Raw genomic sequence first — 142646 nt, 5'->3', positions numbered from 1 at the left:
CTGTTATTTCAAAGTAAAAAATGAAGTTAATCTGTTTATGCCCACAAACTAGCCAACATTTTCTTGATCATATAACTTTCCTCTTAACAATTTTTCATCGGAAAAATATATGTGTAATTCATTAATAAATAAATATCAGCGAAGTTCTGCAATACCATATTGTACTTTTTCCAATAGGATACTTGGTTTTTATCAATTTTCAAGTTGTATTGAACCTAATTTCGTATTGTCAAAGTTTGAAATTATAATTGTATTTTAATCTTTTTCATTTTTATATGGAGTGTCACAGTGCTCTTCCTAAGGTAGTTTTATTTACGCTACTAAAATTATTAGGCATATACTATTATTTTACACACCCATATTAAATTTTATTTTGGCTTTTTATGCTAACAAAATATGTCAATAGGATACTTGCTTTTTGTAAATTTCAAGTCCTATTGAACCTAATTTCGTATTTTCAAAGTATAAAATTATATTCTAAGTGTATTTTAGTCTTTTCCATTTTTATATGGAGTGTCACAATGTTTTACTAAGATAGTTTTGTTTAAGCTACAAAAATTAATAGGCATATACTATTATTTTACACACCCATGTTAAATTTTATTTTGATTTCTTATACTAACAAAATATGTCAATTTTACTTTTAATAGCACGTAACTCTTAAATTGGAAGATATATGTTCATTCATCATATGTATGTCGAAGTGCCTATTGCTAATAACGCAACATTACTTTAATGGGACAATATTGGTTAGTTTGGTATATTTATTTACCGGATTCCTTTGATTTATATTTTCATTAGTTGTTAAAAATGTGATATATATAACTTAGACAATATTGGTCTGTCCGATATATATAATATATAAGGGTATAAATGAGTAGAGCGGAGCCGAGTATTACTATTCTCAAACTTAGTTGGCATAGCTTTTGAAGTGATCAAACTTGGTTCAAACTTGTTGAATTTTGAAATTCGTTGCTCAAGATTGGTCCTGCTTGTTTACGAAAAACTCAGATTTGGTTCGACTCGAATTGCTCTAAAATAAAAGTCTTAGCATTTAATTTATTAATTTTTTTTCATTAGATTACTAATACATTCCATTTGTTTTATTAAATTTATTTTATAAACTGAAATATTTATTATATTATTTATATATTATAGGCATTTTACATTATTAAATTAATAATATAAGTATTCTACATAATTGAATTAATAATATAATTTATGTATAAATATAAATTCAAAATACTCATGAGCTACTCAAAATTAGCGTGCATATTATTTGAGTTTCATTTTTCGTTCAGGATTAGCTCATATCTTTTATGAACCAATTTGAGGGAGCTAAATCGGAGTTGATTATGAGCCTATTTACAACCCTAATTGTAGATAAAATGACATTAGTTTTTCAATGGTGGTTATGGTGGTCTTATTTACTATAAATTTTATATCTGTCAGCCTTCTATCCTTTGGTAGTAATATAATTACTCTTTAAGCTAGATCATTAATAAGGTTCCACAGCAATATAATTACTGTTCCAGTTATTAACCATTGAGATCCAAGATCAATAGCAAGGTACTACTTTAATCACTATAAATCTAAATTGGTGATTATTGCTAGGCTGCTTAGGATGACGGGCTTGCTAGACGTTGGTAAAAAGAATGAATACATAGGTTAACCCAGTTAGAAGCCAAATCTTTCTCTTTTGACTGTTGTTTTCTTCCTTCTTAAAATCTACAGAAAGATTTGGTAATCTTCTTGATTAAAAATAAGGTTTCAGATTTTTTTTTTTTTTTTCTTTCTCTGATTTCCTTTGTCAGTGTTAATTTTGTATTTTCCTTTGGCTGCTTTATTTTGGGAGCCTAAACACATTATAATTGAAGATAAAATGAGATTAGATAGACTTCTTAACCAATTGGAAACCGTAGCCGGAACCTCTTCTGACAAGATCCTTGGACATCTGTAGAAATTTAGAGGTAATAACGTTTTACACTTCTATTTTGGTTCCTAAATTATACTGTGTAGTGGGATTTTTGGTTTTTGTTCACTCCCTCCATCATTAGCTTTTGGATAAATTTTCAAATTCTGTTGCTATGCTTATAATTGATAAACCATGTGATATCTACATGGACTACATTCACATACAATATAAAACTTGTTAGAGAATTCAAGACAGCATCTTGAGTTGTTGAAATTGCCAAAAACGTTTCTTTGAAAGCAAATGTATAAGACGTCCAAGATATGTTTGTAGATTATAACTTGCTATGCATCATTTACAATTCAATCCAGTAAATATACTTTTATTCATGAAAGAGACCAAATAACTCACAATAAGGAGTCAAAACTGACTGAACCATTCCACCATAAAGTTTGGGAGAACTGTTGGAAGCCAGTTCAAAAACAAGACAATTTTACCATTAATAAAGCCGTATACTTAAACAGGACAGTATAGTTTTGCTTGACACATGTATACAAGCGTGCCTATCATTAAGAACATGGTATATATAACCTGGACAATATTTGTATGTCTAAAGAGTATATATATATTTTTTCCAGTTTATATAACCTGAGCTTATGTTTTCATATGTTGTTAAAAGCATGATATACATCATCACCTAGATGATGGTAGTTCATCCTGTATATGCAGTCTAGACAATATTTTTTTAAGTACTTAAAGATATCTCTAACCTTTTATTGATAAGCATTTTTGAAACATGAAAAAAATTATTAAAAAATATAGTGTACTTAGCAAGTTTTGTAATGTGAATATTATTGCATTTTTAACTATTTAAGAAATAGAGTTAATTGCATTTTAGTATCTTAACTTTTAGATTTTTGCAATTTAAATCCTCAACCTTTTCAGCTTAGCTATTTAGATCCTTGATTTTTTTAGTTTATTGCAATTTGGACCTTATTTAACTTTGACTATTAGTTTACCAACCCTCTTATATGATTGATGTCAAAATTTCAAAATAATAGATATTAAAAAGCAGAATATTAGGATTATTTTTAAAATTTTGTACTTTAATACCCTTTATTATTATTATTATTATTTTGAAAAGTTGGTGTAAGTCACTTAAATAATATTGAATTATATCAAATTTTAAATTAGAAGTTTTTTAAAATGCAAATTTTTAAAATTTTGAACATAATATAGTTTAATTCGAAATTTGATATAATTTTATATTAATTACATGAGATGACAATTATGCCCCATTAGTCAAAATTAAAAAGAGCCAAATTGTAACCAGTGATGAAATATCGGTATCAATAGAAATGTCAAGGGTATGATTTTATAGAAATATCAATATTGATGGAAATATCAATATAATTATGGAAATTATAAATATTTGATTAAAAATACAGATTTTTACATATGAGATAATTAATATAGTAAAATAATGTAAAAAATACTATAATTAGAATACAATAATAATAAAATAATCCATAAATATTAAAAATTATTGTAAGTGAATAAAATATAATATTTGTTAGCACCAAAATATAGAAAATTTAACCGATAATATCAAGATACATGAAAATGTCAAATATAATTTATAATAGATGATTAATACCAAAAAGAACTTCTTGGTGCTTAAAATTGATGATCATATCCAAATATTTCGCGAGTATAACAATACGCATTCCAACTTATCATATTAGAGAAATTTTCCATGTAATTGTAGATATGCCAAGTATATCTCTCTCTATTAATTCTAACCAACTATTCAAGTTAAGAGTAATGTGAATTTACGCAAAAAGTATAGCATTCATTTTAAGACATGGAATGACTAAAGATACTAAAACGTAATCATTATGAGGATTATATGATTTCATTTGACTTACTGGATACACAAATGGAATCTCAGAATTTTCATATTGAGAACTAACTTGTGTACTTAAACTCATTGCATCTAAAGAGTTAGAAAGATAATCTTCATCAACTTGATTTATCATGTAAATTCCATAATGCCTTCTTGAACCAGTGCCTACTGTTCGAGTCCCATGATCAAAATACTATATGGCATGTGTGTATTGATCTTCGCCAGTAAATGGGCTTAATGGTTGTTAGCTTGGTTTTCAATAATATGTTCTACCCCTACCTCCACCTATATTATATTTTCTTCCTCCATCACCACCATAACCATTACCTCTATCATTATCATCATCATCAAGATCAACAACATCATCATCATCATTTTCATCCTCATACTTATTTAGTTGAGTATAACCGCTATTAAATATTTCTAAATCAGGACTAAATCACTTAGTTGAAGATTTTGTCACTACTTTAAATGAATTATTACCTCTACTATTACTGCTCATAACTTCTTCAGCAATAACATTGTCAACATTTATCTTTAATTGTGAAGTATGCATTGCAATTCCATGATCTGGATTGCCTTCATCATCATCATCTAAGTGTAAATTCTTAACCCATTGAATAATAGGATTATCTTCATTTTCACCAGATCAACTCTACTTTCAAGAAGATCCAAATAATCTAAATCTAATTGCGGTTGATTTGTTAATTCCATGTCACAAATCCGCAATTTCATATAATAGTAGCAAAAATCAGTTTTTGAAGTTTTTCATATGTGAGCTTGTTTCGTTGTTTTGTGTGTATCAAAGCAAATGTGCTCCAATTATGCTTGTATGCAAATGATGATACAGTTTGTGACAAAATATGCATTGTCAGTTTTCTGAGTGTTGGAGTGCTATTCTCATACATTGTCCACCATTCAACTGTATATTTCAACATTATAATCAAAATATATTAAATTTTAATAAAATTTTAAACATTTCACACATGATTTTTCTATAACAATTAATAAATGTACTCAAATGCACATATTAGGTATCATTTTTGCTCGAACCACAACTGCTGCACGATCATTAAACCCTTTTTGTGCATCTCTAAAGCATATTATCTATATGTAATTACAAAAAAATTATAAAAAATTTTATTAATATGTTAGTTTGATTACAAAAAAAAAAAAATCTTACTTTATTTCCAAATTGAGATATACGATTTGACCAGGAGAGAAGCTATGCCATTATCCATTGGGAACTGAATGGACTTCCACGACCGAGCGAGGAACTAATCGGATTTCCACCGAAAGAAGTGAGAAAGAGAGGGCCCAGATTTCCATTGGAGATTTCCACTGATAACAGACATCTCTATTGTGTTTCCACATCTATCCACCGAAAACCCTAGAATTCCACCAATTTCTGATTATACTGTTTGCGGCAATGACGACATTTCCTTGGCACCTCTTACAGAAATTTCTTACCTTTTTTTTTTTTCTGAAACAAAAAAGATGCCTTCTGATAGAATCATAGGCATAAGACCATAGTTCTATGTCATGCGGCATTGCGGTATGGGACTATCCGAGATAAAGATAAAGTTTACCAAAACTCAAACATCAACTCCTGACCTCGCAAATGTGAAGTTATTACCTTCGGTGGTTTTTTTTACTTTATTTTTATTATTGTCATAATTAAGGATTTAAATTCAAATTCCAACGCCAACCTCAATTTTGTAACTTTTAATCTTCGAAGCAGTAAATTTATAACCCAACGCAATTTTGTTACCTCAAAATTGTACTTTCCTATTTTTGAAAAAGGACAGCGTAACTGGTTGTAGATAGATCATTGACTTTGGTGACAATTGAGAGAATCAAATCATGAGTTAGTGTAAAAACCTGAAAGATATGATTTCCAAATCAATAATAATAAATAAAGAAAATATCGAATTTGAAGATATAAAGCAAAGCTAGAGAAGAGGACAGCAAGCGACATAAAAAGCAAGTTGGAGATGCAGACAGTGTACACATGATGATTCAGTGTCATTATTCAAAGAGGGACAGAAACAGCCAATTGTTCAGAAAAAGGACCCCCTCTACTGCCAACTGGTTTACCTCATTCATATCCTTTCCTTTTAGTAGGTTTTATGAACTTTCTTAGCCAAGCACTTTGTGGGTAGTCTGTCCAAATCCAAGACAATGAATTTTGACCTTCCTGTAAGTCGATAAACTCAGATGGGAAAGTGACAAAAATATCTACTTTATGATCCCTTTTCGTGTACCAAAAAAAAAAAAGAGTGAGAATCTGAAAATCTGAGATAGTTTTTTTGTCCATGGTGTTCTGAAATTTTGGGTGAAACTCATGTTCCATCACACTAAATGTGACTATTCTGTAAGTTTTTTAATGAATTTACACGCACAAAGTCTTGCCTCAAGATATATAATGAGAAAAAAAGTTATTTTAATAATTGTCTTATTAGGTAGGATCTTATGGTATATATTGAATTCAAGTCCTTGGACATATATCAAAAAATAAAAAAATAATAAATAAAATAAATATAGGGGACATTATAAAAAAATAAATAAAAAAATAAAAAAAGAAAAAGAAAAAAGGGAACATTGGAAACCCAGCCCACCTGAAGATGGTTGCTCCACCATTGAAAAGACCCAAATAATATCAGTGTTTTCTCATGACCGAAATTAGGAAAATGTAGGAAAATAATTGCAGTTTCGTAACATAGAAGAAAGTAATTAAGCAAATGAGGTGTTGAGATTTGATCCTAAATCCCCAATTACCAGAGCAATTAAAATAAAGCAGAAAAACAAGAATGCACATAATTTATAGTGGTTCACCTTCAGTATGACAACTAAAGAAGAGAATAAAGTAATCTCACACATTTAGACACTTTTCTTTCTACCTCAAAAATGATGCCTAATAAGCACAATGCAACACTAGTTGAGGGGATTATAAAACAGTAGGAAATTAGACTCTACACAATTTTTTTTGTTTTTGTTATTTTTGGTGAATCAATTCAACATAGGGTTGTTCTAGCTGAAGTATTAACTTTAATCCTAAACTCTGACATGGGTGTTTAATGTGCTGCTGACAAACTGGTTGCAGAAAAGAAAAAATGAGTAGATGGAATATATATATATATATATATATGTATGTATATATATATTATATATATATATATATTATAATATAAAAAAGAAAAGGAATGCTATAAATTTTTAGCAGAAATGATTCCTAAAGACCACTTTCAGGAATTACTACCTAGAGACAACTGAAGCACTATCAGAATGTTGTCCAAATGATATCTGTCCATGCGCCATATCTTTATGCAAAACTCAATCTCTAATGGATCAGGATTGAATAACTTTATCTGGGTAGGAAATTTCCTGATTAAGCTTAACCAGTTAAATCCCTCTATATGATCAGGACCAAAAAAAGAGAAGAAAAAAATGAATATTAATTCTAATCAAGAATATACAAAAACCAATTAATCAAGCCCAAAATGTTTCAACTGTGGCTTTTGGTCAGTGGAAACATGCTTTTGAACAGAAAGAAAAGGTGGGAATAGTGAAGAGAGTACCAAAAAGTTAATTGAGTTTTTTGTCGGATTATTGAAATCGAGCTTTCATAGGAAATATTTTACATAGAGCCCAGAAACCAGAGCCACAAAAGATGGATATCTAAAGGACGGTCAACCACAAAAAGCAAAAATAATGCATGAGAGGCCTCATTCGGCTAGCAGGGTAGCCTAAAACAGAGAAAAAGCCAGGAAATTAATTGGAAGTTGGAACAACTAGAATGCTTCCTTTATGATAAACAAGGTTTGCTCATCAGCACTTTAGCTTAGGATTTAACTAATCCTTACATCAACATGAATATATATAATATAAAAAGTATGTAAAAAGGCCAAAAAACTATACATTGAGTCAAGGTTTACTGTATTAACCCAAAAAAAAAAAGAGTCAAGGTTTACTGTATCTAGTACTGCCACTACTAAATGCTTGTGTTAATATAATAAATTTGCACCTTGTATCAACTGCTCAGAAAAGACAAAAAAAAATAAAAAAAAAAAAATGTAAAAACCTGCTGTTTTGAATGGAAAGCAGTAATTAGAAGAACCGAACAGAAGAAAGATAATCCCTTTTTTTTTTTGGGCTATACATCATCCAGTCTAACCTGAAGCAAAATGCCAAAACCCCAATTGGATACTCTGCATTCTTCACAGAGGAGAAAAAAAGGCTGCTCTTTTTTTGATGACAAAACAGAAAATTAAAGATGTGTAACAGATAATTAAAGAAGGCACTGGTTTTGAAACCCATTCAAAAGAATTTCAGTCTCATAATATTCTTTTTTATTATTCCTAATTCTTCCCTTTTTTTTATTTTTCCCTCCCATACTTAACAAAGCTGATCTTTATTTATGAAATAGGCAGAGAAATAAAGTTTATCTTTTTTAATTTTTGACCAAGTTAAGCTGTTTCAGTTATTATTCATGTTTATGAGGCTTGAATATAGTTATCCTGTTTTCTCTCATATTCTTGTCTTGTAGTGATTGAAGCAGTGGAAAACAATGGTGATAGGATTGCCAGGTGGTGGCATGCATTCTGGCAAAAATAAATAATGCGGGGTTAAATGTGTACTGTTTTATCAGATTTTCTTTTGTCCTGTTGTGTAGAAAACTGCTTTTAGTTTGAAAGGGTCATAGCCAAAATATTCATAAATTCAATCCCAGGAGGTTTGTTAGCATATTTGGCTCATTGTATACAGATTGCTTATAAGCATCTTTCAAAGTTCCCAACTTGAAAGACTTTGTTCGCTTTGTTTTATTGTACGCTGAAGCTACAGTAATGGAGTCTTCCCAAGTTCTTGGAGACCCAGAGAAATGGAGCACCAGCAGTGAATCTGGTTGGACTATGTATATTGGTTCCCAAATTAGTTATGATGGGGAAGGTGACGATGACAACAACGATGGTGGTGGTGATGATGATGATGATGTTTGTTTCATTACTGATAAAGAAAAACATGACAAAAGAAACGACAACAATAACGATGATGATGATGACAACAACAACAGCGATAACGACAACAACAATGACGAAGACCATGAGAGTGATGACTCCATGGCTTCAGATGCCTCTTCTGGTCCAACTCTTCAAGAATTTCCATGTGGAAACAAAGAGGATCTTCTCAGGAGCCATGCATTTATAGTGGATCGAAAAAAGTATTCCTCAGGGAAGAAAGCTTGCAAACAGCTGCAGAAGAATAAAAGAGATGAAAGAAAGAATACCAAAGCACAGAAACAACACTCGGTTCGCAAGGCAGATAGTGCTGCTAGTCAAGTTTAAAAGTTGATTGGAATGGAAAAAAAAAAAAAAAAATTGAAGTGTTCAAGTTTTCTTTTCAGATAGATCTTGATCTTCTTCATCAATGGTTGCAGAGTATGTTTTTTGAAGTTTGTCAAAGTCTCTGTCATGCCTGCAGTTCCAGGTTTTCCAAACAGCATGAATGTTGAATCTTAACATCTCCAATCTCATATGGTTTTTTTATTTTTTATTTTTGGTCTTCCTGTTTATTGCACATGTTTATGTGTTACGTGAAACATATATGGATCGATCTTTTTTTTTTTTTAAGTGCTATCTATCAATACTGTTAAAATTTAATCATATTGTGATTAAAAATTTAATCAATGGGTCCTATTACTGCATCAAATGTAAATAAAGTATATGTTATAATTTATCCCAAAAAAAAAAAAAAAGGAAAAAGACCCGTTTCTTACATAAAAAAGCTTCAACACTTTTCGGTTTTTATGTTTTAAAAAGGCAAGACATAGTATTCATTATGAAAGTGAAAGTCTACAAGACTTCCTTCTACAACTGAGTTCTTACCGTATCTTAAATGTATGCCTGTGTTTTTTATGGCTAAAAACATGAAGCTTAAGTGTCTAATCTTCTGCACAATTGAGGTCAAATGTAAATTGTTAAGATTTTTCAGCAGAGAAATAGGGGATGCCTGGGGGCATAGCAAAAAAAAAAAAAGAAAAAAAGAAAAAGGGAGTCAAATTGACAAAAGGGACAAGTACAAAGTTTATGTTTTGGATAGACTTCATCATCATATTCTATGAAGTCAAATAAGGAGGACGACTACAACTTGAACATTGTGACCATTTTGATGACTTTGACAGCGTAGACCAAAATAGAAAGTAAAGACTTTGGTAGCTCAGAAGCTCACAGTTGAGAATAAATATTAAGAAAAAAGCATTTTTCTCATCTGTTTATCGAACTCAAAAAGTTTTGAAAGTTATTAGGCAGCATACCTAATTATAATGTTAAAAATCATATACCATGTTAAGTTTGAATTGTTAGGAAGTTCCTAACTATATGCATATATCAAGCCAGGCAGAAAACACTTCAAAATACTGTAATGGAGTCTGTACCATTGGAAACAGGTCAGAGTTCCTGCAGAACAGCTGCATGATCTGTGACCAGTAACCACTTTCAGTGTGGTCCATTTTTTTATTTTGGAAAATCTGAAATCAGGGAAAATATCCAAACACACAATCCTAGAAGGGGCAAAATTAGATGCTATCTTGAAATTCACCTATTAATATCTTTACCTTCTGCAGTTCAACAAGAAGAAAGTTGCAGAAGATTTTCATTTGCTGAGATCCACCACAAGCATATTATTCGAAGATCAGTTTATTGAGTCATTCTCTGAACCTTGTTGTCATAGCTCTCATGGAGTTGACAAATTATTATTGATCTATTCATGTCAGGTAGTTGGCTTTGCAACTTTAGACAGAGTCCATATTGTCAAGCAGTTAAGATATTAAAAAACCAAATCTGGAGAAAAGAAATAAATAAAAAAAATGACGTAAGAATGTTATGTGAAGCATTATTATTATTATTATTTTTAATAATACAAAAGAGAATTTAATCATAATAAAAAATGAAGTATATGAACTTCTCAGTGAGTCCAATAGAAAGGCTTTTTAACTGGTTTAGGAAGAAAGAGAAACAAAGAATTACCACAAATAAAGAAAATGAAACCAAATAAGAAGTCAAAATAACCAAACATGAAAATACAAATATTAAGTAATCATTCTTCAACTACAACACGGAATGTTGTTTAGCTCCCTTGAATCAAAAGGGAAATAGTACATGCTTTTATTCTTAAATGAAAGGGCATATAGTAAAAGGATTTGAAATTTGAAATTAGAATCCAGAGCATGCTGGATCGGGAAAATAAAACCAACATAATTAGAATGTCAATTAAACACCATAAACTTTTTTGATATCTTATGAGCAAACCGGTGTCTAGGTGGCAACAATGGAAGCTTCACATCAGATCTTTGATTGCTTAGCAATCTTGAACCATTCGGTATGGAAGGATCCAGGCACATCAGTCCTCTCATATGTATGAGCTCCAAAGTAATCTCTTTGAGCTTGGACCAAATTAGCAGGAAGCCTGCCCCTCCTGTATGTGTCAAAGTAAGCAAGACTAGAAGACATGCCCGGAGTACTAATGCCTGCATTGATGGCTAGGCAAACTACTCTTCTCCAAGCATTCTGTCGCTCAATAATCTCCTTTGCGAATTCTGGATCCACAAGAAGGTTGGCAAGATCAGGGTTTCTGTCATAGGCTTTCTTGATGCGATCCAAAAATATAGCACGGATAATGCAACCTCCCTTCCAGATCCTAGCCAACTCCCCAAGTTTCAAATTCCAACCTTTTTCAGTGCTCTTTGCACGTATCAAGTTCATTCCCTGGGCATAACTACATATTTTGGATGCATAAAGTGCTTGCCTCACATCGTCGACTAACTTCTTCTTGTCCACTGCTTGATCAGTGAGAATGTCACCAACACCACTGGATTTAAAAACTTTAGCAGCTTCAACCCTTTCCTCCTTCAACCCACTGAGGAACCTCGAGTCCAAGGAGGATGCAATAGTGGGAGCTGCAACTGACAGTTCAGCAGCTTGTTGAACCGTCCATTTTCCAGTTCCTTTCATGCCAGTTTTATCAAGGACCTTGTCCACCAGATAGCCTTCTCCCTTGTCATCCTTAATCCCAAATATGTCTGCAGTGATTTCAATCAAGAAGCTCAAAAGCTCCCCTTTATTCCATTCTGAGAAAACATGGTGTAGTTCCTCATTAGAGAGCTTCCCAACTGATTTAAGCACATCATAGGCCTCAGCAATAAGCTGCATATCACCATATTCAATCCCGTTATGAATCATCTTCACGAAGTTCCCGGATCCTCCTTTTCCAACATAAGTAACACATGGGCCACTGTCAGGAACCTGAGCAGCCACCTTAAGAAGGATATCTTCAATGTACTTGTAGGCCTGAAAGGATCCTCCAGGCATCAGTGAAGGTCCATGTCTAGCGCCTTCTTCACCACCTGACACTCCCATTCCAAGATAAAGCAGGCCCAGATCAGCCATGGCTTTTTCCCGTCTCTCTGTGTTTTCATACCACTCATTACCACCATCAATGATACAGTCTCCTTTCTCCAAGTATACTGATAATGTTTTGATGGTTTGATCAACAGGAGGTCCAGCTTTTACGAGCATGATTATGACACGAGGTTTTTGGATTGATTGAACAAAGGATTCAGGATCATGGAATCCATACACGGGGAGGTTTCCTTCTGTTTTGGCTCTTTCTACTGTTTCATCAACTTTTGATGTGGTCCGATTGTAGACAGAAATTGGAAAGCCCTTCTCAGCGATGTTGAGGGCAAGATTTTGGCCCATGACAGCAAGGCCGGCAAGGCCAATTCTTGTTGGTGCTACCATTCCTAATATCCAGTGCAACATATCGACATCAAAGAAAAGAAAAGAACAAAATGAAAGAACCACAAAAAGGCTTAAATAACCAGCTATCAATCATAGACAAACAATTATAGCAACAACAACAGAAAATATTTCAACACCATGACCCGTTAAAGGCAGAAAAATATCTTAAAGGCCACAACAAATTTCTTGCATAAGTAATTTCTCAGAGCATACAACGACATTATGGAATATCTCTTAGATGCAACTACAAAATGTATGTCACTGTTATCTTCTTTCTAAACCATTCTACCTTGTCAAAGTTAAAACTTATCTAAACCTCCCAATTCCTTTACTGCATTATACCATTATACTTATAAAATTTAAGACTTTTACACAAAGATCCACCAGAAGCATCATAATCAATGATAATCAAATTCCTAACAGATATTTTTTTTTTTTGGGGGGGGGGGGTGGTGTGCTGGGAAGATAAGCAAGATCAGACATATTATACCATTATAAATAAATTGTAAAACACAAAAACTGAAAACTACTACTCCAAATGCCAACAAGCATGACCTTGGGTATCAACTTCCCAGAGAATAAGTTCCTTTTAATCCAATGCAATACAAATCCTAAAGGGAAAACCTGTATATGACGATAAATGAGACAGCTGTTGATACCACATGAAGTTTTTTTGCCCCGTAATACTTGAACGAAGTGCATAACGTCAACAAATCGTTGTCATAATTAAAGAAAATTTCCAAGCAAAAAAGACCAACTTCATCGCTTATGAAGGAAATGTGACCCTAACAGGATAATCCCCATAAGCAAACAGCACCAAAATATCATCCAATACCAATCTAGTCATACAATTAAATCACACAGGACTGTAAACATTAAGTAAAAAACAAAAAGAGGAACACGTATATTTTAGATTAATGTAGATTAACATATATCTAATACCAAAAAAAAAAAAAAAAAGGGGGGGGACAGATGATGCCGTAATATCAAGACATGAATTCAGCATTCAAATAAAATTAAATTGAAACAAAATAAAAAAAGAGTACAGTGCATGTATCCAAGATTTAGTTAAAAGGGTATACCTCTAAACAGTGAAGAAAATGAGAATCAGCTTAATAAAGCTCAAAATCTGAGAAAATATAGGATCTGGGTGTTGCAGAAAACGAAAAGTTGGAACAAAACAACATATAAGAAAAGAAAATTAAGAAGAGAGGTTTTTGGGTTGGTGGAGCTGACTCAAGTTGAGACTATCTAACTGTATATGCGTCTTCGAGGTTTACTTTTGATTACTAGTTTTATTAGGCAGTGGGTGGTTGATTTACCAACCGTGACCAATAAGACAATACAACTTCACCAACCCTTCTGCTGCCTCTGCTCAACTTTTGCCCCTCTTTCTTCCATTATTTAATGTTGCTTCTACACGCTGGTCGCGACATAGAATTTTTAAATTAGAATTTATTTATTTATTTATTTATTTTTTACACTTTGGTATATATTATTTATTGCATACTTTTTATTTGTTTTTTTTTTTTTTAATGCTACCATTTTAATTTATGCTTATTTTGGCAGACATGAATGTCCAATAATTATAAATCGTTTTGAATTAAAACTTTTTAGTATTTATTGCAATAACATCATAATAATTAGAAATCCCTATCTGTTTTCAAAGTTGAAGTTTTATTTTATTTTATTCAGGGAATTTCTATTTCCTAAAGAAAAAAAAATAATACCTAATAATTTTGCCTAAAAAATAATGAAAGAAAAATGATTTCTTAAAAGAAAAGTGAAAAAAGAAAAAAACAAAAAGAAAGAGCAAACAGTAGATAAAAATGCAAATTTTTTTTAACAAAATACTATCAGCTAATAGAATTTTGAACGGTTATAAAATTGACAATTCTTTAATCGATTCATTTATTATATTCAGAGAATTAAATAATTCATATTAAAAATACACCCCAAAAAAAAAAATTTTGATGAAATATCAATTTTCAAAATTAATAATCAAGTGGGTTTTTTTTTTTTTTTTTTAAATAAAAAATATTTTTCTGTGCGTTATAGATAATAGAGTCCGACGGTCCATCACAGCCACAAAACAAAACCTATATAAATCTTTCTCACCTCTCCGACCAGCCCTCTCCGACTATCATTTCCTCAAATTCAAATACCAAAAAATAAAATAAATTAAAAAAAAATCTCAAAAAACACAATGCTATTACGTGGCGCAATCTCCTCTCATCTTCTATCATCCTCCACACTCCGATTCAAAACAACCACCTCTTCCTACCCACAAAACGTCGTCGTCTCAGCCCAATCCCCACAGCAATCCTCCACCACCACCACCAAGTTTTCCATCTCCGACCAAGACCTGGACTCACGAGGCTTCTCCCTCCGCAGCACGGTGAACGACCTCAACCTGGACCATCTCAACTCGGTCTTCATGGCGGTCGGGTTCCCGAAGCGGGACCCGGCGAAGATCAGGGTGGCGCTGGAGAACACGGACGCGCTGCTGTGGGTGGAGTACAGGAAGACGCAGAGGCCGGTGGCGTTCGCTAGGGCTACGGGGGACGGTGTGTTCAACGCGATCATCTGGGACGTGGTGGTGGACCCGTCTTTCCAGGGGATCGGATTGGGGAAGGCGGTGATGGAGAGGTTGGTGGAGGAGCTTTTGGGTAAAGGCATCTGTAACATCGCTTTGTATTCGGAGCCCCGGGTTTTGGGTTTCTATAGGCCTTTGGGTTTTGTTTCGGATCCTGATGGGATCCGAGGAATGGTGTATTCTAGAAAACAGAAAAAGAAAAAATAATAATAATAATAATAATAATAAAACATTTATAAAAAAAAAAAAAATTCTTTCATTTTGGCCTAAACTTAGTTATTGACTTTTCCAAGATAGTGGTGGTTGGATGTTATTAAGGATTTGGGTAATTATTTGTATTTTATTATTTTCCAAAATAATAATTTGCTTAAATTTATTATTTTTTAGTTATTAAAATGATAATTTATAAACATTAATCATCTCACTAATGGACTTTCCACACCCAATTTATGAATATTATTCTTAGGGTAAGTTAATATGAGAGGCAAGATATTGCAACAAAGACAAACTTTGTACATCTCATGACTTTTAAATAAGCAATTCCAAGTTACATATTTCCCACTTTCACCAACAATATTGTCAAACTTTAGATTCGTTACACAATCTGTCAAAAACCCAACAATTTTCCCTTTTTTTTTTTTTTTTTTTTTGGGGGGGAGCATAAATTATCTTTGGAAAGTGTAAAGAAGTTAATCCCATTAAATACCTGCTTATGGATTCGTTTACTTGCTTTGATCTGATAAGTTCAATTTTTTTAGATCCTCAAAATTAAAGGTATGAGCTAATGCCCATTAGCATAAACAGAATGCAAAATGGTTTGTAAATATCCAAATAATAATAAAAGACATAAATAATAGTTAAGGGGATGAGATTTGTTGCCCTTAACTATTAACAAATGAAACTGAACCATTTGTTAATTATTTTTGAGTTTAGGGTTAAGTTTTTATGTTTTTATGATTGAAATTCAGCTCTTTTTCTGTTTCCTTTGTTAATTATTTTTATTTCTACATTCACTTGTTTCTTTACATTTTTAGTTTCGTTGCTCTTCTGGAAATTCTAAACTTTTATTGAAAGGAAAAAAAAAAAATGTGAAGAAAGATGTGATATATTGTATGGAACGGTATATAATTATATGCAGATGCTTTAAGATTGCTCTTAATGGGGTTGACTTTTTGTAGATCCGATGGGAGGGAGGTGATGGTGTATAACAAGTTTCTCAAGGCTAACAATCCACTTCTGGTAATAAAATAATTATTTAATAGTTTTGTGAATATTGTGCAGCTATTCATGTCATTCTTATTTTGTTATTTTGTTCCAGTTGATCAACTTTTACGATCAACATCTTCGATACAGTCCTACATTGTGATGGGACGAAGGTACAAATCGAGGATAAGCTAGCTGGATGTGCATCTTCTATGGTGTTAGCTGTATACAGTGTATTATTCTTGTAGTTGCAGGAGATAGTGCAGGTTAACAAACGAAATTTAGTGTAAAACTAAGTTATATACCATCAAACTAGTTCATATACCGGTAGCCAATCTGCCTATTCTCTTTTTTGTTTCTCATCTGTATGACTATGTCATCTGCGCATTTAACATGGAGATTGGAGATAACTAGAGGGCATCTCCTCGTTTTGGCAAGTGAATTTATCATGTCATCTCTGGATATTAACATGGAAGTGATTTGAAAGTCATGTTTCTCCCTCTCTGTCTCTCTCTCTCTCTCTCTCCATTTATTATTTCTTAAATTAGTTTCCATTTATTAAACTGAATTTGATGTAATGGATTTGTTTATTGATCTAGTGCCTGTCGTCTAACGAGATGAATAGATTTTTTGTTTTTTGGTCATTTCCATTACAAAGCACGGCATCTGGAAAACGAGTTGGACATTGTTAAATCTCGTCAGTTGCTTTTAAGCTGATGATGAAGTCGCTCTTCATGAAATTCTAAAATGCTTTTTTCCATCGCTTATTTTTGGAGCAATTCTTTTTGTTGTTTGTTGGATAGTAGGCACAGTGATGCTGTAATTTATATGTTTTGTAGTCATTATCAGTGTTACACAACCAACGTTTCTCGATGGCATCAAAAAAGAAAAAGAAAAAGATGCTAACCGGCAGCTGAGATGTTGGCACAGCTGCTCAGCTAACTATAACGATAAGACCGAGATGGAATATTATCTGTTTAAAGTAATCTCTTATCTTGTACAAGCAAAGATATTTGCATAGAGCAGCAGGCAGCAGCAATGGGAGAAAGAGGACCTTCGCCTTTGGTACCGTCTCTAATTGTTGGTGCCTTGGGATTGGTCATCTATGGGCCTGCCTTGCTATCCCTTTTCGAGATTTTAGTACCTTTATTTCCAGCAGGGGAGGACGTAGAAGGCAGGGCAACTGTGGTATTTGTGATGGTGGTGCTGGTTTTGGTGTTACTGGCTTTGCATTTGTTCTCTGCTTTCTTTTCCATACCTGGCACTGACATCTCATCATACGCTCATATTACATACGATGGTGATGGTGATGGTGATGGCTTTGGATTCGGGTTGGGAACGTTTCTCCTACTTGTGCTTTTCTTTCTTCTCTATAACCTGGTGTGACTTTCTCATCATCATCGATGTAGTATAGAAGTTTCATGTATATATAAGCTTTTTAATTTTGAACTTCAAAATGGATCTTATATTTGAATTTATGCGCTATAGCCAAATTGGTTTGTTTTCATTGCATGGCTAAACTAGTGCCAAATGAGCCAGAAGGAAACCAATCGTCAAACCAGCAAAGAATAAGATTAAAGCTCTTGAATTCATAAAATAAATAAAATAATAACGATAATAATAATAATAATAATAAAATTAGGCAGGTGCATATATAATCTCTCTCTTATAGAATTCTAGACGACTTCTCTACGCTGATCAGATGGACAATTTTTCATGTGTGTATATATTCGAAGGTAAGATATTTTGGTTTGATATAAAATAGAGTCTTTCCCCACAGGCATATGGGAGTTCTTATGCGTCAGGTGGTGGTGGTTTAAAATGAACGCTTTTATCTGGTTTTTTGACATCCATGAACCCTGTAATTTAGCTGGAATCTATCAGCTTGTATTCCAGTTCTGTTTGTGACGCACAGAAACAGAATAAATTGAAAGGATTTAATAATGTTTTATGTGCATGGATATGCATGGTATGCAGAAAATACCATTTGGGGCTGCGCAGATCAATTTCACTCCAATAAAATAGGGTTGGTTTAGCCTACATCACATCTGGATATCCCAATATGAAGACTAAAATATACATATGCTTCTGATAAATATGAATTTCATTAATTACAAAATTATAAAGAAAACACTCCTTTCAAAACAAATAGTTTTACTTAGAAGGCAGATCAAAGACAAGAAATAGAGCCTTTACTAAAATTATCCTTCACACCCCATTTATATGGCAGTTGAGCAATAAGATTTAGAAATCCAAGAGAATTTACAGGTAAGAGCAATATTTCTTATAATGCCATCCATAAAAAGGGTTTTCCAATTTCACTTCTGGTAACAATCCACTTCTGGTAAAAAGTAAATAAATAAATAAATAAAGGAACAAGAAAGAGTGCTTTATCTTTGATAGTTAGTGATGCATCATTGGGATAAAGTCAATTAATATGAAGGATTTAGATATGAATGGTAAAAGTCAAATCCTACATATATTAGCTAAATGAGAAATTGACAAAATTGGTTAAAATTGAACTTACTATGCCATTTCTACAGTTCCACACAGCACTAGAAAATGGTGGGTTTTAGCTGATAAAAGCATAAATTAGGTGACAAGCAATGGCATTACAATCCCATAAAAAAAAATAAATAAATAAATAAAAGAAATATCAAGTAGTATCAGAGTCAATGATTATTGAATGAATTCATTATTACAGGAACGAAGAAATTACAAGTCGCTGACAGGAATGTAAAAGAACTGGAAATTAAAGGCAAAACCCATAACAAATCTGATGTTGAAGCTAAATCTCATATGGAAAATTTTACCTTTCTTTGTTTTTCTTTTTTCTTTTTTCTTATTTTTTGGCGGTCAAGACGCGTCCTTGGCATTATACAAGAAAGCCGCAGAGCAAAGAATTGAAGCAATAAAAGCAAAAACTCCCAAACCAATCATCAGAGAAAACCCTGCTACCACAAAATCCATTATGCACTGCACACTCAACCCCATCACCAACACCATTTTCCTCTCTCTCTTTTTCTTTTTCCTATTTTCCCGATTTGAAGGAAAAGCACAGAAAAATTGGAAGTGGGTTTTGTAATTCGAACGATTCTGATGAAGAAATCAATAGGGTAGATACTAGCTATATATACATACAGAGCCACAAGGAGGCAGGCAGGGCAGAGTGACAGATATTCGGGAAAACTGAGAACATGGTAGAAAAAGGAAAACCGAAGAGGCACAAAGCCAGCAAAATTACGAAACAGATTTTGAAATTTGGGATTTTTTTATTTATTTATTTTTTGACGTTGGGTTGTGTGCAAATATGATGTTGCACGTGTCATGAATCCATGAGGTATGAACCTTTTTACTGTTCTGCTTTCTGGGCCTTAGTTGGCTTTTATATGTTTCACATGCATGCCATCCAATGATCTGCTTACCAAACTTTCATTTTTGGTCCATTGTTTTGGGAATCCTAAGCCCAAACTTCCATTTCAAACCCACTTTTAATTAGTTACCTTCTTTATAAACTTGTATTGGATTATTTTCTTTGTAAAGTTGTAACTAAAATTATTTATAGTAAAAGATTTTTGTTAAAAAAAAAATTATAAAACATTGAAATACGTGGAGAAATTTGATTTCATGGAGTTGATCAGCCCAATAAAATCTGCAAAAATTTTATCAAAAGCAGGTGTCAGTCCCACTTGATGGCGGTGCATTGCTGAGAAGTAACACAACTTTGTTTTATCGGTTCAAAGCAGGGAGTAATTTTGCATCTATATTTTCAATGGTGTTGCAATTTGGCATTGCATTGCCAACATACGGCAATAAAAGCACATTTTAACTTTTCCAATGGTAAATTGGTATTTTTTACTAGTCACATTTTTTATGTCAAATTTGACACCAAATTTGCAATTGATAAATTAGTGAATTCCATTGTAATAAAATTTGTGGAACCCACACATTTATTAATATGATTTTTAACTTTTAACTATTTTTTTAATTGATAAAAATAAAAATGAATTGAATCTGTCAACATTTTAAACTTAAATTATTAGAATTTTGTTTTTATATTGATAAAAGTGGATGTCATAGCCATTTAATTATATTATAAGTTAACAATGCTATATTTTAGGATGTACCATTAGAAAGCTTCTTCTAAAATTTGACAATGATATTTACACTTATTATTGAAAAATTCATACCAATGCTAAATTTTATAATTACTAATAACAAAATGACATGTATTATGCTCTTATGGTGCTTTAGGCCTTATCTAGCATTCCTTTTCTTGGCAAAATTATCAAGGATGCAAGTAGACTCTCTCTTACTCTGTCAAGTGCTAATGCTACCGTTACTATCAAAAAAATAAAGTGTTAATGCTACTACTCACCAAATATATATACATAAGTGCTAATGCTACTAATTCACCCAAAAAAAAAAAAAAAAAAAAGATGCTACGATATTCACCAAAAAAAAAAACAAGTGCTAATGCTATTATTTACCCCAAAAAAATGAATAAATTGATAATGCTACTAATTCACCCAAAAAAAAAAAAAGTGCTAATGCTACTATATTCTCAAAAATAAAAATAAAAATGCTAATACTATTATTTAAGTCAATGCAGATGCATTTACTTGTTCTATAGTGAAGACGTAAGACCATTTTTATGAATTTTGATTTACTTTCTTTCTCAGCTTGAGACACTTTAATTGAAGTCATCAAACTGTTGAAGTGTGTTTTACCATGTATAATTTTTTCTTTTGTTGTTTTTTCACACTCTAATTTTGTTTTTAATACTTAGCTTGTTATTTATAAGCCATATCAAATAGGTGTGTGTGTGTGTGTGTGTTTTTTTTTTTTTTTTTTTTTTTTTTATATCTTCAATTTTTGGTTTCAATTTTAAAATTTTTACACTTTTTCATCTCTCTATATTTTTTTTGCAATGCAAAAAGAACTCTATACAGTTTCATAAACATTTAAATGATTAAAATATCCATAAGTAATATCAAATCTAAATATTCATAGAAAAAACCCCAAGACCGATTGACATCGCTTGTGGGATTGAAAGTAGGTCTTGCGCTCGAGGGAAGTATAAATGATGGTGAAGGAGACAAGGTGCTGGCTGATCAACCACTTGGTGTTCTCGGATTAAGGAAGGGCCGATAGGCGACACTGTGAGAGGACGAAGTAGAGGAACTGATGGGTGAGTTGTAGGTTTGGCTAAGAAGGTCCACCATGGCTTGCCAGTGGTACCTTTTGTTGAAATCCTGGCAATGAGGCAAAGAAGAAGAAATATAAGTAGACAGGAGAACTTTCTTGTTTTTAGAATTAAAGAAAAGAGTTTATTGAGGTTGATCACCCACATCGGATCACTGTGGTGATTGTTTTGTCATTGTGTGTGTGTGTGTGTTTTTTTTTTCTTCGGCATGAAAGAAAAAAAAGTTGTCCTACTTTATATTTCTCTACCCATCATGCTCTCAAGCGCATTTGTTATAACCTAGCTGGTGGTTTTTGTCCCCTTTTTTTTTGTTTTTTTTTTTTTTGGCCTATGATGCACTAATACCAAGGATAAAGAAATTCATCCCAAAAAAATACATATAAATGAAAAACTTATAATAAGGGCATCATTGGAACAGAAGACAAGACAATCTTATATCCCTCTAATCCCTCATCAAAATTACATTCTTTCCCCAATTAAAGAGAAGACAAGACATATATTTATACATATTTTTAATAAATTCTTGCATATTTTCCTTGCATAAAAACTTGGCTATTGGTTTTCCATTGTCCTCTATATCATAATTCTAAATTTTCCTTTCAAAAGTACTAAGTAATTACTAATCTCTATTTAATACTCTTCTCTTCTAGCATAGCTTTAGCTGTTAATGTTGAAACATGTGAATCATGCAGGCATGTGCTGTTATGATTCTCTCATAATTTTCTTAAATTATTTATTTATTTTAAATTTTTATTAGTTTGCAATAAATTATTCTACTCTAAAGGAGTGGGAGCTTCTCTCAAACTTACAGCCTCATAATTTGGGTATATAAAGGGCATATACTACATGTTACTTTGATTTCTTAAATCAAATTTAAATTAGTCTTCAAATTTTCTGCGCAGATATGACCCAGATCTTTGATTGTTGAGGTTTCCTCATAATTACAGTGTGAACTATCAAACAAAAAGTTAATGAATTTCCACACAATATAATAAGCTTTTTCAACACGCCTGTCCATGTCAAAGGTTAATTTTTCCCCTTTTTTTTTTTTTTCTTTCGTAATGCTCAAGTCATCAGGTCCTCTCAAAGATTCAAGCAAAAATTAATGTACCTAACTGGAAAAACCATTTTAGTCATAAGTCATGGGTCAACATATGACATATCTTAACAATTTTCCCACCTATTGTACTGTAATTGGTCTCAGTCTGACACCTAGTTTTTATTTCAAAGTCGTCAATAAAATTGACATATTGACATTAATTTTGACATATACATATTTTACAATCGGAATATTCTAATGGAATTATCATACATTCATGCATATTCTTTCCATAATATATGTGTATTTTAATTAATCATCTATTTTATTAAAATTGTATGATAATTTTATACAGATGTTTGATGATAGAATCATTGTATACATATATAATCCAGAACATATTAAAATATCTTAACTTTATAAAATAAAAATATTCTGATTATATATATATATATATATATATATATATGGATGGAAATGGATGATCCATATATATATCTCACTTACAAATATCTTGGCAATTAAAAGTTTGAGCTGAGTACCATATGTGAGTCTTATGTGGGATTAAATTATTGGATGAGCAAGCTTTAGTTGTTGCTGACTGTTGTGGCTGATGTGAACCTGTTTTTGTACCACTTGCACATGTTTTGCAAGTGAAGCATGCGAGAGTTTGCAATGCTTAAAGATATAAACCAGCACCCAGTATGAACGTGAGAGGGAGAGGTTGTCTTCTGGTTTTTGAGTGTGAAGAAAAGAGGTTGTGTGTAAAGCTTGTAATCTTCTCTTGATCAATGAGATCTAAACTCTTCTTTGCTGACACTGAATGTAGGTGGTCATTTTTGATGACTGAACCACATTAAAATCCTTGGTATTCGTGGTCTGTTTTCCTGCTTCTTTGCTTGCATTTATTTTTTGGTTTGTATCTGATATTTTTATTATCCTTGCTGGTTTTAATGATCCTTAATTCATATCTGATATATATATACATACATATATCTATATATATATATAAGCACGTTGTTATGTGATAGGTGAGATTACCTCATCGAGTTTTTCATTTGAGTGCATATTTATATATATATCGCTTGTGTGTAGCAGGTTTAAGTGATTTAAAAGGCAAGAAAATCAGACCTGGCGTCATCAGATAGCTACTATAGAATTTCTACAATTTTATGCTATTAATTAATACGAATGGAGCTCCAAGTTTGGTGGGTTTCGATGCACAAAATTATAATTCTTTTGGCTTTGACAACAACGGTAGTAGTAGCAGCAACAGGTGTAGGTGTAGGTGGAGGTGGAGGAGGAAATAATAATAATATTGATGATACAGACAGGCTTTCTTTGCTTGGTTTTAAGTCCCAAATAATAAAAGATCCACATGGAATTCTGAATTCTTGGAATGAATCTCTACACTTGTGCGAGTGGACAGGCATCACATGTGGCCGACGGCATAAGAGGGTGACCAAGTTGGAGCTCAATTCATACGACCTCAAGGGTATCATATCTTCCCACGTTGGAAACTTGAGTTTTCTTAGGATATTAGACCTCCAAAACAACACCTTTACCCACCAAATTCCCGCACACATCGGCCGTTTGTTTCGGTTGACAGAATTACTCCTTTCCAACAACTCCTTGATTGGCCCAATTCCACACAATATATCTCGTTGCTCTGCCCTTCAATATCTAGATCTAGCTCTCAACAATCTTACTGGAAAAGTTGTTATTCCCTCAGAGTTTGGATTGCTATCTAAGCTTAAGGTAATTGATTTGGGTGACAACCATTTCGATGGAGAAATACCCGAATCTATTGGAAATCTTTCTTTGCTTGAGTGGCTCCGTTTGTCAGAAAACAACCTGCATGGGCACATCCCAACCAGCTTTGGGCTGTTGAAAAGTTTGAAAGCTTTTTAGCTTGCTGAGAATGATCTGTCTGGTGCAATTCCTCACTCCATGTTCATTAATCTTTCTTCTATTAGAGTGTTCGCTGTAACAAGCAATCGACTTCAAGGAAGCCTACCTCCTGACTTGGCCCACAATCTTCCAAACCTCCAAAAGTTTCTATTCTCAGATAATCAGTTTGGTGGTGTCAGGACCCGTCCAGAATTCCTCCCCGGAACCCTAGACAAGCCTTGATCCCAGGGAAATACCACCGAACCTTCCAACGGAAAATCCGGCAGCACCTACCCTAAGGGTAGGACTAACCAAAAATTACCTGCACTGAAAACACACTTCTATAATTCATCCCCTTATTCCTCCCACAATACTACAGATTGGTTCCACAAATTTCAGCACTTCAAATAACAACAGCAGTAACTCAGTGCATAATGAACAACTACACGTCCAATACAGTATACAGAGCATTATACAGATAAATGTGGAATTTATAAAATGACAGATAAAGAAGCAATACAAGGTCGAGAGGAAAAAGGGAAGAAAAACTTCTTGAACCTTCGGCAACGAACTGAGACGTTGGGCTCGCCCCGGACAATCAACGTCTCCAACCTGGACCTAGGGGAACGGAATTTAAGAGTGTGAGATGCTAATCATCTCAATGAGTGACCCTAACTACTGAACACTTTTAATAATAATAAAATAATAATAATAACAATTAAGGGAATTGAATAAATACCAATAATTAATAAATAAATAATAATAAACATTTGAAGGTAATACTTTCTCTCAAAACCCTCGCTATTCGCTCCGTTGGAAATGTTCCCCTTTTAAAACATTTTCACAAAACCCGATGTACGTACTCCCCGAAAACCAAGGGACCAAATAATTTAATAAACAACAAATAAATAAATAAATAAATAAATAAATAAATACCCCAAATATAAATAAACTGCAATAAATTATAATAAATAATTTTGTACTCTTTGGGGTTTGAAATTTTATCTGAAAATTACAATAGACAATTACACCTGACGCACCACACCATATACCGGTGATGCCCTCCGATACCCAGTGTCCCGAGCACCGACTGGCGGGGGGGTTAAAGAGAGAAACCTGCAAACGGCACTTCGGCGTCCCGACAGTACCGCTGCTGAAACCATCTCCCGGCCAAGGAGGGGGGCGGCTGTGCGCAATAACAAACTTGCCTGCCCATGGTCCACTGGCAACAACGGGAGAAATAATAACCGCGCGTTAAACCACATAATACCTGCGCGCTACCACGTGTCCATACACCAGAACACCAATACTGTATGAGTGCGTCTAAAAATAAACATTATTAACCAACCGTACCGTTTTCCAAATTACCGTGGGAAATACATTAAATTCTCACACTTACCATCCCACGTATTTTTTTATTTAATAAATCGGTACGAAACATTGATAACCAACAAACCACAATTTTCTTTAAGTACGAGATGCAACCATAAAAATACCGCGGGCACAATTTATAAAATTTAAACAAATATTTTTGTAAAATATTTAACCCAATTATGCCCGAAAAATTAATACTGAAAACCACGTACAATTAATACCGAAACATACTTTGCTCATGCATAATAAATAAATTAAACCATAATAAAATTCATAAATTAATCGCACCACATGAGCATAATTTAAATATCAATTTAAATACCAATTAAACATAACTAATTGTCCAAAATAATTTTTGAAGGTGGGTCACTCACCTGGAGCACGCAATTAAACTATGATCCACCATGGGATCAATTTCACGACTCACCGGTGCTCCTAGAACAAAATTCACAGACAGTCAAATAAATTAATATTTTATTCGGGCAAATAATACCCGGTACCGGGGGGTCAAACACAAACTTTAACCAAAATGGTCGAATAATATACCGAATCGAAGCTTGAGCAACGAGGATTACAAATCCGGTCTCCATCGACCCCAATTCCGCCGGAGGTGGCCGGAATTTGGCCGGAAAGCTTCGGCCGGTTTTCAATTCCTCGTATCTCGCAAACCGCTTCAAATTTTTGAGATTGGAGGCCATATTTGGACTCAGAGGACCCGAAATAGGGGGAGAGGATGCTTAATTCGGACTGGGCTGGCCGGAAAACACAAGAAAAGAGGAGAGATAAAATTTTCCGGCCGGCGGCTTCTCCGGCCCGATCGGCGCGCGTCCGGCGGCCGGTGACCGTGAAAATTGGCGGCTGAGCTCGCCTCCTCCCTCCGCTTGTCACTGGCCGGCGCGTGAGTGGTTTCGGTGGCCAGAAAAAGAAAACACGGTGAGAGAGAGGGACGGTCGGGAGAGAAAGAAAGAAAGAAAGAAAGAAAGAAAGAAGAAGAAGAAGAAGAAGGAGAGGAACAGGAATCGGGCCCCCTGGCCTTTTTTCCCATGTGGGGAAAAGAAAAGAAAAAGAAAAAGAAAAAGAAAAGAAAAAGGAAAATAAAAAGAAATAAATTCAAATTAATTAAATAATATTAATAATAATATCATTATTTAAAATAATAATTAAAATAATTTGATATTACACATGGTTGACATGTGGCACCTCATTATGGTGACACATGGTCACACTTATTTAGTCATATGTGGCACATCGTTATGCGTTTTAAAAATAATATTAAAATAATACAGTATTTGAAAAACTCTACAGGTCCATAACTTTCAAACCACATGTCCAAATCGGACGTGCCGCTAGTCTATGGACTCGTATTGATGAACACTTTACAACCATGCATGAGTCAAAGATCAACCTTACATGAATAAAAAGTCAACTCCGGCACCTCTTGGACAGTTTGGACCTCAACTTGTTTTGCTCATAACTTTCAAACCGTAGCTTCGTTTTTAACGTGCTACCAGTCTACGAACTCGTGCCAACATGTAATTCGTAACGGTACCTCAGTCAACCTAGAATTCCAACCGGATCAAAAAGTCAACTTTTGACCCCTTTGGTCAACGGTCAACAGTCACCCTCGGTCAACGTGCAAAAATTCCGATATGGTTCGGGACGGGGTGTTACAGGTGGACCAATTCCTAATTCTTTTTCTAATGCCTCAAACCTTGTATATTTTCAAGTTGCCCTAAATAAATTCACAGGGAAAGTGCCAATTTTTTCAAGGTCTTCCAATTTGCAGCGTCTGAATCTTCAAGTTAACAATCTTGGATCTCTTGAGGAGGATGAGGATGAGGATTTGAATTTCCTTTCTTCTCTTACAAACTGCACATACTTGCGAGTTTTATTAATGTCTTTCAACAATTTTCAACTGACCTTGCACAAATCTATCGGCAACTTGTCAACTGAGCTTCAACAATTTGTCATGGGAGAGAATTGGATACATGGAAGTATTCCCAATGAGATTGGAAATCTCATAAACTTGGAGATATTAGGTATTGAACAAAATCAGCTTACAGGTTCTATACCCAACTCAATAGGTAAATTAGAAAAGCTGAATCTAATATACCTCAACAACAACAAACTCTCAAGGATTGTCCCTTCATCTTTAGGCAATTTGACACGATTAAGTAGACTCTATCTAGGGTCAAACGCTTTGCAAGGAAGCATACCATCAAGTCTTGGAGAATGCAAGAGTTTGACATTAATGGATCTTTCTAAAAACAATCTCAGTGGTCCTATACCAAAACAACTTATTGACCTATCATCGTTGTCCATTACATTAGATTTATCCAGCAACAGCTTGACTGGCCCTATTCCTACAGAAGTAGGTAAGTTAGTAAATCTTCAATATCTGAATCTTGATGATAATGAGTTAACTGGTGAAATTCCTACCACTCTTGGTGGCCGCACAAACTTGTTGTATTTGTATTTGTATGGAAACTCATTGCAAGGGAATATTCCCTTGTCTTTGGCATCTTTGAGAGGAATAGAAGAAATTGACTTTTCTAGCAACAACTTATCTGGAACAATCCCAGCTTATTTGCAGACTTTTCCCTTCTTGAACATTTTGAATTTATCGTTTAATGATTTTGAAGGTGAGGTTCCGATTCAAGGAGTGTTTAGTAATGTAACTGCACTTTCCATAGTGGGGAATACAAGGCTATGTGGAGGCATACCCCAATTGAACCTGTCTAAGTGCTTCTCCATTCCTTACATGAAGCATAAACTATCTCGAAAAGCAAAGATCACTATTGTTTCTGTTGCTTGCGGACTTGTCGCATTGATTCTAACAATGTGTTTGCTCCTATTTTGTGTGTGGAGGAAAAGAAGAAAGGCATCAAATTTGGGATTCACATGTACATTTGGAATTCCTCAATTGAAAGTATCATATGGAGATCTTTTTAAGGCTAATGATGGCTTTTCTGAATCGAATTTGATTGGTGTCAAAAGTTTTGGTTCTGTATACAGAGGAATCTTAAATCAGCCAGACGCACAAGTTGTTGCTGTGAAAGTACTAAAACTTGAAACTTCAAGAGCATCAAAAAGTTTCGTAGCTGAGTGTAAAGCCTTGAAAAGGATCAAGCATCGAAATCTTGTCGGAATAATAACTGCATGTTCAAGTATTGATTTTCAGGGGAATGATTTCAAGGCTCTTGTCTATGAGTTTATGGTTAATAGGAGCCTAGAAGAGTGGCTACATCCAACTCATAGTGCGAATTTGGAAGAACACAAGCATTTGACTCTTACAGACAGGGTAAACATTTCTCTTGGTGTGGCAAATGCTTTGGATTATTTGCACAATCAATGCCATGTGCCAATAGTTCACTGTGATTTGAAGCCAAGTAATGTTCTCTTGGATAGTGACATGAATGCTCATCTTGGAGATTTTGGATTGGTGAGGTTCCTCCCAAATGCTTCCCATCCATTTTCCTCAGAACAAACTAGTTCTCTTGGAATACCAGGCTCCATTGGATATATTGCCCCAGGTACGATGTTTACAAATCTTACTATATTGGTATTTATTATATCATTAAGTTTTTTAAAATATAACGATATGAATTCATTTGAGAATTTATTTGTGCTTATTACTAAAAATACATCTGGCTAAATTTTGTGTCACTAAACTAGTCTTTGTTATGTTGCTATATAAAAAACCTATGTGGTTTATAAGGATTATGAATTTTCAACATTTGGCCACACATGCAAGAAGCAAGGTTTTGATTTCTACATTGGTTTTGCTTTGCTTTGCTTTGTCTTGTATTTTCTAAATTACTTTTTCAATGATTACTTTATTCATGTAATATAGAGTATGGCATGGGAAGCGAGGTGTCAAAGTCAGGCGATGTCTACAGTTATGGAATCCTACTGTTGGAGATGTTTACAGGGAAGAGGCCTACTGATATTATGTTTAGAGATGGCTTGAATCTGCATAACTTTGCTCTGACAGGTCTTTCTAATAGTGTGGAAGAAATTGTAGATGCCAGACTTCTTCAAACAGAAGATGAAAGTAGCAGCAACACCACTCGCAGCAGGAATAATAGGGCTCAAAATCAATGTCGTATTCATGATTGCTTGATTTCTGTTATTAAAATTGGAGTTGCTTGTTCTGCTAGACTGCAAAGTGAGAGAATGGATATTGCTAAAGTTGTTTCTGAACTTTGCCATATAAAGGAGAGGCTAGTTGGGACATAGATTCACATATATAAGAACTGTCCAAGCAGTAAGCATTCTCACATTATAATCCTCACATTATATATACATTAGCTTTTGTTACAAATGGGAATTTGTATGTAGTGTTCTGTGTGTGAAAATCATATCTTAATAGTTTAGGTGTCATTTGGTAACAAGTTTACCATTTGGTTTTTTCCATCCGATTGTGTATAGTTTGTTTGCTTGAAATGTTAGAAATTGTCAGAGTCTATTAGGCTTCTAAAGCAAACACCAAATTAAAAATAATATGAAATTATCAATTTAGATTTGGCGTTTATGTATTTTTTTTTTTTTTTAATCCCTTAAGTTTCTTGTTAATGTAGTTGCCTAGCAAACCATTACTACCATTAATTAACACTTACAAGGATTTGTAAGTAAGCAAATTATGCATAGGTAGAAAAACCAAAAACAAAAAGAATATATATATATATACATATATATGTATATGTATATATTTATGTGCTGAAATAGTCTTAAATGGTTATAAGTTTGGTCTACATGCTGTAAGACTTTTTTAACTTTTCAGTATTTGGTTAAAACACAACACTCTGGTTTGCAGGAAAGCCCAATTCTTCTCTTAAAGGAGGTCTTGAAGTTGAATGGTACGTCCGGCAATTTAACGAAAGTGATGTCTATCTTGTACCTTATGCAAGTCACAAATAATCTTAGCAGATAAGATGACAAAGTATTTGTATTTGGTGTTTTTGAAATCTACTTTCCAGCTATAGTCCACTAATCAAGTGAACTACACATTTTGTCCTCTTCTTCTTTATTTTGAATTGTTTTAGAATTTTATTGTCAAAGGACATAATTAATTCAATCTCTCAAATATATCATAAATTTTAAAAAAAAATCAAGTTATCAAAAGAGCCTTGAATCCCTTGTATAAGTATACATAAATCGATTAGGAAGGAAATAGAGATGGCTCAAATGAGGAATATTGCCATGGGAAAAATGAAAAATAAAAAATAAAAAGAGTTTTGATTGGTTGAAGAAATTGAACTGGAGATGCCAATATATGTATATATAGGATTTTTTTTTTTTTGATAAAATATATGCATATATACTAGTTAGTCAAGAATAGACAGACTCAAATAAAGTCTATAATATTAGGAATGACTTTTTTTTAGCTCAATAAGGAATTTTTTTTAGCCCTTTGATTGATCAATGGTTGAAATTTAAATTATATTTATTAATTACTGTTTTTTTCAACATAGTTCATTTTTTTTTTTAAAATAAAGTTTTAGTTTGTTACTAAATTGATATTTGATCATTTTTTAAATATTAATTCTAACCCCTTTTTATGTGATATTTAAATTATAAAATTATCCTGATATGAGTCTAGGTGTAACAAATAAAATAATAACAAAAAAACAGTATACAATAAAATATATATATATATATATTTTTTTTTTTCTTCTTCAAAATATATGTGTTCAAAAAAGTGTATATATAATGTCATGACCCCCGTCGTCCACTTTGATATGAGACTTATGATCCTTGTAGGTTAATCTTCATCTAATTAATGTGTTAAAATGATATTCAGTACCATACAATATTAATAAAAACTGAGTTCTGTCTCTTACGTCAATTAAAATTATTGTTTGCCTTAAGATAGAATTAATTGAGAATTTTGCATACTTTCTCTGTCAAATTACAATGTTCAAGTAACTCCTCCACCACGCACTAAACAGAATGCGGTATGGAATTGATTTTGTAATGCCCCACTCACCACTCGAAGCTGAACAAGGCTGCTTAGGACTTTGAATCAAATAAAGTTTTATAAAATCAGACATGCATGCATGTTGCAAAGCCTATATGTAATATAGTTCATGATCATCATCTTCATATCTGGCTTTGAGCTAGTCCACCATCACGGTCCAAATGGATCAGCTCTCAGCAGTCGGTTTTATGCAAGTCTTTCTTCTCACTTGTTTAGCCATAATATATAACCAATTATATGTGCAAAGAGAGCCAATGGATATCGCTGAGGTCGTCGCTGAAACTTGTCATATAAAGGACAGACTTGGAGGAGCATAGATTCAGAAAGCTTTTGATTTAGCTTCTGCTTTACTGTTAGTGTTTGGAAATCCAATGAGATGATTATGGCATTTATTGTTGTTTTTCAGTAATAAAGGTGATACATGGTATATATACATACATATATTTTTGTTTCTCTGAAAGAAAATATTTCTTTTAATAATCCCCAAAATTGGAGGTAATATTGGTCTGTCTATCTTATGAAAGGCTCTCTATATAATTCTTAACTTACAGTGTTTGATTAAAGAGCAACTCTGTTCATTTATTTTCTTGGTATTTGACAAAAGTGATGTCTATCTTGTACCTTATGCAAGTTACGATAGCATAAAAAATTTGTACAAAATAGTAAAATAGAGTTTTGACTCGTCTTAACGATTGTATATGTATTCACACTTTTAAATCTTCTTTTTTTCATATTAATAAATATTTGTGTTCATAAATTTTAGTTTTCAATCTAGGTAATAATCAAGTGGTCATTAAGAGTTTGAGACTATACGAAAATGCAGTGAATTTGATAATAAAAAATTATGTATGACCATTTACATTAAGACTTCAATGGTAAGCACATTTGCTCCTGTGCAGGCAGAATTATTGATTGCAATGCAATATGAAGTTTGTGTATACGCTGTTATTTGTTTTACTTGGACATAGGAGGCAACAGAAAGAAAACCATTAGATATGTAATGTAATAAGTAGATGATATTGAAATCTATTTACCAGCCAAAGTGATAGCCTATAATTTAATAATAAAAAATAGTTTAGTAACTTTAGCAAATCACATGTACGATTTAAATGTAGAAATTTGGGTCAATACTTTTTCCTCCCATCCTTGTCCCCGAAATGGGAATGGAGACACTGGAGTGTAAAACAAAGCCTTGAAAACTTGTGCCGTGTCTTCGAGTGTATGACTGAGACGGTACTAGTGTACTATTTTGGTCACGCATGCTTCATCTCTTCTTTTTTTGTAAGTACTTATGAGATTCTCAACTCGAATTTAATTGAAATGTCAGCCAAATTTTGATCAATCAAATTTGTTTTTTTTTTTTTTTTTTTTTTTTTTTTTTTTATAAATCTAATTTGATCCTTGACACAACCTATCATAGATTCAGAAATTAAGGCTGTTTTAGCTCGAGGATCAACTTTTTCTTTTTCCCAGCGTAATTGGTGGATCAAACACTACGTTTTGGGTACATTAATAAGAGATTGAAGCACCTGTGTGATCATAGCCTTAAAAAAAGATGTCCTTATAGTCTAAACAACCAGACAAACTAAAAGTTTAAAGCTTCACGCATTTTTCAAAACGATGGAAGATTCCAAGTCCAAGTCAAAGAAGAAAATGGACTTATTTGATTAAGCCCCTTCAAGACGTCAATACTACACATGACTTGCACGGGATTGAAGCACACGTATGAACATAGCCTAGAAAAAAGATGTCTTTATAGTCTACACAACCAAACAAATTAAAAGTTTTCTAAAGTTCCACACATTTTGAAAGCGGTGAAGGATTCCAAATCCAAGTTAAGGAAGAAAATGGACTTAATCTAAGCCCCATCAAGGCGTCAATACTATACATGACTTGACTCCCTTGGACACACGCACGCATGCAAATATGTAATGTGTATGTGATACATGTACCAATGCGTTTTATCAAGGTTTTTTACCAACCATCCTAGCTAGTTAATTTTTTCAATCTGATTAGATCTTCATCCATAATGAAGCAATTAGTAAAATTAATCAGTTAAATAAAACTATATTTCATTCAAACTAAATTTGTTATTTACCATTAGATTAGACTATCTAACGGTTAAAATAATTTGTTAAAAACCTTGACTAACCTTAGAACAAGGAACGAGCTCATAAATATATATAAATGATATTCTATAGTGCAGATGTTTGCACGTTAAAAAAATGTGAACATGTGCACCATAAAACGATTCTATATATATATACTCATACTTCTATTAGGACAAACGAAGCCAGAAAAATAGTTTACAGGGCCATATATATATAAAGGCGCTAAGGGTTCAAACTTTTGTATAATTATCTAAAAACATCATGTAGATAGGATCGTTTTTATTTTTATTTTTTTAGGAAATTGTTCAGTCCATTTATTTGATAAATTATTCAATTATAACTTAGAGAATGTGGCCACTGCCTATTAGGTCAACTTGTTGGTTTTAGCAACAAGTCTTCTTTTACTATTTCTTAGACCTTTTCAATATTGGAATTTTAAAATAAGTATAGGTTTAGTATGGATTTAGTGATATACCAAAATCCTACTGTATTTTTGTGAGTTGAGGAAAAGAAGCAAGTTAGCAAATTTGAGATTTTCATTTGGAATTCCTTTATTGAAAGTATCATATGGAGATCTTTTCAAAGGCAAGCTCTGTTGGAAAAGTTTGTTTTTAAAGCCAAATTTAATATTTGCAACAACCATAATAAATGGCTTGTTAATTATATGAGAAAAACAAATTGTGTAACAGCCATGTTAAAAGACTTGTTTAATAGGTTTTAAATTCCGGATTTTGAATGAATTTGATTTTGTAACTGCCATTTTAGTTGTCCAATCTAATAGCAGTCTTAAATTCCCTATTGGAAGAAGCCTATATCTATAGCCTAACTTTCCTTCAGTTTTGAAAGAAAAAGTGGAATGAGATAAAACTAAAGGAGATCAAGAAAAGTTTTGTAACTTTCTTCTCATATTCTTCTGAAATTGTTTTTAGAATTGTCTAGTATCCTTCAGTGTGGTAGAGGGAAGACAGTTTCTAGTTAGCTAAAAGAAGCTCAAAGAACTTTTGTAATCCGTTGTATCTTACGAGATAAACGTATTTGGATTCATTAGCACCGGTAAGGAGCGAATCTATCTTAAGGAACTGTGCACAACACAGACCTCAAACCCAAACTTTAATCCTACATCAAATTCAATCCAACAGTTTTTTTATATTAATATATTTTATTTATATTTTGATTATTTTTATTTTGTACAAAAGATATGTAATTTAGATTTATGTATGTTATTTATAAGCTTATTGTAAATTAAGCTTAATATTATTAATTTTATTTGAACTTCGTTCCAAGCTATCTTTGATTATTATATTTTTGTATAAAATTTTCTAACAACTTAACATAGATCACCGTAAGCAAGTGTAAGAATACACTTTGTGGTGTATTGTTGTTTTATGTATTTGTTATAGAGAGCTAACTTGAGGTAATGGAAATTTATATTTTTTGGGTTTTATATTTTCCTGACTTTCAGTTTCTGTTCAATAGTATCAGTGATTGCAAGAATGTTCATACTTTGTTGAGCTGTTCTTACATGTTTTGTAAGAGATTTGAACTTGGAGAACATCTTTGACCTGAAGGGTTTTCTTGGCATTACTTGGTTAAATTTTTAGAATTAATTGTTTAAATATTTGGCTCGAATTTGACAGTACTAAGTTGAATTGTGCTTGTGAAATATTTGAAAACTTTCTATGTGATACTAATTATGTTTTTCTGAAATATGAAACCTCGATTTTGTTGTGTTTTGATCATCTTTTGGTATGGAGATGGTTTTGGGTTTACTAAAATTATTTTCTATTTGATTTGTTGATATTGGTATGCTATTTTCTATTTCTTAACACTTTTAATAGAATTTTACGAAGAGCCCGCGTAAAAGAAAGCAGGAAGGAATTTTATGTATGTTGTTTTTTGTTTTGAAACTAGAATTAGTATCTTTTCCTAAACAAAACCACTCACAAGATATTAAACCCAATAGGTTCTAGATAGAGTTTGCAACTATGATGCCATTTGTGTTTCATAATTGGTTGTTAATTTTCAATTGAAATTGGACTAAATTGGTGAGTGAGTTTTGTTACTCAAACATAGACAAAAAGACCGTCGAAAATAGAGGCCCAAATGACTAGGAAATTTGGTAAGTTGGCACACTCATGGCTATTTATATTTGAATCTAAATGTTGTATTTTTTTTTATCTTTTTTTTTTATTTTTTTTTTTTTGACAAATTGAACCCATATTCAGGTTACCAATGTTAAGAGAACAAGACTAACCTCGTCAAAAACGATGGTCAGAGTTGAAATAATCAGCTGGGTTGGAGAGCCAGGATCATGATCCGTTTGCAAGAAACCAAGTCGACTCGCAACCCAGTTGAAGGTTGAAGAAGGTCCAAAGCAACGTCATTTTGGTGTTTCGCAAGTTGAGGTTTTTGGGCTGAACATGGGTTAAACCGGCAAGAGAGAATGCTAATGTCAACAAGCTAGTCAAAGTCGATTGCTAACATCAACACATGATAACGTCATCAACAATTTTTTTATTATTATTTTAATTTTTTTTAATGAAAAGAGAATTGGTTGTTTTTTGTATATTTTATTTTTGGCTTTTTAATTTTGGTTGCAATTTTTGGTTTATTTAGCAACAATTATTAAATTTTGATTATGTGTATTCTAGACACACTGAAAGAGATAAGCAGGCCACCCATGTTTCCTAAACCGTCAACTCATGATTATTATACAATATGAAAACTCATGTTGAAATTTTATCAGAGATGTATTTTTATCTTTTGAGATATGATCCTTTGATATTGTGGCAAGGAGTTCAAGGTTTTGTTGATTCTTTACCAGACCGTGATTATCTTTTAGATGATGTTATTGAGTGTCAACATCGATAAGTGGATAGCTTTGGTAGCTTCTTATGTGAGATCATGCTGTTGGAAGAATGACGCATACTTAAACGAATGTGACAATCCATAGCATTGTCGATTCATCCTAATTTGAGAAGCGTAGGACAAATGGGCTCAAAGTGCTTCAAAGGTCCTTGGTTACGAAGGCAAGAACTTGCAATAAAGTGGGATTGGATTCTAATATTAGAACCGTAAAACAAACTATGTCATATTTTAAAAATTGTGATAGTCCATTTTGGGAGGCAAATGAGGTAAATAAATTTTGTTTTACGTATTTGCCTTTTAAGTTCATGTTATTTATTATTTTGCAGTGCTTGTAATTTGTTCTAGAGTTGTTGAAAATTGAATGTTTCATTTCTCAATTGTTTAATGATTACTGTTATGTATATTTGCTAAAGTAAATATGAAATGTGAAAAGAAATGATAAATATAAAGGTGATGTGGGGATGAAGCCATTTGATTGGCAATTACCTTTTTAGGGGCCCTAATGTAAAGGGAAAGAATCTCATGAAAAGGAAGATAACCTTCCTAAAATTTTTGTGAATGTAAGAGTTCCTTGCTTAGGTGGTTGTAACTATATCACAAAAATAAAAATAGGTCCAAAAATCGTTAATTGCATCATTATTGGATATACATATAATGTGTTTAAAATTTCAAATATACATAGAAATGCAATTCGGATGAGAGAATATCTTAAACAGAATAACCCAGGTGATTGATGTGCTTATTGTACAAGACTAAATATAGCCCATGCAGTTAGCACACTGAGTAGAAACACAATAATAATCACTAGAAAGGAAATGTAAGCTCAATCAACAATCAGGTCATTGTTTTAGGTAAATGTGTGGTAAGTCTAGACATCTATGTGGTGATCAATGTGGACGGGTGCGAGGTATTGGCAAGCTATTTGTTGTCTAATCCCACATTGTCGAAGTGTAAATCAGAGAATGATTCAAATGTAAAAATAGTCACTCTTATAACGCCGAGAATTTTTCAGAACGACTGGCTTCATGGTTCAAAAAAACTTTGAAACTAGCATGCTCAAGCGAGAATAATCCTAGGATGAGTGATCTCCTAGGAAGCTTTAAATAAAAAAAACCTCATACCAAGTACAGTGGCTAAAGTAGAGATAATATCGATAGAAAGTGATAGGGTCACCAATGGAGATAGGGTGTTACATATGATATCAGAGCTCGTACCTGACCGGAAGTGTGCCAGTGAGGGGGGTGGATTGTGGTGACCAATGTGGTCGAATGTAGGGCATTGGTAGGCTACTTAGTAATTAAAATGTAATAATAGTCACTCTCATAATGCCAAAGGCTTTTCAGAGTAATTGGCTTCAGGGTTTGAAAAATGCTGAAATAAAGTATACTTAAGTGAGAGCAATCCTAAAATGGGTGACCTTTTAAAAAGTTTTGAATAAAAAATCTCATACCGAGTACAGTGGTTAAATTGGGGATAATATCGATAGAGAGTGACAAATCCACCATTAGAGGTGGGGTGTTACATCTACGTCCTAGATATGAATACCATGAGACAACTAATTTCAAATAGAGTTATCTTTGTTGACTGTGTAAAGTTAGAGGATAACATGCAGACTCAATTGCTTAAAGGTTGTATAGAGATTAATTGAGTTATCATAAAGGGGATTGGACTTAAGCCCATGAAATTGATAATTTGTACAATGAATACCCAATCTAGTTGATTGGAAATCCCAAAATTTAGGTTTAATGGGATAATTAAATTGGAAAAATTGAGTTAGATCACTGTGAGGGTTATCCTCTTGTCTATTTCTATGATAAAACAGTGATGCATATTGTGAAAGGTTATGTTATAAGCTTTTAATGAGTCTTATACGTTGGGGGAAATTCAAGTGAAGTATTGTGGGTTACTCTTAGATAAAAAATCACCTATAAGAGAGTAAAGTGCGGTCACTTCAAAAGAGAATTATGGGGGCTCAATTCTTTAGAAATTCTTACAGAATCAAGGAGATGTTTATGGCTAAAACGAACACGACAGTGATAATTAATATGTGTCAGGAAGGATCCTTTACAGGGTATATCATCGTTTACACAAACAACAAAAAAAGTTATAAGCATCGTGTCTATATTTAGTTAGTAAAGTAAATATATTCTCACAAAGAAAGGTTTAAAGGGTGACACCTACCTATTCTATGCAGATTCTGACTGTATAACTCTACCACCAAAGTTCTTTTGTTCTAATTTTTGGATCTTAAGTTTCTTTCTAAGTCATTTTGTCAAAATTCATGTGGGAGAATGTTAAAAAAATTTGGTTTTAAAACCAAATTTAATATTTGTAGAAGCCATATTAAATGGCTTGTTAATTATATTAAAAACCTAAATTGTGTAAAAACCATGTTAAAAAGGCTTGTTTAATAAGTTTTTTATCCATGAGTTAAAAAATTTGAATGAATTTGATTTTGTGTGGGCCATTTTAATTGCATGATTTAATGGCAGTTTTAAATTTTCTATTGGTTGAGGCCTATATATATAGCCTAACCTCTTTCATTTTTGAAGGAAAAAGTGGAATGAGACAGAATAGAGGTAGAGTAAGAGAATAAGTTATGTTAACTTTCTTCTCATATCATACTGAAAATCGTTTTTAGAATTGTCAAGAGTCCATCAGTGTAATAGAGGGAAGACAATTTCAAGTTCGTCGAGAGAAGCTCAAAGTTGCAACATTTGAAACTTCCATAGTATATTGTAATATTTTAGAAGACAAATGCATCCGAATTCACTAATACCAGTGAAGAGTGAATCTATCTTAAGAAACTGTGTGGACACAAGCCTCGAACCCAAAGTTTAATTCTATGTCAAATTCAATCCAACTGGTTTTTTTTTATTAATATATTTTATAAATTTTTTGGTTATTTTTATTTTGTAGAGAATATGTGTAATTTAGCTTTCTTTATGTAATTTATAAGCTTATTGTAAATTAAGCTTCATATTAGTAATCCTTTCCTCGCTATCTTCAATTATTATATTTTTATATAAAATTTTCTAACATGCTTTTATGAAGAAAATTTGATTGGTGCTGGGGCTCTATATACAAGGGAATCTTAAATCAACCAGAAACACAAGTTGTTGCTATGAAAGTACTAAAACTTGAAACTTCAAGAGCATCAAAACATTTCATATTTTAATTTAAAGCCTTGAAAATAATCAAGCACCAAAATCTTGTCGGAATAATAACTGCATGTTCAAGTATTGATTTTCAAGGGAATGATTTCAAAGCTCTTGTCTATGAGTTTATTGTTAATGGGAGTCTGGAAGAGTGGTCATAATCCTCACATTATATATACATTAGTTTTTGTTACAAATATATGTAGTCTTCTCTGTTCATATTATATATATATATATATATATATTACTTTTTGTTACAAATATATGTAGTTTTCTTTGTGTTGAAATCATGTCCAAGTAATTAAGGTGTCGATGTCAGACCAAATTGTATCTATTTGGCTTACATCGAATGTTAAAAAATATTAGTTATAATCTATTAGTCTTCTCAAACAAATACAAAGGAAGAAAAATAAAAAATAAAAAGAGCAAAAAATAAAAAACAATTTGTAATCATTTTCAATTTGGTGTTTGTATATATTTTTTTCTCTCTTAAATTCGTAGTTATTTGAGATGCATATCAAACATTAACTACTACTAGTTAACACTTATAAAGATTTGGAGTAAGCAAATTATACATAATTATATAGAAAAACCAAAAACCAAAAAGGAAAATATATGTATATGCTGTAATAATGTCAAATGGTTATCAATCTATATAATATATAAAAGAAGAAGAATATGTGTCATGTGCTAGCATACCATTCTTCCAAATTCCCTCCAAAAGCACATTTTTTTATTTTTATTTTATTTATTATTTATTATTCATTATATTACCTTTTATGGATATAACCAAATATATATAAAATTAATTTTTGATATAACTATCCATAACTATCAAACAATTAATAAAATTACATATGATAATCATTTTGAAATAAATTTAAAATAAATAAAATATTTGGTTTTATTTACCAAATATATATTTTTACCCTTTTTAAATTATATATATTATTGTTATTATTAGTATTATTATAATATTACATAATATAATATAATATAATATTATTTAAAAAGAGGTTATTATTATAATAGTAATTTTTGAATTTAAATCTTTAGGTCATTATATAGATTGATTAATTATGGTTATATGAAAAATTAAAGTTATTGTATTATATATTAACCGTTCAATAAAATTTAATTGTCTCAAAGTCAGCTATAATTTATAATAATAATAATAATAAATAAATAAATTATACTATGACTATTTAGTATATGGAAATTAATTCTTTATAAGGAACCAAAAATAAATTTGAATTCTATAAATGGAAAACATTTGAATTTAAATTAAATTTTACAGATGGAAAAAATTAGATAGAAAAATTTCATAAATGGAAAAAAAAAATAGGTAGTTAAACATTTTTGAATTTGAATTCTGTAATTGAATAGTATTATATATAAAGACCAAATTTATAGTTTGTTAAAGGCTAACCATGGAGTATTATATAAGGTACATGCAAACCTGCTTTATCTTAAAATCATTGCCATATATTTCCTTATATTTATTTTATTTCCTTCTAAAAATATTATAAATAATTAAAATCCAAAAATAAAATTGTCATATGTTATTACAAAGATTTATAGTCAAATCATGATAATGTCCATATATTATGGAAATTTAAAAAAAAAATCAATATTAAATTATTTCTTTCAAGTTTTATTAAGATTGTGAAAATTTTTAAACAATTTTATTTTTGAATTTTAGATGTTTATAATGTTTTTGGAAGGAAATAAAATGGATATAAGGAAATATATGGGAATGATTTTAAGATTGTAGAATTTTTAATGTAATTTTATTTTTTAATTTAATTTTTTTAATGGTTTTGGATGGACAAAATGAACATAAGGATGATATATGGCAAAAAGTTTTGCTGACTCTCTCACTTTTATATATTTATATTTTTTCACAAATAATTTATATAAATAATATTTTCAAAAATAAAAATTATACAATCTTTGTAAAATTTGAAATAAAAAATTTGATCTTAATTTTTGAAAATTTCCATAATATGTGGGAATGAAGATTTTATTTTTGGTGATGGAATAAAACTTGGCAAGATAAATTTTTTTCTCTCCTTATTTGGTTACTTTTTGAATTTTTTAAAGATTAGGTAAAAAAATATATATAATAAAAGACATTTTTATTATTAAAGATATTTCATACAAAAACTCTATACACTAATACATATTTATATATGGATATATAATAAATGAAATTTTATTATAAAATAATAATATTAACATATGATATTACTAATGAAATTGATTTCTTTATCATAAATTTAAAATAGATAATGCATCTTTTTCAATATTTTCCAAAAAGTACTCAAAATGTACTTACACACACACACACACACACATATGACAAGACTTAATTAATATGGAGCAATATAAAAACAATTTTATGTAAAAAGTGGATATTTAAAAATATAACTAAATACTTATAATGTAATGAAAGCTGTACATGATTAACGATCATTAGTTAGATTTATGACTATGACTGAGTTGATTTTTGTGATCATATTCAATCTCGAAGTTTAATTGCTATCCCAAGCTGATTTTGTTTTATCAACGAGAATGACAATATTACTAAATAATTACTCTACTATTTAATTATTTTTCATAATTATATTATTATATTTTTAAATATAAAAATGGATAAACTCAATCTGGAATACTATTTAATTATTTTTCATAATTATTATTATATTTTTAAATATAAAAAATAGATAAATTCAATCTGGAATGATAACTATTAAATTTAAATTAAAAAATAAATAATTATCTACAATGATATAAATAATTGTAAATAGAAACAATGAATTATAAAATTTAATGAAAATAATTATTTTATCAAAAAATTTTAAAATCTATATAAAAGGAAAGATCCTTAATATTAAGATATATATATATATATATTAGATAATGAAAAAGATATAAAGATACTATTATTTTATTTAAATTGAATTCTTTATCTAATCAAATTAAATATAAGGATTTAACATGGGAAAATTAATTATTTACAAAGAATCAAAAAATATATTTGAATTTGAATTTTAATTCCATATATGAAAAATATTATATAAATACATTTGAATTTAAATTAAATCATATAAATACATTTCGATTTGAATTTGAATTTTATAGATGAAAAAAAATGAATAGATAAACATTTTTTAATTAAATTTCATAAATAATTTACCTTATAAGATAAAAATATATTTATAGGATAAATAATAATAATAAATAATTAAATAATTAAATAATTAAATTACATTATGAGTATTTAATATAGAGAAATTAATTATTTTCAAAGAATCAAAAAATACATTTGAATTGGAATTTGAATTCTATAGATGGAAAATATTATTTAAATACATTTGAATTTAAATTAAATTATATAAATATATTTAAATTTGAATTTAAATTCCATAGATGGAAAAATTAAATAGAAAAATTTCATATATGGAAAAAACTATATAGAAAATTTTTAAATTTGAATTTCATAATAGAATAGTATTATATATAGAAATTAAATTTATAGTTTTTAATAAATTTTTATAGTATAGATTTTTAAAAAAATCCAAATATACTTATTAGCAAAAAAAACTTTTAAATAAATTTTTAAATATAATTAATTATTATAAATTATATTTAACATGATATATTATGATTATATCATCTATTATAGTTATACGTGCTGTACATCGCACGAGAATAAATGATAATATTTGGTTAAAACAAAGCACTCTCGTTTGCCGGAAAGCCCAATGCTTCTTTAAAAGGTCTTGACGTTGGAGGGTATGTCCATCAATTTAAGGAAAGTGATGTCTATCTTGTACCTTATGCAATTCTAAATAATCTAGTAGATGACAAAGTATTTGTATTTGGTGTTGTTGAAATCTAATTTCCGGCTAAAGTGATAGCCCATATAAAGTAGTGATCTACTAATTAGGTCCACAACGCATTTTGTCTCTCTTCTTTCTAATTTAAGAATTGTTTCAGAATTTTAGTGGAAAAGGGCATAATTAATTCAATCTCATCAATATATCAAAAAAAAAAAAAAAAAAAGAATCAATTCATCAAAAACTTGAACCTTGAATCCCCTGTATAAGTAATGGGATTAGGAAGGAAATCGAGCTGACTCAAATGAGTTGACATGGGAAAATGAAAAAAGAAAAAAAAAAAAAACAGTATACATACATATACTTAAAGTTTTGATTGCTTGAAGAAAATGAACAATCAAAACTTTAAGTATATGTATGTATACTTTTTTTTTTTTTTTTTTTTTTGGACCGATGAAATATATGCATGTATAGTAGTTAGCAAATAAAATAATAACAAAAAAAGTGTATAATATAATGTGTTAATTTTTTTTTCCCTTATTCCAAATGTATAAGGAAATTATGCAATGGGGCTATTACTGCGAACAACGAATTTGGAAACTCACGTGGTGCAAGTTGGCTAGTGTTTTATGATTCCTATGTTGTCCATTTTGATTCTGACTCAAGGATTTGGGTCATCTTCATCTAATTATTGTGTTGGAGGATGATGCTTTAAGTAAATAATTAAATAATTGTGTTGTTGATGTAGTGCATCAACATATAATAAATAATTAACATTAATTTCCGTACTATATAGAATCTTGTATAACTATAATAGATACTTTTAAAAATATTTTATAATTATTAAATTATATTTAAATTTAATGGTGACATATGAAAAAATTTTATACTAATTATTTTATTTTTATATATAGTATAAGTAATATATATAATAGCATATATAATAATTGAATAATAATATTTAACTTTTGATGTTATTATATATTACATATATGATTACATACAAAACATTAAATTATATTATATGTATTATTTGTTATACAAAAATTTAAAATAGTAAAGTAAAAATAAATAGAAATTAGATATACTGAAATAAATAATAATAATAATAATAATATGTAACTAAGTTTTTTAAAAAAAAAAATTGTTATTTATTAAAATCATTTCAACACTATTAATTTTTTATTTATCATCAAAGTTTGAGACCTTCTAAAATCGTGAAATTCGAAACTTATTTAAAAATTTTATTGTTACTAAGTACATTTGGATTTTTTTCTTTCAATCTATATTATAAAAGTTTGTCAAAACTAAAAGTTTGACATTTATATATAATACTATTTAATTATGAAATTTAAATTTAAAAATATTTACCTATCTAATTTTTCCCATACACATACTATTTTCATACCTATTTAATTTTTTTTCATCGATATAATTTATATTCAAATTCAAATATATTTATTTAATTTAATTAAAATTCAAATATATTTATATAATATTTTTCATCTATGGAATTTAAATTCAAATATATTATTTGATTCCTTGCAAATAATTAATTTTTTGTATTAAATATTTATAATATAATAATAATTATTATTATTGTTATTATTTATCCAATAGACAGTCTAAAACATTGAAATAATTGTGGAAATTTGATCCTATGGAGTGCAGTTGATGAACCAAATAAAATCTGGAAAATATTATCAGAAGCAGAAGTCAGTCCCACTTGGTGTTGGTGGATTGATGTGAAGTAGCACAATTTTGTTTTATTGGTTCAAAGTAGGGAGTAAAATTTGCATCTGTCATGCCTATGTTAGTGTTGTGGTGCTTTAGGCTTTATCTAGCATTCCTTTTCTTGGGAAAAGTATCAAAGATGCAAGTGCATTTTCTCTTACTCTGTCAACTCACAAGTGCCAATGCTACTAATTCACCCAAAAAAATAAAATAAAAATAAATAAAAATAAAAGAGTGCTAATACTATTATTTAACTCAATGGAAAAATGCATTTACATGTTCTATAGCCCAGGCGTAAGACCATTTTTATAAATTTTGATTCACTTTCTTTTTCATCTTGAGACAGTTTAATTGAAGTCACCAAGCTGTTGAAGCATGTTTTGCCATATGTGTTTTTTTTTTTTTTTTTTTTAAATTTTTATTTTTAACAGGCTCCTTTTGTCTATACTTAAATATGCTGCTAGCAGGAAAAAGGTAGATGGTCTTATTTTTATATCTCATAAATTTTTACTATACGGTAAAAATTGATTATTATAATTTTAAAATGGTTGATGTAATTTAATGTTTTGATTTTTTTTTATTTATTTTTGTCACATGTTAAAAATTTTTTGATATCGAAAATAGATAGTTTAGGGGGAGTTTGGTATGCTGGATAAGTTTGGATTGGACAGGATCGGACAGGGTAATTAGTGCAGTACTATATTTGATATAGTTTCGGACTGAATAATGAATTAATTGTACCATATTATGTGCCAAATCGGACTGGATAGGACTATTTTATAATTATATTTTGAATTTAAAAAGAATAAAAATTTTAAAAGTTAAATTTATATGAAAAAAAATGATTACATCTAATTAAGGTTGTACATTTATATAGTTATATATACATGCAAAATATGCAAAATTTGTTATATACACCCATAAATTATATTAATATATAACTTTAGAAATAGTTTAAAATTAACTTAAAACATAGTATGCCATAAATAACAATTAATTAAAAATAAATATATTTTAATGGTACGGGTCAGCTTAATCCTTTTTTAAGAGGATTATTCACTGTAGTGATTAAATTATCCACTTCTTCATTTGCTTCTACCAAACACCGCCGAATTGGGATACAATTTTTTCCAATCCAGTAAAACAAATACGCCCTTCGAGACCTTTTGATTTTATCTCGCTGCTAGAAAATGAAGGCGTGAACCATCGTAGAGAGCACTTCCACACTAATCGATGTAATGTCAATCTTGTTTAGTGATAAAGAATAGATAATAAAAGAACTATGTAAATTCATAATATCTGATTTGAGTACAAAGTAGTCTTCTTTACATTATTATACATTATTATGATAAAACTAAAGCTAAAAAGATAGGGACTAAAACATCCTTGGATTAGAATATCAAACAAACAGTTTAAATTCATAAACTTAAGCAAATTCAAAGCAATACAGAATACCATTGCTTTTTAGTTTATCAGTTGAAACTAAGCTCCAAAGTATATAGGAGGCAGCAAAGTAATCTCTACGTATAAGCTCCAAAGTAATTTGTTTGAGCTTGGACCCAAATTCCTTTTCTTGGGAAAAGTATCAAACGATGCAAGTGGACTCTCTCTTAAATTGTTAGAGATGCATATCGAAGACGTCTAAGACCATTTTTACAAATTTATATTCACTTTTCTTTTTCAAGCATGAGGTTGAGGCAGTTTAATTGAGGTCTGCAAGCTGTTCAAGTATGTTTAACCATGTGTGACTCTTTTTTTTTTTTTTTTCCAATTTTACTTTTCTTATTGAAAATGAATTTTTTTAATATCTTAATTCTATATGGGTTATTTCATATGTTAATTAAACCTATATTATTAGCTTTTGGCCATTACCACATTTCAAATTTATGATTCAAACTTAAAAAACTTCCTAAAACTTCTCTTAACTTCTCTTCCTATTGATATTTTTATAAAACCACAGTTTATCGTATAAAGATTATGAGTTGGAATTTTCACAATGTCATATAAGAAAAATAACTTCTTCTTTTTTTTTTTTTTTTTTTTCCTTATGATTATTGTTGGGTTAATTATGAAGACCCCCATCAAAGTGGTAGAGGGTGAGTTTGAAGTAGAGTGAGCCACTTGTCGGAGGAAGAAGAAGTAGCATCTGGATACAAAGAAATGCGATCAATGCCTTCCTTATTAAAGAAAATTTTCCTTAAGAATGAGGTCCACGTGTCATTGTGTTGACGTTGATGGAAAGTAATAATCTGACATTGCTAAGTATTGTCTATTGTGGGGTCCACCTCATTTAACTCTAGCCGTTGGATTTTCATCTAGAGGCTGTGAAATGTATGAAACACTTAAAAAACTGAAGTTACATTACATGTGTCGTGTGTGACATGAATTTCCTAACTCTACTTGTCATGTGACCTGAATGCGTCATGTAGTACCAGTACTAGACTTTTTTTTTTTCTGCTGAAAATAGTACCAGTACTAGACTTTGGACACTAATTTCCGGCCAAAAAAAATAAAAGACTTTAGACACCGGTTCTAAATGGGGCAACGAAAATTTGATCGTCATTAATATTTTGACGCATACAAAATATCCTAAACCCCTAATTAAGATTTACATAAATTTATTCCAATTAAAAATGTATATATTAATTATAAATATGATTAAATTCCGATAAAATCGATTTTTATAAATTCCTTCTCGTATAATTGGAAAAATACAATAGTTTTGAAGCCACAAAAATGTCACAGATTTATATGTATATATATATATATATGTAATTGACACCTAAATGACCATTATCTTTTTTATTTTATCTGAAAGTTTAGTTTTCTTTTCCTTTTAGTATATTACAAAATTTGTCATTTTTTATATAAAGTTCTTTAGATTAATTTTATTGATGCATAAATATGGATGAAAAGATCTTTTCATGAATATTCAAATCTTTCTCCTAAAATTTACAAAATAGTGAAAACAATGTAGTACCAATAAAAAATACTTTGAAACATTATGGTACTAACAAAAAATACTCGGATATTCAAGTCAATAAGGTGTTTGAAATATTCTAATGCTTAGTATAAATTTAAAATGGTGTTTTTTGTTTTGATGGAGAAATTAAGTTTATATAGAATGTTTTTTATTTTTTTGAGTCATGACAATTAGACTTAATGTAACATCCCGTCCCGAACCACATTGGAATTCGTGCACGTTGACCGAGGTTAACCGTTGACCGAGCGGGTCAAAAGTTGACTTTTTGTTCCAGTTGAAATTTCGAGTTGACCAGGGTACCGTGACCAAGTGCATGATGCCCCGAGTTCGTAGACTAGTAGCATGTCGAAAACGGAGCTACGGTTTGGAAGTTATGGGCAAAACAAGTCCAGGTGCAAACTGTCCAGAAGGTGCCGGGAGTTGACTTTTTATCATTGTATAATTTTACTTTGACTTTTGTATGGTTGGAAAGTACTCATCGATACGAGTTCATAGACTAGCGGCACGTTTAAATCGGACATCTGGTTAAAAAGTTATGGACGTTTGAAGTTTGCCGAATACCGTAATATTTTATTATATTTGGCTTAAGTGCACGTAACGCCACGTGTCGTCACCTGATTGGTCCACGTGGATGAACATTGTCACCATTGTGGCTTTTATTTGGCAAAAATTTCGAGGAGGAGAGAGAGGAGAGAGAGAGAGAGAGAGAGAGAGAGAGAGAGGGAAACGACTGACAGCCAGAATCGACAAATTTTTTGGCCGATTCTCGTTACACGCGCTGGCCAGACGGACGCCTCTCCCCATTTCCGGCCAAACCCCAAAATCTCATGACCGCCGGCCGCCGGACGCGCCCAGATCGAGCCGGCGAAGCTCGGCGGCGATTTTTCCCTCCATCGCCGGCCACCGCCGTTTGACCCCTTTCAGGCCGTTTTTAGGCCACACGTGCCAGCCACCCCTCACCATCTCCTCATTTCCAGCCAGCTCACCAAATTTCATGGCCACCGGACCTCCGACGCGCCGGGATCGGAGCGTTTTCCGGCGAGGCGCAGAAAATCTTCAAACCCTGATTTTTTCGCCGTCCGGCTTCCATTTGCCTCACCGCCAGTCCCGTTGGAACCCTCTCCCCTTGATCTACAAAACTCCCAAAAATCTCAGCTAACGGCTACCGCACGTGCCACTGCCGGCGACGGTTGCCGGTGACCGCGGCGGCTCGCCGGAAGTTACTGTTCCGGTGAGTACCCAGTTGCACCGCCGGTCCCTATCCACTGATTTCGACCCCCTGAATCCAAATCCGGGGTTCTTTTTCCTCCAATTCGCGACGGATTGAGAGGATCGAAGAGTTGAATCCCGAAAGCTTTCTGACGAGATTCCGGTCACCACAGGTCCGATCTCCGGGAAGTAAGACCGGATTTGTAATTCTCGTCGCTCAAGCTTCGATTCGGTATATTGCTCGTCAACTTTAGTTGTCGTTTGGTATTCGCTCTTTGGGTACCCATTTGGGGAGTTACCCGATTAAAATATTAATATTTGTGGTTTGGTGTATTGTGGATGTTTTAGGTGCACGTGCAAGTAGTGGAGTCGATCCTACGGAGGATCTTGATTGAGATACGTGCTTAAGGTGAGTGACCCACATTCAAATTAATTTCGGGAATTAAATTTGTGAATATTATGTGTGATTTGAATATTTGAAATTTATATTCTAGGTGCCAAATATTTAATTGATTTATTTTGATTAAAGAAAATATGAATTATATAAATTTATGCAAATGTGAAAATTATTTTATGGTATTGAGGATTGCGAAATTCTTGTGGTTTTAACATTAATTTGGGCATGATTTGATTTTCAAATATTTCAAGGAAAATATTTGTTTATATTGGTGACTTCAATTTTTATAAATATGCCCATGGAATATTATGTGATTTAATTTATTATATTTCAAAAATATTCATGCCATTGGAAAAATGTGAATATTTGAGTTGGTGGATTTGAAATTCATGAAATTTATGTCGTTGATTATAAAGAAATTGTGGAGGATTTCCGGGTTTAATTGGATGGAATAAACCCGGTGTGTTTATGGAAAATTTGAAATTTGAGATGTATTGATTTATGATTTTTAGATGCACCATACACTTACTGGTGTTCTGTTTATATGTGATATGGTTAGTGTGCACATGGATGAGATTAGTGCGCGGGTGGGTGTGAGTAGCGTGCAGGTGATTTATGGGGTTGTCCTGTGGTTGCCATCGGATGAGGGTAGGCCGCCCCTCCATGGCCGGGATACCTGTTTGCAGCGGTGCGGTGGGACGCCACGCGACCGTATGCCGGTTTCTCTCTATAACCTCTTGTCTGGCGGTACCTTGGGATGCTGGGTACTGTTGGCGCCACTGGTATATAGTGGGTGCATCAAGTGATTTTCAGAACTGGGATTTTAGAATAAATATTTTGAAATTGTATTGGAATTAAAAATATAATTAATACTGCTTTTGGTATTTATTCGAATGGGGATTTTAAATTGATTTAATTTTTCCCTTTACTTAATTATTCAGTAAATTAATTTCTTTTAATTATAAATTTTGGATGCTTGACTTATTATATTTTATTTGATATTCATTTGAATGAAGTGATGTCTTGGTTTTCGGGGAATACGAACAAAGGGTTTTGTGAAAAAGTTTTAAAATGGAAACTTTTCCAACTGAGAGAATTGTAAGGGTTTTGAGAGAAATTATTATTTTCAATTAATTATTATTTATCTACTTTATTACCGTGGTATTATAATTGTATAGTAGATAGGGTCATTCACTGAGATAGGTACCAGGTTTGTCGGTATTCATCCGGAGCGGATTTGATCTTCATCGCTGTCTTAGTTCGTGAAGTATCTTGTTCTTCTTTTATTGCAGTTGTAATACTTCTTTCACTCTTGTTGTATTCTATATTTAATAGTACTTCCTGAAGCTTTGTATATTGTATTGGACACTTATATATTAATTATGCACTGGATTATTGTTGTTAATTTAAAGTGCTGTAAATTTGTGGAACCAACTTGTAGTATGGTGGGAGGAATAAGGGGATGTTTATAGAAGTGTGTTTTCAGTGCAGAAAATTTGTGGTAAGTCCATCCCTTAGGGGAGGTTCTGCTGGATTTTCCATTGGAGGGTCCGGTAGGGTTTTCCTGGGATCAGGGCTTGTCTAGGGTTCCGGTAAGGAATTTTGGACGGGTCCTGACACTCAAACTCTTAACCTTCAAATGGATTAAACCATAGAGTTATTTTCTGATTGATACTTATCCTATAGATGAATCCTTGTAGTAATGTGATTCCTTTCATGCTCACATTGTTTAGTGATGATGTTGCCTCATTTAAATCTATTATGAAATTAATCGAGCCAAGTATGGTATTTCATCCTTTAATATTCTTCAAATATCATCAATAATTATATATATATATATATATATATTTATATTGTTTCATCCCTAAATTAATTCGACTCAATTGGACTAAACTAATCCAAATTCAGCTACAAGATGAAGTGTTACCTAAATCATACTAACCATTTCAGCTTTTTCAATATATACATAACTAAACATTTCATCTTTTCACATAATTGATGTTATTTCATCCGTTAATCATCCTTCAATGCCATTTCATCCCACAATGTTAGTTTATCCTTCAATGTTGTTTCATTTTTCATTATAATCGATATCATTTTATCATTCCTCATAAATGATGTTGTTTCAGTCTTTTTCATATTATTCATTGAAAACATCATTGTATCCTTTTTCTCATTATGGAACTGAATACGTGGTTATTTCATCCTATTTAGTTTGATTTGGTGTGGAACTTATTTAGATAAAGCTTCATTCCTTTAATGCATTCAATTGTTCTAGATACTTTTTAAGTTAACTTTAGTTGACAAGTTAGACCTATTTAGCCAATTTGTTTCATCCATGATCATTTCATTCTTTATCCCACCATGTTTCCAATTCATTTGTTTCTACCAAGGTTATTTCATCCTTTTTTACTCGAATTTGACTTCAAGGCTGAATTACCCCACACAAATTTTATAACCGGCCGAAAATTTTCTACGAGCTCACAAAAAGGCTTCACATTTGCAGAATTTGGATTATGTATTTATCAGCCATCAAATAGCAGCTAAAATTCATTGAAAACCAAGTTTTTAAGGTTGACAATGGGGGGACCCTTATATATATATATATATATATATATATAATATACTGTGTAAATATGTAAGGTGTAATAAAATAACCAAAGACCAAGTTGTTAATTAATTGGTACCAGCAAAATGGTGGTCTTCATCCAAGAATTTATCGATTATATTAAATACAACTCAAACATATTGGCGTCGGTGGCAAAAAGATTGGGACAAATGATCGTTTGAAATTAAACTGTAAAATTAATTCTACAATGTGAAGGGCTATTATTTTTCTCCATCTTACATACAACCCTTGATTTCACCAAACCTTTTATCAATTATAATAAGCTAGCAAATTTGGTTAAAAAAGTGAGTTAAAATATGGAAAAATAGAAATTATTCCAAAAGGAATTAACATCTCAATGTTGCTCTTCCTCTCGATCCCCTCCTCTGTGGCTTATACATATATAAGGCCAGTTCTTCTATTAAGGTTTTTAACTAATGTTTTTGACAAATAATCATAGCCACTAAAAATGATGAAATTCAATGGTATATAAGAGTTAAAAAGTTAAAATCAATTATGAATTTAAAGTTTTAACTTTCTAGTTTTTATCCACTATTGGATTAGACTATTTCAATAGTCAAGAATATTTGTCAAAAGCATTAATTAAAAATCTTAATATAAGAAACCTTACCTTACATGGGATATATGAAGCAGTTCTTACATGGGTAAATTTCATTTAGAATTTTAAAATTTTGTTATAGTTATATTTAAACCCCATATTCTTGAAAAATCATCATAAACTGTCTTTTAGTATATTTAATATTCATGAAAATAGGGTCATTTTCCAGTTTAGTTAGATTATTTTTTTACAATAAAAGCTACAGAAAATTAAAAATTAATATTTTATAATTGAATAATATTGTAAAAATATAATTATAATATTTAAATTTTAAAATTAATTGTTCAAAAGGACAATGATATTAAATGACGGTTTTTCAAAAATATAAAATTTAAACTTTAATTAAACAAAATTGAAACTGTCTAGATGAAATTTATCTGTTTTTATATTGATATATTATTTATATGTACTATACATATAAAATTTTCAAAAATATGAGACTTATCTCATATTTTTAAAATATTACATACTACTCATAAATAATATATAAATAGATACTGCGGTCCGTCAAATCCAACTTTTCTCTGCCTCGCCACAGCGTCATTTTTATTTTCCAGTACTTATATTTAAGCATATACAATTTCAAAAACCTCTTGCGTATTTTCCTTTGGAAATTTTCTCAACTACATCTCCAATTTTCACTTCTTAAATTTATTAACTATTCATTCATGAGAATTTAGAGATAGAATGCAAATATATCTACATATATATAAATATATATATATATATATATATATGATATTTTTCCACATGCATCAACCAGAAAACAGTCATAATTTTGGCACTAGACTTTCTATTAATTGATAAAAAAACGAAAAGAAAGGCAATTAAGTTAGGACTACTTTTGATAGCTGACATGTTTTCTATTTATTTATTTATTTTTTTGGCTGAAGAGCCTAGGACTTATGGCTTTAATGATTGCAGTCTACACTAAATCTTTCATTATTTTTAGCTCTCTGGCTAATTTTGCAAACTGATATATTTTTTTCACAGGACAATTTCAATACTTATCTTTCATATGGTCAGTAAGCTCTCCTAAGAGTGAAAAAAAAGCATATATACATATATATATATATATATATATATATACATATATATATAAATATATATATATATATATATAAATGGTGGACTAAAAAACGCATATCGATTTATCATCTGGCTTACCAAAAAATATATGTTCATGTCTCAACAGGCAGTCTTATATCAATATTTTTCATTAAAAGCCACTTAATTACATATTTAAAAATATTAAGTTATTATTGATATCAAAAACTTTAATTATTAAATAGTAGAAATGCAATGGTGAGGTAAGTTTGAGTTATTTTCATTGATTCCTCCTCTCTATGGTCGTCGTACTAATAGGAATTTTACAATTAGTAATTGTTGAGAATTCAAACAAAGTCTCACGATAAGTATGAAATCTAAATAGCATACAGCATATAACCTAAGTAGCCTACTCCATTAATTACCAATTGATTTTGGTTTGAAACTTTACTTGAGCACGGACAGTTGGGCTTGGACAAGAGTGGGACTGCTTGCACTCTATAAGTGGTATAGAACTGAAAAAGATTGTCGGGTGAATGAAACGATAAATCAAAGAGTGGTGGGGCCCTTGGTGACCACAATGAAAGAGAACTCCTCCATCGATGGTCAAAAAACTAGATGATGAAACTTCGTGTCGAAATGATAGATAGGGATTTCCATGCTAGCCTTCACATGGAAGAAGCCACGCCATAAAACTCCTGCTATGTGGTGTAGGGGTGCCAAATGAAAAAAGGGCATATTCTTGATTTGAGGGGATGATTATTGAAAATTCAAACAAAGTACTACATTAGTAGGAAACTCAAAAAATATGCACCGTATAACTCAAGTGGACGCCCACTCATTGATTTTGGATTAGAAACTCACTTGGGCATGGATAAGTGGGCTAGAGTAAGAAGTGGGGCCGCTTGCACTCGCCATAGTGATCTCAAACAAGTGTCACTCCATTTCCAGCAACAATGACAATACTGCTGTTTGTCCTATTTATACAGCTTAGTTTCAATTGATAAACAAAAAGCAATGTTTTTCTGTATTACTTAATAAATTAGTGCTCTAATCTATACAGTTGCTGTGATATTTTAATCCAGTGATCTTTTAGTTCATGTCTTTGCACTCAAATCAGATATATACGAATTTACATAATTCTATATTTATGATATACTGGTGTGTGTATCTAAACAAGACTGTATTGTACTCGAATCAGATATATGAATTTACATAATTCTATAATTTATCTACTCTCTTCTACGAAAACAAAGACTCACATTACATCAATCAGTGTGGAAGTACTCTTCACAGTGGTTCATGTTCTTGTGCACAATTTTCATTGGCCATTTCAATGAATTGCTATAACTGGCTTTATCTGATAATGTCTGCTTTCATTAATTGGCATTGAACTCATTTCTCTAACCTTCTTGGGTGCAAATTTCATACCGAGCATCTGGGATGTTTTCGAGTTTGCTGGAGCAGCAGCAACCAGTGTGCATTGCATATATCTTTCCTGTTGTCATTGCACTGAAGTCAGTGTGTTCTTACTTTTGATTGCTAGTTATTTTGCAAAAATTAGAAAATGTTTCTTTGTATTGCTCTAGTTTGTGTAATAATGAATGAGCCTGAAAATTTATTCAACATTCTACCAATTCATTTTAGAACCTGATTGTGCTCAAGTTGTCTAGCATTGACTTAAATATATTCACATTTGGTTTCAATATATGTGCTTTTCAAGGATCCTCATGGAATAGAAACAAAGAAAGACAAGATCTTATCCGTTTTCATGATTGGTCTTGATATTTTCTCTAATTTGGTGGCTATATATAGCAATATCAATGCCCTGTTGGTAAAGACTAAAGAGTGTGATCCCAAATGCATGATTTTACTTCGAATTCCACTCATTGGCATAAATGGAGTAAAGAAGATGGTTTTGAGGTTAGCTGAAAAGCTGATACTTGGCTAATTGACAAACAACACTCAACTTAATGCACTAACTCAGTTGTTCCCTCAATGAGATTTTGTCTATAAATATTCAGTCACTTTCTTCAGCAAAGCTATACAATTTTGCATTCTTGAATCATATTTTCTTTCTGCATTTAAAAAAGTATCATGATAATCTCTGCTTATGCAAACAACAAATATATGAAAACAAGTTGAGAAATTGACTGCTCTACAATAGAAAAATGCGGCTAATGCAATGTTTTAACTTACCGGAGATGCATTATACGTGTTCTATATTGGAGACATCAAAGACACCATTTTATATAATTCAATTCACTTTTTCCTCAGTTTGAGACAGTTTAACTCTAGTTTTTAAGCTGTTGCAAGTCTGTTCTATGATATGTGATCAATTTTAGATGATGAGACCATTCTCCCTTTATATTTTTCTCCAATTTTTTGCTATGATTGAAAATTATGGGATCTGGACTCCCTTTGTTTCTCTCTGAATATGCTAGATAACACTTTTGAGTTTATGACAGCTAAAAACCACTCTTACATAAATAAGTATTAAAGAGAGATTAGTAATTACTTACGTTCATCAATAGGATATGAAAGGAAAGTTGAGATATATGATATAGGGGACAATGGAAAACCAATAACCAAGTTTTTGTATATGTGATTCTTTGTAATCAGAAAATTGGCTCTATTTTCCCATGCAGCTAAGAATCAGCTAGTTTATCATATTTACATCGTCCAAAGAGGTTCCTTCATCAATAGAAATCTTAGTTGAGCAAAAATCCTTATATTCCTCTAATCACTCCCCAAAATTGCATTCTTTACCCAGTTATAAGAGAATTAAGGACAAACTTTATACATATTTTTAAAAACTCTTCCATATTTTTCTTCGGAACTTTTCTCAAGGATGTATGGAAGAAGGGTTTGAGAGATGAACAGTGTGATTGCCATGTCAATCTCTTTTGCTGAGCTAGAAGCCAATTGGTCCAAGTCCTAAATCATTTGAGCATGAAATTCAGGGTGAGTTTAATGGCCACAGTATATTAACAGGTACCAAAGAAAATATATGCACAGCATTTTGTTTGGCATGAAAGGAACTACCTGAGCCTGGCCTTGGCATAGACCTTGTCATTGGCCTTGTCATTGGCTTTGGCATGGGCATTGAACTCGGCATTGGCATTGGCATTGACATTGACCTTGGCGTTGCTGTTGGCATTGGCATCCTCCTTCGGATGGGCTCTAATTCTTTTATGTCGACTACAACAGCATTAGATGTCAGAAAAGTCTTGGCCACAGATGCCGCATGCTCCAAACAACATCTAACTACCTGCTCCATTTTTTAATTTTTGAGATAGAACAGTAAATTTTGTTTTACAATTTCATTCGCAATAATTTAGAGAAAGCAAGTTTACAGTGAACATTTGGATGCACGTGTGGGGCATTTTTTTCACATGCATGAGCTAAAAATGGGCATAATTTTGGCACTACTCTGAGTTATCTTTAGAATTGTTATATTAATTAATAAAGCACAAAACAACTAATTAAACAACTTTTGATAGCTGACACTGTTTTTTGCTGAAGAGCCTAAAACATATGTCTTAAACTGACTGTTTACGCTAAATCTTCGATTTTAGTTTTTTAGCTAAATTTGCAAAGTTGCTAAGTTATTTTAAATGCTGATAACTGATACATTTTACAGGAAAATCTCAATAACTACCTTTCCATATTATCAATTAGCTTATTGATTTATCATCTTGCTGACCGACACATATATTTATGTCTCAGGCTGTGCAGATAGATATTCTTAAATATCCACTTAAGTACAAAAAATAATGATAATAATAATAAATAAATAAATAAAGTACCTTTGATGGATCCATGATCCCAGCTTTCACAAGGTCCTCATAACAGTCTCTTGCAGCATTATATCCATATTCTGTATTATGATTGGATAGAATCTGCAAAATTTGACAAGTCTCAGCATTTCAATTCTCTAGATGAATGATCTATCATTATGGGCAAAATTATGTTCTGGAAACCACAAATTGCGTTGAATCTCAGTATTCATGAGTTAAAAAAATTGATGCGTTGGTATGCACATACATTCTCTACAACAACACTGCCATTTACACCTGCATTTTTGGCTATCAGTTTTACAGGATAACTTAAAGCTCTCTTGAATATCTCAGCTCCAATCTGCATAATGCATAGAGATTATTATATCGATCAAAACTTGTATAGACAATCAGAATAATAAAAGTAGCATGCTTAGGCAAAGAGAGGTACCTGCTGTTCTTCATTATCCAAACCTTCTTTGATATCATCCACCTTTGTTGATAATCTCAAAAGGCTACATCCACCACCAACTACAATGCCTTCCTCAATTGCTGCCTGAAAGAAGCCGGTTAAAAATTCAACATTTGGTGATTGACAATATCAACTTCTTAGAAATGATAAAAAGCAAGAAACTACCTTGGTTGCATTTAAAGCATCCTCAATTCTGAGTTGTTTATCCTTTAACTCCACTTGTGTTTGTGCTCCTACCTATGATTCAATTGATGCAAGCAATACATCAGCTTGAAAGGAAATCACAGACTCCAAACTTAAAAACTTAAAGATGCTGATTACAGTAAAACTTTGACTACCTGAAGAATAGCAATTCCCCCTGATAACCTTGCTATTCTTTCATTCAGTATCTTCTTTTGGGAATTCTCTTCGGTATTCTGAAAATCAAGAATTTCGCTTCTGATTATTATCAGAGAAGACTAACAAACATGAAATTTACGTTACTTATAAGCAGTACAATATCATGGATGTGGTGTTATCTAGTTAAAACTTATTTTTCAGTATGAAAACTAGAAAAGCTGAGTACTAATATAGCTTAGCTAGTTAAAGGGTGTTTGTAGCACCTCAGAAAGCCGTTGGATTTGAGAAACCCTTTTCTCAACAGCTCCCTGAGTGCTGCCATCGGTCACAATTAATGTAGAATCTTTAGTTATCACAACTTTGGTGGCAATGCCCAACACTTCCTTGCCAACCTTATCAAGGGTCAAACCCATCTCATCTCTGATTACAGTGCCTGCAAAACATATGACAACCAAGCATGTATTGTAAAAAACTATAATGGAGCATTATGTACTCATGCTTAAGGAAAAGAGAAATATCAAATTGGAGCTAAAGTTATGCTGTTGATATCATCTCATCATCATCATCATTATGATGAATTGCCTTAATGAATTTTTTGGGTCACTGACTCCAATCTAAGACATTGGCCCTCAAGATGTTATATAAATCAATATGTTTATCATATAAGGTGTTGTAACAGCTTGAAGTAATCTGGGATAGAAAGATGGTGATGGATAAAATTAACTTGCTAATCGATTTCAACACTTGAACCAAAAAGAAGGAGAGAAAGGAGGATAAATAATGAATGAAATTAACTTTAATACTGAAGTACTGTGCTCAGTCTGCTACCTCCAGTTAAGATGGCAATGTCATCTAAGTACTGGCTCTTGCGCTCTCCAAAGGCGGGAGCCTTAATAGCAGCTGCCTGCAACACTCCTTTGAGCTTATTTCTAATTACTGGAGCCAGAGCTTCCTTATCAATGTCCTCTGCAACTATGACAATTGGATACTTCTCTTTAACAGCACTGTCCAATAATTTAAACAACTCCTTTGCGTTTATAATTTTTCTGTCAACCAAAAGTAACTGCAACAATAGAATTTGGTAACCTCTAATTATTCATAGGAGAACATTCGGGCTGTATAAACTACACAGTTCCTACCTTGCAATTATGATACTCCACTAGCATCTTTTGTCGATCAGTGACAAAGTATGGAGACAAGTATCCACGATCAAACTTCATCCCTTCTACAATTTGTAGACTGTTCTCAGTACTCTTTCCTTTTTCAATTGTGACAACACCCCTTTTTCCTACTCGGTTAAAAGCATCTGCAATCATATTTCCCACTGTATAATCATTCCCTGCACTAATTGCAGCAACATCTGCAAGCTCATGATCCTGAATCTGTGACATCACAGTAGACGAGGGTTGAAATTATATGTATTATTTTTTGTCACTTTGCAAACCTTTGAATGTTCATATATGTGATGATTTAATCTTTCAACAAAATGGCAGAAGAATAACAAAGTTGTTTACCTCTCTAGACATCATTTTGAGTTCAGAAACAAGAGCATCTGCTGTCTTCTCTATCCCACGAGCAATTTGAACAGGGTTCATGCCAGCTGCAATAACCTAGAATAAATTTAAAATCAGAACAACAATTGTCTAAAAAAGAATACAATGTGTCTTCACATCACGGTGGAGGTTTCTTTACTAACAAAGAATTCTAACATAAAAAAATAATAAATGAATGTAAAAAAATAAATAAATTAGAATTTGACTAGTAAGGTACATGATGTATAGGTCATCACTAACCCAAAATGACAAGCACGTTTTTACTTAAATCCAAAGAAATAGGATAAATATGTATATGTATATATACATATATATATATATATATATATGACATCTCATCCATACCTTTACACCCTCAGCAATAAGACCTCGAGCAAGAACCACAGATGTTGTAGAACCATCACCAGCAAGATCATTTGTTTTAGCTCCAGCTTGCCTTACCAATTTAACTCCAACATTCTCCACAGGGTCCTCCAATTCAATCTAAACAAGGGGAGCCAAAAAAAAATGTAAAAGGAAAGAAATGTTGTAAAATACAAATCCTATACATTCCACAGGCTTGAAAATTTTCCACCTAGACCGATCCATTATCAGAATCATTACTAACTTACATAGGAACAGACACATATATATGAACCATTTCTTGCTCCAATTACAACTACACATTTAACAGTTCCAATTGCTCAACTTTATGAAGAATCAAATTGAGAACAGTGCACACCACCTGTTTGAGAACAGTCTCGCCGTCATTTACAATCTTAGGCGGTCCATACTTATTTTGCAGAACCACATTTCTTCCTTTTGGACCCAATGTGACTCCAACAAGCTCTGCCACCATGTCCACCCCTGCCTGAACCACCAGACCAAAACAATTAAAAATATTGACTAAAGCAAAAAAGAAACAAGATGTGGGTATTAATGGAAAAGTGGGTTTTCAAGGCACCTGAAGCTTCTTTGTGACTGAACCGTCATGGTTGAAGTAAACTTCTTTGGCCATGGCTTTTGGGTTTAGAGAAGAAGAAGAAGAAGGTGAATAAGGCCTTTTGGAGAGTGTCGGGTTCGTGAAAGAAATTGCAGAAATTGTGGTTGGAGAGAATGCCATGGCTGGTTATTGGGTTCAATTGGTGAACTTGGTTGAGAAAGATGGACCAACAAAATAGCTTGAAAGATACACAGTTGAAGCAAGAGTCGAAGGATAAGACAGAAAGACTCAACGGGAAAGTGTAAAAAAAAAAAAAAAAAAAAAAAAAAAAAATCTTGGAACTGGTTTTGGCGCTATCTTTCCCCAAGTCCACGAGTCACTCTATGGTTGGTCTTATAGATTTTAGTATTTTTTTTTTTGCTGGTGGTCTTATAGATTTTAGTATTGCTTACCATTATGGCAACTATCAGACCCATATATGAAAATTTTTATGTATGCCAATATATATGTATACAATATTAATATCGAAACCATACAATATAATTGTATATAACTATAATAGATAATTTTTAAAAATAATTATATTTAAATTAAATTAAATTAATTAAGCGTATTATTTTAATAAGTAAAGATTAAATATCAATAATAGTTTGTTTTCAATTTTACAATTCTTATTGATATTGTTTCATAATGTTGCAAAAATTAAACATTTTGAACATCTATTTTAATGGATGCGGAAGTGCCACTCTAAATTCAATTAGAGAAATTAAAAAAATAAATAAAAACATAATAACGAAATAATAAAATCATGCAAAATGAATCTGACAAAAATCAAGTTATTGTACTAATTTACATAGAATAACCAAATTCAAGATTCTTAAACGCATTGTAACAAAAATGACTTTATATAAATTTAGTTGACTAAGTGGGACATAAAAAACTAACAATAAATTTTTTAAAAAATAAAAAATATTATAACAAAAATTAAAATTAAAAATGAAATATTATTCAATAGTTGTATATTTAATTAATTTGGAGTTAAAAGAACACTTTTCCATTACTTATTTATAGGTAAAAACTTTGATATGGACATAAATATAATTTTGAATAATTAATATAAATTTTTTTCAATTTCTAAAACCAAGCCATTGCTCCAGATTAAATATTTTTTCTTCATTAGTAATTTGAAAAATGACCATGGTCATCACTCTTTTCAGTCAGTCAATATCATTAGTAATTAAATAAAAAATAAATTTCTTCAATTTTAATCAATTCCAGGTAGTCAATCCATAAAAAGCGCAGACAATTTCAAATACTTCATTAAATAGAACATTTAAAAATAAAAAATGCAAATAATTTTAAAGTATTTTTATTAAATAAAAATTTAAAGTGTAAAATTTTTGGATTATACTCAGAAGTGGATTGATGATTAAGAAAAATCATTGACCTATTTTTTTTCCTTTACAAGAGTTCTTCTCCTTGCATGATAAATTAAAGGTAAAATTATCAAATTTATACTTCATAAAAATAAGAATAAAATATCCAAAAATCTAATAAACTTTCAATCGCAATATCTTTCAAATACACAAGGATGGAAATTTATTTATTACCTTGCATTAATTTTATTATTTTACAATAAAATTTCATTTATTACATATCCATATATAAATATGTATGAATGTATAGAATTTTTTGTGTGAAATATATTTATTAATAAAAATATCGTTTATTAAATGCACATTTTTTGCCTTATATTTTAAAAATTAAAAAAAAAACCAAGAATATTAATTTTATTATTAATTGCCATATATAAAAATTCGTTATTTTATAATAGAATAAATATAACAAATCGATAAAGATTAATATATAGATTGTAATTTTTTTTTAATGTTTTTTATTTTGATTATCATTTTTTTATTTCGTGCAAGTAATTTCATAATATAATTTAATTACCTTTCTTCTTCTTCTTCTTATTATTATTATTATTATCATCATCATCATCATCTTATATCCTTTAATCACGTTATTGTAATTTATTATTTTACAATAAAATAAATATAACAAAGCAATAAAAATATTAACATATAGAATATATAAATAAGGAGATTTATTTTATTATTAATTATTGTATATCTTATTATTTAACAATAAAATAAATACAACAAAATAATAAAAATATTAATATATAGATTATAAAATCTTTTTTAATATTTTTTTACTCTTACTATTTTTATTTCTTTTTTATTCTTGTAAGTAATTAATTTTTCTATATTAAATGATCATAATATAATTTAACTACATTTATTATTATTATTATCATCATCGTCATCATCATCATCTACCCTATGACACGTTTTTATCTTATAAAGTAATTGTCATATGTATTTTGAGATGATCAATTTCATTATTGAAATCTATATATTAATGATATTAAAATTTCATTTATTACATTTCCATATATGAATATATATTAGTGTATGAAATTTTTATGTGAAAAATTTTTAATAATAAAAAGGAAAAAACATGATTGTTTCATGAATGAGTTTTTTAGTATTATTTAACTATATTAGTAGCCATAAATAATAAGGAGAATGGAAGATGAGTATGTCTTTTTTTTATTTCTTTTTAATGATTTTGAAGGAATCTAAAAAGAACTCATGATGACACTTGTTAAATTTTATTTACTGATTATTCAACTTTTATATATATTATCTATTATACATATATATTGGTATTTTTAACCATTTTGGCATAACAGATTTTTAGTGTTATTGGATTATTTAATATTTACCTGCTATCTATTAAGATTATGTCAATTAAATAATCTTTATATAATTATTTATATATATATTTAATAAGAAAATTATATACATTAGATTATTGATGCGGAATGGGATACTCAAACCTAAAATTATTACCTAGGAAATAGTAACTTTATTACGATATTTTTTTTTTCTTTGTTAGCATAGATATAGATAGTTTAACAATTGAATCATATCATTTGACTATCTACATTGTTACTACACAGTTTAAGAAAGAATATTTATTTATATATTAAGGTTCTATTAATTAGTCAATTATTTATATATTGTTACATTAATTTATTATGTAAATATTAAATAAAAGGTTAGCTTTTTTCTTTTTTCTTTTTTCTTTTTTTTGGGATAAATTGAAAAGGAGATTTTAGGATCAAAACCAGTTTAGAAAAAAAAAGAAAAAAGAAAAAAAAAAGAATATAGAGTCAACTCATATGTAATAACTTTCTTAACTTTTTTATTACTTGAAGAATTTTTCTTTTCGTTGATCAAAAACAGACTTTTATTAACTTGGTAAAATGAATTACAACATGCAATAACAAAGGAAGAAGCCACGGAGGCCCTTTTTCCAACCTTATACAACTTTTGGAGAAGTTCTAGTTATACTACCTAACGAATTTTATACAGTTTTGTTATAAATCTATATTTTTATCCTTATTTAAAATTACTATTTAGGATATTTACTAATTAAACATATTTGTTATCAGAAGTATAGGATTGGACATTTCAAACGTATTCAGAAATATAAAATTGAACATTTTAAATATATTTAGAAATATGCTATCAAAATTTTTATATATAAATATCTCAAATGTGTTTAGAAGTCCTCGATTGAACATCTCAAATGCATGTAGAAATATACGATTGAACATCTTCAAATACAAACATTTTAAATATATTTTGAAAAATGTGATTAAACATCTCAAATGTGTTCAAAAGTATACGACTAAACATTTTTAAAAATATTCATAATTTTGAGACTGAAAACTCCAATGAATACATATTTTTATTGCCCAAAAGTGTATTAACTTAAAAGAAAATTATTTGAAATTTTCACGACTATCAGTTTTGTTCAAAAGCGTTATAAAAAGTTTTTGTGGATTACTATTTGATTTTTAAGCGATTTGTGAGGATTTTTAAAAGTGTTTTTTTGCTTGGTTAAGATTTTATAAATTGTGAATATTATATATATCATAAATATTATATAAAATTATTTTATATATTTAAATAATAATGTATAAAAAAATCATATTATATAGAATTTTTTTAGAATTGTAAAAAAAAAAAAATTTCCAAATTTTGAGGGCGTGTGAAATGGTCACTTTTATTTGAATAAAAGTTGCTGAAACAAAAGTACAATAATAACGACCTGCATAAAAACAATATAGTTAATTATCAAAATTTTATAAATATGGACATATCGCATATTGACCTAATGTATTTTTAAATTTCAATAATATCATTAGTTAATTGTATTTTGATTTTTTTTTTGTTTTTAATATTTTGCAAGATTCTTAATTTTTAAAATTAGTAATTTAATTTTTTAAAATTTTAATTTATTGCAAATTAATTTAATCTTCAATTTTATATTGCATGGATTGTGGACATCTTTTATACTTTTTTTTTTTTTTCCTGAACTTGAACATAGCTTCTCTAGGGATAACTTGGTGTGTCCAAATCTACCCAAAAAACGAAAAAGGAAAAGAAAAAAAAATCAAAAATGAACTTAGAATTATCAATAATGCCACAGAAGAAGCTTCAATAATTAATATATGTTTCTTTTCTTCAGCAGCTAGCATTAATTAATTTGCATTCTAACGTTCCCAATACCGACATCATTGAAATTTTTAATGTTTATAATAAGTACATTTTCCTAGTAGCCAAACAAAATTAATTCCAAGAGGGAGTTATCATCCATATATGGTCAACATCACAAGATAGTCAATGTGCCTCGGTAGCATAATTTGTCTAACAAAGTGATGCACGATCTTTCAGTGACGATTTAATTTATTAATTTGAGGAGCTTCATGTTTCCTTCTAATTAAGTCCTTGCTCTGGACCTCCAATTTATGTTCTATAAATGTTTGATTCTACCCATATGTTTAGTGGAATTCCCATTATATAGATCCTTGTGGAGAAGACTTTTTATTTATTTATTTTTATTTTTATTTCTTAGGAAACAAATTGCATGGAAACTTCCATTAGAATTATTGGTTAATGTGCCAATATAATTTCCTTTATAGAATTATAACTTATAAGATTAGAAAATGTTTAAGTGGGATTTGGATATAAAATATTGATTATTATTACATGTTATATTGATCGACAGTTTGACATTGATAAATAATATTTTATTATATAAATAAATATTAAATATGAAATTATTTATTTTAAGTTACTGGTAAAAATTATGAATCATTAATGTCTAATGGCAAATAACACTGTTACTAAAATTTTGTTGAAAGCAGAACTGTTTTTATATATTATTTATACTTGTTTATTTATAATTTTGATCCTATATTTAACGCACCTCATAAAGTTTCCATAACCCCAATTAAAACTATTAACTTCCTGGAAGAGAAAAAACCTACATTAAACAAATAATAATAATAATAACAACATGTAATGTGACCAAATAATTAATAATTATGAGCAATAACAAAATAAAAAAAATAAAACATAAAAATCTTACAAAATAATAATATTATTATTTATTATTTTTTATGATCATTATTAATTAAATTTATATATCATGTGTACCAATTTAATTAGTACATTGTCTATTAAAGTTTACTTTTCATATTAGATTTTTAATTTTAAAAGTTAAAACATAATTAAAAGCAAATAATAACAATAGTCAAACGCAATTAATAATCATTGTCATGTTAAGCCATGAATTTCATAAATTAAAACTAACAACAACAACAGTGACAAATAATAAAAATGTGATTTATTTATCTATTTTTTTGGGATGAATACCACAAAAAAAAGTGTTTAATTCGCTGTTTCACGTTATCCACGAATCAAATATATAGAAATTTTTGTACCGTAGAACATCACTACTAATTGATGGGCACTGACATAATTTTAAGGGTTTTTTTTAAAAATAGTCACTGAAATCCATTCTTGAAAAATAGCAAAATTTTTTTTTTTAGAAAAACTAGGCAACTATGGATAAAAACGCCTTTGGATAAATTGAAAATTACAAAATACATTTTATCTTACCCTTTCTTTTTTCCTCCTTTCTCAAATAATCCATGCATTTCATCTGCTCTCATCCATGCATCTCCTTTGCTAGTGAACTTGTTCTCCTTGGCATTTCATCTACTCTCACTCTTTTTTTCTTGTATTTTCTTACTTTTGAAGCTAAAGTCGGGTAAATTTTTTTTTTTCTCTTTTTTCTTATTCACATGTTTTCTCACTTTTGTAATTTTTAAGTTTTTTTTTTTTTTTAACATGGGTATACAACAAATTAGTTTATAAGATATTATATTTGAGTTTAAAGATACTTAGGTGATAATAGTATGGAAATGGGGGAAAAATTATGTAGAAATGAAAAATTTCGAAAACTAGTAAAATCAGAGAAAAATTGACGAAAAAGATGAACTTCCGCAATTTTTCTCCAGTTTGTCAGTTTTCGCAAGTTTTCCGCTAATTTTCCATCAGTAGGAAAACGCTATATTTGGCCCCAAAAAAACATAATCGACTTTTTTAAGACAGTTAATATATTTGTTTAATATTATTCATATTTTTAAAATTTAATGATTTAGTTTAACGTTATTCATTTAATTTTGTAGTAAAATAGAAGATAATGATATTGTAATTGCGATTTTATACAATAAAACATTGGTACAGAATGATGGTGGTAATTGGGAGTATCGAAATTGTAAAAATATAGTGGTTTTCGTTCGGCAAAAGATGCCCAAAATCAGAGTTAAAAGATGAGATTTTCAATTCTATCGAGATACTACTTATGGCATGTGTTCTCATTACTACATTGTGGATGCATATCGTGCGGTTTATACTAAGTCCATTTATCCTGTGTTAGATAAAAAACAGTGACATGCTTCGGATGACGTGTCAAATCATATTAATCTTCCACCGAGATGGACACGTAGGCGAGCCGGTAGGCTGAGGATGCAACGTATATCATCTCAAGATGAAGATGTTATTGGACATAGATGTAGCCGATGCGGTGGTATTGAACATTATAGGCAAAGATGTATGAATCCATTTTCTTATATTTCGAATTAGAAAGTTTTAATATAGTATTATGGTTTAATATCTTTTAATAATTATCTCATAATTTGGATATTATATTTTCTACTCGACGGTAATGATATATTTATGTTGTGATAGTTTTAATTTAGTGTTACGGTTTAATATCTTTTGACAATTATCTCATAACTTGCATAATATATTTTCTACTCGACGGTAATTATTTATTTATGTTGTGATAATGGTGTAGTACGTATTTAGCAAATTTGTTTTTTTTTTAGAATTTAATCCCAAATAAAAAGAGACATTCTGGAGTTGATTTTGAATCTTTAGTTTACATATCATTTTATGAAATGTCTAAATGATTTTAAAAAGAAAAACATATATATATATATATCATTTTTTTTAATTGGTTACTGATTTTAAAAGTCAATACATTTTTTGTTAAATTCATCTTCATCTTATATAATATTTGTCTCCACTCTTAATTTTTTTTACCCTAATATTAATTTAAATAATCTATTAGAAATTGATTTTCTAAGTGGAAGAAATTAGTTTTTGATAGGAGTAAATATTTTCCGACAATTTCCAACAGGAGGAAATGTTTTTCTACATAAGGAAAATGATTTCCGCTTGAAGGAAAAATTTTCCAACAGGCGAAAAATTATCCAGAAGCTTGAATTGATCTGCATATAAGGGGTTTGTGCAAAATGGAATTCTAAGAAAAATGTCACAATCACCACTACAACAAAACAATTATTACAACGAGACAATAACATTATTACAACCATATTCAATAGTTAATATTTATTCAACAAACATGTAAATGTTAAGAGGCTTTACCCATTATTTTGTTGAGGGGAATTTTATGCCAAAAACTGCAGTTCTGATTTCAATTAAAGACCCAACATGAGCATCCAATGTACAAAAGAGATATAGAAAAAATTCAAGGGGTTTTAACTACCTTCTTTTTCCAATTTTAGCACAAAAGTCATGTAGTGTAGGCCATGTCTATAAATGATATCAAAGGTGAAACTAATGGATCAAAAGGCATCCAAATAAACAGATCCCAGTGGCCTGCAAACAATATCCACCCCTCTTTCCCTCTTTCTTTCTCTATGGTTTTTGTTCTTCAGTTTTAATTTCTCTGCGAAAATCAGAATACGACAAAGCCAAAGAAATGGATTTTAGAGATAGAGAGAGAGAGAGAGAGAGAGAGAGAGAGAGAGAGAGAGAGAGAGAGAGAGAGAGAGAGAGAGAGAGAGAGAGAGAGAGAGAGAGAGAGAGAGCAGGGGTGTAAATGGAGAGAAGAGGAGGAAGAGAATAGAAGGAAACTTGACTTCAAGAGCCGAGATCTATCGAAGAAATGAGATTCGAGACCTATATCAAGCGTGAAGGTGAAAATAGATGGTTTCATGACCTCGTATTTCGATGCATCTTTTATAGTTTGTTTTGCAGAGGTGATGCTCGAAAATGGAGGAAATTTGTGGAACTAGAGAAGGCGATATCAGTGGTGTTAAAAGAGCAGAGGAGGTGTTTGAAAGGGAAAATAGAAAGAATCCCTAACCGTCGAAAGGGAAAGTAGAAAGAAAACCAAAAAAAAAAAAAAAACACATGCGTGTTGGTAGAGAAAAGAAAGAAACAAAAAAAAAAAAAAAAACTTTATTAAGGGTATTCTGATCTAGATTGGTTAAAAGTGGATTAGTTTTTTTTTTTAAAATTTTTTTTGCTATTTTTCAAGTTTATATTTCTACAATGGTTATTTTTCAAAAAAATCCTAATTTTAAAATATATTCACAATTTAAATAACCAAAATACCTCAACACCAACAGGTGTCAATCACATGCAGCAAAAGCATGTGACTTTATACACTTGCATGTACAGCTAGCTAGCTTCCCTCATCACATAAATGCCGAATTACCAAAATTGGGAAACCATGGCGTTTCTCGAAGGTGTGTCTCTAAAATGGTGATGTTTCCTAGGGGAGAGAGAAGAATTTAAAGCATTGACCTTGAATGGTGGTGATTTTGCTAAAATGTTTTTGACTTTTTTAATCTTCATAATTTCAATGCTCATTCATGGAACCCTCACTCTTCTCCATCCAAAAAGACAGAATCCTCTTATCACTGTCACTGCTTCTCTGCATCAGCATCAATTAATTTATAGCCTCCATATACACACTCCAGTTGTTATGCAATTATAGCACTTTATATTATTTTCTCTCTCTCTCTCTCTCTCTCTCTCTCTCTATATTTATATATATATGCTGATCAACATCCTTCTGCTTCATACCCAAAAATATGGCTAAGAGACTCAATTTCTTCATCTTGGTTTTGCTTCTACTGTCATGTGCAGAAACCAGACCAATCCCAAACACCATATTGCAAGAATCAGCCTATCCCAATATCCCTAACGCCTTATCACCTGTAAGTTTGTATATTCTTTACTCTTCTTCTTCTTCTTCTTCTTCTTCTTCTTCTTCTTCTTTAAGCACAGAAAAATGGGTATTTGCTGGTTATAGTTCTTATTGCTAATTGGGTTTTGTTTTATGTATCCATTTGTAGGAGGAAGCAATCATGGAAGATGGTGGATGCAAGGGTTTGGAAAATGAAGAATGTTTGATTAGAAGGTCCATGGCTGCTCATACAGATTACATCTATACCCAAGATATCACTGGACCATGATTTTCTATTCTCTGTGTACTTTATTTATTTAAATTTTTCTTTTTCATTTTTGAAGTTTTTTGGTACTACATCCTGCAATGAAGAAGATGGAAGTTTTTGGTTTTTATATTAAAAGATGGTAATTATGATGTCATCAAACTGTAGTTTTGATTTTGTAGATTGGTGCTATTTCATCATTCTTTACCAATTTCTGTTTAATTTAATACTTTTGTGTATACCAGAGAAAGAGGACAAGTTTCTGTAGAGGGTACTCTGCTGTGGCGTGGTGGATGATGAGGTGCTTGTGGGGCCTAGTTTCAAGCCCATGAAATCTTAAAGATCTTCTGAGTTTCTTATTGGACTTTGATAAAATGGGCCTCATTTGTAAAAAATTGAGTGGTTGGTTTTTTAGCACTGCAAAACTAACCATACAAACTCCGTCAAATATAGGCTTTTAGCTATTTCAAAATGATTGCCTTTCTGGATCTGGCTAAGTGCTAATGGAATTATGTGATTGAGAAAGGAAAAAGTCGTTTTACAAAACCAACAATGACAAGACTCAAGGGTAGTTAAGACTAAGTTTTGGTTTGGATGGGTTAGAAGGTCTGCAACTACTAGTTTAACAAGAATAATTAAAACGGTATATGTTTAGATGATTATATAGTAGCGTTTTGGGTGACAATTGTCATGGTCTTATGAGCCAAATGGTTGCTTTAAACTTAAGAGGGAATTAGCAAGCCCATTTTTCACCAAGTATTACACCAGTGAGTATGATATTTGAGTTAAATTTGTTTGAACCTTCAATTTTTCATCAGCAAAATTTATGATCATGAACAATCATAAGGCGATACGGTCCACTGTAAATGTACTTATGATACAAAAATTAACCCAACAAAAGACTTTAAGCCTTGTATTTAGCAGAAATAGTAGCCTTGCCATCAACGAAACTTAAAATCCAGTCTTAAATTTGATTAATAAACCTTCGTTGTGCATCATTTAATATTATACAGGACAATTTATTTTGTAGGGTCAAATTGAGTATCAGATATTTTGTTTTGGTTCAGAGGAATCATTAGAGTAGTTAATGTTATTTTCCCAATAAACTTTTAAAATAATAATACATCTTGCTCTGGCTTCGTTGGCTCTTCTAAGGCCATCCAGATATTGGTCTTGTCTGCAGGGTTATTTTTCGGTTGCTGTTTTCGTTTTGTTTGTGTCATTTTCCAACAGCAAAAAAAGAAAAAAGAAGAACAATGAATGATATGATTAAGGAAAATGTCAATTCTGAAAATTATTGTAAGCATGCTTTTCAGTGCCAAATTTGTATATGAAACTTCATCAAAAGAATAAATATATGATTGTTGAGAAGTTTACCCCACCATTGAAAGAAGCAGTTTCTCTGTGCTCTAATCTGTATGTACAGTGGCTATTCTGACCAAAGTAAAGTAAATTTTTAGTGGAATTCTTTGGCTGTCTTTGGCAAATTGGCAATGTATATCAGATGAATAACCTCGAAAAAGGTTTCAAAAAGGGCAAAAGAACAAAAACGGAACTGTTTTACATTTTCCATAGTAAGAAAGATAATATATGTTTATCTATATATATATATATATATTCTATTGGATTTTTTTTTTTTAAATTTTGGAAGTACTAAGACCAAAAAAAAAAAAAAAAGAAAAAAAGAAAAAAAAAGAAATGGGAACTTATCGTTATTGGTCGTACCTTCAAAAAAAAAAAGAGTTCTTATTACATCAGATTTTCATAACACTAGGACAAAATGTCACCAGAAATGAACTGTCCACTTTATGGGGTTCCTGTGTTAGAAAACTATATGACCAATAGAATAAGAGTTATATATATTAGAGGGACATCCAAAAGTAAACTTGAAATTGGAAGCCTTAAAATGTTTAATGAACTATAACAAATTATAATTAGCATATCATACACAATTAAATAAAAACAACTAAACAAAAAAGAAACAAAAACTAAAAACTAACTTACATTAACAAACGGCACTTAAATTATCATTTTTATTTTGGAATTTTAATTTATAAAAAATGGCATTGGTTTTCCTGAGAAAGTCGCTAACTATAATGGAGGAGAAAATAAGAAAAAGATATCAAAATCAATTGCCATTCCAATGATTACTTTTCCAAGAAGTCCAGGTTGAAAAACACAATTTAAAAAGGAAAACCAAAAAAAAAAAAAAAAAAAGGAAAAAGAAAAAAGAAAAAGGTGTAGCATGGTCAATTAGTCAAATGTTCATTTTTTGGATATTTAATATAAATTCAAAGGTTTATCTATTAATCCCTCTACTTACGGTATTGGACTGCTCTGCTTTTTCTGCATTTATTTTCTTTTTCAACCTTTTCAATTTCTTATTCTAAAGGTTAAATCACCCACTTTTTGATTCTCTAAAAGATTTTAATTAAAAAATAAAAATAAAAAACATAAAACACAACGTGTATCCACGGCAGGTTTTGTGCTTCACGGAAATACATTGGTTATAATGTATAAAGCAATCATCAAATCTTTTGAAAAAGGTATATTTTTGTAGTTGAAAAAATAAAAACGAGATGGTGATGATGATCATAAACTTGTCAAAAATGCTCTGAATTTGAATCTCTCAAAGGTAGAGTTTGAATTCGAACAAAGTCCATGATCATCAACCTGACTAACAAAAAAATCAAAACATAATTTTTATCCAATATTTATTGTTGATATACAGTAGTAAATAGAAAATCAATAAAAAAAATTAAAACATTAAAAAAAAAAAAAAAAAAACTTGTGCGTGCTGAAACTTCTCCCTAGAATTTCAACATGCACGCACTCGCATGCAATAACACACAGTGTGAAAGATTTTTTTGAGGGGAAATTGGAAGGCAAAAGTCGGGACGATAAAAAACACTGTGACAAATTGGATTCTACATAACAAAATAATAATAATAATAATAATGATAATAATAATAAATTAATAGTATGGAAATTAAAAAAGCAAACACCTGAAGCGTAGGCTTTATTTGACAGTCATTGAGATTGATCATATATATAAAAAAAAGAAGAAAAAAAACATGTAAAGCTAGGCTAAAAAACTCCATGATCGATTTTGAAACCAAATAGTTAGACAAAGGCATGGAAAAACAAAATTGTGGTCATAAAAAAGCTAAAAACAGTTTTGTTGGATAGTGTTATAAGTGGATAGCCTTTTCAAATGTTTTTGCTTGTTATAGTAGTAGTTATTTCCATGATGGTATATCCACCACCACCACCACCACTCTCCACCACCTTTTGTCCCTCTCTTGGCCCCTCTCTTTCTGTGCAACTCTGCAAAACTTGTCAATGTTCCCACAACTTCCACCGACTATACAATATCATTTTTTCATCATCCAAAAAAAAAAGCTAGTACTACATGCACTTGACCCAAAAAAAAAAAAAAAAAACTTTAAATAAATACAAAAATCATTATTTCTTTTCTCTAATCATTTAAATTTTTATTATCCAAAACTTTTTTTTTTCTTTCAAGTTCCTTTATTTATTCATTTATTTTGTTTGATAAATAAGTTCCTTTTTTGTTATGTGTATATTATTCTTTATGGTGTGTGTATGTATATATATATATATATATAGAGAGAGAGAGAGAGAGAGAGAGGCCACGTTTCTACTTAGCGTTTGCATTCTATATTACGGATAGTTGTTCAAATTATTTTTAAGTGATAATGGCCAATGGTATAAAATTACATATTTTTAAAATGATCATCATAATAGCACTTAATTGGTAGAGTTTTCTCAAAATTTAAGAGAAGAAAGAAAGTCATGGTCATGATCATTTAGTCTTTGATAACTCTGTCTTTGGGTACAGTACATTAATATATCATTTTCAATTATGATTCTGTACTACTAGCCACATGAGATCATATATGCGGCGATCAAGAAGAGATTATATAATAAGTTTTAATTATTTGCTTCGGATTTTTTTTATCTCTTCTTAATTATTTGGTAAATTTTTCCAAAAGATTCTAAGCAAAAACCCCATTTCAAGATAAAAATGATCAAGGTTTAAAACATCATAAATGTTATATATATATCGTCCCTTATAAAATATGCAAATTTCAAAAAAATTATGGATATTTTAAATCTAGAAGATGATTGAAAAAAGAAATTATTCATCGCATTTCTGATAATCTCATATGGCACAAAAAAAGCATGATTTTTGACAACCAGAACATTATATATATATATATATATATAAAGAGAAGAAGGAAAAAAAAAAAAAAAAAAAAAAAAAAAACAGAGTAGCTAATATGGATGAAGAACAAGAACAAGAACCACCCTAATCCTCAATGAAGCAAATCTACCGAATTAGTGATGGATTGGTTTGAAGATTCAGCTCTAAGATGAGCTGTGTTGCAGGGGAGATCTTCAAGATCTCTGAGAGTAGTAGTATAAGGACTACCAATTTGCAAGTCAGTGAGCATTTGACGAAGATCAGAGGCTTCTTCTTTGAGCCGAGCATTCTCTTGGACAACTTTGTCATGGCACTCGGATACATGATTCAACTTGTCGATGAGACTATGGTTCTCTGTCCGAAGCCTAACCACCTGAGACCAAAGCTCATCAAGGTGTTTCTGTTTCCTCATCCTCGACCTTCGAGCCGATTCTCTGTTGGATATCATCCTCCTCTGCCTCCTTTCATCGATGATTCTCAGCTGCTGTTCTTCTGCTTCATCTGAGGTTGAGTTGTTGCTGAGACTAGAGGATTGTGGAGTATTATTAGCACTTGTACGACCGAATTCGTGTCCGGTGACCGGAGGACCGCCGGCGTGGGTATTCGGTAAGTTGGTTAAGAAGCTATTGAAATGGAGATTTGGTATGCTGTTCTGAATCATGCCAAAGTTGGCAGGAATTGAAATCTGGTTTTCATGTGCTAGATAGTGGATTCCAGTGAGCTCACCTGGAAGCATGGTTGAAAATATTGAAGGCTTTTTTTGTTTTTTGGGGAAGTGGGGGATATGAACTTTTAGAAGGGTTTTTGTATGATGTTTGGTATAATAATCGTTCTGGAGATGGCAGGGGATGACAGCATGAGGAGTGAAAGGGTTTTTATAGAGGATGAAAAATGTCTAAAAAGCAAGTGGGCCAATTGAAGCAAACAAAGAGGGGTTAACAGTATCAGGAGCTTTGCTTACATGGGCAGAAGGTAAATCAATTATTGGGAATGACACCACGAATGAATGTCTAATGCTGCATGTGGGGTAACATGCATAGGACACATCTATTTGTGAAACCATTTTACATCATGTTTGATATGGCACTTAGGGTCCATGATATGAGTAGACGTTTATAACTTTATATTTATATAATTTTGCTATGATAGATAACATCTTTTAAAATTATGGTAAACGTTTCTCGTTAAAGTAAATTTTATTTTGATAATTTTGTTGTGAATTGCATGTAATCAAATTTCAAATTACTGATCTCACATGTAATATAATTTATATTATAACTTGGATAATGCTGTTTTTTGTATAATCGACATATGTATGTGTTGTATATATGCATAAAATTTTGCTATTATAGACAAGATTGTACACTTTTTGATGAGCATTTGGCACGGATTATATATAATCTAGAATAGTATATGCATGAATTACATATAGCGTAGAATAATTAAGGATAATACATCTATGAATTATATCTAATTGGACAGTCTCTCACCCTTCATATATAGGCGAGCGTGCCCATAATAGCTATGTATATATTGGTCCTGCAACGATGAATGATGTTTCTTAATTTATAATGGACATCGTCCGTTCAGCTATATGTAATTCATGGCTTGTATTATGAGAATGATATCTAATCGGATGGGTGATGTTGCCTATCATCACAAAAATATTTATGTGTATGTAAGCTATATTATATATCTATATGCATGATCAACATGGGTTTAAAGAAAAGATTTTGATATATAATCATTTATCATCACTTATATAATGCTTAGAAGAGGAAAAAAATTCATGATGAAGAGGTGTAATAATTAAGGTGAAGAATGTTTAGAAAAAAGGTAAAAAATAAAAATAAAATAAATGGCCATTGAGAAATGGGTGTTGAAAGTCAAGTTCTTAGAAGAGTTTTCCATGAGGACCCAAAAATTTCAGAAGCAAATTAGAACTTCAAAACTCTGACACCCAATAATACTTTGTGATTGATGACGCAATGAAACCCAGTTTAAAAGCTATTTTTTTTTTACTTTAAAATATAAGCTAAGCAGACCGATCAATTTTTTAATGACCATGTCTATAAAATATAATTTGGTGACTCATTCAGCACTTGAATTTTGGATTGGAGAGTAAGGGACCCATTAGGGTGTTAATTATCTAAATGGTTAACATCAAGTACCTAAATCCCAGCAATTTACTTTTTCTAAGATTTAATTTTTTTTAAATGACTCTAAATATAGGCAAAGAACCTTTTTTTTTTATACAAGGATTCCTTTGTGAACTTGGAAACCTGGTCATTGACCTTTTTATCTTGCTTCCCTTTGTCTTGCTCATTTGCTTGTATTGCTAAGGCAAACTTTTTCCCGCACCAAGATTGATGGGAAATTTTTGAATTACTAATTTTGTGGAAGGAAAAAGCCCAAATTGACAGCTCTCCATGCTTGTCCATTTTATGATATATATCTATATTTATAGGTCTCAATCTAAGTAAGCTATCTATCTTATTTTATCAAATCTGAAACCAAAACAAAAAAAGAGACCCAGAATTAGGTATATGTGTCAAGTTCAGCCATTAATAACCTTAAATAATTTGTGGGTTTAAAGCCTTTTAAGAAGATTGAAAGCAAGAGAAAAAAAATGTATAATAAACAATCTAATCTTCACGAGTGATTGGAAGGGAACTAAATGGCACAAAAGCAATATGAGGTCAGTGGTACTGAAGATAGAAATAGGATAACATATATGAACTCAAAGTTGGCAGTCTCTAATTAACTGAGAGTTCAACCTGATTATTTAGTTTTCAATTATATATTATTATTTATTATTTATATATAAAAAATATTTATTTTTAATTTATCTAATCAATGTCTCCTTGAGGTCACTTGCACGTTGACAAGAAAATGATAAACAATTAAAAGAAGATTAGATCAAAAAAGTCGTGGCAAATCTCAGAGATAGCTAGGCTAAGAAGCAACTTGCAAACGCAAAGGGTATTAATACACAGCATAACAGTCTATGGATTCTATCCCTAACTTTTGTTTCTGTTTTCCATTTATATTTTAAAAAATACTTAATTAGCTTAGGTGATTCTCCACTATATATAAAACTTCTATTCTGCTTCTAAATTCTAAAGCATAGTGGATAAGCCTCAACCCTCAGGATGATTAAAGAACACTCGAAGAAAGACCAGCCATTTGACAGGTTACATATATATAATGCCTGCTTTTTCCCTCCTCTCTCTGTCTCTATCTCTCTCTCTCTTTTAAAATTATTTTATTTTTTAAAATTTATTTTTTGAGTTAATTATACAAGGGTAAATGCCTGCAAGGTCAAATTACAAAGGGTAATTAGTAATTTATTTATTTATTTGGCAAAGGGCATTTGTAATTTATTTATTTAGTTGGCTATGTACTTTTATCTTTTTTATGGATAGAAGTTGTTGTACTTAGGAAGATGACCTAATAAAAACTTTAAAAGTTCAATTGAATAATTAATGAAAAGAAAAGTAGAGAAGATGTTTTAAACTTTGTCATGATCCTCTAGGAATAAACAGTAAAAAATTGACTCAATGTGATTAAAGTAAGCATGCGTTTTTTTTTTTTTTTTCTTTTTTCCTTCAAATATTTTGATTTGAAACTTGGACCTAAGATAGGCCATACCCACTATATTATATACACATACATTGAAAGTAAGTGGCAAAGTTATGAAATTTGAGCCACAAAATTATGGAAAAATATTGAATAATCTTAATCATAAATAATCAATACCATTTAAGTTAAAAAGAAAGTATTATATATAACCGATACGTCATATGTTATGTTATATGTTATTAATATAATATTAAAATAAAACACCACAATAAATAGTTTGTTATATTATGATGTCCATGTAATAATTACACTTAAAATTTTTTCCTGTCTATGAGGTCTTACAGATCAAATCTTACCCTGTAAAAACCCTTTCTTCTCTAGCCGATGACCAATTGTAAAGCAAACAAAAACTTTCTGTCAATCAATAGAACTTTGCCAAAAATATGAGAAATACTTTTTTTCCTTTAACCTAAATATAAAATAAAAATATATATGTGGCTGTCCCAATGTCTAACAAAAGATGGATAAAAATAAAAAGGAATTGCAGACAATTGGACCTCTACACGTGAATGTAAACATATGGTAGTGAGAAGAAAAAACACCATTGCTTGCCATTGGAGGAGGACAAAAAAAAAAAAAAAAAAAAACACACACACACACACACACGCACACACACACTTGAAAGAGGGTCCTACCATTAGTAGAAGAAAACAACAAAGGAATAAAGAGGGAAATGAAGCATGGTTTTGGGAGAATATGGTATAAATTAATGCACAAGCTAATAGTATCATAGGGTACTATAGAGAAGAAGATTGTAAGAATTAGAGAGAGAGAGAGAGAGAGAGAGAGAGAGAGGGCACCCAGAAAAGTGAGGAGAGTGGTGGGTACGGAAGGGGACTGGATTTAACGGCTATCCATTTTGGTACCAAAAAACAAGCATCTGTTTCAGAAACATTTTATTGTGCCCCCTCTTCTTCATATGTGGGTCCGACTCTCTTTTCCAACCAAGCGTGGGTGCCCGGTGCACCAACCCACTAGCCAATTGCCACAGCCCGTCAACTCAGCCCAAACGACCCACCTCCTCCACTCACCCTCCTCTTTTTCCCTTTACTCTTCTATTGATCTTTTACTTGAGATTATTTTTATTTTTTTAATAAAATAAAATCATAGTTTTATATAGCATCAAAATAAAATAGAAAACTGAAACTTATTCGGAATATCATTTGTGTGTATGTATGTATACTAATGCTAACCAAAAAGTATTTCATGCAATAGAATAGGTACATTGTCATGTTACAGTATCCATTAGTTATTAATATATAAATTTTGTTTGACATCACTTCTAAAATGTTACTTTTGAATATTAAAATTTAAAAGCAGTTCGTAATAGTTTTTTATATAGTTTTACGTTTTAAGAATTTTTTTTTATGAATTTAGAAGAGTTTCTAACCAAAATAAATAAGGTTATGAAAAATGGCATTATTCCAAATAAGGTGGTAATTTATAATTTAATAATAAAAAAATCTATATAAGAAAATATGTAAAAGTGACACCCCCTGATTATGTAGATGGTATATTAATTGGCGGTGGCATTAGATACTTTTACATTAGTAACTGTATAAGAGGAACATCTTATACACTGGAAGTTTGGAACAATGAATTAAAAACCGAACTGTCAGAAGATTATATTCCTTATATGGAGAGATTCCAAAGATATTTTCTGGGACGAAGATTCCAAGATTTGATGTGAAGCATTTTTTGACTTAATTTAATGTGTAGCACTAATAAATTCCTTAATTTGTTGTTTACTCTCATATGTTTACTTCATCAACAAAATAGTGTACAATTTGAATAAATATACTTTTTGTTAATCTAGATTAACTGCGACTCCTACAAGCTGACCTTCCATATATATGAATATGTAGTAGATATAATTTATACATTTGGCTTGGTAGGTAAGTTCAAGGAAATGTTACAAGTGTAACTTCAAAATTTTGCAATATCAAAAAGAAAAAGGGAAAAAAAAGAAAAAAAGAATCTTCAACGTTTAATACAGAGTTAATTGCATTTTAATTCATGAATCTTCAAAAATGCATAATTTTAATCTTGAAGTCTGAAATTGTGTAATTGATCCTTCAGTTCTCAAAATTTTGTCTGAATTGGTTTAATTAACAAGTCGTCTACGTACAACTTATGTGGTTACTTTTAATTGCACCTTGTATCTTCGATTTTAAATTTTACGTAACTTAGGCCATCAACTATAGTAATGTATGAAATAGACTTTTATGGAATTTAAACCTTTGATTTTTCAAATAATATAATTTATAAATAAAATAATACATTTGTTTTTTATATATACTTTTCCTTTTTAATGCTGTCAACCTTTTTTTTTTTTTTTTTTTTCCTTCTTAAATAAATTTAGTGCTGTCAATCAAGAAGTATGAATTTCAATCGGCTACGCATTTTGCTGTAAGATTATATTTTGTCGAATCCTAACGGCCTAAAGGGACCAAATATCTTTCGTCTCTATTATTATAGTGATTAAATTAAATAACCAATAAAATCGATCAAGAAACTCGAAATCGTAACAAAGAGTATGAGAATATGTGGTAGCCTGGAATCCTTCAAAAGCAAATTCCCTCTTCCTGATCTCAACCCTATGTTGACAAATATTAACCAATGATCTCTTCAAAAATTGCAAGAGTGAATATAGAGAATACAATATTTTCCTGCACAACATATATTATATAAAGTAATATATGCCTCTATACTTTTGTAGCTAGTGAATCTAGCTATTGTTATTATTATAAGTATTTCCTCCTTAATTTCGTTCTTATTCATGTGTAAACGTTGTTTATAGTGAATTTTTTAGAGGATATAGGTGTCTATATATATATATATATATACTCTTTAGAGATTCACACACACACACACACACACATATATATATATATATATGGTACTTTTTTTGTGCAGATATTTACATTTTTTTATGGTATTTTTACTATATAGATATGAAATGTTTATACTATAAAAATGCTATAAAAAGATGCGGATAGTTATATATATATATATATAGTAACACATGCAAAAAATCTTCCTTTGTATCGCTCCATTGTAAGCATGAAAGAAAATAATATATTAACAGTTTACTTATTGGCTTGCATACAGAGTGCTATTTAGCATCTCATTGCTACTTCTCAGCTTATTATGGGAAATCTGTATGACGTGAATACTAAAACAGTCCACGTTACTTTTTTTTCTTTTTTCTTTTTTTCTTTTCGTGTTCCTTAATCCATCTTCTTTGTGTTTAATTATTAGTAGAATTAATTGTAAATCAATACCATAAAATTTTAGGATAGTGTGAATTGAATTTTAAAATTTGAAATTATGTAAATTAAATTTTAAAATTTTTAATTTGTTACAAATCAGTTCAATTGACTAATAGGATTATGTTAACGTATGTCATAATTTATTTTCAATACAAAATTATATTTAAAAAAATAAATTTCTTACTTTTCCATTTTATATTTATGGCTTTTTATTTGTAAAATTATATTTCATTCTTATTTTATTTAAATTAAAATTTCAAAAAATTAAATATTTTTGGATCTAAAATTAGACAAAAAAAATAAAAATAAAATAAAATTGAAATTGTAATATAATAAAAATATTTTAATTAGACCAAAAATTAAGTAAAAGAAATTTAATAAACCAAAATTTAATAATAATTTTTTATGCCCAAACCATAAAAAAATCAGTAATAAATAAACAAAATAAAAATCATAACAAAAAATAGGAAAAAAAATGAATTTTTATAGTTTTTTATTTTAGTTTAAGAAGAAAATGGTAGTAAATCTACTCACAGTCACTCGCACGTCACTCCATTTTACAAGGAATAAGGAAGTATAGAGAGATTAGAAATATAATTAATTATTTTTTATTAAAAAGATAAAGATTTAAAAACAATATAAAAAAATATTACACCAAATAAAAATAAAAATAATAAAAATAAAATCGATAATAACAGTTTATCTTTTATTAGTTTTTATTAGACTAAACTAAAAAACATAAAAGTTAAAATTTATTTTTATTTTTGCCTAATTTTTAGTTTTTTATGGTTTGGGCATAAAAAAGTTATTATTAATTTTTCATCTAAGTAAAATTATTTTATTTCATTTTTGGTCTAATAAAAATATTTTTTATTAGAGCAAAAATTCAAATTTTATTTTTATTTTTACATTTTGTGTAATTTCTATTTTTGTTTTTTGTTTTGGTAAAATTTTTGTATCGTTTGGGTGTAAAAAGAATATTATTAATTTTGTCCAATAAAATTATTTTATTTTATTTTTGGTCTAATAAAAATATTTTTACTGGACTGAAAATTCCAATTTTATTTTTAGTTTTGTTTTTTGTCTAATTTTTTTATCTAATTTTTTTATATTTTGGTATTTTTTTCTTTCTTTCTTCTTTTTTTTTTTTCAATGGTTTGGGCGTAAAATATTAATTTTTTGATCGTATAAAATTATTCTATTTAATCATAGGTCTAATAAAAATATTATTATTAGATCCAAAATTCCAGTTTTTCTTATTTTTATTTTTTGATCTGATTTATAGTCCAAAAATATTTAATATCTTTGGAATTTCGATTTAAATAAAATAGGAATAGATATAATTTTTCAAATAAAAAACCATAAATATATAATGGAAAAATAAGAAATTTATTTTATATATATATATATATATATATTTATATCTTTTTTGTAGAAGAAAGAATTATGACAGTAGTATGTTTATATCATCTAATAGCAAAATTAATCTTATTAGCTAGTTGGATGGATTTGCAGTAAATCTGAAATTTTAGCGTTAAATTCGTACAATTTCAAATTTCAGGTCCAATTCGCATAGCTTTAAAACTTTAAGATATTAGTGTGCAAATAACCATTTTTATTATATATCCTTTTGATCCAATTGGTGTTTTGTGCACTTATTAGGCTTTATGCAATGTTCTTAAAATAAAAATGAAAAAAGATGTGTAGGTATTACTAGGCATGAGGTGTAGGAAAAAATACTAAGATAAGAAGTAAAAAAGGATAGTTGATCTTATTTTAACCGTTTAAGTGTGCAAAGATAGGATCTAAACCCAACAAGATGTACCTTTTTATTTTATTTTATATTTTAAAATTTTTGCATTTTAAGAAGGGAATTGACATTTTTGTTTCGAACTTTATTAGGGTTAATACCTTGCACCTTAATTTTTTTTTTTTTGACGATTTGCACCTTGACCTCATAAAATTTTTACAATGTTTGGGCATTCTGTCAAATATAAAACAGAAATAAGAGGGTAAAGTGTAATTTTATACAGTTTAATATATAAATTGCAAAAATTTTTGAATAAAAAATAATGAAAATTAAAAAAATAATAATAATAATTAAAGAAGATTATTATTTTTCTAATAATTTAGTAAAATAATTCTTCAAAACAAAATGTAAATGTAATTTTGCAAATATAAAAATAAAAATGTTTACATGTAATAAATATTCTAAATAAATAAATAAAAACCAATAACAAATTGAATATGTCAAAAAAAATTGCATAGATTATTATAAAAATACAAATGTAATATTTCAAAAAATAAAAATAATAATTTCTACATATTTTAGAGATTAAAAAACACATAAAAACCTGTAAAAAAAAGTGATAAAGTATTTTTAAATATAAACGAAAACATTGAAAATTTATTTTCATAAAATATGTTCTATGATTTACTGTATACTTTTTCATTTTTATTGTTATTTACAATATAACAAAATTTACAAAATACTGTTGTTACTTTACAAAATATTTTATTAATTAAATTAAATTTTTTTAATATATGTATATTTTTAATAAATATAAAATATAATTTATTTTATAAAATAAAATAATTTTATTCATTTATAAAATTTTAATTTATTTTTATAAGTAAATTTTACAAATTATAAAATATCTATGATTATAAATATTATTAAAAATATTAACAATAACATTTTATAAAAAATATAACATTTTTAAATTTTTTAATAACAATAAAAAATATTATAAAGTATTACAAGTAACAAATATAACAAATTTTTTCTATATTATATTTTATTTATAATAATTTAACTACAATAAATTTTATAAAATATTATTGTAATAAAAATTATAAATATAAAACAAATATATAATAAATAAAAGAACACATTTTATAAAAATAATTTTTCAAAGCTTTCTTTTATTTTTTGTAAGTAATTGATCACTTTTTTTAATAGATCTTTATTTTTTCTAATATCTAAAATATGTACAAATTATTATTTTTATTTATGAAAAATTACACTTGCATTTTTATATATCTATGCAATTTTTTTTTTCACATATTCAAAATTTTTTTATTGGTTCTTATTTATTTTTTTTAGAATATTTATTATATATAAATATTTTTATTTTTATTTTTGAAAAATTATATTTGCAATTTTTTTCCTAAAATAATTTTTTCTGCACTTGGCATATTGAACCCATAACCTCCTAGATATAAGTGTGAGTGATTTATTAACTGAGCCAACCTAAACTTATTAAAAAAATAATAATCCTCTTCAATTATTTTTTTCATTAGTTATTAGTTAAAATTTTTTACAAGTTGCACTCTAAAAACTACAGAAAATTGTACTTTGTATCCTCATTTTTTGTTTAGTATTTGACGAAAGGACTTACGAGGGTGTTGCGAGTTTATGATACAAATTGCCAAAAACAATTTTTTAGAGTGTAAAGTATCAACCTTTATAAAGTTTGCGATGAACCAATGCCAATTTCTCTTTTGGAAATTACAATTTTTTGTAAATAAACAAATGAAATTAAAAACAAAGAATTGCTATTTTTTTAAATAATAAACATTTCCATAAATTATTAAGGAATTTTAATATTGAAATGTTTTTTGTTGGAAACTTAGGAAGTATAAAATTTCTATAAATCTGCGATGATTGATGATTAATTGTTGCTAATTTATTTCAAATGCATATGCACTAGCAGACTTAGCGTATTTTGGTATACATACAAATATATATATATGTTACTTACACTTTGGTATATTCAACTTTCTGTGATTTAGACCCTTAATTTTTAGAGTATTGATTTAAGCTTTTAATTTTTTTAATTTGTTGTAGATTGACCACATCTCCAATTTGACCAAACAAATTGATAAAACCTCGTCCATGTGACTTGTATCTTCTCTTTTCTTGCAAATTCTATTGCTTTTAAATCTATTAAAGAAATAACTTTTTTGTACAGAATAGTTACCATTTTATTTTATTAAATTAAAGATTGAACTAATTTGTAACAAATTGAAAAATTTAGAACATAAATCACTATATTTGGAAGTTAAATGTTTAAATTGTAAAATTTTAAAAATCAAAGGTATCAAAGTGTAATTAATTTATTATTTTTTAAGCATAAAGCTCTACTACTTGGTCATAAGCCCTTTTGTTAAAAATAATGTGTTAGTTGGCTATAATTTCATAAATTCTTGTTGATTGAAAAATACTTTTTTTAAACCAGTTTGTAAAACCCCAAATTTTAGGCATTCCTATAAAGAAGGAAGCTCAAAGGACCATTTAATGATATATTTTAACCACCAATTTTATCCTTACTATTTTATTAATGGGCAAATGGGAGTTAAAAAAGCTTATGAAGTTATGGTGCCAAACAATCTACTGTGAAAAGCTTTATAATAAAAAGTAGTTTTTAAATTAACAGCAAAATGATTATTATATTTTTAATAATAATTAAAAAAAAATTTCTTTTTGAAAAGTTTTACTTACATTAGTTATATCAAATAGACACTTATATACATCTTAATTTTCAAAGTATTGAAATAATTAAATAATAATAAAAATACAAAAATGATTTATCACATCTAAGTTATGTCTATACCTAAATTCATAAGGCTTAAGCTTGATCTCAACGCCTTACCATACGTCTTATTTTTTAGAACATTGATTTTATATACTAATTTTATTTATTTATTTTTTATATTAAAAAAGTCTAATATGAAAAGGCAAATTCATAAGGATAATCAATTAAATTAACAAAAGAGTTGAGAGTTCAATTTTAATTTCTATATCATCTATTCGAGGACAAATTTGCAAAAGGAGAAAAAAAAAATGAAAACGAAAAAGAAAAACCTTTTACATGACCTTTAACTGTTCATACTATGACTAAATGTACCTACTTTCAATGACAAGCGATCTCTTTTGATATATCCTTTTTTATTTTACTTTTTTCCTTTTTAATCTTTGTAACACTAACTTCTGGCAATCAGTCAATGCAACCAAGCTAGATTGATCGACCTGCAACCCCTTTTTATGAGCAGATAGTTTCTTTTACTAGATATAGTTTCTTTTACTAGCTATTTGGCCCATTTTTCTTTTCTGATTTGGTTAAAGATTTTTTTCTCATTGCACCACTAAAAAGGTATGATAGATTTGAAATGATTAGCAAGATAAGATGAAATTTGAAAACCCCAAATTCTATGTGACCCTATACTACTTGTACCATTAAAGAACAAGTTAATTTTTCATTTTGAATTCCTCCAAATGACGTCCATTTTATAAGGTAAATAAAACTTAAAAAAAAAAAAAAAAAGAGAAAAAATTTTCTTAAAAAAAAAGAAAAGAAAAGAAAAGAAAAAATATAAATCTTTTGAGAGATGAGGTTGCTGTTTAATGTGGTCTTAGAAAAATTGTGTCAGGTGTTGGACATTCTCTATGGTTTTTACGGTTCAGCAGGTACGTACCAATCCTCTATTTATTTGAGGATTTTGTCCAACTCAATTCTGATCCACCCTTCATAAATTCCAGCTCGTATGAACAGTGGTACAGGTTATGATTTAATACCATAAGACTGGAGGCATCAAAATCAAGCTCTGCTTTCATGGACCTTTTAGCCAGCTTCAACATCATGGAGTCTCATTTTTGTTTTGGTACCGTCACTTGTACCATAAATGCACTGTCTCCACTTTCCCCCCACTTAAACAACCATATATGCATTTTCTTTTCTTCCTCTTTCACAAACCCCACTTGACCTCATCAAACATATTCATTTTCACCACTTATTGGTCCATACCAGGATAAGCTCATCACACGTTATTCCCCTTTATTCATCTCTCCTCCTTGATTTAATCGTATTCTTTAATTAATACTTTATTCTATTTCTATTTATATAAAAAACTCAATTTGTAATTCTAGCTATCAGATTAATTTCTTATTTATTCATTCTTCATATCTTCTTTTGAGCTCATTCTTGTCTGTACATACATTTTTGTTTTTTATAATATCAATAGTGGAATTTTCGCACTTTATTTAAAAATGACACTAACTCTTTGCACGCATGTTTAGCTTGTTCTCACGCTACTTCACTAGGTGATCAAAATCCACTAACCCCTTTGTGATTCTAAGAGCTGAATTAGGTGTTATAAAGCAATGGGTATTTTTTTTTTAATTAACATTAGTTTAATTTAATTTCTGAACAGGCTATATATCTTCTTCATCCTCCTTCTAAACCCTTCTTAATTAAGCCAATAGTAGATATCTCCAATGAACAACAAGTGTCCCTATAGAAGCCGTTTATTAAATTTAATTTTCTCTTATATTTATATGCGTGTTCTTTGTTTAATATCTCCATTTATATATATGTATATGTGGGTATGGTTTAGAGGATTGGTCACCATCACATAATTCCTAGTACAATCCTAAGGCTACTGTGTTGGCAAGCACGCAACCAGAAGACGCATGACGCGTGCCATGCGTGACCAATCTCTATCTTCCTTTTTGAATATTTATGAACAAATTAATGATAAACATTAACCTCTTTAATTACCTAAATAAACCGAATTTAACCCAATTGAAATAGCTAAACTCTTTTCAATTTTTGATTGGCTGTTTCACCAATTAGTGATCAACTCCTACCATTTTTTTTTTTCGTTTGCAAGAAATTAACTTATGGAAGCAAATTGGATATTAGCAAATCATCTTATTATATACTATTGTATTCTTAAAGGAATGATTAAGAGGATTTTCCAAGTACCCAGAACCACAAATCTTTGTCCCACCAAAAACTAGCCAATTTGCTAATGACATCAAATAAACTTTCCCATATATTCGACACCGAGCAATGCGCAATAATCGTCACCTTTGAACCTAACTGAATAATTTTGCGTAAGCATGTCAATTTCAAAGCTTCTTTTTTGGTGTTTCCATTATTAAGATAATTGCCCCACAAAGCCATATCATTTTAAAAATACTTGTAAGTGGGTTTCAGTTTTACCATGTTGCACATTTAGAGTTGGACATTAATTAGTTGGACACGAAAAGTCACAAATACAAAGCATCTCTCATTCATCTGCAGATGAATAATTAATTACCACTAGTGATAACCCCAATTCCGAGTTTAAACAGGCTTAAAGGTTGAAAATCCCTCTCCCAATTTTAACATATTCATTTCCAAAAAGCAAAATATAAATTCATCTATCTATGATCCTTTTTTTCCGAAAGACCTATTATCCAAAACAATATATAGAAATACATATATAGTTGATAAAGGTTACTCTCATCAATAATATATGTTTTCAAGATCCTTGCTTTATTTGATTTAGGACAAAATAGCAATCAACATAATATTTGGCATATATATATACACTAAATAAAGATACACGTTTAATGCTATTCCAAGTTGGGTTTTGTCTAGCCGAAGATCCAAAAGATGTCGACTTTTTTCCCTTTTTGTTTTTGGCTAATAAGACCTCTTTACTAGAAGAGATGATAGTAAATAGTAGAGGCAGAAGTCTGGGATGATATATATATATATTCCATGTATTGGATAATTATTTCAAATGTGGGTATTCCAGGAAATCAATAGCGCTCTGAAAATCCATTCCCTCTATACCTTGTTTAAAAAAAAAAAAAAAAAAGTGCTAATCCACAGGACAAACCAAAGCCACTCGTTAAAATCAAAGCCTTTAGAAGGTCTTTAATTGCAATGAGTGTCTTTTTGATAGCACTTGGAGACGCTTGACGCCTATGCTGTCTTCTTCGCTTTTCGAATGGGACAACTCTTTCTTTCTCTTTCTGACCCAAATGGAAACAAAGTATTTATGAGGTCTCTTTGTGGCTTTGCCATTGTACCATGATTTTTTTAACTTACATATTCTGATGATATGTGGTCACTAGTGTGAATGACCTGGCTCATCTTCATCCTTATATAATAGATTAGAATTTCCAACGAGTAGTATTCATTATAAAAGTATTGGTCATTATATATGTATATATATATATATATATTCATATATAATTTTGCTATAATAGATTTGTATATTTGTTTTATTATACACGTTTTATGTTATGCTAAATATGGAAGGATATAAAATAAAAATTTACAGAAATCGTATATCTCAGTTTGAGTTATATATATATATATATCTAAATCTACTAGAGCAAAACTATATGTCTATTTTTCATCAGAATGTCATAATATATTTTTTTTATCAGGATTTCACTTATTAATCTTTAAATTTTTTTCAAGAGATGAAAATTAAAGATATATTTAGGATTCATAAAAATTGTAATAGGGTTCACTTTGCCTTTTTAAAATTTTAATATTTTTCTGAATTTATAAAAAAAAAATCAAATATATCTTTAAATTTTAATCTTTAGGAATTCAAAAACTGATAGGATAAGATTAGAAACTTACTTTGTGTGTGTGTGTATATATATATATATATATATTCAAAAAGTATGTTTTCTAGTGCACCCGTACCAATCCCACTATCAAATATTACATGTTAGTAGCTTTGGAAGGTCACAAAATGTCCTGTATTCTCCTTTTTCAAAGGTTTATGATCCTGAAAAGAAAGGAAAAAGGAACAACACACACAAAGTATTGATCAAAAACGTTGGAGTTAGACATTTGATATATTTTGAATTCAGTACTACTTCTGTTTATTATCATATTTGTTAATTGTTTTTATTTAATTATTATTATTATTTTATCAAGGTCCTCGTGATTTGAAATTGAATTCTGATCAAAATGTATGAGTTGGATGTCCTTTTTGTTAAACAAATCAAGTACATAGAACATATTGGAGCCATTTTATCAGACCGATATGCAGAACCAGCAAATTATGGGATATTGTCCTAAGTGCATGCACGCCCTACAACAGGTTGATCCGTTCTGTATTTCCGTATATATAATTTTAGATATGTCTAATATGAATATATATGTACATATATAGATATATATATATGTATATTGATCGATATACTGTTTCAGCAATTTGATCAGCTGCTTGCAGTGGCAGACATCCTACGAAGCTTGAAATACTATGCGATGCAACAGCAATATATTTATAGATTCCATACAAACTTTAAGATCACAACCATCAATCCCTAGTACCACCAGTTTGGCAAGTACTCCTTTTGATATGGCCGTATATATATATATAGATCAAAGAAGTAGAATATTCACATGCTCGTAACTTTTTTGTGGTCCAAGTTCCAACCAGAAATGAGAATTGTTATTACAAATTGGAGATTTTTTTTTTTTTTTAGTTTGTTTAATTACACTAACTAGTCATTGTGGAAATAGTTTAATGCCATGTTTACAATTCTCTATATTTGAGATCCTACGTTCGAATAACTCTAATGATAAAAATAAAAATTGGAAAAAAAAAATTATGCCAATGTATAATGTATATTACGGTGAGTTTGGGTTCTCAATACGTATAATTTAACAGTAAATACTTTATAAAATTTATATAATGGGGAATCCACACCATTATAATATGGCCGTCCATGCTCAGGACTGTTCATATCTATAGATGCCGATGCTAAATTTATAAAGGGAAGCTATAAATAATATTCTGCTACATTATCCCAATCGGAGGGCTATGCACTTCAAATCTTTCAAGGAACTGATGATTGAAAAAAATCCTGCAATCAATAATATCTTTTAATTTTTGATTTTTTTATATTTAATATGTGTTTGTTGCGTTTCTTGGACAGTAGTGCTTTTATTTATTTATTTTATTTTTAGTTTTTTAATAAGGTATTGCATATTCTAGTGGTGATTCATAACTCCAATATCGAATAGAATAGGCAGCTATAAATGTATAATATTCAACTGTATTTTCATTAGAGGGCTAGATGACAAATATGCCTTTGGTATGAAAATATTTATGAGCAACTTTCTTTCTTTTTTATTTATTTTTACGAGCAACATTTTTGACGAAAATATTTTGAGCAGGAAACCCATTAATTAATAACCTTTACCATCTAGCCTGCTTAGGGCAAATTTAAAGGTTCAAGCTAAAACTTATCACTTTTTTTTAAAAAAAAAATTATTATATAGCATTTTTATTCTTTCCCACAAAAAAAGAAAAAGAAAAGCATTATTATTAATAATATAAATGTTTACTAACATTAAAAATCTATGAATTTTATTTTATAATAATTTTGTATAATTCTCTAAATATATATATATATATATATCATTTAGATAGGATCTTTTTGTTTTTATTTGAATCATATGAATTCTATTTTTTTGATTAATTATTCAAATATAGTAACAATGTTAAATAATCTATTTATTTAGCCAAACTGAAGACACCCACAAAAACAAAATATTAAAACAAAAAGTATAATTAAATTTAAAGAGTCCATTAATGAAATAAATAAATTAAAATCACTTATCAAATCAAAGTAGAATCAAATTAATTAGTTTTATGGAAATAGTAAGTAATAAATATAAAAATATGAATACTTATCGCTACTTTTTTTTTTCTTTGAAGACATAGTTCTTATCATTAATTCTTTTTTTTTTTTTTTTTTTGGGGAAGCATATCATTAACTATTTTTAGAGCAATATAATTACATTTAAATTTAATAATTAAATTAATTAATTATATAATTATTTTTACCTTAATTAAGTCTCTAAGTTTAATAATGTATTGTTTTTGCAATAATTTTAATAGTGTCTAATATATAACTAATAGAGTTTATATGATAAAAAAAAGCGTTTATAATTTATGATAATAAATCTTTACTGAAAGAATTATAATGTATATAGAATAAGTTAATTTTTTAATTTGGGGGATATATATTTAAATGAAATTTTTTTTTATTAATTTTCCAGGAAAGACTAACAATATGCATTATTATTATTTTTTTCTGTATGAAAATATTGGACATATGATTCCAGACCCTTTATTTAGAATTTATTTATAGATGTGGAAAAATGAACTGCCTTTCTGGAAGCTTTGTGGCTGCTATACATGTTGGCTTGCATTGGCATGTTATGGTACTAGATTAAGAAGAAACTTATGAAGCTTGGTTTATAGAGATATATATATATATATATATGCATATATCCCCTAATCTATGAAAGTTAATTAGTGATTTATTGGATAATGCCAAACTAATTAACTAAGTTAATTAGTGATTTATGTAAATAATTTATTCATTTGTATTCTTTTAATGTATACATACAAATTAAGCCAAAATTACACTTTTTAATTGCCTTCACATGATTGTTTTAGCATTAGAGCTTCTTTATTAGTCTCTATGCGTACGTTTTGTAAACCTATTCCTTACTAATTATGGGGGCAGCCGGGTCTGTTGCCATTGTTTTTTTGGCAATCATAGTTTTTTGGTACTGATGTAGCAAATTAATGAAATTAGACAATGGAATTTGGTATGAGCTTTTAAACATTTGACATATGGAGAACACTTTCAAAAAGGTCGTTTAATTAAGAATAGTCTATATATATATATATATATAAATGTTATTGTACAACAACCTTAAACTCCATTTCTCACCTCGATCGAATTGAAAGAATCATGAACACTTTTAAACTAACGTATGACTCATGGACACTTTTAACTAAGGTACAATCATGACTGGAAGGAAAAGAAGGGTACCATCATGATTTTATAAATAATTAATAAACCTTTTTTTTTTTTGCCCTTTTTGGTCTTGATTATATATATATATATATATATATAATAACTCGATTATCTCCATAAAATGTTCAATATTAATTTTTTTTTTGAGACTAAAAATATATTAAATTAAATTTTATCGTTATCTCCTATTAAATAATTTAATTGTAAAACAAGAGATAGACCTCGCATTTGGCATTAGAAAAGATGGGATATTATTATTTAATTCTGCATGCCAATAATAAATAAATAAATAAATAAATATTTTACTTTGGGCCCTTTTGTCCAGATCCATAACTTGCCATGCCATGCAGATGGCTAAAACCCGATGGCTGATTCGAAGGACCCAAATGAAGAAAAACTGTGGAAGGCGTGTGGTGGCTGTGGGCCACCACAATATCAACAGAAAGTACACTTGGATGACGTGGACACCTCCTGTACCATGTGGCAATCCCATAATCGTCTATGGTGTGCCACATCATCATCCATATGCCCACCACAATTTTCTTCACTCCGGTCACGCACTCCAAATTATTTGACCCATTAAAACCCACCTGCACTTTCTCTCTTTTCACAAACACAATACAGAGACTTATGTACCCCAGAGTCTCCACCAATCCATTGCCATGGCATTTTGTATCAAACTCCATAGAATTGCTCATCTTCTTCTTCTTCTTCTCCTCCTCCTCTTGCTCTCATTCACTTCTCTAACTCTGGGGGCAGATATGCCATCTGAAACTCGGCCTCAATGTGCGAAACTCCATGGAGGATGCCATGACAAAACGCAGGCTTTGAAGTTGAAGCTCATTGCCATTGGTTCCATACTATTAACCAGCATGATCGGAGTCTGTCTGCCGATATTTTCTCGTTCGGTTCCCGCTCTTCAACCCGATAAGGATTTGTTCGTGTTGGTTAAAGCATTCGCTTCCGGTGTGATTCTAGCAACCGGGTACATGCATGTGTTGCCGGATTCTTTTGATTGTTTGAGATCGGATTGTCTTCCTGAATATCCTTGGAAGAAGTTCCCCTTCACCACGTTCGCCGCCATGCTATCGGCCGTGGCGACTCTAATGTTGGATTCGTTTTCGATGAGTTTTTATAAGAGACGTTTTCCTGCTGCCGATAATAGTAATCATGTTGAAATTAGCGTAGAATTGGAGAGTGTTGGACATGGTGATAAGAACATTGAGAAGGAGGTCGATGAAAAAGGTTTCGTACAATTGCTAAGGCATCGTGTGGTGGCTCAGGTATATATTTTCTAATTAAGCTTGTCGATGAAAACATTGCATTCATTCCCTATGTTCAAAATTGCTAATTATTGGATCCAGATCTTCTGCTTTAAGCAGATAAATAGTTAATCATTATTAAATGAAGTGAAATTCTATTATTCAACTTCAAAAAATGGGGTAGAAGATCTTTGTCCCTATTTGCTATTGCTATTTATGGTGCATTTTACTTTAAACGTTGAAAAGGATATTCAAAATGAACCATTATTATTATTATTATTATTATTATTGTTATAATATTATGCCAACCATGACTACACAATGTATTATAACTAGTAATGCTACTTTCTATTCCACACGCACATATATATATGTTGATAGAAATTAGCTACATGGTGTATTTTCAAGTGTATATCCGACGTTATATGTTGGCTTAAATGTAATTGGGTAATATATATAGTTTATGATATATGTAATTAGATGTTAAACACTTTATGGGATATTTATTTAAATATTGGTGGATATAACGATCAGGGTATAATTTTAATGCAGGTTTTAGAGGTAGGAATAGTAGTGCACTCGGTAGTAATCGGATTGTCAATGGGGGCGTCTGACAATCCATGCACAATCCGGCCACTGATAGCTGCTCTGTGTTTCCATCAAATGTTTGAAGGTATGGGTTTAGGAGGTTGCATACTAATGGCAGAATATGGAAGCAAGATGAAAGCAACAATGGTGTTTTTCTTCTCAACCACAACTCCATTTGGGATTGCCTTGGGAATTGGATTGTCAGATGTGTATAGAGAAAATAGCCCAACAGCTCTTATTGTGGTGGGTCTACTAAATGCTATATCAGCTGGGCTACTGAATTATATGGCATTGGTGGATCTGTTAGCTTCTGATTTTATGGGTCCTAAACTTCAATCAAATGTAAAGCTCCAAATGTTGGCATATTTTGCGGTTCTTTTGGGTGCCGGAGGTATGTCATTGATGGCAAAATGGGCCTAACATATGCAATATTTGATGTTATACTTGTTGTCACGCACAATTGGACCAAGACCTTTCCACTTCACTTCTCTGCTTCAGCTGCCCCTTAAGCTCTATATTCCATGTAGCCAACCTGCCAAAAGAGCCCTCTCCGCTTTCCCTTCTTCAGCACATGTATACCTTTCTTCCTTCACTTAATAAATTTATTTTATTAGTAGATCATTTAATCTACTAATATATTTATTATGAATATGCTATCATTGTTTATTGATTAATATATTAATATAACGGAAAAATAAATAAATAAAATAATTTTAAAATAAATGTTATTAAATATAAACTAATTAAATAATTATATATATATATATATACTTTAATAAGTATATCGATTGATTAAATAGCGAATATATTGATAGACTAAACAGTGACCGGGACATTTTTCATATATAAAAGCTATCTCCAGCTGCTGTTTGGAGGTTGGCCTGGAGATTATGAATTTGAGCTTGTAATGTGGGTTTGGTCTCATTATGGTGGGGCTTTTGGTGGGTCCAGAACTACCTGTAACGATACTGGTATTGATCGTTTAATTTGGCTTATCTGTGAATATTTGGAATAACGATGTGAGCTAAGGTTTTGACAATGTCGTCTAGATTTTGCTTTTAATTATCTTGTTTTGTCCAAAAATAAAAAAGAAGAAGAATATCTGAATATGGAAACAAGTTGAAAGCAATAATGTTGTTTTTCTTCTTAACCACAACTACATTTGGGATTTGTAGCAAAAAATAAAATAAAATAAATAAATGTTCCATTTGAGATATGCTCTGGGAATTGAATTGGTTTGTCAAATGTGTATGGTGAAAACACCCAAAAGCTCTCATTGTTGTAGATCTGTCAGGTGCTGTAGCAGCAGAGCCATATTGAAGGACACTCTTTTTCTAATAAAATTGCAAACCGTAAAAAGGGTTTTAAGGTCTTTCATTGTCAAGTTCATAGAGGACTTGACATTTTTATCTAAATCCAAGAAAAAAAAATTATACAAAATTAGTTGCATACTCACTATCCTAGAGTCTACTACTTACTACTGGAGTAAAAATAGGAGTGAATATCAAATTTTATTTATTCTCAAAGTCACACTTGGTTTGCATGATCCAAAACCTGAAAGAAAATAAGAAAAATCATCATTATATATATTTTCTTGAATAAGGTTTTGCTTTCTGAATTTTGCTTTATAATATATCTTGACCTAAAAAAAGAAAAACTATGGAAGCAAGACGAAAGCAATAATGGTGTTCTTCTTCTCAACTACAACTCCATTTGGGATTTGCTCTAGGAATTGAATTGAATTGGTTTGTCAAATGTGTATGGTGAAAAGAAAACAGCCGAAAATGTCAGGACCCGTCCAGAATTCCTCCCTGGAACCCTAGACAAATCCTGATCCCAGGGAAATACCATCGAACCTTCCAACGGAAAATCCGGCAGCACCTCCCCTAAGGGTAGGACTAACCAAAAATTACTTGCACTGAAAACACACTTCCATAAACATCCCCTTATTCCTCCCACAATACTACAAATTGATTCCACAAATTTCAACACTTCAAATAACAGCAACTCAGTGCATAAATAATAACTACACGTCCAATACAGTATACAGAGCATTATACAGATAAAAGTGGGATTTATACAATGACAGATAAGAAGTAATACAGGATGGAGAGGAAAAAGGGAAGAAATACTTCATGAACTTTCGGCAACGAACTGAGACGTTGGGCTCGCCCCGGACAATCAACGTCTCCAACCTGGACCTAGGGGAACGGAATTTAAAAACGTGAGATGCTAATCATCTCAGTGAGTGACCCTATCTACTATACACCTTTAATATTAATAATATACCAAATAAAGGGATTTAATTAACCAATACCGAACAATTAAATAAATAAATAAATAAACAATTGAGGTAACAATTTTTCTCAAAATCCTCATTATTCACTCCGTTGGAAATGTTCCCCTTTTAAAACATTTTCACAAAACCCGATATTCGTACTTCCCGAAAACCAAGGGACCAAATAATTCAATAAACAACAAATAAATAAATAAATACCCCAAATATAAATAAACTGTAATAAATTATAATAAATAATTTTGTACTCTTTGGAGTTTGAAATTTCTATCCGAAAAATTTGTACTTGAAGCACCACACCATATACCAGTGATGCCCTCCGATACCCAGCGTCCTGAGCACCGACTGGCGGGGAGATTAAAGAGAGAAACTTGCAAACAGCACTTCGGCGTCCCGATAGTACTGCTGCTGAAACCATCATCCCGGCCAAGGAGGGGGGCGACTATGTGCACTATATAAGACTTGCCTGCCCACGGTCCAATGGCAACTTACGGGAGAAATAATAATACTTGCACGCTGAACCACATATACATATACCAGAACACCAATACTGTGTGAATGCGTCTAAAATAATTATTAAACCAACCGTACCGTTTTCCAAAATTACCGTGGGAAATATACCAAATTTTCACACTTACCATCCCACATATTTTTATTTAACAAACCTGTATGAAAACATCGATAACAAACAAAACCATAATTTTCTCGTAGTACGAGGTTCAATAATTAAAATACCGCGGGCATAATTTATAAAATTAAACCACCAATTTGAACAAATAATTTTCTTAAAATATTAAACCAATTATGCCCAAAAATAATACTTAAAACCACGTACGATTATTACTGAAATATACTTTGCTCATACATAATAAATACTATTTAATCACCATAAAATAAGAATCAGGAATTTCTTAATGACCCCAAAATTCCATTTAGCACCAATGGGTAATTATATATAAAATAATATTTTTTTCCCGACTATATTTAAAATCCACCACATGAGCATAATTTCAGATACCAATTTAACAGCAATTAAATATAATCAATTATCCCAAAATATTTATTAAAGGTGGGTCACTCACCTGGAGCATGCAATTAAACCATGATCCACCATGGGATCAATTCCACGACTCACCGGTGCTCCTAGAACACAATTCACATACAGTCAAATAAATTAATATTTTATTCGGATAAATAATACCCGGTACCCGGGGGTCAAACACAAACATTATCCAAAATAGTCGAATAATATACCGAATCGAAGCTTGAGCGATGAGGATTACAAATCCGGTCTCCATCGACCCCAATTCCGCTGGAGGTGGCCGGAATTTGGCCGGAAAGCTTCAGCCGGTTTTGATTCCTTCGCATCTCACAAACCACTTCGAATTTTGGAAATTAGAGGCCATATTTGGACTCAGAGGATCCAAAATAGGGAGAGAGGGGTGGCAATTTGGACTGGGTTGGCCGGAAAACACAAGAAAAGAGGAGAGAGAAATTTTTCCGACCGGCAACTTCTCCGGCCCGATCGGAGAGCGTCCGGCGGCCGGTGACCGTGAAATTTTGCTGCCGAGCTCGCCTCCTCCCTCTGCTCATCACTGGCCGGCGCGTGTAGCTTATGGGTGGCCGAAAATTTAAAAAATACAGTGAGGCCGAGAGGGAGAAAGGAAAGGAAAGGAAGAAGAAAAGAAGAAGAAGAAGAAGAGTAGGAAGAAGAACAGGCCCCCGTGGCCTTTTTCCCACGTGGGGAGAAGAAAAGAAAAAGAAAAAAAGAAAAAAAAAAGAAAAAATTTAACATTAATTAAATAATATTAATAATAATATTATTATTTAAAATAATAATAAAATAATATGATATTATACATGGTTGACATGTGGCAAGTGACACATGGTCACATTTATTTAGTCACACGTGGCACATCGTTACGCGTTTAAAAATAATATTAAAATAACACAGTATTTAAAAAAACTCTACAGGTCCATAACTTTCAAACCACATGTCCAAATCGGACGTGCCGCTAGTTTATGGACTCGTATCAACGAACACTTCACAACCATGCATGAGTCAACGCTCAACTTTGCATGAATAAAAAGTTAACTCCGTCATCCCTTGGACAGTTTGGACCTCAACTTGTTTTGCTCATTACTTTTCAAACCGTAGCTCCGTTTTCAACGTGCTACTAGTCTACGAACTCGTGCCAACGTGTACTTCGTAACGGTACCTCAGTCAACCTAGAATTCCAATCGAGTCAAAAAGTCAATTTTTAACCCTTTCGGTCAAAGTCAAAGTCAACAGTCAACAATCAACCTCGGTCAACATGCAAAAATTCCGATATGGTTCGGGAAGGGGTGTTACAGAAAAGCTCTCATTGTGGTGGGCATGTTAAGTGCTCTTGAGTTGGATTACATTGCATTGATGGATCTACCAGCTTCTGTCCTAAACTTCAATCGAATGTGAAGCTCCAGAGAGGAGGGAGGAGGCCATATCATTGATTGAAATATGGGCCTAAAATAAATAATTGACCTAATAAATTGGAAATTGATGTGATATTGATAGAAAATTTCTAGCTTTATTATTTCTTTCTTTTTTATTTATTTTATTTTTATTTTTACAATACTAGCTTGACTAATTCTAGATTGCCATTTAAATCCATTTTTATATGTATGATTTTAATTGTTATAGCTTGCCTGCTGAAGTTTTGATTCGAAACATGTGAATTATAATGAAAAATAAATAAATAAATAAAACACATTTCTTCTACAATTTCAAGTTATTTGATTATTTTGGATTAGTTTTATTCTAGTTCAATTTTATTCCAAGGCCCCCACCCCAAGACTGAAAAGAATTATTTGAAAAAGTTTAAATTACAAAAAAAAAAAAAAAAAAAGCCCAACTCCCTCAAATTATTATCTACTCACAAAATAACCCTAATTAAGGACAAAAAATAATTTGGATAACATATTTGAAAAAAAAAAAGAGGATATTATCTACTCACAAAATAACCCTAATTAAGGACAAAAAATAATTTGGATAACATATTTGAAAAAAAAAAAGGATTTAAAATTCTTTTGTGCTAATTTTAAACAAAACAAATTAAGGACAAAAAATAATTTGGATAACATATTTGAAAAAAAAAAAAGGATTTAAAATTCTTTTATGCTAATTTTAAACAAAACACCTAATTATTTATATTTAATTTTTTATTCGTGGTGTAAAATGCCGTTTGCTATAGATGGAAAGTACTGCTGAACAGAAGCATTTATAAATAAAGTATCTCCAAAGATACCCAACATAGAATTATGTTTCAATGACAGGTGGTTTAATGATAAGGTGCAAAATAATTTCGTGCAAAAAGAGTAATAATAATAATAATAACAATAAAAGAAATTGAAAAACAATTGGACAAATGCATAAAGCCATTCATCATGGGATAACCACAAGAATGCTGACAAGTTTCTCTCTATCATTGTAATTAGGCATGTTGTTATGGTACCAAAAGAAACACAACGCATTTCCAAATTCAAGAAATGTGTTATGGTTATGTTGGAAACCCGAAAGCAGAGGAGGCAGGACAGAAGGATACAATATGGACAAGGCAGAAGGGAAAGTTGATGCCAGTGTGAGTGGAAAAATATCTAAATTAAAATAAACAATCCAGAATATATACCAAACAAATATAAGAAAATGGAAGAGAGTCCGACCATGGCTAGGTTTTCCTGCTTGAGTAGGCCTCAAGCATGCCACAAACTTCTCAAAATCTGACAAACTGCTTTACATTACCAGTTATTATTGGCTTGACAAGTTCGTAGTGTTTCCATCCTCTAGTTTGAAATTGAATCGTCTCAATGCACTAACAACAGGAAGAGGGTTTTCTAGATGCGGTGCATGCCCCGAATCGGGTATCTCGAATAATTCATAAACATCACTAGATGAGGCATCACTGGTCTTCCTACTGCTATCAATTGTGTAACACATTTCATGAGCAATTGCTTTAAATTTACTATCCTTCTCCCCAACAATGAACAAAAGAGGAGTTTCGGTATGCTTCAAGTCCTCCCACAATGGTCTGTCATGCAAAGAAATTTATATCATAACTCTCTCAGACTATTGAGAGATATTATGTGCTGATCCTATATGATGGATATAGCAGAGATTGTTATAACTATAAATTAACTACTATTTTTTCTTTTACAGCCGTAAAAAATTCAAGTGAAGCTGGTTCATGAAATTTAAATGGACATAATGTAGTTTGGTGGAGTTTAAACCCACTAAGTTTCTCATAGCTTGAATATATATATATATATATATATATATGCATTTTATTAATTGTTTCATCGCATCTTTATGGTATTTTAACAATTTAGAACTCTTTTTTTTTTTGGGGGGGGGGGGGGGGGGGGGGAGAAGAAAATATATATACTTAAGAGTATATGTATTTTCTTTCCCCCCAAAGAGTTCTAAATCGTTAAAATACCATAAAGATGTGATGAAACAATTAATAAAATGCCTATAGTGATCCTTAAAGCTAAATTTTGGTAGTTGGAAATTTTAAGGGTAGAAAAGAAAATCAAAGCATTTTAATTTTTGATTTTTTGGTCAAGAGAAAAATTACAAAGAAAAATGTATAATTAAGAATTAGGAATAAAATGTAAACAATCTAAAATTTTTAACTTTCCATGAAAACATATGAAAAATTCATTTCTCTTCCCTTTTCCTTGCCCTAATAGATTTCATGTACCAAACACATAGCCTAAATAAGAACTAGCCAGCAAGCAAAGGAAAAGGACCTTTAAAATGAAAACTCAAAAAAAGAAGTGTACTTACAGTTGTCTCCCAACACTTGAATCAGACAGAAGTTTCGCGAGAGACTGCACATCTTCATGATGCAGGCGGCTGGCAACTATTTGCTTAAATTTGGGATGGCCTCTTAGGCTGTGCAATACATAATATAAATTAATATCAACCAATACAAAATTCTTCTAAAAATATGGTAACGATAGAAGCAAAACCAGAAAGCTGAAAAGCTAAGAATTACCTGCTCCACAGAGGTCCTGCATACCAGTTTTCTACAAAGAGATGCAAACCATATGCAACTAGGAAACTAGCTCTAGAGTCATCTTTGGCTTTACGAACTTTTCTGGCAACTTCATTTTTCAAGCCAGGGCTTCCAGATATTACAACAGCTCCTTTGACCTTCATGATAAATCACCATTGTTGACAACGTAATAATAAACAAATTAAGCTTAAAATCTTGAAATTATTGTAGTTACCTTGTCAGTAAACTTAAGAGCCATATATAAAGCAATTCTTGCACCCATCGAATATCCCACAATGGTAACTTTCCCAGGAGTAATTTGATGAATCAAATTACAAATTACGTCTGCAACTACTTCAACTGACATACATGATTCCTTCATGGTGTTGTTGCTATGGTTTTGTATCTTTGTTCCTCCATGACCAGGAAGGTCAATTGAAATGCACCTAGAACAACCTGAAATGGCCTCCATGATAGAAATCCAGTCTTCTCCAGTTCCAAGAAATCCATGAAGAAACACAAGTACATTCTCCTGCATCAGCTTATTTTTGGTGGAGTAAGCAATCAACATAGAACAATACAACAGGACAGTTTATATCAATGCCTACACTACTGCTTCAAACACAAGGTTTAGCTACTAAAATTACTGGTATGGAAATTACCAAGTCTGAATAAAGAATATTTAGACTTTGAAAATAATTTATTTCAGTTTAGTTTCCTTTTATGTTCTCTCTTTTGTTTCTGCTTTTCCTTGATCCTATATCAACCACATAAAACAACAAAAAATTTCAGAGCAAGTGGTTTATTTGTCACCCATCCCTTTTACTAGTTTTAGACTAACATTTCACTATGACACCAAGCCTTAAGCAAGCAGATGAGATTTAGGGCCATCATTAAACAAGAGGGCAACCAGATTACAAAACACAAATTCCATGAGCTTTCCACTCTCCTGAACCACAAAACATCAAGTAGAAACTTTTTAGTACTGAACTTATGACTCAATCTCCATCCTTGCCAAACCCACACCTCAGGAATTCAAATAGAAGTTGAAGAACAGTATGAATTAAAAGCTCCTCCCTATTCAAGCAGCAATTGCAAGAACTACTCATGGCGCAGGACATCATTCAAACTTCTTTCCAACCACCAATCTTGACAATATATGACAGTTACTAATAGACACATTCTTAAATATGTTTACATGCATGCTTAGTGTTAAAAGAACAAAAGCTGGATCCAACCCTGCTTAATAAACCTACAATTTCAAGCAGATGAAACCGTTTCTTAAATATATTTAATAAATTTAGTTTCCAAGTTAATTTTGTTTCCTTATTGTGTTTAATTTCTTAATTACAGTTGGTCAATTTATTATAATTATGGCTCAGTAGAACCCTATTAGTTGATTATTGAATAATGAAATAACATTACTCCAAAAAATATAGAGTTATACACCCATGTTTGGTTATACATATGTTCATATTTGAAGTGATCATAAGTAAAAAAACAAATCCAAAAATAGTAGTGAATTTCATCAATATCTGAAATGACATAATAAAAGAAAAGTAAGAGGCATATCAAACTTTTATTTACCTTAGATGTTTGACCAATCTCCTGAACTTTGAAGAGACAAGTGAAACCGTTAGACTCCACAGGCAATTGGTATCTACAAACACTCTCTCCAGTAAAGTTTCTTTGAACAACATGGTGGTTGACTTGAAATGACTTCAGAAGCTGATCAGCATCGACAACAGATGCTTCTACAAAGCCAGTAAATGCATTCTGGCTGATCTTAAGAGGAGTGGTTGCCACATCTTCTTTAAGCCATTGGTATGTTCCTAGACCATGGGCAATAGATGGCACTGACTTATTATTCATTATTTTACATACCTCTACATTCTTCTGCTCAAGATAACAGGAGAAATGAATATATGCAGACAAGCCCAGGCCACTTTCAAATGTAGCACTGACAACAGCCATTTTCCCATGCTGCTGGGCCCATTGGGCAATCATTGCTGCATTTTCAAAGCCTCCAACAACACTTGGTTTAATAACCTGAAATTACCAACACAACAAATTTTGGTCAGGGTACACTACTAACATAGTAAGAGCCATGATAGCTATATTAAACAGATCATCCTCTCGAAAAGAAGAGAAACATATTTTTGGTGATTTTGAGGATTTCTTGCAAGTTTCAATCCCACTAATTTGTAAGATTTGTTGATGGTTCTTCTCTCACGAGAGAAATCGTGACTATCCATAAAAAAAAAAAGATCAGAATGAACACACAACTAACAATTGAATCCATAGGATAGGACCTATTTGAATTTTGATCCATGTAAACTGAACCTGCTTCAGAAAAGTATTAGGAGTATCCAGTATGAGAGAGCCAGCATGACTAGATAAGGATCGAACTCAATATCATATCAATGGAAAATTCTGTTTGCTCCATAGACCATTTGGTTACTGCATCTATTGGAAGAGCTACCGTGCTGATTAAGACTAAATTATATGCGCCCATAAATTATACTAATCAAAAGACATTTCCACTTACAATAGCTACTATTCCTGGATGTTTATATTTTGCAAGCATATCGAGTGGATTTTCTTGAATACTGTCAATAGTTTCATCCAATGCCACAGGTAGCCCACTTTCTTCACAGAACCGGATAATATCAGTTTCATCTTTAACGGGTTCCTGACAAAAAGAAATCACATGCTAATCACATGCTAAAATAGTCGCATCAAAAAATAAATAAATATGAACTCCTCTTTTCTTTCTAGGTATGCTTTCCTCTCCTTAGCCAAACTTGCAAATTTTCTCTAGTGCACTCTTGTTCCACTATTTATTACTAACTTACTTTGTCATGGCAGCTCACAAGCAGCTAAAAGCTGAGATACAATAAACCATGGAGAGGAGGATACCGATCTTTTAAGCTTCTCCAAATTTTTCCAACAATACAAAGTGGAGATACAAATTACAAATACAACGAAAAGATAATACCTAGCAGCCCATAATAATCCCATAGATGAACAAGGAATATAATAGAATAGAGAACTAATCTGCTAGCACAATATACCTCAATATATTGCAGATTACAATCCCGAACCAACGAACCAAATTGAATAGCTTCTTGAAAGGTCCAGTTTCGATTGGCATCTACACGAAGTTCAATATGTTGTCCAACCTTCTTTCTTACTTCTTGTATAACTTCAGCATCATGCATGGGACTCCTTTGACGGGCTACCTGTTGCATAATTGAAACATAAGAATTGTAAAACCAACTGCAACACCATCAATTCCAAAAGCTCAAACTATTAAGGAAATGGACCCAACTTTCTGAATCAAAAGAACACTACACTCACTTTACAACCCCCTCACGAATTGGTATGTCCAGTACTCAAATAACAAAATGAGCTTTATACATGCAGAACAATAAATTACTAGTAACAAGACCATGATTTGAACATAAGATTAAAAGGACAACATAAACTTTGACAAGTTAAGATCAATCTCCAAAACATTGTGAACTAGAGCCAAGTATGTATATTAAACCAACTGAACAGTCATTTAACACTCAGTGAGTAAATATAGAAATAAAACTCTACCAACCTCATACAAGCAAATCACAATGTGCTAGAGTATGTTTTTGTCAACAATGGTACTTTAGGTAATATTTCAATTTCTTGCCTACAAGTTTGAGCCTTTACAAAAAGTTGTGCCTTCATAATTCTAAATAATCCAAACCCACATAGTTTGTGGGAGAGAAAAGAATTACAATGTCCAATAAATATTACATTAAAAATCAGCCAATATGATATAAGCAACAAATTACCTTTAGCTTTATTGCAACAAATCCTTCTTCAACAAGTGAGGCAACACTAGCAGCTACCTCAGTGGGAGTTCCCTTAGAATCAACAAGGGCACAAATCTTAACTTTGGACAATCCCTTAGGTTTATGCCTTTCATCTTTCCAAGAATGGAATATGCTCAAAAGATTAGAATCTTGTCTTGCTGCTATGGCATTGAGAATGGCCATTTCCAAACCACATCTGACACTTGGAAAGAGTGAAGATGGCTGTTCAACAGGCAAATAACTTTATTTAGTAATCTCTCCTCTACGAAAGCATATGGTTATTGGTGCTTTACTGCTATAAGAATATAATTGTACCTACCAGGATTCCCAGGCTAGTCCATATCCAAGATGAAAATGAGCCCTTCAGTAAAGGAATGAAGCAACTAATTTTAGCTCCTTTCATCACATGAAGAATAAGTCTCAGTTGCTCCTCCACACCTTGCAGGTTTTCCTTACAGAAATCTAGAGGTGCAACCTGCTAATAAGAGACTAATTAATAATTGACTTATCAGAAGTTCCTTTAGTTTTTTACTTTCATAGAAGCAGGTGAAGGACGGAGGATAGTTCACAATGAACCAACAAAAGAGGAAATATAAGATGAATTCTAACTAAAAAAACAGAGAAAAATAGATAAAAATAAAAATAATAACTAAAAAGAAAATAGGTGAGAAGAAGTAAGAATATGCAGACATGCAAGCTTGAATGAAATAATCCGACACATTTTATGGATGGAAATATATGTTAAACAAAAACTAACCTCACCATACCCAACACTTCCATCATCAAGATACAAAGACAAAATGAACCCTTCTCTATAGAAGTTGTTGTGCTCATAATTTGCAGTAATCTTAGTAGGTGGAGAACATAGCTGTATCCTGTTACAAAAAGAACGTATGGATATAATATCAAATCCCTTCACTTAGCATATTAATAAAATATCTAAAACTTTATTCATCCACATAAAAATTTACCTAAATAATGAGTACTCCATTCTATGGACTTTGCAAAGAAACAAATCATCTGATACAGAGTCTTTAACAGAAAGCCTTTGAAGGACACTTAAAGCATCATTTGCTGCTAGGAGTGCAAATTTTCTTAAAGTACTGAAGTAAAAAGACATGTTTGCAATCAGTTGATAAGCTCATAACTCAAGAACTTGTATTCCAAAATGCCAAATTAACCAAAAACCTGTGGAAGATAGCATTATTATCAATATGGCCTCCAACTTCAATAACAGAATCCATCTCTTCACGTTGAGATGTAAATAATGCATCTTGAAGCTCTGCTTTTGTCTGTACTTCTAAATGCTTAACACTGCATATCAAGTAATTTTTCAGGTTAGTAAAGCAAGATATATTTCACAAATATAGCTGATGGTAAGAGGAAGAAGATTAGAAAGTGTACATCAGAGAGTTTCCTGGAAAATCAATGTATTTAAATTTATTTTCCTTAAGAAAAACTCCACTGACCTATAAACAATGCATAAACATAAAGCAAACGCAATATAAGAGAACTAAGTCTTCTGAGTCCACTCAAAAACCCACCTCATCAGCTGAGCCTACAACATCATTGAAGAATATTCACAGTTCTTACACTCTACTACTTCTTTCTAATCACAAACACCAAAATATACACACAAAGGACCCTTTCTACATACTTTCTATCACATTTTCTTGCAAACCTACTATTTACTACTCCAAAATTACATGGTAAATTGAATGTAAGAACACCAATAAACCCAGAAAGTACAAGCTACGACAGCCCTCAAATCGCACGAGTAACAAGGAATTTCCAAGGAGGTAAGCCACATTTTGTCATCTCCTTAAACATATACTATCCATAGACAATTGTCAGATGATCAAATGTTTAGTGTCTTCTCATAAGTAAATACACAAAGTTTTGTTCAAAATTTTCGTAAAGGGAGAATTGAATTATCAAACTCTTGCTATTGAAAATCCTCCATCCAACTAAGCCCATAATCCCCCACATCTAACCATACATAGGGTAAAGAAATACTGTCTGCAGTACATAGCCCACATAGGAAACGCATTTGAATGCAACAGCAGATTCAAGTTTATACATGAGCCATGTGTATAAAGGCCTTACCCATGTGCCATGCACAGTCCACTGATTGAAACATTATGAGAGGTGTAGAAATATTTACTCAATATTTTTGGTTCAACTCTATCCGCAATGGGAAGGAGACTGAATATCGCACCGCCGTGATTATTAATCACTAGTATCGTCATAGGTTTTCGCAATGTCCTACACAAGTTTAACTCCATTCAAAATCAGTCAAGTAAGAAAGATATGTGTAATGTGTTTACAGTATGTAGAAAGACGAGATGTTGATAACTCGTATATCAATTATCAAACCAATTATACAACAATTGGAATAAGAATCATGTTGCTAAATTTACAAGGTTATACATCAACAACATCAACTTCTTTAAAAAAGGATAATCAAGACTTAAAATACTAATAACAATAATAATAAATAAATCAATAAATCAATAAATCACAACACAATTGCTTCCTACCTTTGGTTTAAAATTGCCAAGCCATTGGTGTCATGAAGAAATGAAATATCTCCAACCACACAAAGCACCTGAATGGTATGTCAGAAATATGAAAGTCAAACAATGTTTAATCAGAAAAAGGAGAATATCAAAGCACCGACGAAAACAGCCTTTTAACTAGGATAGTATGATTTCTTAACTAAGTTTTCATAATTATTAATAGATAATAACGTGATCATTGATTGCCAAAAGAAAAATGCATTTTAGAAAAGGGCACAGAAATAAACAACTCATTAGCATCTAATAAGAAACTAAATCCAATTTCTTCTTGAAGAAACCTAATGTGCAAAGTCTTTCTCAAGAAAAGGCAAACCTAAATTTACTAAAGGAGGAAAAAGCACTCAGGACTCACAAACAGCTTTTTCAAGTACTTACTCTTTTATTACATCCTACAGCAAAGCCAACAGCTGTGCTAAGCAACCCATCAATACCACTAGCTCCCCTATTCCCAGCCACCAATATAAAGTGAGATGGTAATTCCAAGTCTAAAGGCGTTGTTGCAATACCACGACTACAATTTGACCAACCACATCCATACATGTCTGCATCACGTATTGCCATACTGTTTCCTATGAAAAGAGCAGACTCAGTTGAAAGTGCTTCTGAAATTGTGCGTGAAACTAGAGGCTCGGTCAAGGAGGATTCTGCATGAATTTGAAATGATAACTCCCTTGCAACCTACATAAAAGGGAAAAGAATTAGGAAGGCAGAGACACAAAATCAAAATGAACAGATTTAGTTCATTTGACTACCCTTCCTCGACAGAACACTTTGTCTGAAGGAGAAAACTGCAATGGGATTCACCTTCTTGTAAGAGAGGACAAATTCATAGCCCCAAATGAATTTTTAAGCAAATAAAAAGACACAACCTCAACCAGGATCCAAGATTAAAGCCCTCTTGTCAAGAGATTATTAGACGGATCGATAATAAACTCAATGCAAATGCAACAACGATTTGCTGTCCTTAACTAATATGAATAACAACTTAAAGTAAACAATAATGTTAGATTGGGTCTAGCTTTTTAGTGTTTAGTCTAGATCTGGTTAACACCAATAAGATGTCAGCAAAAATGGTATTGAAACAAGTCAAAAATCAGGAAAATACTAAATCAAAGTGAGCAATTACTTGTAAAGAATAGAACATAAGAGACTCATTGTTTGGAATTCATTACCGTCATATTTAATGTGTGTAGACAAGTGCTCCATTCATTGCTCTTATTCGGAAATTTCAATTTAAGTAAATAATCAGCAAATTCAACAATGTTGCTGTGGATCCTATGCGTTACAATATGAGAAGGATCATAACGGAATGGATGCTTGTCAACCATGATATAAGAGAGAGGAGTGCATTCCTCTAGCAGCTTCAAAACACGTTTGCTCGTAATCCTACTCCCAATCTGTATGCAAAACAAATTAAGACACACTTACAAAGGGAGGGAAAAAGCAAATAACCAGCATATAATTGGCATATACTGAACAATGTCTGTTACAAGATTAAACTAACATCTTAGACTCACTTTTATACATGGCTCAACAAAGTCACTTTATGGGAACAAGGCACAACATAAACAGTTAACAACAATAAATCTAATTTCTATAGCATGATTTTACTAAAATAATATCATTTACAAAAATACATGAAAATTTAAAATTTATATCCCACAATTTCTTTTCCCATTTCTCAAGGGGCTATGGCTATTATATCACATTCACAGATACAGACTCCTCAGGTTCCAATATTTTTACTCATAATATGTTTTTGATAGCCATAATTGATCAATACAAGAATAGATCATACAAGCTAGAGTGTAATCTATATATGTATGTATGATGTTCCATGAACCCAGAGATTTGACAAAGAATCTTTGACAAATCATACTGGGCATTGACTGGGTACATCAAAGGTGCAAAACAATGAGAAGTTATGGGTAAATCCATTTGTCAAGGATTCTTTGTCAAAGTTCATGGAACACTATCCAAATATATACATATATAATGAGATTCAAACAAGGTGCACCTCAGTTTTGAAAAGTAAGATCCACCTTTCGTGGCCATTGGATTCCATTTGAATGATAAGGTCCAACCAAATTGCGAAGTCCAATGGTCATGATCGTGGATCTTACTTTAAAAATGTAAGATGCACCTTACTTGAGCCTGGCTGTACATATATATACACATACACATATCCAATTTTCACACTAACACTAATATTTACAGGAAACAAACTTTAACAACACTTATGACTCCTAGTCATCTACAAGGAGTATTAATAGTAATTTTACTCTGACCAGAATTGGTGTAATAAAAATAAAAATTGAACTACCCAATATTGTTCACTCTTTTACTAATGTTTAAAACAAGTTACCTTCATTGTTTTGCCTTAAGAATTTAGTTCTAATTTCATATTTAGTTTTAGGGTGCTCTCTATTAATTTGAAAATTCTCTCTTTCTAATTTTTTTTATCTTATCTCCCATGAACACTAATGCTTGAAACCACATATTGCACTTCATCAACCCTAACACTCAACGTGAATAATTTTCCAGAATTACCAAGTTTCAAAGACTCCTAGAAAAAGTAGTCCTTACATTTCCAACACACTCAATGTTATCCCAATGGCAATAAAAGGATAGTCACAATACTGATTGCTATAAAATAAAGCAGGAAAAAAAGCCCAGAAATTTACCTGAAGAATCACATCAACGCGTATCCAACCCCTGACAAAATCTGAAAGCAGGGCATGGTCCAGATGATCGACAAAGACTATATTATTTTTAATTTCCGGAAAAGAAATCAAAAACTTTCTCAATCGTAATCCTGACAAGATATCAGCTACGACAGGCCACAAAAGCCGTTTAGCCAAGAGAAGAACTGCCCATATCTCGTCTTCTGTATGGATTGCTCCAATAAGCAGAAGTCCTTTATTAACCTTTTGAATTACATTTAGAACCTCTGAGAATTCGGCAGGAGTATTATTAGATGCGTGAGCATGTTTTATTTGGATATACTTGGTAAATGGCTCAGCACTAGACATCCAGAAGTCTAATCCCTTTAAACAGCTCAACATCCATTTGCTAGGGCTATTTTCTAGTGGTTCCCTGAAAGGACAGTTGATATGAACAGGACCACAAGGTGAAGATGTTGCCCAATGAACAGCAGAGTCAACTGTGGTAAGAACCATTCGTGCAGGAATATGATCAGTGGGTGCAGGAAGACTGAAGAAGAACCTCACAAAAGAACCAAAATGGTTGATCTGGTTTAATTCAAAGATAAAAATTTTCAAAATATATACACATAGATCTATAAATTATGGCAGCAACTAATTTATGTCAGCAACTTTTAATAATTCAATCGAACTAGTTCTTTGCTTCTTTAAAAATAATAGTCACAGGGAAATAATGAACCCAAAACACACAAAGTCTGGCTTTAGGAACCAAAATAATGAATGCTAAATAGAAGCAGTTCCAAGATATTGTTCTCCTCATGATAAAAGAAGATTGCATATGCTACATCTTCAATTACCAATTATCCCTGGATGTTGTAAGTAGAATATTTGCACCTAGTTAAAATATACATAGACAGAAAAGATTGAAGAAAATCTAAGTAACCCTTAGACTCTTTTGTTCTGCATTTAAGTCACAAATGGGCCTTTTCTTTTTCACATATATGAAGGAAACAATTGGATTCCAAATCAAGGTCTCAACAAATATATTACTGTAATCAAGCAGGAAATGCCTCTAAGAACTTGATAGAAATTTGACATCGAATCATTTCCTATCTTCTGTATTAGCATGCCTATTTTTTTTTGGTGGATGCTCAAATTCAATACCTGATTAATTGACTGGTTTGCTCCAGCATCCTGCAGCTCAGCAGGACGATCAGCTGTGAGCAACAGAAGAGGTACAAAATCCTGATTGGCCTCAACAACCTTGCAGTACAAATTTTAGATGTTAGTGGTAAGGAAGAGCATCTTCCCATGAGTGGTATAAAAAGACATAAATGTCAAATAAAACTAATAATGCATTTTGTAGGAGCAGAAGTCAGTGGAAATAAAGAAAAGGATTGGAGGAGGGAGATGCAAGTGGAGACATGCTATATCCTATTTGCTCTTCCTCTTACTAAGTACAGTTTAAAACTATCAATTCGTTATCAACTAACTGCCAAAGTGACAGAACACAATACATTAAACAAGATAAAATATAATGGAAGAGCCCCAAATCCAAATGGATGAAACACCATTGTCCACAGCCATAAATTTGAAAGATTTAATCTGAAAAAATGCTATAAGGCTCAAATTTTTAGTTTCAGCTAATATTAAAGAAAACTCACTGCAGGAAGAAGGTTAGAAACTGCAGTGCCAGATGATGTTATAACTACTGCCGGTCTGCAAGATCCTCTTGCATATCCAACAGCATGAAATGCAAGCGAGCGCTCATCGAAACATGCAATACACGTGATAAGTGGATGAGTTGAAGCAGCCACAGCAAGGGGGGATGATCTTGATCCTGGAGCTACACAAAAATACTAGAATAAAATAAATAAGATCCATGTACAAAAACATAGGAACAAAAGATAACTATAAAGAGTAAACACCCCTAGAGTTTAAATTTGATACTCTAGTGCCATCAGTTTTCAGTTTACTACACAACAATCTTTGAATCATAAAGCATGCCTTGCTATGTTAGTAAACAAACATCAACATTTTATGGAGCTTATGAAATAAAAAACCAAAAGATAAGAACTTAATCTCACCGTCAAACCATTTCGAAAACATTCTTCAATTATAATTGAAGCCCAAACAGCATTGATGTTTGCACAATCTTGCACTGAGTAGCATTTGTCACTGTCATTATCCAACTGATAGTAGAAAGAGGCAAAAACTAAGCAGTTTCAGCCAAAATATGTTAATTTTAATATTATTGAACTGAAAAAACTAATATATTTAACAATATAATAAATGACTAGCATGCAATACATACAATCAGGAAAGTAAAGACAAAACTTGCTAAATCAAATTTGGAAAACAAAAAAAAGACAGCAAAATGGTGATCTTATCTTAGAAAAGATATCCTGTGTTGGACAACTTTGAGAAGCTACATAGATTCTTATACTTGCAGTGCTGGAGGAACAAAAAAAGTATTGAAGAAACTATCCTGATTTTACTAATATATAGCATCATACCATGTTACTGGAAACGACTACAGTTGGCGAAAGCCTAATGCAAAATTGCCTGGAAGATGACATCTCTTTCTGTACCTGACATAAAGGAAATATTTAAACAACATGCAGTTTCCATCCAGGATGGTAACATAATCACAGGAGCCATCTTCTAGTGTTGTATTATTATTACAGGATCTGTCTAGCTGACACTAGAATTATAACAGCAACACATAGAAGAAATATCAAGCTAAAACATTAAGGATGGAAATTACCAGGAAAAAGAAGATACCAGTTCCATGAAGTCTTTCACAACATAATTCCCTCCTGCCGAAAGAGTGTTCGTGTAAACCTACAAAACCTTGTAAATCAACAACGGATTATTGTGAAACAAATCACGAACTAAATGAGTAGTGAAATGATATAAAAATGATTATAGTCCTAAAAAAGTACTTACAGAAAAATATTCTAACTACACTTGTTTACCAATTCAAACATTAGATAAATAGGTAACTTAAATGAGAGGAAAACACTACATCACAGACCCAAAAAGTAATGCATAACAAAGCTAGGAACATCCTTTTTTAACATACTTGATCAAGCAAACAATGGACAAATAAGCAAAAATACCAAATTAGACTGTTCATGTGCAAATTCATACAACAAAAATTTATGTTTATACCATCAAAAGAGTTCTATCCTCCAGTACATTGAGCTTTCTAAATGTAGATATTATGCTTTTGGAGCAACGTTTCTCTGTTGGACAAATGTGACAAGTGGCCTGAAAATGTATGTTAGAATAAAGACAATGAGCATAGAGGAGAATAGATGTATTAAGCAACACATCATTGCTTCTTCATGCAATATTGCAAAGTATCCAATCTTTTTTTTTTGGAATATATGCATATAAATATATATAAAAATATGAACGTATAAGCTCTCTATTCACTATGCTTTTACATTATGAGAAGCTTTTAAACATGAATTTTCAGACACAACATGAAAGATATCAATCAAGCCAATTAATTGATGAATTTGAAAGTCAAAATTTGTCTGTTAAGGATCACAATGACACCATGCTAAACTATTGGAAGCAGCAATAACATCAAGCATTAAGAGAAACAACTGCAGGATTTACCTTAAATGGATATACCACTAATTAACATAGAGTAGGTCTTGAAAATAATGGTAGTTGGTAGACACTAGGGGGGACAAATGACCGGACTTTATACAATTCAAGCAAAATATGAAACATAGGAGAACAACAACCTCATATTACCTGATGTAGAGATAACTCATAAGATTCAATGGCTTCCGCAAACGTGCAAATAGAAGAGTCACACCATGCAAGTGTTACTGCTAAAATAGAAGTGCCCTCATACTCATTCAGCTCAAGCTGTTAAGTAGCATATATCCAGTCATATCACATATCATTAAATTTTACTAATCTTAAAATAAACCAAAAGATAAAGCAAAAGGTGGGGCAACACCATATAGATGCATTACAAATATGCAAAATGAATGCAAGTATACCTGAGGAATGAAAAAGTAATAACAATCTTCTTCATGCTTCATGAAAGACAACTCTTTGTCAAAATTAACATCCGTAAAACCATAAGCCATTACAAGGGTTGAATCATTTGAGAGATATCTGTGGAAAATTATGCATATACTCTTTAGCTTATCTGCACAAAGTAATATTTCATGTTTCAGTGATTATCATATCATTCTAGGCTTCAAGTTAAAGTATCTTGCTGCAAGAATGCTGGGAAAGGAGAAAAAGATATATTTCGCTCAGTTATATATTAAGTTTCAAGAAATTAAATAAGTATCACATGCAAAACCATGACCAATGAACAGTCATAGTTTTACCCTCATTTTGCAAGAGCTTATTTGTTCTATCTATGGAGAACCACAAACATCACTTAAATTTAATAGCATCTAGCTACCCCTTTTAGAGCTGTCAAGGAAGAAGATTCATACAAATCTAAAAGAACCAAGCATTCATACAAAGCAACATACACCTAAACATCGATAAGATAAAAATTGACACAATAGTATGCATCATATTTGCAACACCAAATGCAAATTACAAACACACGGAAAGCTTAAGAGCAACACATTTTGCATCATAATTAGATGCATAACCATAAGCAACAAACCATCATTACTTAAATCAATTTTTCATACCAACCACAAATTTCCAATAAATGGAAAAAAATTATTCTAAATTTCATAAAATGTTTTCGAACCTTTGAAACATTCCTAACATAATTGACAATGAAAGAGTTCACATTAATATTCAATCTCATCTCTGTCTTGTCATTTTCCAAATAGACCTTTCAACAAAGTGCCAAACAAATTTTGGGTTCTTATTCAACACATATTCTGCTCGTTAGCTTAAAGCCACTTAAAAAAATTATTAGGTGACCTCCTGGACATTGATGTCAATGGAATAGGGTAAGCCGTAAGTCTCAATAGCTCCAGAACTGTCCATGACCCTCCAAATAGAAGTTTGAAACATCCATCTTTCAGACTAACTATCCAACTTTATTTATTTATTTGTTTATTTTTTTTTATTTTTTTATTATTTTTTTTTTTGGAGCGGGGAACCGTATTACAAGTGCCCAACTTTAACCGGTTCAGCAATCAAGCTCAACAGGAAAAACAAACTCTTGTCCTAATAAAGTTAAAATTAATTATATACATATTTATATATATATATATATATTAATGAACAACAAACAACAAAAACCAAATGCAACCCCTAAATCACCATGGGAGACGCTTTTGATGAGTGAGAAATAAGAGATACGAAAATCTAAACCTTTTGGTCGTTGTCTTCTCTCCTGAGATAGAAGAAGAACTCCGTGTAAAGTGAACAGCAGACCCAATTCCAAAAACCCCACGGGTTTCATTCACGTAAAGTGATTTACAATCAGGATTTTTTGTTTCCTTGGACATGAAAAACACAGGGAAAACCTCGGAAGACTCCGGCTGACAGCAAAACCAATCTAAAGCTTTCGCACTGGGAGGCACAGCCACCTGTAGAAATCCTCACAAAATCAGATATGAAATAAAAACCTAACAAAACGACATGGTATCAAAACAGCAAAGTCTCACGGAATTTTCCAGTACCTGAAACCGAAAGAACCCACTGGAGGTAGAAGGAGGATTCAACTTCAACTTCTGCACAGCATCTTTGATACTCTCTAATCCCTTCTCAAGCGTCAATGCCGGAGGTAGAGTACGTGTAATGCAAGTTTCCACCACAAAATCCCCGTCCTCCATTCCCGAATCCTTGCCGATTTCCATTATCGGACCGTCAAATCGCACACCGAACACAACCTAAAACAAAAATTACAAAAATATAAGGAAAAAATTACAGAAATAGCGATGAAAAAAGCAAGAAAATTTGAGGGGAAAAAAAAAAAAACCTTGGACGAGAGGTTGAAGTGGTATGAGTTTCGTCGATTGAGGAATTGAAGAGGCGGTGGCAAGGGCCTCATCCATGGAAGACACTTGGTGTTGCGGGATTGGGATTGAGGAATTGGATATGGAAGATGAAAGAAGGAGTCTCTGAGAAGCAGTTTCATGGTGTAGAAGTAGAAGTGGAACTGAGGAGAAGAAAGATATGAGAGACTGAGAGCGTCTCTGTCTCAGAGCGAATGGATTGGATAGGATATTATCTTTCCGACCGTTGTTCGGCTAAATATTTCAAAACACTCGGCTTCAAATGGGCCAAATAAAATAATTTAATTGATACTATTTGTACATTTGATTAAAAAAAAAAAACAAAAAAAAATTTATGCATAAATTTAAATCTTTATCAGAGAAAAGGTGGTAAAGTAACGTCTAAATTGTCTCCGAAAGGCATATTTTGCACATAAATGTAAGTCAAAGGTTAACTTTGTACACAGATTTACTTCAATACCTTCTTTTTTTGTTATTTTTCTCACACAAATATAAATGGATTATTATCATATTAGTCAATTTTTTATTATGATGTTCTAATAGATTTTTTATCAGTATTTTTCTTATTAACTTTTGAAAGAAAAGGGATTTAAAGATGTATACAAGTTCATAAGAGTGCCTTTGGCTTTGCTTGCTTTTTGACTCCCTATGAGCCTTTTTACAGCCTCTCTTTTTTGGAAGGTCGGCAGATATGGGAGCTTTATCTCGTCCATTGGTTTATCGAAATCATCCTTGCTATCCCACTTCCTTCTATTTAGAAATGCAAGAGGCTTTTAAAACAAAAAGGCTTTAAAGAAGGCTTTTCTTTATATATTACATAAGCTCTAAAGTAGATAGCCTCGAAAACTAAACTATTTGTTATAAGTATGTTCATTTTGAGCACATAGGATTTTAGTGTTTTAACAAAACTTATATAAATATAAAATACATTATATTTTAGTTTTTGAAACAATTCAAAAATCAATAAAAAAATTTTAATAAAAAATTCCATCGGGATTACTTGAAAGGATAGGAGATTGACTAGTCATCCTATTACATAGAATGTAGTCATCCTATTACATAGAATATACAAATTAAAGTAAAATTAATTTTGTTGACTATCAATTTTCAAAGTTGTTATTTTATTTTATACACAATGATTATTATCTAATTTATGCCAGTTAGCAATTTATATTAAGTAGTAGGCTCCAGACGTATTTTTGGCGAAAGACTGCCATAGAAAATTAACATACATACATACATATATTATATATATATATATATATGATAAAGGCGTGCCATCGGTAACATATTAAAAAATTTATATATCAAAAAATAGATGTATTATTTCACAAACTTTTCAATCAATACCATTAAAATTCATAAATTCCTCAAAATAATAAAGCACATAATTCCTCAAAATAATAAAGCATATTAGAAAATCATGTTAAATTGTGTATCATATAAAACATTCATCATATGTTATAAAATCATATATATATATATATATATATTCATATTTTCAAAAACATAATTACTTATTTCCCTAAAGCATTTTTGAAAATAAACATTTACTCATAGAGACAATTCAAGCTCTATCCTTAGCCGTAAGATCACTTTCGATCTCACTCTGGAAGCCTAAAATATCATAAAAATATTATGTTAAGCTAAAGAAAAATATACTATTTGATATGTGTATGCTGAAGAGCTTAATATTGTTCACAGAACCCAACAATTCTAGATTTACATACTAATTTTTCCAAAATCCTACACAAACTCGATTTCCCTATAAGTCCATATTTGACATTTTCCATATCTCCATCATTTCTTAAAATTGAGCCATAGGTTAAATTCTATACATCATTAGGAATTTATATTAACCAATAATTGCTTTTAAAGAAACCTTATAGCCAAACCAATTGTTTCAAAACCAAAATATCCTAGCCCATACTTGGGTCTTCCTCAAAACTCAACCAAAATCCACAAATTATATCCCAAAAAAAAGTTCATGAGATGTAGAACACGAACGTACTTCTATTGGTGCTAAAGATGTCGATGGGTCAATAGAAAAAAAAAAAATTGATATCAGAACAAGATCTTGAGATCTAGCAAGATAGAGAGGTTTTTAGGCATAAAAAATGTCAAAAATGAATTTAAGAGGTTGAAAACTAGTGGAAAGGACTCTTTTTGTCGTCAAAACTTACCGGCTTCAAGCAAATCAAAATATGGTTCTTGCTGCTAGTTTTTGGTTAGATCCCAACCAACTCTAGCCACTATTCAGTTAGATATTGGTACGAAAATGCTCCTTGTTTCACAAATTTTCAATGGTACCAACAGTGAAGCAAAATAGAGGTCTATAGCTCAAGATATGAGAGTTTGAAAATGGTAACTTAAAGAGAGAAAGTATGAAGCAAAAAAAGAGTGATGAATGGCTGAATTTCAAACAAATTTTCCCATAAATTTGAGTGGCCCCTGTAGGAATTTTAGGTAGTGTTGAACAACCAAGAAAAATCTTGAGTTTTGTATTTATGAAAATGTCATTACAACCATAACTTTCAAACCATACCTCCGGTTTCAATGCTTCACATGTCCTCAAACTCGTATTGATGAGTTCTACGCAAAGGTAACAAAGTCGAAAACAAAGTTTAAACCTAATATAAAGTCAACTTTTTAACCTCGTTATGGATCCTACTCAGTCATTTTTTCTTGTGAGAAGTCCTAGAAACAGTATTGTTGCCCCAAAAGAATAACATAGGTAGTGTTGGAATTGTAATCATCTTTGTTACCTGCCCAGTTTGCATTTGAGAATTCATGAAATGCTAAGATGAGTGATAAAGAAAGAATAAGCCATGCGAATGAGTACCTTTTAGATATCCAAAAAGACATTTCATAGCTGCCCAATGCACATCTATGGTTTCATGCATGAATTGGGATAGTTTGTTCACAAAAAAAAAAAAACAAAAAGGTCTACTCTTTTTAAGGATAAATATTAAAGAGTGCCAACTACTTGCCTATACTTTAAGAGAAACAAGAAGGTTACTTTTAGTGAAGGAGAGAGAAACAATGGAGGATATGAGTGTTGTGACTTCTTTAGCTTATAACATTTTTATTTGTTCATGCATATTAAAGATGTATTTTTGTTGGGACAAGAAGAGTCTTGTTTTCGTAGGAATAACCTCTACTCCAAGGAAATAACGTAAAGCACCCAAATCCTTTAAGGAGAATTGAGAAATACAGATGCCAAAAACTTTATTGTTAATGAATCACTGTTGCCTGTCAAGAGATCATGTCATCTATGTACGTAAGAAATGATAGAGTTAGTCCATTGTGCATGTAAACAACTAAAGATGTGTCTACATATGGATTTTCAAAGCCATAGGAGAGAATATATTCCTTGAGCTTGGTATACCAAGCTTTTGGAGCTTGTTTAAGTAATAATTGGTCTTCTTTAATAGACAAACAAGATTTGGTTTAATTAGATCATCAACCTATCAGTTGAGACATATAAACTTCTTTCGATAGTATGCCATTCAAAAAAGCATTGTTTACATCATGTTGTTAAATTCCCTAATTCTAAGATGGTGCAATGCACAGGACAACATGAATTGTAGCAGATTTAATTACAGGATTAAAGGTATTAGAATATTCTCTAATTGGCCTTTGATAAAAGCCTTTGGATACAAGCGAGCTTTATAGCTATTGGCAGTGCCATCATGATTATGTTTAATTTTTAATACCCATTTAGAACTTATTAGATTATGACCAAGTTGTGGTGGAACAAGATTCCAAGTATGATTGTGTAGCAAGGCATTAAACTTACGTGACATTGCCTCCCACCATTCATTGACCTTTATTAGTTTAGGTTCTTTCAAAACCAGTAAGGTACGTTTGGTGGCAAAAAGAAATCTGGCATCAATTTGGGCTTGAAAGTTTGGTTTAGAGACTTCACTCTTATGGCATGAATATGTGCATGGGAGGGGATTTTTTATGATTCAACAATAGATATTTGGGTTTGTGGTTCGATGCTCTTGGTTAGGTGTAGTTTGTTCACTTAGTGGACCATGTGACAATGACCATGATGGACCAACAATAGATTTCAGATAAGAAAGTGAGAGTGGTCTTACATGTGATATGTGACGACCAGTGTGGGCAAGTACAAGAGGCACTAACAAGTAACTTGGTGTCCAATTTCACATCGCTTGGGTGTGAAATGGGGGATGATTCAAATGTAATAATTGTCACTTTTGATAATTTCATTGACTTTTTAGAATGGTTGATTTCAGGATTCAAAAAAACTCTGCAGCTAAGCATGCTCTAGAGGGAGGAAATGTGACTTTTTGAGAAGTCTAAATAAAAAAACCTTACACCGTGTGCAAAGGCTAAATTTGGGATAATATTGACAGAAAGTGACAGGTTTACTGGTGGAGGTCAGGTATTACAGATGGTATTTGAATTAGTACCTCGCCTGAAGTGTGCCAGTAAGGATGCTGGCTCCAAGAGGGTGGATTGTGACGATTAGTGTGGACGGATGCAAGAGGCACTGGTAGGATACCTAGTGTCCAATCCTATATCATCCGAATATGGAATGAGGGATGGTTCAAATGTAATGATAGTCAATTTCATAACGTCAAGGCCTTTTCAAAGCTATTGGCTTTAGGATTTGAAAGAACTCTGCAATTAAGCTTACTTCATCAGGAGAATGGTGACCTCTTACGAACCCTGCAAAAAAAACTCTATATCGAATGTGGTGGCTATATTAGAGATAATATCAGTAGAGAGTGATAGGTCTACCAATAGAGGCGAGTATTACATAATATGTAAAAATAGGTAGATTTGTTACGAGATAAGGATTAGAAAATTGGGTTAGGTAGGGAGATGTGTGCATTGCATGAAGGAGTGAGAGGTATAGGGTTAGTAGGACTCTTAAATGGAAGTAGTGTATGCGTGGACTCTATATGTGTGGTGTGGGAATGTGAGTGTCAAGACCCTTCCAGAGTTTCTTATCAAAACCATAAGATAGCCTTGACCAGGGGAAACTCCACCGGAATCTCTACAAAAATTCTAGTAGAATCTCCTTTATAAAATTGACTTTCCTAAATATTCCCTATATAGAAAATTTATTCTGAAAATATACATCCGCCTTATTCCTTCCCACCTTATTACAAGTTTATACAATTTGCAGGATTTCGATAACAATAGCTTAGGAATATACATAGAAGTAATAAATCATAAATTGTAAGTACCTTTTATGTGTTAAGACCCTTCCTCGGAGCTTTCTACCTGAACCCCATGATGGCTTTGACTCTCCCCAAGTTTTTACTCAACATAGAAAATATGTATCTCTATAAACTTATGGCTGTCTACACCTCTTACGTACTACAATCTCACAATTTTATAGCACTTTGATAATTATAATAAACACATAAATATAGGTAGAAATATAATAATAATAATAAGAGATAGAAACAGCCTGGGTTGCAGACCCTAAATCATACAGTCTACCTTTTAACATCTAGGGATTATACAGATATAAATTGTACCACTAATAATCGATAAATTGTAAGATATCTTTTAATAAAATAAATTACATTTAAAGTGCACATATAGAAACAATACTTTAAATTGAATAGTTGAGGTTTTAACGATAACTCCAATAACATCACAACTCTAGAACCAATGTAAATATACATACTTTCTATATAAATATAAATATGTATATAGTTCTCGAAGGTCTTGGATAACCTGTCTGTAGGCTAATACACCTGCTCGAAGAGTAACACTTCTACCCAAGGCCTGGAATACCTACCTAAGAATGCAATACCTGCTCTGAGGCTAAAATAAATGTCAGAAGGCTAAAACACCTACCCAAAAAGCTGAAGTACCTATCCGGAGGCTGCAATACTTGCCTGAAGGCTAATACACCAGACCAAAGGCTAAAGCACCTGTTTGAAGGCTAATACTCCTATCCGAAGGCTATGAAGTACCTGCCTGAATGCTAGTACTCCTGCACGAAGGTCATGATACGTACCTGAAGGCTAAAGTACCTGCCTTACAACTAATTGTTGGGAAAAAACCACACAACTAACAATAATAAATTACAGCATAGTGGAATAATATCATTTTTCATTTTTGTGTAATCAAGTGGGTTAGGTAACAACCAAAATAATAATACAAATAAATAAAAAGTGAACAAAAATTACACCACAACTTTACATGAAAACCCTTAAAATAAATAGAGAAAACCATAGGACCTCACTAAAAAATCATCAACTATCCACGAATAATGAGTTACAACAAATATTCATCAAATAAAAAATTAAGCTTTCACTCAAATGTAATATCTTGGGAAGAGGAAAACTACAGTATAGGCCATGAAGATTGTAGTCCAGATTGCACAAACCAATATATTAAGATTTGAAGAAGATCCAACAGTATATGATTGTTGTACTGACAAAACACTATTTTTGTTTCTCTCCCTAATACTAAATTTTCTTTCACTATTAAGAGAAGCTTTCACTATCACTTTTCTTAACTTAAGATCACTTCACTTCATTTGAATTGTTGTAATGGATGGGTATCCAATTTATACAAGATAGATTGTACTAAAACTTGGTCCACATGTCTATCTTATGGAGATTTTGGGACCACATAAATTGTGTGGATCTTTATCTTGGAAGGGATTCATTTCAACTAATCTACCCTACTCGACTCATGTGGAGGAGGTCTCTTTCAAACCTGCAACCTATCTGTAAAGCTCAAGCTTTTTTTTTGCTAAAGTTTTGGTCATCATATCTGATCCATTATTGCTGGTATGTATCTTCTTAAGCTGCATTAGCTTTATCTATAGTACATCCCTTATCCAGTGATACCTCACATAAATGTGCTTGATTTAGAATGGAAAGTAAAATTCTTACTGAGGTGTATAGCACTCTAAGTATCACACTGGGGTATAAATTTTTCTTACTTCTAGCCTAATTCTTGTAGGAATCTCATTATCCGTAAAACTTGTTTTCAACCTTCAATAATTGCAATATACTTAGCTTTAGTGGTGGACAAAGAAACACATTCTTACAATCTTTATTTCCATGATACATTTCTTAAAAAGTAATTAGATACCCCAATGTCGACTTAATAGAATCGATATCACCAACCATTTTTGCATCTATGTACTTATCTTAACACAGGTTTTCCATTTCCAAAACATAGACAGACTCTAGAAGTACCTTTAATAGACCTGGGTAATCCATTTTACAGCTTTCTAGTGCCTTTTGCCTTTATTTGAAAGGAATCGATTGATTACACCAATTATATGAGTGATATTGGGTCTTGCACATACCATAATGGACATCAAATTGCTAACTGCTAATGCATAAGACATCTTTTTCATTTATTCCTTGTCTTTTTCACTTGTAGAGAACTATTTTTTTTCTAAGCTTAAAATGATAAACTATTGTGATGTTTCACATGGTATACATATTGCTCACCATAGTATATAAAATACCATTCTATAGAGATTGGTTATTATTAATTACTAACCTAATCTAACTCTTACTAGTATTAAGAAAAATAAAATAAAGAAGAGTGCAAATTAAACTAAATCAACCTAAGAAATAATAATGATAAATTAAACAAGTTATAAACCAATTTGAAGAAGAACTAGGACTTTAAACTTCATCAATTTTACCCTAGTATAAATTAGTTTGCTTAATACCAATTATAGTTATCCTAAGTTCGCCCATAATTATCTAATATGCTATTCATTTCTCTCAAGCTTAAATAATCTATTGAACATTAACCCAATTAAAAAATTCTTATCTAAATTGATTAACAGACAGTCTTATTAAGTTCAAATTACAAAGATGGCAATAACTTATTTGTACTTCTCGATTTCAATCTTGTTTAGGGTTTTAATTATGGATTGAAGTACAAATATATATTTCTCAATATTAAACTCATGCAATCAAATGATTCACATAGTTGTCCCATCTAAGTAAAGGCATTAAAAATAAAATTGAAACTGAACTTTAATAGACAGTAAATCAAATAATCATCCACAAAACTAATTCACAATGGTTCCACATGACTACATCTAAGCCCTAATTGATTGTTTAGTTACACATGATTGAAATAAAAATAAACATGTCAATAATGTAATCAACCATTGTAAGTAACAAAAGAAAATAAAGGTCAATGTTCAACAAGTATTTCACAAGATAAGAAAACCTGGGAAGAATACTAAGATGGAAGATAGAAATTTAAAGTTACAATCCTCTTGCATGTATGTTCTCCTTCGTTTTGCTCCTTCTCTTTGAACACCAACCCTTGTTTTCTTTCTCTCTCTGTCTTCCTTTAAAAAATTATAACGGATCCAAAAAAATGACATCTCTCTTTTTCAAAGGTTCTTGCATGAATTTTTGGACCAAAATCGCCTTAATTACTGAAAATTGTCATAGCATCATGGCTCTAAAGCTTGAAGAATAGTCATTCACAATTTTTTACTAGCACCATGACTCTCTTGTTTGAGTGTTGTCGTGCTCTGGTCTTTGGATAAAAGTGTGGATTGCTAACTTTGAGAGTGTTGCAGCTTTGAAGAGGGAATGCAAGGGCTGTTAACAATGTTGTGACATTGATGATTGAGTGCTGGAGCTTTCTATTGATTTATAACATATGACATTTTCCTAACTACCAAACACAACCTAACCTACAAAACATAATAAAACACACTCAAGAACTTGCAAATTACGTAGTTTACGCTGCAAGTTGAGTTGATATAAAATCAACTCATCACTAGCAAGTGGAAGGATAATTGGTTTTGCCTTACTCATGTTGAATCACTTAAAAAATTTTTCAATGTACCTTTGTTGAGATAACCAAGGTTTTCTATTCTTCCTAGTATGAGTAATCTTTATGTGAAAAATTTGTTTTGTTAGTCCTAAATCCTTCATGGCAAAGATTTATTGATATCCTTTTTTAACATTTCAATTTTACTTGCGTCAGGTTCCACAATTAACATGTCATCAACGTAAAGTATAAGAATAATGAGATCATTGCAAAAAAAATTTTCACGAATACATAAGCATATGAAGTACTCTTCTTGTATTTGTGATCTTTTCTAAAGGAGTCAAATTTTCTATACCACTATCTTGGTGCTTGTTTGAGCCTATATAAGCTTTTATTTTTCAATTCGCGAACAAGATTTTATATGCCTTTGACCTTGAGTCCCTATGACTAGTTCATATAAATCTCTTCCTCTAAATTCCCATAGAGAAAGGTAGTCGTCACATTAAGTTATTCAATCTCTAGATTCTAACTGGATATTAAACCTAAAATGACTTTGATAAAAGACATCTTTGCTACATGTGAATAATTTTTTTTCAAAATCTATTCCCTATTTTTGATTAACCCTTTACAACCAATCTTGTCTTATACCTTGGTAGTGACCAATTTTCTTGGGTCTTCAACTTGAAAACCCCCATTTGTTATTCGGAGCTTTTCTACCATGTGATAATTTTACCAAATCATATGTGTTATTCTTATACAAGGATTTCATCTTTTCTTGCATGGCATCTATCCATTCTTTTTTGTTTTTTTCTTAGTCGTCATGACTTTTTCATAGCTTTTAGTTCTTCACCATTAGTGATTATCATGTACTTATGAAGTTGATACGAGCTAGAAAGTCATATCACCCTTGTAGAACTTCTTAGTTGAGGTTCGATTGATGGCTCTGAAGATTTACATCATCTTTTTCATCTACATCTTTAGGCACATTAATAATAGGATGATTATCTATACTGGCTTTGGCATTAGCTTCTTGAACATCTTCCCTCTCATTATCCTATCTTATAGTTAGAGGAGCTAGAACAATTATTTCTTCACTGATGGACTTTAATTTTTCATTCTTCTTAAAGTCTTCAAGTTTGATCTTCAAAGAAAATAACATCTCTGCTTTTGATGACCTTATTATTAATAGGATTCTAAAATTTGTAGCCTAATTCCACATGGTTATATCCAATGAAGATACATTGTCTTCCATTGTTGTCAAGCTTGGTTCATTTGTGTCTAAGCACATGAATAAATGCCTTATAGCCAAAAATCCTCAAGTAGTCATAGGAAACATCTTTCGTATCTAGGCCCTCTCTAGTACATCACTATTCAGAGGAACAAAAGGTAACTGATTAGTAAGGTTTATCGCTGATCTCGTTGCCTCACCCCAAAAAGGTTTGGGCACCTTTACAGGAGAGGGCATATACCTAATTCTATCATTAATTGTGCGATTCATTTTTTCTGCGACCCTATTATGTTGTGGTATTTTTGGTATAAATGTCTCCAATTTGATTCCATGAACTATGTAGTATTCTTCAAACGGTCCTTAAAATTCACCACCATTACCTGCACAAACACATATCGACTTCCTTCTTGTTTCTCTTTCAATAGTAGCATGAAATTATTCAAAAGTATCCAACACTTGGCTTTTAGCCTTCAATATGAAACTTCTAACTTTTCTTAAGTGATCATCAAAAAATGTATCATAATATTAAGTACCACTTAAACTTTTAGCATCCATTGAACAAATAATTGTATGCACTAAATCCAAAATATTGGACTCTAGAAAGGAAAAGACTTTTAAATGCAACTCTATGTTGTTTGCCAATTAAACAATGTGTGCATACCTTTAAATTTGTATTTTGAAACTAGGAACTTTATGCTTCTTAGATATTAAGCCTTGTGTGCCATAGCTTTGTGGATAATTCATTAATTGCATTCATAATTCCTTTATGTTGTTTTGCTTTTAATGTTTATATGGAACAATATTTTATACCTTCTGTCACCATCAAATACCCTCTAGTGAACTTCCATTTTTCTTTACCAAAGTAATTTTGGTAGCCTTCACCATCAAGTACAAGGATAGATATTAGGTTGAGGCAGATGTCAGGAATATGTATGATATTTTTCAGTAGCAGCTTATACTCATTATTGGTCTTTAGACATACATCTTCAATGCCTGCAATCTTGCACTCCACATTATTTCTCATTTTCATATAGCCATACTAGCCACCAGCATATAATGTGAAGAAGTCGCGATGAGATGTGATGTGATAGGAGGCATCAAAATTAATAATCCATTGAGAATTAGTTAAATTTATAAAACCATTGTTACATAGGATATTGATATCTCCATCAAATGCAGTTGTAGTAGTATTACTATCTACACTGATATTTCTTGTGGCATGGCTTTCCATAATGAAAGCATGTAAACTCTTTCCTTTGTTTAGATCTCCCCCATGACTTGTCATCGTGTCTATCATGGTTTTTTGGGCTTTATTTTTTTCTCATTCCTCATTTCTTTGAAACAAGTACTTAAAACTATGGATTTATTCCTTTCTCCTTCCTATTTTCTTCATTTCTCATACTGATATTGTCATGATCTCGCCTCGAATTCCTTACTAGAACTATAGGATGGCCCCGACTAGGGAACACTCCATTGGAAATTCTACAGAAAATCCAGCAGCATCTCTCTATAAAGTAAACTACCTCAAATTTAACCTTGCACAGAAAACACATTTCAATATATTCATAGCTATCCATATCTCCTACTTACTATAATTCCATAGATTTATAGCATTCCATAAATATTTATCAGCACATAAATATAAATATAGATATGAAAATAACATCCACCATCCTAGATCCAATAACATCATCACTATCCAAAACTAACATAAATATATATTTTTACATACATATAAATATGTATACACTCTCTTGAAGGTTTCGAATAATCTACCCATAGACTCAAACATCTGCCTAAATGCTGAAATACCTATCTATAGGTTACAATACTTGCAAAAAAAATATCTACTTGAAGGCTATCCCAAATCTTTACTACCAGTACTGTATGAGCTTTGTCACTACTTAACTAGGTTATTCATACACTTTCAAATCAATAAAATCATTAATTAAAATAAAAACATCATGCAAATAATAATGATGATAATAAGAACAATAATAATAAGGTAATAAAATAATTATGATAATATAATAAAATAATCTAACTCTAACGTTTAAAATTATTTTAAGAAAAACATTAATTAAGAATATGAATAAATTCGTGAATACAAAACATTAAAACCATATAAAACTCATATAAGTATAAAAAAAATTTATCCAATAAAACTAAAATCACCTGATGTATCATATGATATACCAGTGTTCAGTCTCATAATATCAGCCGCTCAATATATTACTACCAATATAGTCAGAGGTGGTTGCCTACAATCACTATCCAACCTGTTGATCTCGTAGGCAGTAGAAATAGGATAATAGACCACTTGTAGGCATAATCTATATCCAATTGCTTGTAGATAGACACGGGTCACTACCACGATATTTTATGGTACACCTAACACATAATATATCAAAAAAGACACATGATGCACTACACGATATATCATTGCTATTAAATGATGTTTGGTGTCCTAACACCACTTAACAAAATGGGCAAGGAGAAGAGAAACTTGCATGCGACCATTTTAACATCCAAAGGTTGGTGCTAAATAATTTATCATCCTATGGCTAAAGGGAAGGTGGCTAATGTCATTACTACAAAATACCTACCCACCCTCGCTAATCTTAGCTCTCATAGGATGACTAAATGTAACCTGTCATCCTTTGGCTATGGGAAAGGCAACTAATGCCTTTACTACAAAATATCTACCTATATTTTCTCATTCTAGCGCACAAAGGATGACTACATATAACTTGCGTGCTAAAATCAATAAAATATATATTATCGAAAACACTGGTACTAATAGTGCATTTAAAAACCAAATAATCATGAATAAATATATCAATATGAAAACATTAATTTCTCATAATCCCATTTTAAAACCATTAATAAATAAATAAATAAATGAAAGAAAATCATTTAGAAAACATGGTGATTTATATAAAAGAATTATCACTAGAAATAAATATAGTTATACAAAATCAAATAATCTTGCCAAATCACATATAAATATACACTCATACATAATCTGATAATGTAGACCTACCATGTTAAAATAAAAATATATATATGATAAATTTTGTTTGCAGGTTATACAATATTTATCATAAAATTTGATTTTAACATGGTAGGTATATATATTATAAGATTATGTATGTATATATCCACTCAGAACCAATGTTGGGGAAAACCATATTAAAATTCAAAGTTAACATAATGATAATTAAAATATTTAATTATGTCCAAATTATTTTAGAAAAACAAAACCACTCACTATACAATATTGTATAAATTATATAAATGAGTAATAAATATATGTACATGTATCTATATATACATATATATTTATATCTATACGAACAAACATAACCCTAACAACATATGCATATCACACATTAAATTAAAAATGGACAATCAATATTTTATACACCCATACTAGGTGGTATGCCCAAATCCAAGCAACCATAAATGAATAAACAAATGAATAAATGAATAACTTATTAAATGAATAGATAAATAAATAAATAAATAAATAAATAAGTAAATGAATATATAAATAATTGTAATTAAACACAAACAAAGAATCTTACCAAATTATATCTCTTTTCTTCTTCAAGCCAGCCTTCCAAACTTCAACTTCTCCCTATCGAAAGAAAGCTCTTAAGCCGTGGTAGTTGGGAAATGATATTGTTCTTTCATGTTTGTACATGAAAAATTGAAGTAAAGAACTAGATGAAGATGTCCATGTTCTATGAAATGACGCTTGAGCAGAGACGAAACAAGATCTATGGATTTGATAATACCAAGGACAATCAAAATGGTGCCTTTTTTGTGGATATGTTTGTTGAGAAGGGGCAGGCTTATGTTGGTGGAAAGAAAGCTGTTGGGAGAATAGAAACAGTATGTGAGTTGGGGTAATGTGGTTTAAAAGTATTTATGATCATAACGTGGTGGAAGAAGAATTAAGAGTGGACTTGGGCATGTTGATTGTTGAGAGAATGAAATGGGAGCAAGAAAGAGTGGGATGCATTAATGGTGGGGTAGTCGAAGAAAAACAAGTCATAAAGGTGGAGAGAAAAAAAGAGTTTTGAGGAAAAGGTGGGTGGAGAGTTTGGCTGCTATTTGCTGGTGGAGAGGTTTGTATTGAATAGAATTGATGGAAGTGTTGTGTTGACTTATGATTTTAAGCACCACCACCAAATTAGATCCAAGTGGGAATAATAGATTCACAGGGATCTTTCTGTCCCGTACCATATTCCCAATTCCGTTCTATCACCTCATTTAGAAAACATTATCTACCAACAAAATATAATAATTTCATTTATAGTATAATATTATTTATTAATATTTAAGTTTAAATATTAACTTTAATTAGGAAATTAGGAGATATTATCTTATTTATTTTAATTTATTAATGGTTAATTAGTTTGATTAGGAAATGAGGAGATCTTTTCCTTTGTTTTGTTATTTTTGAACTATTTTGGTATTTTAATTTTTTTTATGTAGTTTATACTTAAATGCTTTGGAAATTTACAATATAATCGCTTATGAATAATATTTTGAGTTTTTCGTAATTTTAATCAATTTCTTGGTATTCTGCGCAACTAATGTCTAAATCTAGCGAAATTAATAGATTAGATTATTATTGTATGTATTTCTGCGTTTCATGTTGCAATAATTGGTATTAGAGCCACTCACCAACAGCTTAAATTATTGTTGTATGTATTTGTGAGATTTATCATAATTTTGTGCTTTTGGGCTACATCAATGAGCATCAAAGCTTGATTGGATGTTCCTCACTGCATCAGGGCTTCTCAAGCAATTTTGAGGGCCTAGGCAGAAAAAAATATTTGGGGCTTTAATTTTTTTTAAAAAATTAAATATTAATCTTTAAAAAGTAGATTTTTATATAAAATCTAATTTTTTAGCTTTTTGAGATGCAAAATTACTAATTAAATTTTTATATTCAAGTTTCGATAATAAATCCTTTTTAATTGATAAAATTGCCAAATTATTTAATCTTTTTTGAGACATTATTGAGTGTAAATAAGATTTTATTAATTTTAATTTTGAAAAACTTCTTTCTGCTGAAGCTATACTAACAAGAATTTTCAATAGTATTCTATAAGCTATCCATGCATTAGGAAAAAAATTTAATTTTTTTATAAAATTTAATATCTCAAGTGCTGTTTTTAATTCAAGATTTATTATTTCTTTTAAAACTTTTAGTTCTGAAAATAAATTTAAACCATCAATATTAGATAACATGTCATGTTTTAAAAAATTTTCAAGATGCAAACATTTTTCTTTTAGAAAATCATCACCAAGCAATTTTAATTTTTCTACATTATACAAAAAACCAAAATTATCTTCATATATCTTAAACTGTTCAAACCTAATTTGAAGTGAAGAAATGGCATGATCAACTATATAATTGAAATAATTAATTTCAAAAGATTTTTCAAGTGAAAGTCTCACCTCATTAGTTTCATTCTCATCAAATTCTTTTTTTCTTCTAATTACACGTTTTTCATGAAATTTTGGTTCTACATTCATTTCATTAGCAATCTCTTTAGCACAAATCATAGCAGATGTGAACCCATTTTCTCTATAGTTATTAAAAAATGAAATAAGACCTTTTAGCTGATCTAATGTAATGGCAATATCCATATCTTTATATTGTAAAAATTTACTAACAGTGTTAATTGCAAACAATATATCATACCAAATAATCATACCTAATAAAAATTCAAAATTTTCAATCTCATATGTTGCTAATGAAATCGCTTCACTTTTTGTTTTAGGATCATCACTAGCTTCTGCTAGTTGATATAAAGCATCTCTTATTTGTGGAGCTTGATATTTTATTGCTTTAACACTTTCAAGACGACTTTCCCAACGTGTTTGTGGCAATGGTTTAAGAGTTAAATTAGAAACATGGTCTTGTAAAATTTTCCATCTTTTTGTAGAAGAAGAAAATAATGAGTATATACGTTGTGTCACGCCAAAAAATGTTATAGCACTAGGACAAGAATTAGCCATGTCACAAAGCACTAAATTAAGACTATGACATCCACATGGTGTATAAAAAGCTCTAGAGTTTATATCTAACAATCTTTTTTGTACGCCTTGTTGTTTACCTTTCATATTAGACCCATTATCATATCCTTGTCCTCTTATATCATTTATATCGAGTTCAAAATTTTTTATTACACTAATAAGCATATCAAAAAGATTTTCCCCTGATGTATCATCTACTTTTAAAAATTCTAAAAAAATACTCCTCTATTTTGATTGGATTTGTTGAAATATCTACACATCTTAATATAAGAGACATTTGTTCTTGATAACTTATATTTGGGGTACAATCAAGTATAATTGAAAAGTATTTTGCTTCTTTTATTTTTTTAATTATAATATTTTTTATATCTAATCCTAATATATTTATTAACTCACTTTGTATGTTATGGCCAAGGTGATGATTATGAATTTCACCATTTTAAATACGTTTAAGGTGTTTTTACATTATAGGATCAAATTCTGCAATCATTTCAATTAAACTTAAAAAATTTCCATTGTTATCTTGATAAATCTTCTTATTTATGCCACGAAATGCCAAATTATTTTTTGCAAGATTTTTAACTACAACAATAATTCTTACTATTACGTTCCTCCAATGCTCTTTTTCCTTGTTTATCTTTTCTTGTAAATTTTGATCAATAGTTTTATTTTTAAGTAATCTCATTTCAACATCAAACCAAATATTCATATTTATAATATGTTCACTACTTGTTTCACGACTTTTAAGCTTGGCACTAAGATTTTTCCAATCTTGACATCCTTCGTTTGCTAATTGAATTGTAGTTGATTTTTGACTAAATAATTTACAACAAAAGCAAAATACTTTATCTAATTCTTTTGAATATACTAGCCATCTCCTATCATGTTTTTCTCCATTTGGTAATCTTTGAATGTAATGAATAGTAGAAAAGTGTCTAGAATTTTCATCATGTGGAAAACATAAATTAGTTTCTCTAATTGGACCTTTTTCAACTAATAAATCTATTAAATTTGTATTTATGTTTTCCCATTGTGCTGGATCATATATATTTTTAACAATAGTTTCATCATATCATTAAAATTTTTATCTTCTTGATCAACTAATTCATCTTCTTCTAAATTATTATTATCTTCTTCGTTAATATTAATATTTGGTGAATTAGATTTATGATTATTAGAAAGTTCTTGACAAATTTCTTTTTGTCCTAATAAAGTATCATTTTCTAGTGAAAATTCAATTGTTTTTTCATTTGAATTTTCAATTGGTTTTTTTGAGTTTTGATTTTTAGTATTAGTAACAAACCTATTAAGTGCTCCTTTTTGAGATTGAATAAATTCTTCTGTTTTTCTTTTTTTCATACGTTTTGCATATCCAGATTCATATTTTATAGCATACATATTTATATTCAAAAAATAGAAAATATAGATCTCTAATATTTTATCAAAATTAAAATGCTTAAAATTAAAAAAACAATAAAACCTGATTTATGCCTTGTACTTTCAATTTAATAATACTTTAAAGTCTGACACTATTATCTGCATGAATATAATAAAAGAACAATCAAATATTAACTTTTATTTACATTAATTGAAATAAGCATGCAGGAGAATAATTGGCCCAAATTAAAAACACCATGTAAGAATTCAAATCCAATCAATTTAGTTGAATAAAAGATATAAAAAAATAAAAACACAAAATACAGAACAAAACCGTGAGCTATATATATATATATAAGAACAATAAGAATGATTAGTAAATAACTACATCATGAATTCATATAAAATAATATATATATTTATATATATATATATATATAATATGAGGAGAATGAATGTAAATTCATTAAAATAAATAAAAACCAACAAACTTACCTTTAATTTTGGGACCTTCTGTATTAGAATTGCAATTATATATATTGAGTATCAAAGATTAAACAAATATGAAAGATGAGTGAATGAGAAGAGATGAGTGAATAAGAAGAGAATAAAAGAAGTTAGCAAGAGAAAAAAACGCATAAACTCTGCAGAAACAGGAATGAATATTTAATATGTGTTTTTATTTTTTTTTTACCGTTACAATTTAATTAATTATAAAAATAAAATATAAAAAATTTTAATTAAACTTTATTAGTATTCTTTTCCAAAGATAAAAATAATTATATAAATAAATGATCAATTAAAAATAATTTAGAATCCTAACAATATCCAACTTCTTATATTTCCAAAATAAATTAATAATAATATTTTATTTAATAAATATATATGTATATATAATATATAAAATATATTTTTGGAGCCCCAATAAAATGGGGCGTAGACATATGCCTTAGTGGCCTATGCCTTGAGCCGGCCCTGCACAGCATAGAGATATGTCACCTTGGAAACATCTCCATGCTTGGGATAAAGAGATCTATGGTGAGTTTGAACATGAAAAAATTATGCAATTTATGGATCTATTTGATGTTATTTGACATGATCGGATACGACCATCAAATCAGAATTTTTTTCTATTGGGTTTGTGCTTTGGAAGAGAATTATCCAGTCAATTTTATGCTAACCCAAAATCGATGAGAAAGTATGATGGGGAAACTCAATTTCCATATAATATTGATTTTCTAGGGATTAAAATTTACTGTTTGAATAATTCAAATAGTTTTTTATCTGGTGACTCACATGGAGTTTAATGATCATTGATCTCAAGTTTGATTCAACCATACGAAATTAACAATGCCAGATATTAAGGCAATTAAAATATTGCAAATATTATTCTATTTGAAATGGAACATTTCAATTTCAAAATGGCAATTCTTTTTTTGTTTGTTTTTTAAAAAAGGGAAAAATGATGTGGTGACAAAATATAAACTTTTGCTATTTGTCACTATTGATAACCATTATCAGTTTATGTGATAAATTTTAATATGAAATATTTAATTTTATTGTTTTGATACTAAAACTTTAAAAGTGAATCTTATAATAATTATTCAAATTGTCATTTGATATATAGATTCCACTAATGATCGTTCTTTGGCAGCAACAAATAACATTTTTTTAAAATATAATATATTTGATTTTAATGTATTTCATTTATATTAAAATATTATTTATTAGTATGTAAGTTTAATTTTAAATATTAGTTCTAATTAGGCAATTAGAAAATATTTTCCTTTTTTTGAATTATTTTTTAATTAATTTAGTATTTTAATTTATTATCATCATCATCATCCTTATTATTTTTTTATGTTTTTATGTTGCCTCTATGTATGACTTTGGAATTATAAAAGATAGTTGTTTATGAATAATATTTTGAGTTTTTCTCAATATTGTTTTTATCAAATTGGTGGTATTTTGTAGAATCAACAAATCTTTGATTTTTAAGTCACGATTATTCGTGAGCTCATATTTTTACTTGCTCACTATATCACTATTACCCTTATTCTATTTAGTTTATTTTGTTTCTTTATTATAATTTTTTAAATGAGATGGCATTATAATAACAATGGTAGAACAAGTATGAAAACAAATGATCCTAATTCAAGATTTTTTCAATGGATTCCTAATTCGAGATTTGTTTGTTCTAACACTAACGATTTGTTTGTAATTTATGCTAATTAATACCCATATATTTTTCCAAAAACAATATGACACTTTCGACAAACCTTTTTTTTTTTTTTTTTTGGTCAAATTGACGACCCCTGTTTAATGAAAAGATTAATTGGAGAGTAGGGTTTTTTTGGATCATTAAAGTCTATGCACTAAGCAGTCATTTTGTCTAAAGTCTGTTTGGTTACTCACAAGAACACAAGTAAAACCTTTAATTTACTCTCTCAACTCTGATTTTCTATTTTTTTCCCCCTAAACAGTATACATTCGCAAAGCCCGTAAGCACAAAAAGTACAGCTAACCAAACGAGTACATCTTTGCTGCATATATAGAAACTACTGATAACATTATATGCTTTAGATCATAGATTGGACTAAGATGGAAAAAGATTGAATGGTCTAATTCCTACTTTTCACTAACAGGTAGTACTATAAGTTGCTCTTACACACACACACACACACACACACAAAAAAAAAAAAAAGAGTGTAGCTCTAACCAACATTGTTGTTCAACATTTGCAGAACCATATTGTTTGTTGGTCCAATACACCTACTACTGCTACAAAGAGAAAAAGGTTGTCTCTAAAGCCGCCCCACAGGGGGCAGTGACTTTGTAAATATAATTTAAGTCAGAAAGTTATTTTTTTTTTAATAGATTTAGTTAAAAACCTTTTTTTTTTCATTTTTTATTTTACACAAATATTAGTGGATTATATATTATCATTCAATATAAAAATTAAAGTAAAATTAGTTTTGTTGGTTTTAATTTTTATATTGCATTTTGTACACTATGATTAGTATGTTTTTTGTGCTATAGCCAGCAATTTATATTAATTAGCAGGTTCTAGATGTATGTTTGGAAGAAATTATTATAAAAAATTAAGAAATAATATAAAGCCAATCCTTATGGCTTACAATCCATAAATGTTTAAAAATTTTGATACCTTCAGAATCTGTTCTATAGCGGACTAGAATGGATTCAACTTACTGTTTTACCAAACGAGTTTTTTGGATACGGAATGCTAAATAAAGCAAAAGGAGGGGTCTTCTTATACTCTCCATTGGCAACGTACCAATTAAATATCAACAGCTAATAAAAGCTTATCACAAAATTGTAGAATTGCGTTAGAACCCTCCTCTCTCCCCCTCTAAAACCGTGTTTGGTAGTTTGAGTTTTGTCTCGGTCAATAACATTAGAAAAATGTGTATGTATAAATGTTTGTTGGATTTTAATATGATATATAAACAGAGTAACTTAACACCTAGAGTTTGAGTTGGCTTAATCAAAACCTTCATAGCCGCTTCCAAGAAGTTTGAAAATGCTAATTATTTAAAGTTCTCGCAGTCCAAGGCAAGGAATACTGATTATGATAATTCTGAACACATTAATTATTGATATGTTTTAAGATACTGTTTGGTTGGAAAGAAAAGAGAGATAAGAAAGAAGTCTTTAAGAAACTTTAAGAAAGAAAGAAAAAGAAAGAAGATAAAGAGAGAAAAAGAAGCTTTAAGTGTGTATTACTTTCGTTAGCTTACAACAGAAGCAGCAACTCTGTAATAGAGCGAAGAACCAGATTACCATTTCACTCAATAAAAAATAAATAGCTCACCTGCTTAAAACCAACGCAAACCAGAATAAAAAATCTGCCAGCTAGAAGATGACATGGCACGTATTCCAACAATTATTATTAAATCTTATGATTCAGCTTCATTTTTGTATTATTCAAAGGGCAAATAAGAACATATGTAGATGAAGAGGGAAAATAAAATACCAAAAAAAAAAAAAAAAAAAAGAAAAAAAAGAAAAGAGAAAATGTATGTTACAAGGCCTCTTTCTTTGTACAGAAGGTCTCCTGAGTCTCTGTTGTTGCCACCAGCGGAGGGTCCGAATTCTGGTTATCTTGTCATCTTCGATGAAGAATCCAAGACTACAACTTGTTGTGGATTGTGCACGGACAACTGGATAAGGAGTCTCCCCTTTCCACAGAATAAGGATCTGATGGTTTCATATTCCACAGGTGCTGGAAGTAGCAGAAGAACTTATTATGACCATGTTGCTTTCATTCCAGTTATTAATCAGCCACTTGCTTCTAATCGTTACTATGTGATTCGTCGAAAAGGAAGGCATAAAGGGTATGTTTGTTTACATAATAGATATGCATATTTTCTTTTCACAATCAAACATTAGTTTGATTTTTTCTTACTATTTCTTAAGCCTCCATGAGTATTAATTAGATAAACAGAAAGTAGAAATGGTTAATTTTAGATTTCCAAAATGATTTATAAACAAAGCTAAGTTCATTAATATTCATTTTACTTTCTTTTCACTTCACAAAGTCAGCGCGTTGAATACGCAGAAAGACTTAATGTTCTAACAAAATAGCTTTTCATCATGATTTACATGAGCTTCAAAATCATAGGCTACTACTGATTTGATAATACTATCTCTTTCTTCTCTATAAGGCCTTTATCAGATCATTTTTATGTATATAATATTAACATATTTGCTTGATTGCATTATGTTATGCTTACTAGTTAGAAAGCAATGAGGTAATTACTATATTAACCTTGTTGGACTTTGTGTGTTAACAAAGCCGAGTAAGCCGTGACCCTCCCAAATACACAAGCCAATTATTAGACCCAAAAAAAAAAAAAAAAAAAGGAGGTTAGAAAATTACTTATCATGTTGCATTTCTTCTTTTTATAGGACTTTAAGATGTATGGAAAAAGGTCAATTATTATTATTATTATTATTTTTTTGTGAATATGGAAAAAACTCAAATCTTATTATTGAACAAAACCAAGTATTTATTATACATCCTAATGCACAACGAATGATACATATAAGTACTCCTAAGCTAAGTATATCTAAAACGAACCCCATGTGGTACAAATAACAATACAATAGATAGTGATGACCTATCCATGTAACAATTTAAACAATATAGATTACAATGGCTAATGATGCCCCCTCAAGATGGTGGTTCTTGTAAGAACACCAATCTTAGACCTAAGTGAGTGAAGTCGTTGCTACCTTGACATGTGTTAAGTAATAACATCAGCTAGTTGATTGTTGGTGGAGATATGAAATACACAAATGGATCCAACAGCAACCTCATTGCTCATAAAATACAAATCAATGTGCATATGTTTCATTCTGGAGTGAAACTTAGGATTGGCACACACATACATTGTCCTAATGTTGTCAAAATACATAGTAGCTTTAATCGTTGATTGAACACCAGGTCCTAATGTTGTCACAATACATAGTAGCCTTAATTGTTGATTGAACACTAAGTTACAAAATAGTTACATGAGCTAGAAAAGCTCAAATGTTGTATGAGCAACTTCTCAGTATTTGGCTTCAATTGATGATCGAGATATTGACTTTTTCTCGTGAGAAGTCCAAGAAACATGGTTGCTGCCCAGAAAAAGAGCATAGGTTATGGTAGAAGTGTAGTCATCCTTGTTACTGACCTAGTCTGCATCTGAGAATTCATGGAGTGCTAAGGGTGCATGACAAAGACAGAATAAGCCAAGGCAATGAATAACTTTTATATGCCAGAAAAGACTTTTCACAATTGTCCATTGCACATTTGTGGTTTTGTGTATGAATTGGAAAAATTTGTTCACATAAAAAACAATGTTCATCCTTGTTAAGGATAAATATTGAAGAGTACTAACTACTTTTTTGTACTCTATGAGAGAAGCAAGAGGGTTACTATAATGATCGGTGTGGGCAGGTATAGGCAGTAGCAGGCTACTTGGTATATAATCTCATATTGCCCCGGTGTAGATCATGAGATGATTTAAATGTAATAATGGTCACTCTCATAACATCGAGACTCTTTTGTAGTAGTTGGCTCTAGGGTTAAAAAAAACTTTAAAATTAAGCATGCTCCAACAAGAATAATCCCAGGATGGGTGACCTTTTAGAAAACTCTGCATAAAAAATCCTTAACAAGTGCGGTGGCTAAATTGGGGACAATATCGGTAGAGAGTAATAGATCCGCCAGTTGAGACAAGTTGTTATAAATGGTATTAAAGCTTGTACCCAGTAGAAAGTGTGCTGGTCGGGACGTTAGGCCCTAAGGATTATGAGGACTAATGTGGGCCGGTGAGGGGTACTGGAAGGCTATCTGGTATCCAATGATGTAGATTAGAGGATAATTCAAATGTAATAATAGTAACTCTTATAATGCCTAGATCTTTTTAGAACGGTTAGCTTCAGGGTTCAAAAGAACTCTGAAATTAAACGTGCTCAAGCGAGAAAAATCCTAGAATGGATGACTTTCTAGGAAGCTCTACACAAAAACCTCATACCAAGTGCCCTATACCAAGTGTAGTGCCTCTAACCTTCCCAAGCAGAGAGTGACAGGTTCACTAGTAGAGGTAAGATATTATAGTTGTCGTTGGTGAAGGAGAGAGAAACCCAGGAGGTAGGGTGTTACAGTTGTCATCAATAAAGGAGAGAGAAACTGAGGCAGAGAGTGATAGGTTTGCCAATGTAGGTAGGGTATCATATTTGTCATCGATGAAGGAGAGAGAAATAAGGGAAGATATGGTCGTTGTGATTTCTTTAGCTTTTAACATTTTTATAAGTTTCAGCAGATCAAAGATGTATTTGTCCTGGGGCAAGAAGAGCCTTGTTTTTATAGGAATAACCTCTATACCAAGGAAATAACTTAAAGCATCCAAATCCTTTAAGGAGAGTTAAGCAAATAGATATGCCACTAACTTTGTCCTTC

General features: G+C 30.8%; 11 protein-coding genes across 23 annotated transcripts in view; 6 read left to right on the top strand and 5 right to left on the bottom strand.

The window, feature by feature from the left end:
* Positions 1 to 8320: 8320 nt before the first annotated feature.
* LOC107429147 (protein SOB FIVE-LIKE 2) lies at positions 8321 to 9437 on the top strand. Its single transcript, XM_016039802.4, has one exon. It carries the CDS (start codon positions 8663 to 8665, stop codon positions 9158 to 9160), a length of 498 nt encoding a protein of 165 aa, XP_015895288.1. The 5' UTR covers positions 8321 to 8662; the 3' UTR covers positions 9161 to 9437.
* A 1441-nt stretch (positions 9438 to 10878) lies between these two features.
* On the bottom strand, positions 10879 to 14267 carry LOC107429152 (6-phosphogluconate dehydrogenase, decarboxylating 2). Its single transcript, XM_016039811.4, has 2 exons — positions 13696 to 14267; positions 10879 to 12615 (listed from the first exon to the last, which is right to left on the bottom strand). Exon 2 carries the CDS (start codon positions 12611 to 12613, stop codon positions 11156 to 11158), a length of 1458 nt encoding a protein of 485 aa, XP_015895297.2. The 5' UTR covers positions 12614 to 12615; positions 13696 to 14267; the 3' UTR covers positions 10879 to 11155.
* Positions 14268 to 14433: 166 nt separating this feature from the next.
* On the top strand, positions 14434 to 15589 carry LOC112493230 (GCN5-related N-acetyltransferase 1, chloroplastic). Its single transcript, XM_048462321.2, has one exon. It carries the CDS (start codon positions 14820 to 14822, stop codon positions 15414 to 15416), a length of 597 nt encoding a protein of 198 aa, XP_048318278.2. The 5' UTR covers positions 14434 to 14819; the 3' UTR covers positions 15417 to 15589.
* Positions 15590 to 19066: 3477 nt separating this feature from the next.
* LOC112493146 (uncharacterized) lies at positions 19067 to 19670 on the bottom strand. Its single transcript, XM_025078155.3, has one exon. The coding sequence runs from the start codon at positions 19416 to 19418 to the stop codon at positions 19269 to 19271; it is 150 nt and encodes a 49-aa protein (XP_024933923.2). The 5' UTR covers positions 19419 to 19670; the 3' UTR covers positions 19067 to 19268.
* A 4178-nt stretch (positions 19671 to 23848) lies between these two features.
* On the top strand, positions 23849 to 30160 carry LOC107429146 (receptor kinase-like protein Xa21). Its single transcript, XM_060813155.1, has 3 exons — positions 23849 to 24551; positions 27670 to 29454; positions 29775 to 30160. The coding sequence occupies exons 1-3, from the start codon at positions 23849 to 23851 to the stop codon at positions 30158 to 30160; spliced, it is 2874 nt and encodes a 957-aa protein (XP_060669138.1).
* Positions 30161 to 57041: 26881 nt separating this feature from the next.
* LOC107429149 (chaperonin 60 subunit beta 4, chloroplastic) lies at positions 57042 to 61833 on the bottom strand. Of its 4 annotated transcripts, XM_016039804.4 has the most exons (14): positions 61564 to 61832; positions 61345 to 61470; positions 60966 to 61103; positions 60582 to 60677; positions 60207 to 60449; positions 59896 to 60130; positions 59331 to 59500; positions 59067 to 59144; positions 58894 to 58965; positions 58708 to 58812; positions 58525 to 58617; positions 58287 to 58379; positions 57523 to 57748; positions 57042 to 57414 (listed from the first exon to the last, which is right to left on the bottom strand). In XM_016039804.4, exons 1-14 carry the CDS (start codon positions 61720 to 61722, stop codon positions 57392 to 57394), a joined length of 1857 nt encoding a protein of 618 aa, XP_015895290.3. In that variant the 5' UTR covers positions 61723 to 61832; the 3' UTR covers positions 57042 to 57391. The 4 variants fall into 4 exon arrangements, 2 of the variants coding, with proteins under 2 accessions (XP_015895290.3, XP_060669063.1); XR_009635010.1 differs by lacking the exon at positions 57042 to 57414 and having other exon boundaries at positions 57541 to 57678; positions 58554 to 58617; positions 61564 to 61833; XM_060813080.1 differs by lacking the exon at positions 57042 to 57414 and having other exon boundaries at positions 57541 to 57678; positions 61564 to 61833.
* Positions 61834 to 69979: 8146 nt separating this feature from the next.
* Positions 69980 to 71965, top strand: LOC107429151 (phytosulfokines 3). The gene is made up of 2 exons (XM_016039810.4): positions 69980 to 71002; positions 71141 to 71965. The coding sequence occupies exons 1-2, from the start codon at positions 70877 to 70879 to the stop codon at positions 71258 to 71260; spliced, it is 246 nt and encodes an 81-aa protein (XP_015895296.1). The 5' UTR covers positions 69980 to 70876; the 3' UTR covers positions 71261 to 71965.
* Positions 71966 to 75390: 3425 nt separating this feature from the next.
* Positions 75391 to 76330, bottom strand: LOC125418709 (basic leucine zipper 43). The gene has a single exon (XM_048462961.2). It carries the CDS (start codon positions 76198 to 76200, stop codon positions 75577 to 75579), a length of 624 nt encoding a protein of 207 aa, XP_048318918.1. The 5' UTR covers positions 76201 to 76330; the 3' UTR covers positions 75391 to 75576.
* Positions 76331 to 94643: 18313 nt separating this feature from the next.
* On the top strand, positions 94644 to 96447 carry LOC107429111 (fe(2+) transport protein 1). The gene is made up of 2 exons (XM_016039759.4): positions 94644 to 95299; positions 95831 to 96447. The coding sequence occupies exons 1-2, from the start codon at positions 94679 to 94681 to the stop codon at positions 96284 to 96286; spliced, it is 1077 nt and encodes a 358-aa protein (XP_015895245.3). The 5' UTR covers positions 94644 to 94678; the 3' UTR covers positions 96287 to 96447.
* A 5118-nt stretch (positions 96448 to 101565) lies between these two features.
* LOC107429107 (protein PHYLLO, chloroplastic) lies at positions 101566 to 118510 on the bottom strand. Of its 10 annotated transcripts, none has more exons than XM_025078246.3 (28): positions 118218 to 118508; positions 117919 to 118128; positions 117608 to 117825; positions 116314 to 116431; positions 116060 to 116176; positions 115463 to 115561; positions 115073 to 115132; positions 114805 to 114879; positions 114376 to 114480; positions 113953 to 114147; positions 113453 to 113551; positions 112310 to 112876; positions 110798 to 111022; positions 110001 to 110303; positions 109587 to 109654; positions 109153 to 109311; positions 108235 to 108360; positions 108018 to 108149; positions 107804 to 107921; positions 107366 to 107521; positions 107026 to 107268; positions 106270 to 106437; positions 105744 to 105887; positions 104783 to 105244; positions 103431 to 103727; positions 103196 to 103353; positions 102985 to 103092; positions 101566 to 102226 (listed from the first exon to the last, which is right to left on the bottom strand). In XM_025078246.3, the coding sequence occupies exons 1-28, from the start codon at positions 118374 to 118376 to the stop codon at positions 101947 to 101949; spliced, it is 5169 nt and encodes a 1722-aa protein (XP_024934014.3). In that variant the 5' UTR covers positions 118377 to 118508; the 3' UTR covers positions 101566 to 101946. The 10 variants fall into 10 exon arrangements, with proteins under 10 accessions (XP_024934014.3, XP_024934015.3, XP_060669380.1 ...); XM_025078247.3 differs by having other exon boundaries at positions 114805 to 114873; XM_060813397.1 differs by lacking the exon at positions 105744 to 105887 and having other exon boundaries at positions 118218 to 118510.
* A 20942-nt stretch (positions 118511 to 139452) lies between these two features.
* LOC107429110 (uncharacterized) overlaps positions 139453 to 142646 on the top strand; it is a 7685-nt gene continuing 4491 nt past the window's right edge. Inside the window, exon 1 of the mRNA XM_016039758.4 lies at positions 139453 to 140031. Coding sequence (XP_015895244.3) covers positions 139649 to 140031 — 383 coding nt within the window. The 5' untranslated portion in view covers positions 139453 to 139648. The remainder of the gene's footprint in view (positions 140032 to 142646) is intronic.

The sequence above is a fragment of the Ziziphus jujuba genome, chromosome 12 (genome assembly GCF_031755915.1).
Source record: "Ziziphus jujuba cultivar Dongzao chromosome 12, ASM3175591v1".
NCBI classification, from domain to species: domain Eukaryota; kingdom Viridiplantae; phylum Streptophyta; class Magnoliopsida; order Rosales; family Rhamnaceae; genus Ziziphus; species Ziziphus jujuba.
The sequence above is the reverse complement of the archived record's forward strand: the minus strand, read 5'-3'. Positions and strand labels throughout refer to the sequence as shown.

Bases quoted from the DNA above. Each gene is read 5' to 3' on its own strand.
- LOC107429147 (XM_016039802.4), top strand. From the start codon at position 8,663: ATGGAGTCTTCCCAAGTTCTTGGAGACCCAGAGAAATGGAGCACCAGC.
- LOC112493230 (XM_048462321.2), top strand. From the start codon at position 14,820: ATGCTATTACGTGGCGCAATCTCCTCTCATCTTCTATCATCCTCCACA.
- LOC112493146 (XM_025078155.3), bottom strand. From the start codon at position 19,418: ATGGTGTTGGTGATGGGGTTGAGTGTGCAGTGCATAATGGATTTTGTG.
- LOC107429152 (XM_016039811.4), bottom strand. From the start codon at position 12,613: ATGGTAGCACCAACAAGAATTGGCCTTGCCGGCCTTGCTGTCATGGGC.
- LOC107429111 (XM_016039759.4), top strand. From the start codon at position 94,679: ATGGCATTTTGTATCAAACTCCATAGAATTGCTCATCTTCTTCTTCTT. The intron at 95,300-95,830 runs GTATATATTTTC...ATTTTAATGCAG, and splicing joins GGCATCGTGTGGTGGCTCAG to GTTTTAGAGGTAGGAATAGT.
- LOC107429107 (XM_025078246.3), bottom strand. From the start codon at position 118,376: ATGAAACTGCTTCTCAGAGACTCCTTCTTTCATCTTCCATATCCAATT. The intron at 114,481-114,804 runs GTATGATGCTAT...TTCTACTATCAG, and splicing joins TAGTCGTTTCCAGTAACATG to TTGGATAATGACAGTGACAA. The intron at 108,150-108,234 runs GTTTTTGGTTAA...TTTTTACTTCAG, and splicing joins AATAATGCTATCTTCCACAG to TACTTTAAGAAAATTTGCAC.
- LOC107429149 (XM_016039804.4), bottom strand. From the start codon at position 61,722: ATGGCATTCTCTCCAACCACAATTTCTGCAATTTCTTTCACGAACCCG. The intron at 60,450-60,581 runs GTAAACAACTTT...GTGATGTCACAG, and splicing joins TCAAAATGATGTCTAGAGAG to ATTCAGGATCATGAGCTTGC. The intron at 59,145-59,330 runs GTGCTACAAACA...CTTGATTTTCAG, and splicing joins AAATCCAACGGCTTTCTGAG to AATACCGAAGAGAATTCCCA.
- LOC107429151 (XM_016039810.4), top strand. From the start codon at position 70,877: ATGGCTAAGAGACTCAATTTCTTCATCTTGGTTTTGCTTCTACTGTCA. The intron at 71,003-71,140 runs GTAAGTTTGTAT...ATCCATTTGTAG, and splicing joins TCCCTAACGCCTTATCACCT to GAGGAAGCAATCATGGAAGA.
- LOC125418709 (XM_048462961.2), bottom strand. From the start codon at position 76,200: ATGCTTCCAGGTGAGCTCACTGGAATCCACTATCTAGCACATGAAAAC.
- LOC107429146 (XM_060813155.1), top strand. From the start codon at position 23,849: ATGGAGCTCCAAGTTTGGTGGGTTTCGATGCACAAAATTATAATTCTT. The intron at 24,552-27,669 runs GTTTGAAAGCTT...ATAAATTCACAG, and splicing joins CAGCTTTGGGCTGTTGAAAA to GGAAAGTGCCAATTTTTTCA. The intron at 29,455-29,774 runs GTACGATGTTTA...CATGTAATATAG, and splicing joins CATTGGATATATTGCCCCAG to AGTATGGCATGGGAAGCGAG.